The sequence below is a fragment of the Osmia lignaria genome, chromosome 15 (assembly GCF_051020975.1).
Source record: "Osmia lignaria lignaria isolate PbOS001 chromosome 15, iyOsmLign1, whole genome shotgun sequence".
In the NCBI taxonomy this organism is placed as follows: domain Eukaryota; kingdom Metazoa; phylum Arthropoda; class Insecta; order Hymenoptera; family Megachilidae; genus Osmia; species Osmia lignaria.
In genome coordinates this window covers 13,396,201-13,540,379 of record NC_135046.1, presented here as the reverse complement: position 1 = coordinate 13,540,379, position 144,179 = coordinate 13,396,201, and the positions used below count along the sequence as shown (strand labels likewise).

The window sequence follows — 144,179 nt, the reverse complement described above, 5'->3', positions numbered from 1 at the left end:
TTCAATTTGCCAATGAATTGCTATTAACTATCGTATGTTTAACAGTATCTTCGTATCAATTCATTATCATTTTGTATTCTGATGCTAGGCAATCGTGGATTTATTAGTTGGTTTACTTAGGAAATTTTCAGGAGATATGAATGTTTATTAATTAAATCATTTTGTATTGAGAATTTTGATAAAACTACATATTTATCATTTTCATTGAATCTTAAGCTTTAAATTCGATGTACCATAAGTGCCATTTTCCGATACTTTTCTGTCATGAAATCATTTAATTGCTTTCATGTTTCGAAATCAGCTGTTTGTTATGCAATAGTCTTATGTAAATCTTCTTAATTCTACCAAACCTAAATTTAAATGTTCAGATGAATCATTAACCGCTTCATTATGCTAGTAGTCCTTTGCACATAATTTAATTTCGAGATAATCTCACAGTCAGTGAAGTTTACCTTTCCAATTAGGAGAAATTCGTACAGCATATATTCACTGGTGATTATCAGTGATAAAAAGTAGATAAATACCCAGTGAAATTGTGTTAATGACCCAGAGATAAGTTACCCAAATATATGTAATTATAATATCTTATCTAATTGGACCAAATTTGCACCAATTAAAATAAATAAATAAAGAGAAAATTAAAATGAAGATAGATTTTCATATTCTAAGATCAATTTATTGAAAATTTAATATTTTAAATTAAACAAAGGAATTGTAAATAAATAAGTAAGCGAAGAATGAAAAATAATTTGATGGGTCAAATATACATATTTTAAGACTATTTTCCCATAATAAAATTGTATGTTTATTGCAAATATTTGAGGTATACGATTCTAAAATAGTATTTCCCCATCTGTCGAACACTCCGTCAGCGACGATCATGTAATTTTAGTATGATTATGCAACTTGAACAGTGATTCGAAGCCAAGTAAATCTCTTTGAATCTATAGTTCGAATTGACTATGTAGATAGATAATGGAATGACGTTCAAATTTTTGGTTAAAATTGAATTTTAGTAAATCATTGAAGCGTGGAACATTGAGACAATTATAATTTTTATTTTTCATATTGGAAATTTTTTCAATGTTCTTTTTCTGTTTTAAGAACAATGTATTGGAGGTGTTTCTTGTCCTTTAGTGTCTTCTTCACATTTAGTAGGAAAGATTAACGAGGCCAGTGAAACCGACTTTGAAATGAAAAGAAAGAAAAAATAGTCTGCGGGCGGTTGTCCGCCTAATGAATGCAGGTAGCCTTCAGAGGTCGAGACATTGTGTACGAGAAAGCAACGAACTTCATCAAGGATAACTACCTTTGTCTATGCGAACACCATTGGCGTAACTAGTGAAATCTGTTCAATTTTTATTTTGCCTATTAGAAATTTTTTCAATTTTTCCCCACAGATATTATCAATACAGTAGAAAAATTAAAAATTGACAAAGCTGTCAATAGAAAAATTGGAAATTGAAATAATTTTCAATAGGAAAAATCAAAATTAAAATAATTTATATTTGAAAAATGTTCAAATAATATTATAACAAAATATATTTTCCTAAGAATCTAAAGAAAAATTAAAATGAGTATACATATATGTATGTATACTCAATTAGCCAATTGTCCAGTAAATTAAGGATAAGTCTTGGTTAAATTAAAAATTAAAAATTAAAAATTAAAAATTAAAAATTAAAAATTAATATTTCTTCGAATGCCTGGAATTGTTGAATGATTAATTATCTTGAATTAGAGCAATATCTACGATCGTTACTCCTCTAATCCTCTGGCATCATGTCTGGTCTCCAGATGTGACACTTGCTATTGAACGATTACTATAATTATGCAGCAGCTTTTGATATTGGCCCTTGTACGTTTTAATCTCCATCGATCCAACGACACTTTGCATAGAGTGTCTCTGTTAGGTTCTCTCATGTTCCTAATCAATCAATTACCGAGGGACATCAATTTTCTATCTACACGTTGATGTTACCCCCTTTCAGGTTTTCCATTACGTTCTTCACTCAAAGATTAAATTAAACAATTTATTTTCAATTATTTTGTCCTCTGTCAGTCACTAAGAAAACCGATCACGCGATGTCGCGTGCTTAAGTATGGATTATTTAATACACTAACGTGAGTGGCACCCAGTAAGAGGATCGCGAGAGTGTTAGTGACACCTTCATAGCAAATTTGTGGTATAGTTGATTATTCGGACGATGAATTTTGTTGTCCAATCACGTAGCTGTGAAATAATTGAAGGCTGTTCGATTGGGCGCTTCGTAATCGGTTGGCGAACGAAGCCATGCATGCCAGACACATATACACCCGCACGTAATTCAATGAACGTACACGTACTTAAACGTCTCCGAGGATAATCTATTCATCGAGCTGTACCTCAGTAGAGTACTTCGTGTAACTCATGTATGTATGTACAACCCTTGTGCAAAGATGGCAACCTTCGATTAAGGGAAAGATGATCTTTTTTTTAAACGAGAGAAGTCATCCTTGCATACGATTGTACAATAGATGGGAAAAAAAAAAAAATATATGGGCACATCTTAACACTTTTAGCACCGGGTGCCATCATAAGATGTCAAGTTTGACGACCGAGTGACGTCATAAGATGATATGCTCTCAGGATCGTATACTGATCTTCAAATCGATCAATATTGTTATCGCCTCTCTGTCATATCGAGAATGACATCTTATGACGACATCCGTTACAACTTCTACTTCTAGTCGTGGTGGGATATTAAAGGGGCCTACGAACCTCGAATGTGTACATATACATATAAGTAATATAGAGAGCTGGAAAGATAGCATGCGAAAGGAATACGGTGGTGTGTGCCGTGTGCCAAGAACCCCCGTTGTCCCTATGCCATTAGCAAGCAATCATTCCAGCTCCCTATAGTTTATAATTATGTATCTCTGTCGAATCTCTTATTATTTATTCTGATTCTTGATTTTTCTTGATTTTTTATTGTTACGGAAATAGCATATTGTTTATGAAAAGTGGAGATTTATTTATTACTGTTTTGTACAGGGTGATCCATAAATCACTTTATACTATTTAAATATTTAACAGTGTAATAAAGTATTATTTAACTCTGAGAATTAATTAATTGTTCCTTTATATTTTTATACAATAAAGTAGAGAAAACAGAAATTCTTTTTTTTCTTATTTTGTAAGCACAAGATTTTCCTATGACATTTTCCATAACCATAATGTCCCAAGGAAAGAGAAAGAAACGAATACATTAATAAAATTTTAATTTTAGGCGATTTATGGGCCACCCTGTATTACAAATTCCAAATTGCACAAAAATATTTGAATGAATTTACGAAAAAAGGAACTTATCAATTTCACATGACTGTCTTATCTGGGCTGAGCTATGCCTGTTACACCGGGCTTGAATGTGTTAAGAACTCTTGAGAATCTCAGAGGCTCTCTATATCAATATTTATTTATATTGATTGGTGTGTTTAATCATTGTACAAAATAACCTAACTATAATACAAAATGGGGGCATATCCTGGTAAATGTGTCTTAATAGAACTCTCTATCTTAATTATTATTCAAAATATTTGCAGGTATATAAAGCTATATACTGTTGTGATAATTTTATTTATAGCAAGGAAATTTTATTGAAAACAGTAAAAAATAGAAATCACACACAAAATGTGAAAAATATACATATATTTTAGCCGTATGAGGATTGAGGATATCATAGTCGCGTGACCACTTGTTTGAACTCACAATAATTAACGGTTTTTGCTGAAAATTAATTAACTCGTGTCTAAAGCATCATCTGGTTGTGTCGTTGCACGCGTCTCGATCATCCATTTCACACGCACCAGTCATTCCTAACCTCTCCTATCGGCATCGATCCCTAAAGAATTCGAGAAGCTATACATAGAACCAAGAGGATCGTGCCTGTGACACGTATAGATCGCATTATTCTTCTTTCCCATAAAACCTCTTTTTGTTCAAGGAAAGAAAAAGAAAAATAGAAAAATAGAAAAGTATGGATTGGACCCTCAGAATTGACCCTCGCCTAAAAATTCATGGTCCAGATCAATTTTGAAGGTCGTTCTGTTGACGGATATCCATTTGGAATTAATTGTGAAAACCATGACAAATAGGTAATTTTCTTGTACTATTGACAATATGGAGTCAGTTTTCCCAAGGAAAATGGCGACGTAGGAGAGGTTCTATCAGTATCAGTGGCTATGATACTGAGAAGTTACCATGTATGTACTATACTGAGTCTGAACGATTATAATTTCTAATTTCTAATTTCTAATTAGAATAATGATTAATTTATATAATTTTTAATTGTAAAATACGAGTGATGGACCCTCCTTTCCCAATAATATTTTTATTAAGGAAGCCTCCGTGCTCGACACTGTACCATTGAACTGACTAAACCAGAGAGAATCATTATTTGTAATAGCAGGAAAATTTTATAGATTACGATCTGAACATCGAGAATAAGATCTGTCGCACTAATATTGAACCATCCAGTACAGAGGCATATTTTTTTATGAATCGATTGAATCCAATTGACAAGAACCAATATGTTCGAACGACTTACAATCTTATGTGAGTCTTCCTACATTAGCTCTGCATGTGTATTCATGATTGTCACGTGTCGAGCGATTAATAATTGTGAGTTGACGATAAAGAAATGATTTTTTTCTATGTAGTACATGATGGATGGGGGAGGGTCATTTGTAAATGAGGAATTTATTTTCTTCTCGCCTTGTGATCATTGTAGTAAATCTACGATTCCTATCAACATGTATATTGTAGAAAATGATAACAGCTTGTGGTATAGTTTTTGCAGAAATATAGTCTGTCATTTTTTATTTTTTAAATTTAACATTTCATTCTTTCTAGTAGCATAGAAAGGAACGTGGAATATCACTTGATATAATTTTAACAATTTTCGGAACATTATAGCTCCACCAAGGTCAATATTTCTGCTATCACTATACCTCGACAAGTTACCATTCATTTTTCCCTTTTTTGTAAATATTAATTTAAAATAAATCCTATTGTAAAGATTATATAATTTAAAGGTAGTCCTGTTTATTGATTTACTGATGGTTTTCTACACGTAATCCTACGATCCTCTTCCCTGCAAATTTCATGACAGAAAAGTTTCATAAAATGATACGAGATGATAGCATCTCGACTTAAAACTTAAAACTTCCTGAGAATTATCATATACAATGATTCATTAATATTCTTAGCCTGAGATAACTGAAGAAAATAAAAATAGGTACTACTGGAAAATGGCCAATTTTTAGATGGACACATTCTGAGACAAGTTCATGATAGAAGAGTTTCATGAAATGGCACTTATGGTACCCCAATTTAAAGTTTATAGGTATAAAACATCTAGAAACGATCATACAAATAATACAAATAATGAACAATTAATTTCAGTTTGCTTCTTTAAAATAGTCCCTTGTCATATAGGTAAATGGTTCCTTATTTTCTACCCATTTTACTAAATTTTCATTATAATCATTAAATCTTCTATTGAAACGTAACTTGTCTAAGGAATCATCGGATTCTGGCCAGTCTCCATCTTTCTCACACAATGTAACGTCACAGCAAATTGTGTGAGGCAAGAGAGAATCACGTGTACATACATACATACATTGTTTATAGCGTGCCATAGCATCCCAATTGATGGCGACCGAGTCGTATTAGTGGAAGCAACGGGTATATGTATAACGAGGCGAGCGATAAATTTTAGAAAATCCTCGAAATAGAACAGTGGACGATAGAAGGAGGTGCGGTTTCACTTTGTGAAAAAGCCAACCTTGGCTCGTCTATAGATATTTCTTGCTGTGTCTAAATTTGTACTGTAACCGTGTGTGCACGAACAATCATAATATTACCACTACAATACAGATGAAAGCTTCTTTCTTTTTACTCGACGAAATTGTCTCTGAGTTGTCGAACTTGAGAATAGACTGGTATTGAATCTCCATGTTTTCGTCTCTTTATCACTGGACATTCCTAAATAGGGGTTTATTTTAGGAAGATCTAATTTTCCGTTTGAAAATTTCATTTATAAAGTAAGAACAGGTAACGGAAGCTCGAAAATCGTCGAATTTTGAAAGGCATAGTAGCTTCTTATCTACAGATGGTGGATCTTCCATGTTCGCAGATGTCAACGCGTTATCGCGTGAATTTGCATTATCACCATTTTTGCATAATATTTGTACAATGATTCATGCAATGGTATATGGGAACGAGGAAGATCTGAAAAATATTTATTGACTCGCAGCTGTTAAATCATCGATCCTTCTTTGATCATTTATAAAATAAACGTTCCTGAATTATTAATTAAAATAAATCACTCAATTTAGTTTTTTATTACAATCCATTAGTATGCACGCATAAATCGTGAATACTAGTAGTATAATAAATGGTAGTCACTGTTCGCATCTTAGTAAGCACCTTAGGTTATGTGACATTAAAAATTGTGCCATGACCTCGCATCTCATTGTCATGACACAAAATTTCATAATTTCAATCACTAATATCACCGAATAGAATCGTTTTAATTTCTGTGTCATTTACATTATACATATGTATATGAAGATAAATTCAGATGAACTGGTTGTTGTATGACTTTGGTGTAGTCAACCTCCCCCTGCGAAGGGTCCAGGTTTAAATCCTAGAAGGAGTTTTGTATTTTTCACGATTTTTCTACGTCTGAATAATATTTTCCTGTGTCAGCCATTTCTACATAATATGATGAAGTCCGAAAACCAAAATATGGTCCCAGTAAATTTTCCTATTGATCCCAAAGTATGTTTTATGGTTGTAGTTAGGCGATGGTAAGGGTAGGCATGGATAACCAAAGGGCAAGAAAGAAATTTGGAAATTTCAAATTTTCATTTTGTGTAATATTTGTTAAGTGTCCCGGATCAGTTTGCGGGTTAGATTAAAATAACGCCTTCGATATGGAAGGATGTTTCTTCCTACAATCAAGCAAAGAATCCCTCGCCTATATCACGCGTTTATCAGATTTGAAACGGTTCGAACCAAAGCCATATAGGTAATATAATAACATAACATATATTTTTCTGGGGTGTATGGGGGTCATAAAGAATGAAAGGGAAAGGAGAGAGAGAGAGAGAGGGGAGAGAGAGAAAGAATGAGAGAGATCTTTAGATAGTCGTTAGGTAAAATCGCGTCCACCGTGCGCAAGTAGACAAAAGTGTCTTCACACAAAACAAACGACATCTCACACGATCTTTCAGATTATTTAAACGAAAGAATGCTCTGTACCCGTTTTAGTGTACTACTCCCGACCGTTATCGTCCTATAAGTGTCAACGTGTAAAGGTACCTTTTTATGGGCCACGCTGCTGTTGCTGTTGCTGTTGATCCAGATACTATATAGAAACGAAAAGAAACTATGAAATGCTGTTAGTTAAATGGCCGAACCGAATCGCTGGTCCATGGTATCATGGTGTATACATATACATATACATACATAAAATGGCAAAATATCTTGGCCAATAGGACCATTTTTTGGTACCTTAATCTTAAGGGGATACATGAGTATTTCAGATTATCTTTTTCTTTCTTGAATACATATTTCCATTTCTCGAAATTTAACTATACTTTGGAAATTGTATAGTCCAAGCAGAAATATAACGTGTATCTCGTTAACAATGATCGTATATGTATGTACATTCGAATGAAATTAGCAACGATACCGTGAACAAGCTGTTAGTGAATATATTAAATGTTTAAACTATAGTTTCAAAGCAATAATTAAATGGCAAGGAAAGATTAGGACACTCGACATAGCGTTTCGATGTTTCTTTTCGATTCGTAAACATTCTGATTGCCCGTAAGGAAGTACCTAAAGAAATAATTCAAATGAATCTATATATATATATATATATATATGGATATAGATATAAATATAAATGACAAAAGAAAATAAATAAAGAATTTAAAAAATGCGGATTCAAAGTCGCCGAATTAGCCGATATTTGTTCGTTGCCAATTCGGCCTCTTTGACGTCTACGATCCGAGATAATACGGGTCAATTGTATATGTATAAATATTATATAGTAAAATAATTATATTATATTATAAATCGTGAACCGAGACGTGGATAAAGTCTGTCTGTGAATAATAATATCAAGTATGTAAACAAACAGATGTGTTTTAGGCTATTTGTATTTAAACTAATTTCAGCTGATTGTTTACGTATCCCCGGTACTTACGAGTGATTATACGATAAAATACAAATAAATTAATTAAATAGTTATAATAGAGTTTAACAATAGAGTCTGTTCTATGATACCTTCTTTTCTTGTTTTTCAGTTATTTTTAATAGCAGGTAAGTGTATGTGCGTGAATAGAAATGTTAGGTCTCGGACGCCAGACCGTGGGGAGAGGCACAATTTTAATGTAATTTTCTAAATTTTTCACCGTTCCTTCTTTAAATAGAGTTTCGTTGAAAATTAGATCGCAATAAATATTTTCTATAAATAATATTAAAATAATAATATAAATGTTTATTTAGTATAGAGTTCCAATAGGATATGCAACTTCTAATTGTTTGCCAAGTAGAACATAATGCAATTATCACGCCTAGTGCTGTTTCCTGTTAATATGTATATCTATAAGTTTATGCGATAAAACCACGTTGATATGTGTCTGTACACGCACACACACGTCCAAAGCAAACATGTGCATTGGCACCTTTGTGTACGAACTAAATCGAGTTGGTGCTCAATTTCAAGCTAACTTCGATTCATAGCCAGCTAGAAACTCGGTTGGAGCACACGTTTAAACAATAATTTGCACCATTCAAACGCGTCACGTCGTTTAATAGCGTTATTCAACGAGAAACGGTGCACGTATGGATACTTATAACACGTTCGGGTTAGAGCGGAATTAGAAACGAGTTATAAGGATTTTTTTTATTTAAATTATAATTTGATGAATTTTGAGCTTCTCAAATTTCCTACTTAAAACTTTGTAATTTTCGAAATTTTTAAAAATTTTCAATTTTTTAAATAAGCAGTAATACAGAAATATATCTCGTTATTAAAATTTTTGTTAATTTAAAATTCTTATATTGCTAAAAGCGATAGTGTTCTTGAACGGGGAACAATCTAAACTAATTCTTCAATTAAGCCAGTTTAATTCTCCATGAAGATGACGAAGATTATTAATTGCAGCATCGACCGGAGTGTCTCTCGCGTGACTACTAACCCTAGAGAGGATAACATTTCCCGTTTGGTTTCCTCGATTTCCCATGAAATTTCGTATCCCTTGATCGGGCATAAATCGTATTAAACGAAGAAGAAGGCGAATCCGATCGTTTCACCAGGGCGACGATTTACGGTGTCGAACGTCAGGAACTTTTTTTTTTTTTTTTTTTTCTTCTCCCTACCGTGTTACGTGTTCCATTTCGAATTTTATTGACTCCAGAATATTCCTAACGTAAGTTCGAATACTTTTTACGAGCCTTTTCGTGTTTTACGGCATATTTCTTTTGCACGTCTGGTAGAATAGGGGTGATACGGGTAAATCGATGCCCTTGGGCTAGGGATGATCATTAGGGCAGGAGGGTGATAGAATTTAAGAGTACTTAATAAACAGCTTCCCACACGATATCGCATGCTCGGTTGACAATGCTAAATGTCTGCTCACGCGATATCGAGTGTTGCTTCATTAACGTTAAAAATATGATGAAAGAATAGCTTTGATTTTTCAGGTTCATAGCAGTGGTGAGGGCAATGACAATATGCCACTTAAACGGGTATCAACCTTGTCGAAGGTATCCAGTAATGAGCCAATGTCAATTTTCGCATGACTAGATACTACACTCCATTAGAATGCTAAATAAACTGTTCAGGGACGGAGATCATTGACACTGTAAGCGTCAGTGTCATTCTATCAAGTTCAGTAACTGTTCTCCTTTCCGTTTCCCAATTTGAAAATAAATATCAAAGAGAGTTACAAATTGTATAGAAAAAAGACTACTAACTAACACCTTAATTACCACAAGTAGGTATTAATTAGCGAAAGAAAATTCGAAAATAGCGAAAATAATAAAGTTGACCAACTGACTATTAAGTAAGTAGGTATTAATTAATCGTGTCGTCATAAGATACCAACCTTGTTGACCTGATGGTGGCATAAGACGACACGGTCAATGTATTGTATAAAGTCATAGTAAAAGTATTGACCGGTTTGAGGAGTATTATATGTAACATATGTGTATTCCGGAGAGGTGTTAATGTTATAATATTATAATTAAATTGTGCCATATTACCATATTGGTAAATAAAACCTATAAATTTGATGGTAATAGATGTTATTGGCAAAGAATAAATAGAACGTGTGATCGTTTGTGAACCCCATGAACGTTGTTCAACCGGTTCGTCGCGTTCATCCTTGATCCGCATCGTCGTTCTTGCGTCACGTTCAAATCCAATCTAATCTTGAGGTTCATACAGGTGTAAGATGTCGATCGAAGGTCAACGTGGGGTTTCAGAAATTTCATTTGACCCGAGGCTGATCCCTTGCCTTCTTTCATTTTTCTTTACAATTCAGATAAATATCAACCAAATTATTGTTCCTAAGTACATATCCTCAATTGTTTATAGATTCAACCCTTGAACAACGGAGCCTGGGCCAATCGTGACCTAAACTTATAAATAAAATATCTACATACAAGGATATTAATCCGAAGCTTAATTAAAGAAAAGGAGGAGTTAAATTTCATGCAAAATTATCCACGTGATTTTTAATTTACGAAAAAATAAATGCACGAACTCGACGTTGTACAAAGTTTTGTTGAATACCAAGGAAATTTACTCTTTTATTTTTGTTCATTCAACCGGAAACGGGAGTACGATTGCAACACATGAACGCCTCGCTTTCATTCATCGATCCAGCTTTCAAATTTACTGAAATCACGTAACACGAGGTTGGTATTGTTTCGGAGGCGTTATATAACGAGTAACTGTAGAAAAAAAAAAAAACACGATCTGTCGTATTTGTCATTTCACTGCTTCCGATACAAATGAAATTTTCAATGACAGGTGATAGTTATAACAATTTAACAATATTATTTCCTGTACCCTATTAAAAAAACAAAGAAACATATCTTAAAAATGTTGCAAAATAAATGTTAATACATATTAACAACCAAAAATTAAACATCCTTCAGGTTATCTTTCATTAATGCAATTCTAATTATATTAATTATTTCAATAATTCACGAATCTACCTTGATTAATATTTTAATATTTAATTGATCATTAATTTTCTCGCTAATTATGCTCACACAATTTATAAATCCATGGCTTTTCATCGAGCGTACTACCCGCGGATTCAAGCGGTTTCCGCACAGTAATTTAGTTAATGCACCCTTTCGGTTTCCCTTTCAACGTCAATATTTCCAGATAAGTGAAACGACCAGTGATTTTTTTATTGTCGAAATAAAATTCTTACTTACGATTAGTTAAACAGCTGAACATTGTTACTTCTCGATAAATATGTACAAATCAGGAATTACTAATCGATTTTCTTAAAAAAATACATAAAACCATTGACTTATAATATCACCATAGAAAAAATTGTATCAGATCATTCGATACAAAATTTAATAAATAATAAATAAATGAATATCATACTTATTCTTACGTTTGTGATATTATGGGTTTGTCACTCTGTGACAAATATGTCTGTTGTTTTCTGCAGAATTTAGTCGTCACAACTGTTGCGTACAAAGTGGGTCATGTAGTTCTATAAATAGTTTCTTTAGAAATGATTAGTAACAGCGAGAAAATTCCTATTCTTAAGTATTAAAAAAGACAATCATTATTAAAAAATTGCCTGAACCCTCTGTGTGACAAGTTATAGATATAGGTCATTTTTCATGGAAAAAAAGGGAAAAAAAGATTTTGGCTTCTTTCGAAAATTATCTGTCTGACATTTAATCAGGGAAAAAAGGGGAGACCAAAAATGGCATCTATAGATTCTTGATAATTTTCACAAAGCGAATAATGAGGCAGAGATTAAGCGCAAGAATGCTTCGCCTTGCGACAAAAAGGTCCCCTCTTAATAAAATATGTTTATCGCTTCGATGACTTCCGTCTATCGGCTGAGTGGGTCCAATGACGTCATTAACGTGTCACGATCAAACGCAAGGAACGTTAAAATACACTTGTCGAAGAAAATTATAAGACACTCCGTATAGTAGTATTACAACATTTTTTTCTTTTTCTTTTTCTTTTCTTTTTCTTTTTCTTTTTCTTTTTCTTTTCCTTTTTCTTTTTATATCACACTGATTGTGAGTGGATATTTAGAAGGTGAGATGCATCCCTGTTGCTCAGCGAGCAAAAGAAAGCAAGAAAGAGCATCTGGTGCTTTCGATTTTTCCGCGTTGCTGCATCCTTTCATTTCTCCTTTTCTCGTTTTCTTGCAGCCACCAGGGAGTGAGAAAACGCGATATTTCTTCCTTCTGTACACGAGAAGAGGGAGTAAATAAATGAGGAAAGAACGAAAGGTTCTCGTTGAGGGATAAGAAGAAAAGAAAATTAGGTAAACTAAAGGAAAGGTGCAGGGAATTCCTCTATTCTCTATAAAATAGTAATTCTGGACCAATCACTTTTTTACCTAAAAATGGACCCAATAGAACTTTCCATTCGCATGTTCCTCCTAGGTCTATAACATTACTATTGTTATCATTATACTAATCACCATTCCTATTCCAGTTCCATAGAATCTCCCTCTTTTGTCCATCCATTTATAACCTGAAAACCCAGCAGGGTCCCAGACGATTTCTTACGATTCTCTTCCTCAAACAGTTGAAAATCCTACTAGAAAGACTTGTACCTGGATTAAAATCACAATATTACATCTGACCTGGTATTTTAACCCACTTAACCCAGAATCGACACGTTTCAAGCTTGAAATCATATTAGTCTTTAGTTGAGACTGCACCATAAAACGATTCGTTGAATCATCCGGACAAAAGTTTCGTTGCAAACTTTCCTTTCGAACTTTTTCAATGAATTTCCAACGAACTCGTTTGCCACGCAACGCCGAGAGAATGAAATGAAATGAAATGAAATGAAATGAAATGAAACAGTAGAGTGTATACATCGGTTCGTGTCGTATCGTCAATTCGCACGTCCAGTTAAATCCATCAGAATACTTATCGGAACGTGACAGCCAACACGAAACGACGGATATCTGTATACGTTTGCGGTCTACCAGATATTCGTGGCTATCGGTGATACCCGACGACATCCTTGGCCTGATCAAGCGAATAACCACCGTCCTATCTTTCCAATTAAATAAAATAGAAAGAAAAAAAAAAAAAAAAAACAAGATACAAGTTATTAAACCGATGCACAGTAATTAGATTTCAGTTTAATAAAAGCGCGGACCATTAAGACCGCCCCTATATAATGAACGCGTAATTTATCGACGTCTCTGTTAAAAGGTAACTCGGTTATTGATCCATCGTTAAAATATTTATAAAAATCAAGGAAATCCGGCATCGACCTTTGAAAAACAAAATCGTCTCAGCGCGCCAGCCACGCTTGAAATAAATACCCGTGGGCGTGTTAAATACGGTGCACGTAACATGACGTGACACCGTCCAAAGAAAATCCTCACCATGGGATTCGCCAATCCAGAATTAAGTGCATTAACACGATTGTGGTAATAACACCACGTGTAGAACAAAATGGAGGATTACCGAGATCGGGATAGAATTGCAGCCTCGACGGGGACCTTCGAGGAAATCTTCAAATTTTCCATCGTAAAGGAAACGACACAACAAACACGAAGAAACCAGTCCAACAGATAGAGCACACCCACGCAATGGCACGTGTGTTTGCGTGCTACCATTGGTGTCTGGACGACCGACGCGACCCACCGTTTCTATATTTATGTCCGGCAACGATTTCGCTTGTTTCTGCTCGGAATGAGACGTGGACAAGCTTAAGTAGTAGGTCTGGGCTGGTAGGACTAGGGCAAGATGTATTTAAATACATATGTATGACTGCCTGTAGGGCATTTTTCTATGAAATACTAAAACAAAAAAAATAGTACAACATTAAAGGCACCGAATTATTTGTATATCAAATAATTGATTTATTTTTTCATTGCGATAATGTTAAATCACCTGTAGTTTTATGATGAAAAACAACATCATCTCTGTTCGTCGTTTTTAAAAATACACCACGATAACGATCCTGTCTTTTTCCTTGGACTACGACAAATAAACTGGTTATTTATATACGATACCTGCGCTACCCAAGGAACGCACGTTGTATTATTAATAAACACAACTTATAGTTAATAAAAATCGAACCTTCATATTTTTTATTCTGAATCTTCTAAATATTAAAAATTTTAGATCTGAAGTTTCTTATATTTTATACACATTGTAAAATAATTAAAATTCTCCTTGTCATCTTAAGGTATCACTTGTTTTCCCGTTTGCCATCTTATGACGGTATCAGGCTGCAGGATGTTAAATAGAGAAATAGACTGTAAATCTTTGCCAATATATGTAGAATCATTCTTCTCCCATTGAACTTTCATAGAATTCCTTAGGAAATTCGAAAATATACATACGGACAAGCAACCCCTCGAGGCCATTTTCACCCTCCATAGTACAATAAAGACGGTTATTTATAAAACGATTGTGATTCTTGTAGATGTAGCTTCATGTTACGCTTTTGTCGATCTTCTTCTGTCTTTGCATCCATAAAGGAGACGCTCCTGTGAGCGTCGGGACGCTACTTCGGAAATGTACCCACCCGATCGAACGTTTATTGATTATGTACGGAAATAAAGTGAAAAGGTAGGAGGCTCCTTTAACGTGGTCTCTAGCGGTCATTTGGAAAGTTATTCTACACTTTGTAGATATTATAAAATTAATTATAATAATTACACAAAATATAATAAAATTAATTATTAATCATTAAATTATCATTCTGATACTTATAATGATAATCTTGAAAATTGGGATATTCATTTGCAATGTTAAGGTGGTATGTTAGGTTAGGTACTGGTACATATTCTAATGCATATATGTATGTACGTGAGTTTAGGATATTAGAGCCTTTCATATCTAATGGTCAATATTCTGATTGTCAGATGATTTCATGACAGAAAAATATCACAAAATATCAACTATAGAATATCAAATTAAAGCTTCAAGTCTTCTGGAAATAACCATGCAAATGCACCTAACGAGAGGAAAGTAATAAATAATTGTATAATAAGAGAAGGGTATTCAATTCCTGCATATTCTGCAAATTAGTAGTTTTGAAACATTGAAATTCTAATTTAATTTTATCACAGAAAAATATTACGAAATACCACTTGTGACGTATCAAATTAAAGTATAAAGTCTACTGAAAATAACTGTATAAATGCTTCGTGGTAAACAGTGATATTGATAAATATAATGGAAGTTATATTGACTATAACAAGACCATGTTTCCCAGGGACATGTCGTTGGCCTAACTTTCTGAATTGGTGACATGTCACCTCTGACCCACTTACTAATCGTCTATTGTTTTGAGACTGTGAAATGTGTGGGACGATATTTGTCCAAGACTATTTCCATTACGAAGTTATACCACTTTAAAGCTTTTGAAAAATCAAAGCCATCTTTGATCACTTTTTTTTTATAAATCATTAATTAAATAATTTAATTGTTCATTAGAAATGAAAGATATCTATTCACAGCTCTTGATGAATATCAGACATTTCTTTTTTTTTTTCTTCTTTTTTCTAACTTCATAATGATTCAATGACAAGATCAAAGTCCCAACGAAAATGTGTTAGTATAGCCATGGATGAAGATAGTATGATTACGATTTTCTATGGGGTGGGTTAGAGCACGTAAGGGCATCTCAGGCGAGCTGTTTGAGTTGCAGATGGTACGAGGTCCCGGGCTTGGGAAATCAATACCGCCAAAACCTCCCCTGGTCCTGTGTCACTGCTATCCCTATTCCTCGTACCAGCTATAAAGTCACAGCTTCCCTTATTATACAATATCCTTTAGTTCACTCCCGTTATACCACGATTCAAAACAATGGACAACCACCAGCAAAATTTCCATTCCTTAATGTCTTCAAAATATTAATTTTTCGGGCGAAAAATTGCCCAGGGGACTTGACGTCTTGAGACAATATCCGGTGGTATGCGTTTGCCATCTTATGACGCCATACGTCCTGAACGTTTTGAATATAAAATTTCTTTCCTCGTTTTATACGATGGGTTATATTTAACTCGGCAGATCAGTGAACATCAAATTTAATAAATACGTGTATCTGTTACGATGTATGCAAATTAATCTGTATTATGGTACAGCACGGATGATCCAGTATCGTTATTATCGTTGGTCGGCAGAGATAAAGAGCGATTTTACGTCAAGCTGAATATTTCACTCGTTTCGCGAAAGCGACTATGTATGAAATTTTTAATCAAATACTGCACCGATGCTGGCGTTTAATTACATGGATGAATCAAATATAAAAGCCCAGAGGCAATCGTGATTTCGAGAGAATTTTCGTCATTGTCATTTTTAATATCAATATGGGCAAATTATTTGTAAATTATTTGGTAAATAAAAATGCTGCTTTTAACGAGAGTTAGATGGGATTTAAAAAATTTTCAATTTTCCAATTTTCCAATTTTCCAATTTTCCAATTTTCTAAGCTTTCAAATATCTGATATCCCAAATTGCAGAATTTTAATTATACATTTCTAAATTCCATATATCCAAGGGTCAACCCTTCTTTTCAGATTTCTAAATTTATCATAATATGCAGATACATGCAGTTGTTGATTAAAGTATTAGTAATATAAGTGTGTTATCAGCGTTGTTGACAAACGAAAAATTAAGACTCGCGTGTAGGTACCTCTCTTATCACTCTACTTATCACCAAGCGTTTTATATCTTAAGTATTCTATACATATGTATAATACATGTTTTTCCGTGCTTTTTCTTTAGCTTGTACTACAATACATCAAAGTGAATACAGAAAGTGTAAATATTAAACTATCCATAGGTATACAAACATCTACAACACTTACTTAATCATCTTTAATAACTTATAGCTAATTGTATTTAATTAAGTATATTAATTTGTTATTAGTTGATTAATCATATACATACTTGAAACAAGATTATAGTGCCTATCGTGATACCACTAATCTAAATAATAATCGATCGAAATTAAGCGTTAATGATTTAGAGAATTAAATGAGATTGCTTCATTAGCGTTTGCCGGTTGATTAAAACTTTATGATAATTAGAACGAAATAATAATATCTTAAAAATTTCAGGACTTAGGAATTTCGAAATCTCGAATTTTAAGTTTTAAAAATTTTCTGTCAGCTTATTTAATTTCTAAGTTTTCAAACTTCACTGATTTATATTTTATCAAAACGGAATATTTTAATGTTTAAGAATAAAAATATGAAAAGTGTTGGTTTAAAATTGTAATATTTTTTAATTAAATATTTGAATACTATCCCATAAATGAAATTCCCTTATTCGTTAATTTAAATAAAAATATATGTATTCCAAAGGATAATTAATGATCGCAGGAAGTTGTACAAAATATTCCTAGCGGTAATTAAGACGTTGAATTATTCACGACGTTATTAATTAAGTGGTTGTCATAAAGGAATTGCTACTGTTGCCTTGAAATGAATCTATTTACTTGGGCTCATAGAGTTTTCTGTAATTTACATTAGAAAAACGTTCATTTTTTAATTTTTTATTCTAATCGATTAAAAGAATTGTGAAATTAAATTTCAGGGTGAAAAATAAAAGGCTCAATTGGGGTTTTTAATTAATAAGTTTAGAAAATGTCTATATGTAGGTATACTGATATTTGAGAATATTTTAATATTAGAATTTCTAAATTTTCAAATTTCCCAATCGAGACCCAATGGTAGCGATTTACGTCAACTTGTTTTTTTTATTGAAAATATAAGTTGGGATCGCTTGAATATATTTATCTTACCCTCTGTTGCATCCTATCTCACACAAATTATTATTAATATTTACTATTATTATTTAATTATAAGTACAGTTAACATGAGTAATAACCATATCAACGAAATTAGATTAATTTTATCACTTACTTTCAGCACTTACAGACTGATGCACAACAGGCAGAGCCATAGTGTATGTACGTATCCCCCGGTTTAATAACCTATGATACCTCAGCCCTAAAATGAAGTTTGAAATCTATGAAAGAAGCAAGGTAGATTTTCTGGAATCCCTTTGGAAGATTTTATAGCGATTAACCCCTGCCATGTTTCTTTTAACCCTGTTCGCCTATCCATCTTCATCGCGCACCATTTCTTTCTCTATGATACTGTGTATCCCTCTTTCTTCATCATTATCATCATCATCATCATCATCATCATCATCATCATCATCATCTCTCTGTCTGCGCCATTGAAAAAGGCCTGCAACACGTTATGTCTAAACGGCAGTGAATAAAAGCTCGAAGCCAGCGAAGTGAGTATACGCTTCGTCACTTCTAATTTTAGCACAAAGGGTGCGCCATTGCTTGTGTATGTACACGTTCGCTCTCATGGACGGCTACCACAGAGTACACATCCACGTTTCCCTTCGATGACACAGGGGTGGATAGAATATCTATAACTATGGATTTCCACTAGGTGTTCGCCATTTTTTATTAATCGATTTTATTCATTTACCTTGTTCCCGATCGTAGCTTTTATTGAAATACGATTTCCGTCTCGGTGAGTATTGGTGGAATATCAGAGGGTCACTTTAGTCATTTTGTAAAAAAAAGAATCGAGCCAATGATATGGAAATTATAATGAGTATTTATTAATTAGTTTTGTTGATTAGTTTGAGTTTTAATTTGAATACAAATTTTAGCGGGAAACTCCTCCACCAATAAACACTTGGTAGGTGTAGCTATTTAATTGTTCCTACTACAAGGAAGCCGCGCCTCCTGAAAATCTTGTATGTGTTATTTTACTTTTTATTAATAATAATTATATTTAAATACAACCTAAATCAAATTTAATCATCAAACAAAAGTTCTTCTACTTAATTATATTTTTTAAATATTATTTGAATAAAATTCCCATTTCTAATTTGATATATTATGACTTATACATATATGTATAAGTACGTCAATTTGTAACGGATGAGTTAAACGTTAATCATTAGTGGAACGAGAAATTTTCTTCAGGATTAAACTAGTTATAACTGAGTGACATGTAGTTAAACAATTCGCACAGTGCTTGCTCGTGCGCGTTAATTATTCCGCGTTTCTACATTCGCCTTACTAATTAGTAATTAGCCTCACTTCCCAAGGATTTTCGCGTTCATGGAATCTGTCGTATTTATCAGTTGTAGAAGTTATATTTAATACTATCTATTATAATTTACCTACTGAACATCATTAAATCTTTACTGAGATTTTCTTAGAAATATTAATTGCATTTAAATTATGATTTAATTGTCCATTATTGTTTATCTATAATGATCTCCATCTATTATTGGAAATCATTGTTAATATTTAATGTATTTCATTTTAGTTGAAATAATTTTATAAATAAGAGTTCAAAATTTTATATAAAATAAAGTTTGTGTTTTTAGTGCAGATTTTAAGTGGAACATAACAAGGTGACAGGTAAACAGGTCGGGTAAAATTGGGACAACTATTTCTGGGGATTACATACTTACGTGTCCGGTAAACTAGCTAACTAGACTGTTTCTTTTCCGTTATACAATATACATATACATATACATCTAAGACCTTAAAATGAATTGTTAAATAATCACAATGAATTTAAGATATTACTTATCACCAATAAATAAAATGATTTCATTTGTAGAAATTTCAAAGACTTTAAAAGCGTTAATAATATAAATTTAAAAATTAATTAGTTTTATGTTTTAACATTTTTCTATTACATTTTCTTGATGATTAATTATACACGATTCTAAAATTGCTGCACTAATGAACTACATAAAATTCTTCTTTTATTATTTATTCAAATGTAGCTACCTATTTGCTTTTAAAGTTTCAAAATAAAGGATATTTGAAATATATCGCTGGTATAATTGAATTGTTTTAATACAGACTGGAATAGTTTTTAAAAAGTATATGAAACGTTAACTTGCGGAGGTAAGATAGTTACTTTTATGATTCTAGCGCGTTCACAGGAGGCAGCACTGATCAGTGTAGAACTTGAAATAATTGAAAAACTGAAAGGGAGGTAAAATAATTCAATAGTATTGTTCATAATATAATATCTATTCAGTAAATAAATGATTTTTCATTGAATAAATTAATTTTAATTTGATATTGATTGAAAATATAAATAGAAATTTGACATACATGGTTTTAACATTAAAGATCGATTTTAATGAAATTGTTAAATAGGGTAGATAGATCTCTTTTTACTTTATTAGAATTATGATATTCCCTTAGTACATAAAACAGCGTAGAATGTAGAAGAGATTGTAAAAACAAATACGTAAAAATATCAACATAGACGATAATTTTGTTTCACGCGAATTTACGTTAATTAAACTTAGCCAATCTAACAAAGTTTAATTAGTCATGCGTCGGTGAGCACTTTGATATACATAAATTTCCCCATCTGTTAGATCTGACCTCGTTCTACCTGTTAACGGTTAACTTGATTATTAGTTAATTGCAATTTGTTAATACGTAGGACAGATTATGAAATCGCTTTAGATATTAAAAACTTTAACTTCTATTTTATTATTTAAAATTAAATTTATATCAAAATACAATTATTATTTCTTCATACACCACATGAAAATTAAAAAACAGTAAATTTTTATAGCTATAACAATAACTTAATTAATAACTGATTGTAAAATTGAAATTAATTAGCTCTTGATCATCGGAGTCTGGGTTAAGCATTACTCAAGCTTGCAAAACATATACAAAGATGTACCTGAAGTTAAATGTATGATTTTTAAATAAAAGCGTTATATATATTAGAAACATAATTTTAGGGATCCCAGACACCGCAATGTCAGCTTAGGTCACAAGTTTGACTGCCTTTGATTTAAGATAATTAGTAGATTAACACAAGACCGAAAAATGATTAAAATACTTGCTTGACAAACTTGTATATTAAAAAAACCGCCATAAATTACTTTCAAATTCTATTTTAGCGACATCTATACAAAAACGGCTTAATCTACTCAACGACTTACCGATTGATTTTTTGAAACAGAGCAGTGACATTAACACAAGAAGATAAAAATAAAAAAGTGGAACTGAATTTGTAAACTTACGTTTACTCGAATCAGTGGCTGTAAATATATATTTTTGTTAGGGGTGTCTGGGATCCCTTTGCAACGGGATTCTCTGCATACCGGCCTGATATCATATTGGGGTATTAGGGACCCCGAAGCACCACTGGTACCCTGCATACCGGCATTATGGCGGGATCCGGGGTGTCAGGGACCCCGGAGATTAAATGTGCGAGGCCCAGAAGAGAGATAAAATCATAAATTTTATTCCTCTTTGATGAGCTTAAAATGATAGAAGAGTTTAAGTCAATTAAATAAATTAAATAAAGGTCTTTTTAAAAGAGTGCTTGGTAAAACAGGGACGATTATTATACTGGCTGTGCTCTCTGCATGCAGATCTAATGTCATCTGGGGGTGTCTGGAACCCCCTAAATCGTGAATCCTCGAAAACAAAGGCATGTCCAGTCTTCTGCATCTGTAGTCATCGATTGATAAATTGGCAATTTGCCGAGGAGCGGTCGATATGTCGATAAATGTTCACCTGTTTAAGAAAACCAATTGGTAACTCGTTGAGTAGTTTCAGCCATCATTTTATAGATGACGCTGCGGTCGAAAGCGAGAATATACCCTCCTACCAGCGTGACGTCCGAAGACAGACTGAAGCACTGCAGTAGTGTGACGCGATTAATTTATACCAGTAGGGTCAGTGCCTACAGATTCAAAAAGACTGGATATTTTGTGTTACGGACAATGAGATATTCCAACGAGACTATTAATTAACTTTTTATATAAGAACAGAAGAAGCTAAAATTGATTCGAAGAATGTTGATTATCATTAACACATCATTTTACTCTTTTATTTAACACAACTGTGTGTGATGCACATGTCATTTTGGGTTCTGTACAAAAAAATTATTTTGATGTACAAAGATGAAATTAATCGTAGAAAATTGTTACAATTGTTAATTCACGAAAAAATCATTAAAATTAGTTATACAATTATTAGTTGTTCAAGGTAAGAAGAAAGAAATAATAGATTATTTAGCTATATCTTCTAACAGGAAGCGAATGAAACGCATCGTTCGTTCGTTCGTTCGTTCGTTCGTTCGTTCGTTCGTTCGTTCGTTATAAAATTCATTATACAATATTACTATTTCCCTCGTTTGTATTTACAAGAAAAATAATTACACGCATACATCAACAACAATTATTATAGAAGGAAAATGAAACTGTATGACGGTAGTGTAATTATCTTAAATTTCTATGAATTTTTAAATTTTGGTTTTTCTAGGCGATGCAATAGTCAGAGACTATTTTCCGTGGCGGCAGTTCGTTTCTAAAGGCGGATTTCAAGTTACGAGGCTGTACATATTGGCGCAAAGTAATAAATTCATGACAACTATTGGCGATATGTTTGAATATACATAGCGATGTAACGTGAAAAATTAAAGCCATCTTTGAGAATTTTTGATGGAGAATTTATGAAATGAATAAAAATATCTATCAAATACATTAATTAGAGTATTTTTGGATTTTTCATATTCAGCAAAATAGTAGTTATAGACTCCTTCTACCGAAGAGAGCGCCTCAACAGAGCCACCATGAAAAATATTTTCGACTAGCTTAAGGCATAAAGAACAAAATATATGCTTCAGATTTTACCTCATTACCTCATTTACCTGATAGTTTCTTAAAATTAAAATTCGCAAAGATGGCTTTAATTTTTCAGATTCGAAGTGGGGTAAGTTGAACTTGTTTCCAGAATGTGTTAGATTCTATGTGGCATCATTGAAAAAATGAAGGCTGATTTTCATATAATTTTTAAGATATTTATCTATAGGCGTGTTTTTTAATTTAATAAAATGAAATTTAATGGAAAATTCAGTTTTCCCTAAAAGTACCTTTTGAAGCAATCAATGTTCGATCCAAGCACCTTAATACTTTCTAACGTTGAAAAAAGGTATAAAATATTATGTGTTCCTTTTTCTTTCTCTCTTGTGTTGTTCTGGCGGTATAGCTTGGGATGTGCGACACCCTGTATAAGACGACCCAGAAACAAGTTCGTTTTTCCGTCAGTGGCGTCGCGAAATAATATTCAACAAAGCGTGAACGCCTGTCGATATCCTCAGAAATGATATTGACTGCCATCGTCAACAATTGCGTGGGTGGAAATGAGTCTGTCTCAGAAATAGTGTGCAGTCGCCAAATTACAAATTTTTCATTCGAACTTAGAAACAAGATTTATATAAAATTCTGAACAACATTAATTTAGTTGAAATTATCCTAATGGTTCTTAAAGATATTGTTATTATTTATGTTATTTTATTAATTTATTTAATGGCATAGTGGTTGCCAATTGCATATATGGCGTCGATGCAACCACAACAATTATATAAAAAGAAATTTCAAATTATTATTTTATACTATGGCAACAATTTTTAGAAAAGAATAATAATTCTTTCTCTTCAAAACAATTCTACTAAAATTCTGAAATATAATTCTTTTTTCTATTTTTCGTTTTATGGATCATTCTTTATTTAAACCGTATCGGTAATCGTTAACGTTATACCTTAAATTTTTCGTATCATTGTAGGTAAATATTATATGTATTTAGTTCGGAAGATAATACGGATTTTTACGTACATAGTTTAATTTTTTCTTCTCTTTTGTTCTTGTTAAAAAAGCGTTGCGAAGTTTAGAAGTTCACTTCAATTTCAAGATTGATTTTATTCAAGCTTATGATATGAAATAATAATAACGTAGATAATAAAGATATTAAGTTGTTGCATGTTAAATAGTCAATATCGAAACTCTAGCTTGAATTCATGACAGAAAACATACATTCATTTAATACTTTACAGAATAATACTTACTCTACGTCGAATTAAAGCCTGAAGTCTAATAAAAATAGCTATATGTACAAACTCACCTGTGAAGTTCTCAATTAAAAATCGCGGATAGACAATTACAATTAACAATCAACCAGTGCGTTATAAAATTATAATTATTTAAATAAAGTACTCGAAATAAAATATAATAAAGAAATATAACAAAGAAAACTTAATCTTTTCAGAAATACAAAAAATTTTGAATCGTTAAATTCGACCATTTAATTAGCAACGACTTAACACCACACAATCACCTCGTTCATATATCAAACGAAACACATCATTGACCGAGAAACGTAACAGCACAACAGATTTCAGACAGCATAAATTTCATTTTCAATCAATCACGTTCCTTTATTTTACATTGCCATTTAGGATATCATTGTGCTACGCGATTCTCGATCCAAAAGCCTCTTGTTCACCTTACAATCTATAAAAAACATAACGACCTCGCATGAAAACGTTATTTTTTTTTTTTTTATGCGATAATTATTTCTAAAGGAGTCCTCTTAAGCGCATGTGTACAGAGATAAAACTTTCCTCTACAGTTTGAGCATACCGCGCGGCTTTATTTATTTATTTATTTATTTATTTATTTATTTATTTATTTATTTATTTATTTATTTATTCATATGTTATCCCCCTTTTTCTTTTGCTTGAACGAGCAACATTTCATTATAATAATTAATATCTAAAAACCGACCGTTTGGAAACGGTTAGTTTTGCGAGAAACAATCTTTTCAAATAATAAACACAACGTTTAAAAATAATAAAAGTTGTGGAATTTTCTTTTGTTGTTTTATTAATAAAAAATTTCTTTTTCATTATTTGAAGATATTGTTTCTCTGACTCTACATGATTTGTGATATACATATGTACGTGTATGTGTATGTGTTCGTGTAGTTGTACGTAGAGAGATATATAATTATGTACAAATGGTCAATAGATGCACGGGATTTATTATTCATTAGTCGTCATTGTGCGTCATTTCGAGTGACATGCAACGATCGGTGTGTCGACAAATCGCGCGAACTCAGATTCATCGATTATTATTTTTGGTCGATTATTTATTTTATTTATTTTCTTCATCGTTCGTCGTGGTAAGAAAGAGTGAATGAGGGTTCAACGAACGAGTTCTATTTTAGAAGGTACCTATAAATTCCGATGCGAGTTTATGACAGAAAAGTATCAAGAATTACCTATATCACTTATGGTTTCATCTAATTAATGGCTGAGGTTTAGCAAAATTATAAATTAAGAAAGACAATTATTATTTAAATTTGAAACTCGAAAGTTCTGGTAAGAATTGATGACAGAAAAAGTATCTGAACTCTGCTGTAAAAATTTATATAATTGGCTCTTGAATATTCCTATTACAAGTAAAGTAAACCACACAAAGGAAAAAATTTTATAAAAATTATTCTTTATGATATGTGTGTGCGATTTAATGAAATATCCTGTATATTTTGCGATTCTGAGTTCCATCGATTTCTTCGTACTCCGTAACACGTCTCTACTGTTATTATTCATATAAATGTAAACAAACGTTCGCTGGTTTGGTTTATTTTTATCAATAAAGAGAATTCATTCCATTATATTAATATTTTTCTTAATTATACATATATTTATCGCGATTTTTGTTCAGCTGATCGAGAAACGATGAAGAACGATAGAAAATCAAGCATCTTCGTATGCACCTGCATTTAGATTAGGAACAGAGACGAATATCGGGGACAGACTACTCTCGGTTGCCCGTGTAACCTAATTCAATTCCTTTGTATTTAGTTCATTAAACGAATCCCTTAATTAATTATATGTATAATAATTTTATTTTATACTATTCAGTTAACCTTTATCCGATTAATCGATTCAAATATCAACACCATCATTTTATCATTTTATATTTATTAGGTGTAAAAATCAATTTTCAGTAGTTTTAATTAATTTTCGAATAATTGGGGTTGGAAAATTAAATTGCCATATTTGAGAATCATTTTTGCAAAAACCATGAAGTCTATAACAAATCTATTACATATAAGAATGCAATACGAGTATTTTTCTTAAGCTATACAGGATGATTTTTGGATATTCTCTACTGAACAAGATGGCAGAGATACATCTGTCTTAAGAAGACTCTACTTAGGCGCTCTCATCAGAAGTATGTAATCATGTTGAGACCGTTGTACCTTCGTCATTTTGCTGTCAAAATAAAATCCAAAAATATTTTCACATAGCTTAAGATATTTAGAAAAAGAAATGTATATTTCAGATTTTTGAAAAAAAAAAAGAAAAAAAACACAAAAACTGATTTACCCGATAAGGGTTAACGTTAACACCTTCTTAGAGGTGTTTCTTAACACGTTGACTGTATTGAAATTAAAATAGAATGAAAAATAATATTCACTGGTAGCAAATTGAAATTCATTTACATCAGTCAACGTGCTAATTGATTAATTAATTCGCTATTTAAAAGTGATTTTCTCTGACGCTTTCTTATGTATATGTGTTAATAGAATTCCATATTTATATAACGTATTTACCTAAGCACACTCCTATTTATAATTATTATTTATACCTGATTGGAATATACATATCGTTTTGTTTTATACATACGCGTTTCGCGTCCTATTCATTCATTAGCGTGTAATAATTTCTTAACACGCTAATTAGTGTATATTATGCATGTTAATATGATTTCTTTCTTTTTTTTTAATTACAATTTCAGAGATCGCTTTCTTTTATATTATTTAATGTTGTAACAAGTGCTGTATGACCACGCGTTGACGTTTTCTAATTGTCGACAGTGGTGCCATCATAAATCATAATTAATTAACTAATTGCCTTTTTTAATTTTAAATGCAATCAAAGAGAATCCGTATATTAAAATTTAAAAGGTCCAATATTTTTCATTATTACATTATGAATTCTTCTTTCTTTTTTTTTTTTGCTAATCTAGGTAAAGGATATCCGGTAGGAATTTCGTGAGATTGTGTATGAAACGTTCGCGCTCTCAAGTTCGTAATTGGTTGGTAAATTGGCAATTTCCCAGGCTAAGCCTCTGACATTTCCGGTATTCTGGCCGCCTTCGTTCGTCAAGCAGATCTACACGTAATTGACAGCAATTATCCGTGAATGAAGACGCGTTAAATTCTACCACGTGACGTGGCTCGTCGAAATTGAGCTACAGCGAGTTGCACATCTAGGGAATTCCATCGATTAAACGCTTGTCTTCAGAGAATCTCTGTTTTCACACCATGTTTCGTCCATGATACAAAATTTACAATACAATTCAAAGTCATCATTATTTTCATTTAAAAATATGAATATTATCTCTGGCAATGATATCTTAAGATGACACTCGATTAAAATGTTTCACGTCTTATGACAACATCCAGATTGTAAGAAATCCTAAAGCGTCCTAAATAGGAAAAGAAGTCAGCTGTATAATATTTGTTGAATCTAAATGAAATCACACCTGATCGATCGATAGGTTATCGATAAATTGTAATTACTATTGTTTTCATGGCACCAGTGTCGACAGAACACTCGTCTCAAGGGGTTTCGCGTTCGGCAATGATTAATAATCAATTCTTATCACAGAAGTTATTTACACGATGCACGCTCGATCGATCGATCGAACGAACGAGGATTCGTTTGCGTTCCCTTTTCTTTTCTTTTCTTTTCTTTTCTTTTCTTTTCTTTTTTCGAAGCACAGACAAGAAATCTATCCATCCTATCGGAAAGATACTCGAGAAAATTGCGCGTTTTAATGTCCGTCGTCGTTGCAAACGTCTCCTCTGCTTTATTGTGCACAGTTTTCATGACAGAGAGATAACTTTGCTCTTCTTCATGAAAAACCGAAGAGCTTTTCATTGATCTTTAGTGCGTGTTCCTATTACGTTCAAAACGCAATATACAGGGCGTTCAAAAATATATTCAACATTTTCAAAAAAAGAAAAAAAAAGAAATCAACGAGAACGATCATAAATCTCGAAATGAATATTTTCAAAAAATTCAATTTTCTATCAGTGGAAAGATTTGAAAATTTTCACTGCGAGTAACGGATCAAATTTTTTTTAAACACCCTGTATAAAAACGTGTCTCTTTTAACAATTTTGTCAAATCGTGTAACGTATACTATAATTTGAATACGATAACGAATTTCATTAAATTGTTTCATCAATTTACCTCTTATCAATTAATCAATTCTATAATAGATACACATACTTTGTATCAAACGTGTCGAACGGAAGTGAAAAATCTTTCTATTACATATATGTATATATACACATTTCAAATTCGCGTTTAATCGTGTTTATTTGTTTTCTTTTTTTTTGTTTTTTCTTTTTTTTTGTGCAGCAGCAATAATGATAGCAGCGATAGCAATGACGATTTTTTATTTTTCGTATTAACAATAACGATGATGATAAACAGCAATGATGATGAGAATAATAATAACAACAATAATATTAACAATAATAATAACGTTTTCAATAGTACTAGTAGTGGTAGCATTTATAGTTAATAGTTAATAGTTGTAATGGTAGTGTTAACGATGACGTCTTCCCGTGGACAATGATTTTTTTTTTATTCTGAATTCCTTTCTTCTGAACGCTTTCAAAACCCCTTAAACGATAGAAATTTGTCTTAATTGATAATTGATAGGCTCGACATTTGAGAATGAGCATTCGTATCATCTTCGTTATCAAAATTTTGACTACCTTATTATTACAATTAATTATCTCCTAAATTTTCAGGTGTCACGTGTTTTTGCCAATACAATAATATTTAGAAATTTTCCAAAAATTCTTATTCGTTGACTTTTAATTAAAAAAAAGAAATTAAAGATGACGAATTTAATTGAGAAGCGATTCGATTGCTGTGTGCCTCAACATTCAAATGCTGGACATTCAGCAGGCGATATCACGCGAATCTGTTAAATCATCAAAATTGTCGATCTTGTTCGATGAAATAGGTATATTTATTAAGATTTCAATGATTATTTCGTTGTTTTCGAAACTGACCACTCAATCGCCACAACGAAATCATTAAATAATTATCACAATTTCATTCATCGCAATTAATGATTGTCGGTGATTACGAGCAATAAGACGGAAGTAAAGCTTCCCAAGAGAAAATTTGGAAAAATTCTCAAGTTATGGCGATTCACTCCATTCCGTTTTCTTTTTTCCTTTTTTCTTTTCTTTTCTTTTTTTTTTTTTTTTTTTTTTTTTTGATTTCACCTCATTCGAACAAAAATCGACGAATATTTTTGAGAAAATTTCGACGTGACACTTTATTAGAAAGTTCTTTGGTTTATTACCCTCTGAATATTATTACTTTAAAGTTCTAGTGTAAGTTAATTAATCTTAAATTTAATTAATGACACCGTACCTAATTACAATGCTATTGATGTATTGAGTCCCACGCCATGCAAACATGTTTTTTCTATGTACATTTATTTCTATTTGAGTATTTAGTCAGAACACCTCGAAGTTATTCATTATTATTTATTAATTATTATGTTTTGTTTCACGTTATTTAGAACAATCGTATTATCTGGTCGTGTAATATAAAATGATGGATTTTGTGAGAAAAAATAAAAATTATTATTTTTTTTTAAATGATATAAAAGTAATTAAATTTTCATAAAAAATGATTACACAAATTTGACATAAACTTCATCTCCTTGACTGGCTCCAAAAGAAAAATTTTCTTCATTCTTTCGAATTAAAAAAGAATTTCTTTTATTCCCAAATTATCCAACGATTGATATTACACGACTTTAATACTATACCCTCTTTCTCTCTCGCTTTCATTCCGTACAGCCATGCTACTGGAAAAATATATCAAGTCACGATAATTAAATAAACATTCATTGGTATTTTTGTGCGATTCGAAAATCAATGACTGTACTTCTGCCCTCCAGTTATTTGTTATTTTATTTATAACAAAATTTTTGATTAATATTTCTTAATTTTACATTCGTTGTTTACGATGGTGAATTGGAAAAAATTTTAGTTTTTCAGTTCTTGAAATAAACGTGATATTTATTAAAATAAAGGATTTCAGTTTATTCAAAGGCAGGGGAATTCTTGCCGGAGTTAAAGTTTCTTTTATCAAGTAGCTAATTACGTTTGAGGAGTTCTCCACGTTTACCGGAAACTGTGCCATTATCTTTCGTCGATTATAGTCAAAAGCCTCTTCAACGAATGACAGTCTCCAAGATCCTGTCGAGTATCCTCAGCTATTCAATATTTCTTTTTACATTTGTATTTCCACCTTAATCCATCGTAAATAGGACAACAAATGAATTTAATTTTCTATTTATTTTCAAATTTTATTTAGAAAAAACGTTTCAAATTATAATTTACTTGTTTATCAATTTTCTAAAAAGCAATTTCAATTTATTGAAGATTGAAAATTAATTTGTTAAGACCACAATAATTTTTGTAAATTAATTAGAAAATTAAATTTCTTTTGATTTTTTTTCAAAGAGGAAATTCATATCCTTGTACAGTCATTGAAGTACTTTTTTATGGTCGGTAAAATTAAGTGGCAAGCAGGGTATGCTTTAATCGCGCGATCAAACACCTTTATCCCAGTTCAATTGAAAAATCATTCATCAGAATATTCTTCGATAACTCAGATTCGTGTCTGTACGGAAAGCAGGGGTTGTCCAACCTGGCAGTTTTTTGTCTGTTATTTCATTCCGCTCAATTCCTACTGATTTGCAACTGATTTACAATTAGAAGAATTACGTTTTCGTGTAAATTGGTCGGATTAATTTTTAAAGAAATCATTAGTGACAAATGGTTACTAGTTGACAGATATATACGCGATAGTTAAGTTGAAGGAAACTGAAATTTTTTTCAGTGAACTGCAAGGAATTGAAAATAATTGCACCACTTTGAATCTAAAAAAATTATTAAAGCATCTTTGATGATTTTTTTTTAAATAGAAATCGTGGACTCAATGAGAAATCTGATTCAATACATTTTGGTGTACATATCTTACGGTAGGTATACTAAAATATTTTTGGATTTTCTTTTCTCAATAAAATGGCATAGCTACATCTGCCTCACAGTGACTATACTTAGGCGCTCTCTTCAAAAGTAAATACCGTGAAGCACCTGTGGCTCTGCCATTTTATTGAGAAAAGAAAATCCAAAAATATTTTAGAATCAGATTTTACCATCGAGCCCAGGACGATTTTTCAAATTCCACCATGGGTTCTTGAAGTTATAAAATTCTTCTATCTAAGACTGTAGATCTATGGCCTTCGGGTACGCAGGTTTCCTAACATATCAATCTTCCACGATACAAATTCTTGAGAACATTGGACACCCCTGTCTCGAGTATCTTATGGCAGTAATATAAAGACCGTATCAGTTCCACGAGTGATCCATACAGGGCGATTGTAACCCCTTATCAAAGCAATATGTAATCCTTATTATTCTCATTATTAACACAAGTATCGTTAATAGTATCATTCAATAATCCTTAACAGTAATTAATATTACGATTATTATTGTTGTTTCTCTTGTTGTTATTATTATTATTACTATTATTGTTGTTCATTCTCTATGCTTGAAAAAGGCCGCGACAACGTTCTCCCGAAGAAATGTACAGCACCGTTTCTCGAATTCCTGCAGGGAGAGAAAAAAAGAGAGAAAATCATCCGAAATGATTTGAATGACGAACATTGATTTTTATCTATCCGGAGAGAAAGGTGACAGCGGTCTATTAATTAGGTTTAAGTTAGGGTAACCGAAGAAAGTGAACGCACAACGTGGCCGTGTATTGTCAACAGTAATGTCGAGGCGTCTCTGTCCTCCTCCCGTGACATTTCATTCCTACTTGAAGAAATTGATCCTTTTTTTACAGATCGGAACATCCTCTTCTCTTCAGCTTCCTCTTCGCTCAACCGGAAGCTCCGCGTCCAATTTCTCCGTTTTCGTTGGCCGGAGAAGAAAACGGGAGAACAGAGATGGGAGAGCGAGAAGAGGGAGATATAAAGCAAGGAAGATGGTTGTCTTCGTCAGGCTCTCCCGTTGCAGCCTCCTCGAAATCCACGTGTCGTCGTTTCTAGAAAACAGAGAGAGAGAGAGAGAGAGAGAGAGAGAGAGAGAGAGAGAGAGAGAGAGAAAGAGAGAAAGAGAGAAAGAGAAAAAGTATGGGTTAGTTATAGAGATTTGGAAATCCTTTTCCACGTTTGGGAGCAATTTTAGGGTAATGGGGAGTTTTCTTTAGGAGGTGAAAAGGATGGTATTCTGAAAAATGGTCCTTTTATAGACTTGAAAGATCTTAAAAATTGTTAAGAATTTCAATAATTACAAGACTCAAAGTGAATGAAAATTTTTCTAATATAGTATAATATTTATATTTGAAATATTTTTTAGTCCATCGGTATAAGTCTAATAAGAAAGAGGTGAATCAGTAGTTAAACATCGTATTACGGAGGCCGTTTTACAGAGTGTGTTTCTACTGGGTTCTGGCCTCGTTTTCCAGCACTGAATTAACCGACGAGATTGTTGAATACGTGAATTCGCGCACGTAAACAAATGGCTGGCCGGCTATGGCTCGTGAAATGGTGAAATTACGTTGCGGACGTTTCCTTTTTGAAATGACAGCTAGCTGGATGGATAGGGTAGGTATTCGGGAACGTTTAAATGACGCGGCGGATCGCGTGCATGAGTATTAATGACGATGCTTAACCAACCTGTCTTTAATGAATGTCACCATTTTTTCTTTTTACAATTTTATCAGGTCATTTGGAAATTCCAAGATTCTACGATTGCAAAATCCTAAAATTCGAAATCTAAGCTCTAAATAGTTCTAAAATTATAGAATTCTTTAGAAATTTGTAATGACGTTCACACAATTCAACAATTGGTGAGAAATTTTCGAAAATTCAATTTAGTTTACGTCCATTTACATGCAATTTCCATCGGTGTCTGTTATTCCTGGAAATTATCCATGTAGCAAAACGAGGTGAACTCGTTATGTAAAACAAATTAACATTTCCGTACTGTATTAATTTCGTTTCCTGCGTGTCTCTTGTGTCCCGTTTCATAAAAGTTATCAAAGTTACAATGTAAAAAAGGGATATAAAATGTCAGTACATATGTATAAATGGAAAATATTTTAAACGTTTACCTTTGGCAATTTTTGTGCATATTTTCGGTGACTTGACCGGGGCAGTCTATTTATTGGACGATTATGTGTGGCGCACGACACAATATGACTATCGTGGCCAGAACCGTGAACAACGTGAATGTGTACAGACAAAGCCTGCAATACAAAAGAATTCCAAGTGAGTTACTATAATAATTCCTCTCTTTAAGAATTTCAGTAGTATAGGTCAATGATTAACACCTAATAGAACTGAATTACTTACTATTTATCTACATACTAGTGAAAGGAACGAAAAATTGAGAAAAATTGGAAATAGCATCGATTCAAATTGATCAAGCGGGTGTTCAACTTTTTTTTATTGACGTTAACTTTCTTGGCAATTTTAAATCCCATCATAAAAAATGTAGAGAATATTAAAATGCACTCAACCTGTCCACCACCATGGCGGCAAATTTCCAATCGCTAATTACTTCATCACCCTCGTCCGCTTTTTTCATACGATCCGTAATGAACCGTAATTCCTTAAGTATTGTATGCAATTCCTCTTGCATAACGCTAAGAGGTAACGACGCCGACGTATCCTCGACCGTCGCTGGTCTTCCAGTGGACAACGGTGTGCCGTACGTCGACCTATCAATGAATTATTCCAAATTAATTATTATAAATTTCACTGTTAAACGCGAGTAGTTAAGCGTGAGTACATTGTGACGTGAGCGAATTGAATTTTTCTTTCGCAAAAGAAGATTTGTTAGACAGATGAAAATGTTTCATGAAAGTTTCGTTGTTAAGGAAAGAATTAAAGTTTACCTTATATAACCGGAAGGAGGATTTGCTCCGCTGTTTCTGTGACGAAAGTCATCGTCGATGTCTAAAACATTCGCTAGTAAACTCTTGCTACTTCTTTCCTGTAGCTCCATATCCTTCATCCGGCCGCTCATCAGGATATTTTTCTTGGTGATCTTCCCCGGACGACTCATGCGCAGCAAACATGGCAGCCATTGTAAAAACAACGTTTTTATCTGTATAAAATTGATAAACACTCTGTGAATAAGTTTATCCGGAAACGTGTCAGACGTATGCAAAGTATATCGTACAGCTGATGCTTTCGTTTTGAAAAAGAAAAAAGAAGGAAAAAAAAAAAAGAAAAAAAAGAAAAAAGGTCTGCTCTCATCCGCAGTGGCCATTACAGCCATTAAAGACAGTGCTTTAGTTGTTGAAAGTTTAAAGTGCCTTCGAGGCGTTAGCACTTCCTCTTGGCCGTTGGTTACTAGAAGTTTCATAAACCAACGTGAAACGTGCTTCAAGTGGAGACGAGAATCCTACGGCTACGAAAAATTTCCAACCCCTTTGCCGTCACTTCCGGTGAAAGCAAGGAGGAGGTAGAACGGAGGATAATAAGGTACCAATACGAAAATACGAAATTTGATCACATAAAACTGGTCTGAAGTGATACATAAAGCTCGCCTTAAAGCTTACTGAAATTTACGATACAAAATGGCTGGTTGCGACTAACCGCAAACAACGATTGATAAGTGATAAGTTTGAAACATACAAAGTGTCTCGTCTCACCATTTCATGAAATAAAAGTATCGCAAAATGTCACTCGTGACACACCGTTTTAAAGCTTAAAGCTTGTTGAAATGCGCTACATGAACGTCTCAGCATCAATGTTTTGAATGCACAATAAATGGTCAAATTGTAGCTTAAAAAGTTTTCATCAATGTTCTCAATGTTCTCAATATAAAGGAATGTTAATTACGATTCTTACCCATTGTGGCATCACGTATCTGTCCGGTGATCTGTGATGAAAGTTTAGCACCACCACCGTTAATACTACGCTGCTCGCCACCATGAACATGATGCAATTGAAGTATGACCCTGAATTCGGGGTGTTCCAGAAGATACCCCGAAGAATAAAAACACACAGAAAGGAGGCGATTAGTCACGGTAATGGATCATTCTTACACTCAATTAATCATTAAGAATGAAAGATTAGACGAGCCTTCCTTTTCGAATCATTTCTTATTAACTTCTCAACTTTTTATTAACCCTTTGATTAATCTTTCATTCCATTAAATGACTATCTTCTTGCACGCATAGGTACCAAAATAATTGAGAGTTAATAACTTTAATAAAAATAATAAAAAGTATAATTTTAAAATTTTAAAAATTTTACTCTCAATTTAAATGAAACTCTCAATTCTGAAATTTTTATTTTAAATCACACATTGTCTTCTCATTTGTACCATATCGACCCAAGGCCGTAGTTCTCAAGATCCTTCCTCGTTGCTCGAAGGATACACGGTCGAGGAAATGGAAATAGTAAGAAACATTCAAGCGAACGAAGAGCATGCTTGGATAACAAGAGACAGAAGTTTCTACATATATGTATTTCGTTACGAAAGCTCGTACGGTTATAAAACAAATAAGCGGTTTCGTAAAAACCTTTTAATTTAGGCGCTGGGGCACACCGCAAAACGTCGAGAAAGCTTGTTACTGTGTTCCTTTAACGCGTTTCTCTGTTTACTCTTTCGTACGTGTGCTCTGCTGGGTCAATTTTCGGTTGGCAGGTTTTATTGGTGTCGAGAGGGGAACGTATAGAGGAAGGAGGGGTTTATTGAAAAGAGACAGTTAGCTGTCATTAAGGTGCCGAATCATTTAATATACAGAATATTAATAAAAAAAGAAATTAATAAATAGAATATCGATAGAAATATCAATAAACATTCAATAGAAATTTAAAATGACATGGAAATATAAAGCAAAGCGCAAATTACAAACCGTTTGTGGAACACTGTAACAATATTTTCTCTGAAAATGATTAACGACTACGTGTGTCATTGAATTACCGGATATTTAAAGAAGGAAATATCTAACACATAAACATGCAGCTATAGAATGCAATTATAATAATGCACTAATACGCTACATACATTTAAGAGAATACATCACCTGAAATATCAAAGCCATTCTTCAACAATTAGTTATATGAAGAATTAAATAGAAAGTTATAAAAGAAAATTGAATGCTGGTATGCGACAAACTTACTGGGAGATGTAATTGTATCCTTAATTAAAAAGATTATCATATTTACACATTTGTAAGTAATGTTGTATAGAATTGTATATAGTAATTAATAATTTCGCTTCAGAAGATTGTATTATACACATACATTGCATATAATCAGAGGTAAGTACATTGTTTTATAGAAAGGACCATTTGGTGCCATTTTGGTATCATTTCATTTGGTTCGATCAGAAATCTTTGATAATGCAAATCCGTCGTTAATGCTAATCATCGAGTCGCGATTTCCCTGTCATTAAGATAAATGGTTGCCATCGAAAATATTCGAAGAAAAAAAGAAAGGGAGATTAAGGGATGACTCTTAAACCCTGGATTATTCATAAAACATCCATTGGAGCCAATCTAACCGTCACTGGAATGATTAACCGATGCATACCCTGCTTTCTAATCTAAAAATACTGCTATTCCTTTATAGCAACAAAAAGAAATTTATTTTCATTTTATATGAATCGAGAAAGTTAAAAAATTAATAATTTATGAGAGGTTGCAATTTGATTGGGTGTTTCTTCGACAGAATGTAAAATTCAAAATTGTTAGGATCATGAAGAATTATGAAAGCTATTTTTTAGTTTTTTTAAAATATAAGAGTTTTCTATAAACTATTCGATTCTTCAAAAGTTCAAACTGGTGTAATCCTTTAAACTGAGTTTTTTTTTTTTTTAATTTAATTGTAATGGAAAGTTTTTTCGTTAAAAATAGAATATATATTTCACCTGTCAATTTTGTAAAGCTTAACCAAAGTTTGACAATTGTAAGCCCATTGACATTTATCAAATTTAATAGGAAACAACGGGAACATGAGTTTGCGCTTAAACTGTTAACAAAACACCGCAGGCTAAAGAAGAAAAAAAGAAAAAAAAGAAAAAAACGAAATACGTTAAAAGGAAATGGATGATTCCATGACACTAAAAGAACATATAAGAAAATGTTTCACATATTAAAGAAAAAGTGAAAATTAAATAAAATTTTTCGATATACAAAAATGATTGAAGATCAAATTAAATATATAAATTATACAGAAAATATAAAAAGAAATATTAAAAATAAAATTTTTAAATTTGTATAAATTATCAAAAGTAATATGAAATTCCTCAATGGATAATTTATTTCTGACCATTTCTCAACCATTTAATATTATTAACCATCGATGATCGTTCTCAAAAAGGTATATTTTTTCGTCCTTCGTTCCACCAATCCGAATCTGGCTGTTCCATTACACGGTCCAGTTAGCAATTCACGTTTAATTAGCAGTTAACTACCAGTATTTGTGTCGCTTTCACCAAACACGGTATGCTTGGACTGTAGTTCAAACAAGAGCATTGTTTAAAAAAGTTTTCGAACATTTCGCATTAACACGTTGACTACTGATCGGGGTCTTTTTGTTCCAGCAATTGTTGACATTTTTATGGAAAAATAGAATACGTCAAAGCGCAGATAAGGTAGTGCTCTCGACAACACGTAAATTTGAAAGAGAGGTTTCATTGTTTTTTTGTTTCATGAAAAGAGAATATGCAATAAAGCATCGATTGTTTGAACGTCGACTATCCAAACTATCGACTATTTCAACAACAATCGAGGATCGATTGTGCGCGACCAGAAATTTCAATGGGAGATACAGTGGAACAATTTTTCAAATGTTTGGTTAAATTCAATTTGTTTAACTTGCACCGATATGAAACGAATTCAATTACAGCTAGATATTACCGCATTGAAGAAACAAATAAATAAAAAAAAGAGTGAAGTAAACTTGTAGAATTTAATTATGAATTTATTTTGATTCTCATTTTTTAATTTTTATTACAATTTTCGAAATTATAAAATTTTCTCATTTGGAAATTAGGATGATCGAGCCATTATCATTGAAAGATTAATAAAATATTTTGATAGAAAATAATTTTTCATAATAACTAGAACAGTTTATGATCAAACATTAATATTGTCTAATGGAGGAGCCAAATACTTTCCATCATAGATCACAAAATTGCTCTGGTTTTTATAAAAAATACCAAATGCAAAATGGAGAATATGTACCCCTTTAAAATGAAAGGAACGTAGCCTTCTGTGCAGAAGACGAGACAAAACAGCGGAAACTAAAGCATCGTACATTCGGGTTAGGTGGAACTGTTCTCCGAAGCCGATGTTTCGTCAAAGTTGCAAAGATAATTTCGAAGAAGGTCGTTCCCTTCACGGAAACGGAAGTGGGAGTAGAAGAATAGTCTGGAAGAGAACGTGTTCTACTTGACTTTTTATACCTAACCCTCGATTCCTGTGCAGCTCTATCGATAGATATATAAGTTTAAATAAGACATTCCTACAGCTGCTGCTCTATTTTCCATCGGATACCATAAAATGAAGCCATAGACTCAAAGGATATCATACATTGGAGAGACTTTTAACATTTTTCCAAAATAAGACACAGTTAAGTTACTTTCATACCAAAGTAGAGAGGTTTATTAAAAATTACTTGAAGAAAATTATTTGTTATAACTTTTATAGGAAATTTCATGTGGAGATCAATAAAAAAAGGGGGTTATGGAGGAACAGTATCCTTATGGGTTTTTGAAATATTCAGCAGAAATTCATAGATATCCTGTTAAAAAATGGAACTTTCGTTAAAATGATGTTTCTTAAGTTGGTTAAAGGACACTTGGAATCTCAAATGCATCTTCTACCCGCTGATAGTCAACGTGTTAACATTGTTATTCAATGGCAGCCTCTGTGTCATTCCAAACGAGACGTCGCGTCGCGTCGCGTCGCGTCGTTAGAAACTTCGCTTTGCTATTCGAGCGGCGTAACAGCATTTTGCGATTCCGCGACCACGGATTTCACATTATCACCCTCGTAACGTGGTTTCCGCTTCGCGTTACGATCATTTCCGTTACGCATTACGATCCCTGTTTGCTTTCTACAGAATTTATTTTCTTCCCAATCCGGTGGGATCGGTAGAAACCATAGGACCATTTCTATTGACTAGAGAAATACGATAAATATCGAAGAAGAATCAAGCCGGTAAAGAATAATATTTCGTAACGCGTCAGGTACTCGCGACTCGACGAGCACAATGGATCCTCTCTAATTAAACAACTTTTCAGAAGTCGAGGGTACATAAAAACAGTGGTTCGCAATTAGTCTCGTCCAATTGCGTGGTGGCGCGAGAAGCGCGGTTAAACAGAGTTAAATAACGTTTATTATTCCCCTTCACCGTGCAACGTCGTCGTCGGACAGGAAGTGCAGGAGCACGCGGAAATGGTCGGCGTACTTTCGCGGTTTCACATCTTCTTTCGGCCACGCGATATAATAAAGTAACTATAATAACTGCAAGTTCAGCGGTGCCACTTTGTGTACAGAGAAGCCGTGAGTGGAACTAATGAGAAGAAGTGGTTACAGGGAAACGTAGCAGCGACAGAAGAAGAAAAAGAAGAAAAAGAAGAAGAAGAAGAAGAAGAAGAAGAAGAAGAAGAAGAAAAGAAGAGAGGGATGCTGAAGAAATGGCGATAGTGAGAGATGCAGAATTGCTCAGAAAGTTATATTTCATTCAATAGATATTGCTTTTTCACTGTAGATAGTGGAGATGTGTCTTGTACCCCCTTTGAGTGCTGAAGTTAATGATGAATTTTGGAAGTATTCGAGTGATAGTCGAACAGTTTCTACTACTGAGATTTAAAAGCCTATAGAACCATAGGACTATAAGGGAAGGAGGAATGACCCTAAAAGTAGGACTGAGAGAGAGAGAGAGAGTGTTACTTTCCTAGATCTGTAGAAGGATGCCGGTGGAAACTGGTCCATTAGAACTGGTTAGTGGGGCTGATTTGGACGGTCCCTGCCCCAGACGCCTGGGTTCTATATTCACAGATCTTATATTTTATATATAGGTATATATCAACAAGGCCCGTGATGGAGCACTTGCCAGAAAGGATGGAGTTTCATGCGCGACACCATGCTCCGCTCATAACCCCCACAGATCTTAAGGACCATAGGACTATAAAAGGTCCTATAAGGACCATATTATTATAGACCCTCTTTATGGTCCAACTGAGCATCATTCAAATACTTCCACCACTCCATCTAATCCACCTAAAATCTCCACTAATGTGAACGTATATATACGTCCTAGCAATCAAAGGGTTAGATGTTCCATGCACTACATTATAGAATCTCCTAAATAGCAGAGAGCAACCCAATAGAAAGTATAGCTTCAGTCTTCATTTTTAGAGCTTCGTGTCACAACAGTACTTATTTATTGTCAGCCTCAAATAGGAAGTAAGAGAGCATCTGCTTAATAGAGTCAGAACCAGCGACAGTGATAGAGGAATCAGTCGAGAACGACTCGTCTTTATAGACGTCAGAAGGAGAAACTACAAGTATTATAATAGAAGAAACTGTGCGGTCAGCTGAGATAGAGATTAACCCTCGAGTGGTATTAGAGTTGCAATCTCGATTCGCAGACTAACAGATTATCGGAATTACGTATTACCAACTCTACCTTAAGCTTCCTACTTCTGTTCGATAATACCGCAGGTATAAAAGAATGTTTTAAGACTACTTAAACGTCCATGACCTGAAGGATCTACTTAAATTGCTCTAATGGTAAGAATCGGGGATTCGTTTTCCTGTTTCACTTGGCTGAAAGTTTTACTTTAAGCCTTTACTTTTGATTTAAAAATTTCTTTGTAGATAATTGATATAATTCAGTTTCGTGATACATAGGGTGACATCAATGATTTTGACAGCTATTGGCGATCTTGAGAATTTTAAGAATTTTAGAGAATTAAACGGTTTTGTTTACTTTGAATTTCGTGCCAATCTATAAATTTTCCTGTCTTCTAAGCTTCCTAAAAAATTTATGAAGATGGAATTCCCATTTTTTAATTAAATTTGTAATAGATCTACCACTTAAGAGTTAAAGGCAGTTTCAGAAATGAAAGGATAGAGTAAGAGTAAAGGAAAGAGAAAGATAAGAGGGTATCTCCTTGCTTTAGAGCCTTTGATGCAGCAAATCTACATTTTTATTAAATTTATGCAATATTGTATTATTTTTATAATTGTATACAATACTTATTAGCAGAAGCAAAGCTGAAAGCCTAGAATAGACTTTGTCGTGCACGAGCGACGTTTCCAACCGACGATTTCGTACGAATCTGAGTTTATTCAAATAAATGAGACTTTTAACATATTTTTAAAAAGGAAATTAAAAAGCAATAATATACTGTATTTTCTATGTTTAAATAGTAATTACTTCAGTATTGATTCGTTAAACATCAGAAGATACTTAAGACACTTAAGAAAATTTCATTTCAATTCATTTTTTATCGATTTTTTTTATATCTGTGTTCAATTGTATAAAAATATATGTCTTTTAATATTCATTTATTAATTTTAGAAGTGAATCAGACTTTGTAATTAGGCAGCTTTATGGGTTTCATTATATGTCTGACTTTCTGTTGACCTATACTACTGAAATTTTCATTAAAAAGTAAACTGCACTACAATTATTATATTTTTAATTAAATTTTCATATAATTTCATGTTTAATATAAAATTAGTGAACTAGTAGAGTTTATTAATGTCTTTGGTTGCTGATTCCTTTGCATATCAAACTGTCCATTGACCTATTTCACTGAATTTTTGAGTAAAAGCCATACTGCAGTGGAATTGGAACATTTCTTGTTCAAAATTTCATGTAATTTTGCACAAAACATAAAATTAATATAGTATTAGAGATTGCAATTGTTCTATTTTATTATAAGTTTCTTGAAAGGTTTGACTTTCTATTGACCTATTCTAGTGAATTTTTCATCACTAGTGCACTGCAGTAGAATTGTGGGATATCTCGTTGAAAATTCAATGTAACTTCACGTGTAATACAAAACGATTGAAAATTAATGAACCATTAGAGCTTATTAATGTTTTTTTTTTTACCTTTTTAATAACTTTCTTTAAATGCCTGACTTTACATTGATCTATTCTACTTATAAGTGAGTAATATCTCTTAAAACTTATTTCTGCTACAAATTTCCTTCTCAAATACACTTGTTATTAAAAAATATAGTGTTTTTATTAATTAAACATTTTCTAATGTAATTATATTCACAGTTTCATTAAATAGAAAATTCTAATACAATTCACTCAATAATTTTTCTGAATATTTTCAATTTGGATAGACTTAAAAATTTATAAAAAATTTTTGCAATAACTTCTCCAAATTCATTCTTAAATACTGTTCGCCCCAAAAATTCTCAAACATTTTAATAATCGACGTTCACTTTTTGCCCCTCGATTTCATATGCTCGCACGTTAATATGGATGAGATATGCAAAACCGTTCCCGATTGAAGAAGCATACGGCTGTCAAAGTTTCCTTTGAACTTTCGCCGGCAAAAAGCTGTGACGCTTTGTTTCGGTACACGTAAACGATTTTTTAGAGCCTCTGTATTATTCTAGAGCCACTGAAAAATGAAATGATTTTATAAAACTTTATTTTAAATAAAATTTCAAAATGTCTTTAGTTCCACTACATCGTTCAACCAAGTTAATATTTCACGTGTAAACACAGTTCGGTTTCTCGGCAATACCGGAAGTTGTTTGGCTGATTTTCCTTCAAATAGAAACGGTTGAAGCAGTCCCGACATAATTAATAAGCAGAGAAAGGGTATATTTCCATTGGTAAAATATGGGAAACGTTTCGTCCACATGGTTTGAAGCTTGGCAATATTATTTCGTAAAGTTTCCAAGTTTAATATAAACTGACGAACTTGTTCGGCGAATTTTCCGGAAACTCCGTTTATTGTGCTGAGAAACAATACTTGTCATCTTTCGGCTTTGATTAATAACCTCTTACCAAGAATTTTAATAATTCTTAATAAAAACAATCATGAAAGTATGATGCCTTATAAGGCGTAACGTTTATCGCAAAATATTTTTACAATCTTTTATCTTTGAATAACAAGTAAATTGATTCACGTGTGTTTCAATCAAGGAAGCGAACGATTCGCAGATTAGATTTTAATAGAAACGCAACGTTTTTCTACTATTTAACCATCTGCTGTTTTTGTTTTTGTTTTTTTTTTTTTTCTGGTCCACGTTAATCCGTTTCTCATGCTCGAGCAATCATCCGTTCAGGAAACATCGATTCAATTCCAGAGATTACGATGTTAATTGAAGCACGATTGATTACAGTCGGGAAATTGTTGGACGCGTAAAAATAACATCCCGTGGAATTGAAATGGTAGTTTTAAAGGAATTCTTTGCACAGTGACACAATTTACGGTTTTGATCAATGGAAAGTCAATGTTATTATTAAAATTTAAATAAAATAAATAAAATGATTGAAAGTATTCAATGGATTATCATTATTTATAATACAGAGTAGCCTGGAAAGTCAAAGCTATTTTTGATAATTTTTTTCTGCTGAAATCATGAAGTGGACAGAAAATCTGTTATATACATTTTGTTGTACATACTTTAAGCTACAAAAGGTATTGTTTGGATCATTTTTATTCAACAAAATGGCAGAGATAGATAGAGCTGCCTCATGACAGCTATTTCATCGGGGCTACAGCTCCGTCATTTTGTCAAATATATAAAATCCAAAAATATTTTCGTATACCTTAAGGAATAGGCAAAAAAATGTATATAATAGATTTTCTATCGACCTTCTGGTTTTTCCACAAAAAATTGTGTAAAGAAAGGTTTGACCTTTTCAAGTACAAACTGTATTCCTCGCAAGAAAAATCTCTGGTAATTCAATTTATGTAATGAAAAAGGATAGTTTAGAAGCCCTAAAATCCAGGAAAAGTTTCAACGAAACCGTACAGCAGCTAAACGCCACTCGAAAACCTCCGTAGATCCTAGGAAACCCTAGGTCACGATGCAAGTATGATGTGTCTGTGATCAGTGTAGAGCTATAATAAATCTAATCGCAAGATAGGCAACAGCGATAGAGAGAAAGAGAGACAAACAGAGGAGAGCGAAAGAGATAGATAGAAAGATTGATAGAGAATTCGACACGGGAACTGCTCCATTCCTCGTCTAACTATTCGATCCGACTTCAACACGTTCCTAATTATCTCAAATGATAATTCTACACCAGAAAACAGACTGATCTTATGCATAAAATCATTGAAACTAATGATTTCCAGGGACTGATGATCGAAAGGAGGGATCGAAGAAGTTTCGACGAGACAAATCATCGTTGAACGCAGTTACCGTGCTCACAGGGCTCTTCTTCTTACCTTAATCACTGTAATTACCCAAAGCTTTCAAGTATACTACCATTAAAGTGCCTACCATAAGCAGAAACATTATGTCTATTGCAGAAATTTAATAATCGTTAATGATGAACGGTCCCAAACCTTGACCCAAAAATTTCTTCTCTGATTGTACTTGCAGGGATAAAAAATTTTCTGAGTGCCACAATTCCCAAGGCCACTGTTTCGTTAAAAAAACTATATAGATAAATAATTGAAAGCTTTGAATAACTATGGGAAATAGGAAAAAACCATAAGAATTCAACGCGGACAAGCGGTGCCGCTTTAAGGCCGATTGCTATTATGACACTCGCGGTAGAAATATCGACCAGTACATAGTTCTCAGCGTGTCAATTAAAAAAACCAATATAGGACAATTTTATCCCGTTTGTCGAACTAATAAAGATATTATATATTTATTGTTCGGCCTTTATGCAGCGATTACAGCAGACATTGCCTGTAACAGAACCACCTGTCTCGTTCATTCGCAACTCACGCTCACGCAATCCTCCACTTTTTCTTTCATCGAGCAGGTGTACAGATCGACCCTGTCGCAAAGGGTGTTCTGGAAGATGAAATGAAAAAAGGAAGGTTCCTCGTTACCGTGTGTCCTCATCGAACGGGAAGTTAGATAGGATAGAAAGTAGCAAAATGGTGGAAAATGGTACCTATAAGTGGCACCGCCTCGGAGGTTCGTGTCAACACATGGGCCACCAGCAGGGAAAACACCGTCTGTGACAACAGGATGGTTACACCTGGAACAACGTACACACATCCACACACGCGTGCTGATTGATTGCTTCCTGGATCAGCGTAGACGACGTGCACTCGTGCGTGCGTTGAGACTAGGAGGGTTTAGAAAAGATGGCGGACAAACACGTCTACCTTGAGAAGGATCCTTTTGTTCAAGATCCAGGGTGGTTGTTTGTTAGCAACCATAAGGACCAACCAACCCCTTTCTCGACCTTCCTTTCTCCACTTTCAACTTGCTTTCTATCTCCCTTTGTCTCCCTTTCCTCGCTTTCAGCCATCTTCTTTGTGGTCGGCGAGATGGAGAATGGGGATGGGCTGACAATTGGCGAGAGGATTCAAAAGCTCTGAGATGTGTTTTTCGGATTCCAGGGATAAGGGTGATGGGTAGTAACCCCTGGACCATGGGCTGTTAAAATGGATTGGGTTATTTCTGTCCCAGGAAGGGACAGATCCGTATCCTGGCAGGGTTTGTTGTATTTTTAAGCTGCTCTTTTAATTACAACATCGAACGTAGTTAAAAATATAATTAACCTTGGTTACGATATGGAAATCCAATGATTAATCAATTCTCTTTTACAACTTAAATTATTACAAACGGAGCAACGTCGTGCATGTCGCCTACGCAAGAAAGAAAAAAAAAAGAAAGAAGTATCATTCCATCAATTCTAACGCTAAAAAACGTTGTGTAAACCTAGTGTAGAGGATTGGAAATGGTGGATCGTTTTCAGATTAAACTTTATCGGACATAGTCCGTCCGTGTAACTCCGTTGCTCCGTCATGGAATTTCGTCAGGATCAAAGAGGGAGATCGTGTCCCGATTAGATTCGTTATCTCTACTGGCCATTTGAAAAAGAGTCCTGCATCTGAAGGGTTGCTCGTTTTCAAAAGAGCGACAGTCTTCTTCATTTAGGTACTCATGGATCATCGTGGTTGGGACCGTTTTAATTATTCTGTCTTCTGCAGCTCCTTAATTCCATTTTGTGAAAAATTTTCAAAATGGAGCTTCACGAAGAAAAATTAGATCAACCTCAACTATTGACTGCCCATCACTTATTGACTCTGTTCAATTTTCTGTTAATAGAAGATGCTATGAAAGGGTTAATATTGGCATAAAATACGATATTTTGTCTTTCAGTTTGGACAGACACGGATGTCGATAGAAGGCATGAAATTGAACGTCTATTTGCCTAAAATCATCTTACATGGTATTTATTGTATTTTCTGTCATCAGTGCCAATAACTTCAAAGATAGTGACACTATCCAGTTTAAAAAAATAAATAAATAAAATGTATCGATTCTCAGAATTCTCTTAAAGATCTAATTTACCCCTATTTTGAATCATTTGTTTAATTTGTAATTTCTAGGACTTGCATCATCAGTGATTCATAAAAAACTTTTTTTGTACCCAGCTGCAAATACACAGAGCGCATAATTTTGAAAATTAAATTGTCTTTTTATACAAATATCCATGAAGATGATGGAGAGCATCTTGGATGTATCTGACTGAGATAAGGTGAAATAAGCCGTAAACAGGGCGTAGCAGCAACTAATAGAGGTAAGATGACAAGGAGAGACGTGGCTTAGCGAGCAAGAAACTTCAGATAAGGGGACACTTTGAAAGAATTAACGAGAGTGAAGAAGAGAATGACAGGGATAAATAGATTGAGGACCGGAACGAAAGCTTGCAAACTGGGGCTTATGATTAAATGGAAGAAAAAGAAGAGAAAAGTATGTGGATTCTTTCCAGGGAAGTATAACTGAGTGGGTAGTATTTTATTACCGAGCTTCAGTAATTTAACCAGTGGTGAGTAGGATTTCATTTTTATACCGAGAAAATGGAAATAACCAGGACTTTCTGGAGCTTATCTAGGGAAAGGAATTAATTGTGAGGTGGTATTTAATTTTTGTTGGAAAATTTCGAAGAGGAAAATATTAAAAGTATCAGGACCAACTATTCTATATTTTTTCAACTTTTTCATTCTGTAATTGATGAGAGAACGGTTAAAAAGTGGAAAAAATAAGAGGTAGCTAGAAATGATAATGGAATTAAAAGCGAAGGGACGATACGCGCTGTAAATGTCACGTGAAAACGGTGTGAAGAAGGTGCGTTAATGAAATGATAGAATCACGAACAGGAAGTGGATGATTTAAAGCTCCCCAGAGATTCTATAATACAGAGATTGTGTAATACTTCTAAACATTCTCTTTTTTTAATAATATAAAAAAGATTATTTTTTATATCAGCGATTTCTATGATTTTATTTTGCTTTTATTAAAATAAAAATGATGCAACAACGAAAAATATGTACATACATAAGGCTTTATTTTTGAAAATGCCAAAAAATAGTATTTTATAAACAAAACTTGTAAAAAAAAGTAAAAATTTTCAACGGAGTACATATCAGGACATAAAATTTCCTTGTTAAAACACCCTGGAAAAGAAAATGCCTGGAAACTCCGAATAAGCAGAGAAATGAAAAGAGCGATCAAGGTTGAAACAGGAAGATCAAGCTTCGACGTTGGTGAAAGGGAAAATGGAAGAAGAGTGAGAGGGAAGGAGAAAGCTTTAGCCAATTTCATTTACCTGTCTCGGTAATTCTGGCAGGCGTCGGGTCATATTGCACTAAACGTCGCTACCGGCACCGAGAAAGACAGATACGCTCTATAAAGCTTGAATTAATACGCTCCCGTAATTGCGGCTGGGCCTCGTAATTATTATCCTAACGACTGTAGAATCAGAAACCTTTAATTGTTTGCAAATACGTTATTTTGAAACTTTATATTTCCATTCCTTTCATTTCTTTTTTTACAAAATTTACAAAATTTACAAAATTTACAAAATTTACAAGGCACTAAATGGAAATTTATTAAACCTGTGATTTTTTCAAATTTGTGATATTTTTTTTTTTTAATATATACAGTAATTGATTTGTTACGAACATTTCCCAATAAAAATATACAATATATCGCAATACCGTGCACGATGCTGATTTTTTGTAGCACACAATGTGTATATAATTAGCTGCTATAATTAATGAAATATTGATTGGTAATACAAAACATACCAACATCAAATGAACAGACATTACACGTGTTTACGATTGAACGTATAATAGAATGTGGAAAGCGTATATAATAGTAAGTGTTACAGGCAATGTCTGAATATAATAATTACAGGCACTTTCATTAAGAAAACCCAATTAGCCAGCAGCTTGCATAGAATAAATGAACAAATCAGAAATAGAGTAAATAGCGCGGCAGATAGAGATACAAGACAGATTGCATAGATATGGTAGATATACGATACAAAGAGATAGATAGAGATTTGTGTAGAAGAAAGAAAGAGATAGTTATAATAGAAATAGAGGCAGATAGAGATAGATTGATTGTGACAAGAATACAGGGTGTTTCTTATAAAAATTTCCATGATTTTCCATACACATTTGGTGAATAAAAGAACAAAAAATTCAGATTTCTAAAATTTGTCTTTACTATTCTTGTAAAAGAAATTAGGCAATTGGGAAAACTTCTAATAGAAAAATAGGGAAAATTTCCAATAGGATCTTGAATTTTCGATAGAAACATGGAAAAGTAGAAAGATGTACAATAGGAAAATAGAAAAGGTTTTAATAAGAAAATAGGAAAATATTACAATAGATCTTCATTTAATAAAATAATGTTAGAAACAGAATTAGAGATTACTCGAAAGCTATCAAAGAAATGTCTAAAAAATCATAGATATCATTATTTGGTACACCCTGTATATTGAGAAAAATATTCAAATATTATATGTAGAATAATCGATGTTTCGTAACCATTATGCAACAGCAGCAGCAGCAGATCCAGACAAAATAAACAGACGATAAGAAAGTAGAGAAAAAGCTCGCCAGATACACATAATCAATTCGACCATCCGACAGCATCATAGATACAGGAAAATTATTCGTAGATCAACAAATAGGAATATAACGAATCTAGGTGTCTTTTATCTTTTTATTTTAATACTAACAACAGTGTGTAATGATAAATAAATAAATAAATAAATAAATAAATAAATAAATAATGACGTCATGCAAATGAGCAGAGATCGTCAGAACGAGCAGCAATGAAATTATTAAATTAAAATAGAAAATGATATTTTTTTCTACGTCATTCGTTGGTATTTTTAACCCTCCTTCAATCGATATTAGATCTTTTTTGACCCATATTTTTACTGATAAAAGAAATCCATACATGCTATTAATAAAATAGTAATCAAAATGTTTTTGATATACTCCTTTGTGTTAAAAAATTTAATTTGAAGGATGTATAATAAAGATTTAGGCATGGGTCAAATATGACCCGATATCGGTCAGTGACGTCACTGTTTTAGGTCAGTCCTTCAAGGGTCAGAAGTGGTGTAAGAAGAGATATTGTCAGTGGACGACGTTTTAGACAGTGTCATCTTTTACAATTTTCTTCTCTTTAATCACGAAGAAAATTAAAAATCTGTTATATATTTACATTTTATTATACATATCTTGACGTCTAAATTTACGTATTACCAGATCTTTTGTAGTCAAAAAAAGATGGCAAAGTTGCCTCACGATAACTCCTTCGAAAAAGAGAGTTTAAACAGAGTTATGGTGAGGCAGTTGTATATGTGATTAAAAAATATACATCAAAATGTGTATATTAGATTTTTATTCACTTTATGAAATTAAAAAAAAAAAAAAAAAAAAAAAAAAAATCATCACAAATTGCTTTGATTTTATAATGAATCTTCTTTAACACTCAAAGGGTTAAACATATGAAATCAAAAGGTAATAATTTGTTTTTTATATGAATGAAAAATTTGGGAATTTTATTTATTAATTACACCAATCAACATCAAATCATTAAAGAAATTGAAATATATATGTATATGTATATGTTTAATATTTTGTGCTAATACTAATTTTCTGAAGGCCTTTTTAAGAGGACGAATTGTCAAGGAAAAAAATGTAATTGTGATTATAATTAAGGAGGATGAGGCGCGATTCTTGCATCAATTACTTTTTAGCAAACTGTTAGTAATAGATCCGAACAGACAGCTCCTGCCTTTCAAGCGAAACAACGTCGTCTTTCTTTCCTCATTATAATATGTAGAGACTAGAAAATAGGGCAAGTACGACGAGTTGTAGCGAAGAATTCAATCATTTTATTCTTCTTTGCATTTTATTGTCGTCAAAGCTGTTATTGTTAAGTTCATTTTGGTTTACTGTTTGTAATTAAATTCGATCTTAGTTAACGAATGTTTCCAATGTTTTCAGGTGAAAAATTAAAAATTTAATAATCTATCCCTAGAGTAAAAAATATTATTTATTAATTACATAAACTTGTTTCTTCTATCAATTTTAAATCTACTCCCTTTTTTATATCTTTTCTCTCAATGATTAATGAACTTTGCAGACTCATTAATTCGTCGTTTCAATGAAAGCCTTCATTACAAGTAAATTACGCTCGAACAATTTGCGAATCCCTGTTTCCAATTAGATTTAGATTTTAAATGACGAAAAAGGAAAACAAAATTAATTTCCACGTAACCAACTTGAATTTTTCAATTTTACTTTTGAATTACATTTGGCAAAACCGGATGTAGATACTATTTAAGTGCAGAAACCGTGTAATGTGGGAAAAAGAAAACAAGTAATTAAATTTTCATCCAGGTTCGAATAATTAATAGGAAGATTAGTGTCAACGTTAACACCCAGCCAGATGGTAAAATATTCGGTTATAAATTTCTGGTACCGTTTAATCTTCTTTACGAGTTTCTATTATTCTCTTTTTTACGAGTTTCCATCATTGTTCTCTTTTAATTGCTTGGTAATGGTTCACGGTTTTGTTGAAAAAACATCGCTCGATAAAGTAAGAATAATGTAGCGCCCCTGTTTTTTTCCTTTCGAAGCATGAAAAAGGATGTTTCAGTGACGAAACATTTATTCTTCTCAAGGTATCATAAAGAAAAATGATTTTCATCGTAACTTTAAATAACTAATTTCATTACATATGTTAAAAGAAAGTGTTTGACACTTAAAGAATTACATGTAAAAAATCAAAGCCATTTATTTATTCATAATTTTTTTTCCGGAAGCAATCATGAAGCAAATAGAAAATATTTTTGTATAGTGTGAGAGACATTTAGAATGAAATGTATATAATAGATTTTTTATGCACTTCATGGTTTTGTAAGAAAAAATTGTCAAAGATGACTCTGAGTTATCAGTGTCAATGTATGTCTAACGTAAATGGGGGCACAAATTCTCTACAGGGTGATAAAATAAAATTCAATTGATAGTGATGTCTCTCTTAAAATATCAAAAGTAAAGTTTACAGTGTAGTATAATACTTACACGTGCCAAAGCACGTTTCTGTGAGAGATCATAGTTGGATTGAAACGACATCATAAAAACTTGGAAGTTGTCATCCTGGGTCAAACAGGTGGCAGGATGTTTTCCAATATCAAGTGGACTTTCTTTCTTGTACCAGTTGTATAATAAATTATAATATTAGAAATTAATATAATACCAAAATAAATTACGATATTTAATATTGTAATTTATTGTATAATATATTTTATCATTTAATGTTGATTGGTTTTTCTAAATCACTAACATTTTATTTAAAGCTGAATTGTAAATTTCAATATTTTGTAATTAACAGCATCACTTTTTCTATTTGGTCAAATTCACATTTTTCTAAAATGATGTATTGTTAAATAAATTATTCCTTATGTCTATTCTCAATAAACGACAATTGTTAACAAAATTTCTACCCTTTCATTTCACATTCAGAAATCCAAAAAATCGTGTTTTGGTGTAAATAATGCAAGTCTGAATGTATATGTTTGCGACAAATTTTATTATTAAAGTAGATCAACACTTTCAATACGGATGTCGTCATAAGATGCCACGCGCAATTCAAATTTATTTTTTCGACTTTTTTGATTTTCAAAAGTATTTTTAAATTTTCTTCCGAGCTGAATGTGTTAATTGAAGCGAACGAAGTGACTGTGTATTTGTGCAGAGAAAAAGGTGAAGAAAGAAATATAAAAATTATTAAAAAGGGGAAAAAGGGGAAAAAGAAATAGCAAAGTGATAGTTGGTGTTTCTAAAATGCAAAATAGAAAATAAATTAACTATAGTGATTAATAAATCTGTCCATTCGTCCATGTTCAGCCTGGATTCGTTCTCATTTAATATTTTTGTTATGAATATGTTAGTATGTATTTTGAGTAATTAAAATATAATCTAATATTATTTTCTCTAAAGGGAATTTTGCAACTGTGTAACTTGTTGCATGCAAATATTTGATTAGAAAAAAAATAGAAAATTCGTATAAAGATTAATTTTGAAAAATTTTAATTGTTAGATTTTCAATATTTTACAGTATTTTTTAGAGAATTTTTTACTCTTTACCTATAGAATAATTTGAATGAAAACTTTTCAGGATAGAATTTCAACGTTGAGATAGAATTCAACACTTTCGACACTCATTTAAATACCGAATCTTTTATGTATGGTATGAAGAATTTTAAGCTGAGCTGAAATTGATAGATCGTCGACACTTAAACGTCTCCTCTATTCTATTCCAGATAACGTTGGTCTTATTGAAAACCAGATAGCTTCGATAATTTTCAATAATGATGAAGGAATTTCAACTATTAGAAGAATTTACTTTTTTACCATTTATTCTGATCCCCTTCAAGGACTCTTTTATTATTATTTAAAGGATTATACGTCCAAAAAATCAAAGCTTATTTATAAGATACTTTGAATGTAATTTTTTGAACAATACAACTTTCACGTGAAAGCTTCCAAAGCCTCCGTCTTTGGAATTAAATAAAAAAGAGATTAAAGGAAAGTTTGTGTGGAGTTGAGATATTATTGATAACAAAAGCTTTTATCCCAAATTAATATCTTGCACTCAAACAACCGTTGTTGAAAATACAAGTACACTTCACCCGAGTGCGGTACAACTGTAGCCAAAACAACGACTTCAACCACTTCCATTATTAAATTCGTGTATCAAATGAATTTTAGTAAAATTTTAGGGAAAATACATCATGGCTAATTTAAAGATTTAAACTAATCATTATCAATTAACTTTTTATCAAATTTTCAAGTAACTGGTTACTAAGAAATTTGAAATAATAAACTTTTAATATCTCTCGTTAAAATATATTAAGAATTACGCCTAATTGCACCTAACTTATTGAAATACATATAATCTTCATTTGGGATTGTATAGTCCCAAGAAAAACATCAACTTAATAAAAATTTAAATATTTCTGTCTTTTCGAAGAGACACGAAGCCAGGCAGTTCTGTGTTTATCGAAAACAGAAAAGAAAGCATATAAAATGAAGAAGAATTGCTGGCGTATGTAGGTGAGCAGGAAAAGAAGAAGAAATAAATAAAAGAAGTGAAGGAACAGAAATTTTTTCTTGTCTTGAGAACAACGGCCTGTTTTTCTTTTTTTTACTTCCTAAGAAGATTGCTATAGAATTATTTTTAAACATGGATTCATGATACAATAATTGGGAAATTTATTCAGAACGATTTGGATCATTAACACTGAAATAACCAAGCTCTAATTATTTAAAAAAAATATGAATTGTAAAAAACTTTTTAATTACAGTAATTATTCATTTTTACATCTTTTATTTTTTAAATTTGATTTTAATTTTAGTGTTGGTTGTTCTAGCGTTAATTATCAATTAAAGAAAAAACACACTTGTACCCTTTTACACGATTTAGACACACACTGAGATATTAACCCTCGGACGGCGGATCCAGTTTTTGCTATTCAAGGGTTAAATAAAAATTTATACAAATTAAAATTTAAATTAGCATTTTAAAGATGTATATCTATAAGTACATAATGATTCATTTTTTGAATTCAAGTTTCATTTTAATTTCGGTAATTAATTAATTAATTAATTAATTAATAATATAGAACAGTGCACTCATTTGTATGATTAAATTTAAAAACGAATAAAAATGTATAAAAATGTGTCTTGTAATTAAACGTTTGATGGTTTACTGAGGCCCAGTAATTAAGAAATGGTTCGAAAAATGTAAGCCATTTCTAATGAAGATTTACAATGACCCAGTAACAAATTGTAACACGCGTTAGTCATCAGGTTTTGATCATTTAAACAGGATGTAATGTGGGTCGATCTTGGTCGGTAAAGAAACGCTTAAACAGCATTGTCCTCGATTCTCAAATGAAAAGTGTGATGGCGGAAGTTAGATGAAAGCGTAGGAAACGGTCTGCGACAAGTGGCGCCGGTTTCCTGGGCTTTTTTGAATATAATTGAAGCCCTACAGATGCGCTTTTAATATCGCACACGAGGACAAAGGCCAGGATAATTAAAGTACTCGCCGCGGTGGGAGGTAGCCCCGGGCTTGAAAGGAGATCCACCAAGGAATATAGTCGTAGGAAGAGTGTCGTAATGACCGGAGATAGAAAAAAAAAAAAAAAAGTACGAATTGAATGGAAAACCGTGAAAACGACCGTCAACTTCCTTAATGACTCATCTTGAATAGATGAACACGCGTTAAAACACCTATTACGTTTCCGCACATTTTTAATAATTTTTTTCTGAGAAAGCTACGACGTATATTGAAAATCTGTTACAGTCATTTTCTTGTATATTTCTTAAACTATGGGGGAATATTTTTAGATTTTCTATACTATCCAAAATGGCGGAGCTACAGCGGCCTCACTGTGATGCCTTTGAAAGAGAACACCTAAACAGAGTCTTTTAGCAAAGTCGGCACAGTTTTTCTAGAAAAAATTATGAAAAATTGCTCTGAATTTTTCCGATTAAATGAATCTTACGATTAGTGTAAAGCATTTTCTAAGAAATAATAATAGTTTCTTTTTTCAATAAAAATTGTTTCCAATTTTCAAACAGAGCTAGAAATGGAGGTTGAAAGGCGAAAAGATATACACGAAGTGATATTTCACGTGGTGGTAAGACGGGCACAGAGAAAATACTATCTTCTAACACGGACAGAGTGAAATGAGAAAATGTAAAAGCATCTCACGAATGTAACGAGAGAAACGAGTTGTAAGCCTGCTGTGACAACACTGTCTGCGAATTAGTGTGACGCGTTCTTTCTCTCGTCGAGCTTTCTTCGCAACGACAAATTCGAAATTTTTATCATTTCCCATAAAAGTATTCGAAGACACAGAAGGTAAGAGAACAGCAAATACATTTAACGTCACTTTACCCGATACGTTCTCAAGCTAAGTACGATAATTAAGTGAACGTATCCGACAGCATGGCACCTTTCGAACTTCTCTGACAACCCTGTACCATGACATTGTCAATTAACGAGCACTTTACTTGTGGAGAGATGATGATTTCGTATGATATTACGTCGATTTTCGTGGATCAAATTCAAGATGGCGAAGGTCTATAAGCAGTTAAAGAAGTTGGACTACTCTGAGAATCAAACTCATCTTTGATTATTATTTTTCTTCTCTTAAACCACGAAGTCAATCGAAATTCGTTCAATTATAATTTCTGACAAATAACATTTCATCAGAATACCAACTATTGTTTCCAACTATTGTTCAGAAATCATCCTCTTAAGGACCCTTTGGACATTTTCAGGGCAAAAAGGTAAAACGCCATTTGCTGTCGAAAGCTAGAAGGGCAAAAAGATAGGAAAACATGATCGTTCGACAAAGTTTGGACATCGGTGTATCGGTGGAAACTGTCGAGAAGCTTCAGCTTGTTATTGCATTGAAAACTTTGACCGGAAACGCGGTGTTCCGTTGAATTTCAACGTCCTTTGCTGCCTTTACTTTTCTACGTTTTTTTCTCTACCCGTCCATTTAGATTGGCACAGCTTTTATCGGAGGATCGAAGTAAATTAAAATGCCCCAATCGTCGGGTTCGTTCGTTGTCAGACTCCGTCTTTGTTCCGGCGGAGGGTGTTCCGCTTCCGATTCCGTTCTGTCAAAGAAATCGGCGTTTTCTTCGCCGGGGATGACACTCGCGATATTGGATCGTCCAGGGAAATTAATTGAAAGGGAATCGTGTTTGATCACTGATCAAAAAAAAACCGGGCAGGTAAGAAGAATTTATTTATCAATGTTACTTTTCATCAAATTTTTCTTCTTCTAAATCATCAAGTAAATCAAAAAATCTATTACCTACAGTTTATTGTATATTTATAATCGATTTTTTGTACCTACTCGGCAAAATGGTGGGGATAAATTAATTCCTGAAGTGCAGTAGTTAATTATTCACGGTACAGTAATATTTACAGAAAGTTAAAACAAAAAACATAATAAAAGGTGACAACATTCGACCAAGTGTACGAACCCGCCCTAGTTATAGAGGATTTCCGGTATGTACGTACACAGATTGGTATCGAACTATCGCGAGAACTTATTTAATTAAGTCTTGACGAGTTCACATGGAAGTTTTCGAACTATAGACAACGGAAGGTCGTTTTAAATTGAGGAAAGGGAATCCTCGTTGTATTGCAATTCAACTGAATTTCAAATTTCGTTATTAAACATTGAAAAAAGAGATCTGTGTAGTAATTTTTATGTTTAATTTAAAATGTAAATTGTGTGATAAATTAATAGTGTCTTAATGTAAATGTTTGTATAATCTACATAAATATTTATCGTAAAATACAACAAACCTCTAACCATCATAATTCTCATTTCAATGAAAACGAAAGAAACACGGAGTGCACTGTTCCATCTAAAATTACCAAAAAGAAAAGAAAAAGAAATAACAATTATATCAAACACTAACAAAGTATCTCCATCGCTAAACCTTTCAAACTGAAAGATGCAACAAAGCCAAACGTGAAAATCATTGTCTCAAGCAAGAAAGCAACAAAAACGTCATCGAGCATTAGAAGAAAGAAGAGGAAAGAAAATAGAAAAGGGAAACATATTTCATCCACACTGGCACACGTCTATTTGCAGAAAGTCAATGTACCTAAGAGAGGTATAGCGTCGGAGACCTGAGGCAGAGTCTCGGCGACAAGGTTCAGGAACACCGTCAGCGATAACAAGATGGTCACTCCTGAAACAGTCGTAGAGCCCTGCTTTTTCATCATCCATATCATCATCGTTTTACAAACCTAACCAAAATCTCACTCTGTCCCACTCGTCCCGCTTACGGATACCCCTCCTCTGCCTGTAGATGCCTATAGACACATATTTTGCCCTGTGTATTGCGCGCACGTCTGTCCAGTGCTGTAGACGTCCATGGACACCAAAATTTTGTGCTATGGACGCCCATGGACGCCTGCAAAACTAATTCTGCATCTATCATGTACGCTTAAAGACGTAAGCTCTTTGCTATGGACGCCTACAGACGCTAGTCCTGCGCCATGGACAGCAGGATTTTGCAAAATTTCAAGCTGAAATGGAACAGGACAGTAGACTCTCTGTCTGACAGCGGTGAGAAATGACTTTGTCCCTAAGCCCAAATACTTGAAAAACAAAGAAGGGTGGCCCTCGGTGGCCCTCGAATAAGTTTCTCGACCATATATGTACATATGTACCTATGTCCTCCATGAAACAAGCAGATAACTTTCCTGCGAATGGGTAACCATTCTGATATCTTTCCTTGAAGAATGGCGCCTTGTAATACTCTCATCGCGGTTGAAATTTTCACGGTAATGACTGTGAAATTTAATCCTTTCAATTTTATGCTCGAATTCTCGACGATCTTGTAATTACGGTTCAAATGCATCGGGGACGTCTACTGGAATGTAGGTAATTCGCGTTACTTTGTAAAGAGTGCCATTGATCGAATTATTATAACCCTTCGATTTTCATCGTTATCACGCTCTGTGGTTTCAAAGAAATTTGAAATACTGCCGTTTAAGAAATAATGGTATGAATTGTTGAAAGTTATTTTCTTCTCAACTTTTTAAAAATAATTTAACAATTCTGTATCTCTTATAGTAAGAGCATATGTTGGAAGGTTTTATTATAGAAAAAAAGGGAAGAGAATTAATAAAGCTCCAGGCAATGCACAACAAATTCAAAAAGAGAGAAAGAAAAGGGAAAAGGTTTTTTATTCAATTCGATTCGATACTTCGGAGCTGTTAATTGCTCCAGTTTAGCTCTCACAAATTTGCTCGCTGCTCCATTAAACTTTTACACCAGGAACTTGGAGATAAAATAGTAATTACTCATGGAGAATTTGGAACCTTTTACAGTCATGGAGCGGGATCATATAGCGTGAAAAATATGTGACTAAATTTAATATAACAATAGAATAAAGCGGAAAAAAATATTTCAAATATCTCCATTGAAGATTTTTAATTGAAATTGAAGAAAATGAGACCGTCAGGCAGGAATTATTGACCTATACTACTGATCAACCTTTGTAATCTAAATATTCTTAAGAAAATGTTCTTAAGGCTTTTAAGCAATGTATTATTTTTATGATAAATTAAATTATTTTATTGATGCGAAGGTCGCTTTATCTTGATGCAAGCGTTCAACTCAACATTCCTTAACAAACAAAAGAGTGCTCAATATGCTGACAAGCGAGAAAATTAATTAGTTTCTCGACGTGCTCGATGCAATTTCACAAATGAACCTTTGGAAAATTATTCCGGAAATGAATTTTCAATATCACCCTTTCAGTTTTTACTGATTAACGTCTATACACCCCTAGAAACCATAAAATTATTGTCTTTCGCTATCCATGGTCCATTTTTTTGTTCATCCCATCTGACATTTGATTTATTTGATTTATTTGATTTATTTCCATTCGAACGATTCGTGTTGCTGTGAAACTGGCGAAGTAATGGCATTTGATTGTCGAATATAATGGAAATCAAAGAGACCATTGAACATGGGAGGGGATCATATTATGCGTAACACCGTTCCTGTTCTATCGAACTGGGCTATTTTCGACCATAATGGGAACGTGTAACGTAACCAGATTGCAAAAGGACCGGTCGGAGAATTAGCAAATCGCTTGATTTTCACGGCTGAAATTGTATGCTAGCTGGATTTTCTTTTGTAACCGAGTGAAATCGATGGTTTCTAGTGTTGCTGGACCGAAGGTAATGGGCATGGGCAAATGGGTCGATGGAAAATGTTCAATTATTGCGGTGATCGGTGAGCGGTCGAGGTTGGAAGGAAATTGGATAATGTTGAAGCTGATTTAAGATAAGGATAAAGGGACCACTGACAGTATGATGAAATTTATTTCATAAATTGTTTAGTACTATATAAAAATTTAGTATCGGTTCATAGTGTACTTAATACTTTCATTCAAGGAAACAGGAATTGTAAACAATTTCAAGCCTAAATCTATTCTTTGGGGCGTCAATTATTGACCTATACTACTAATATTTACATAAAACTTTGAAAAAACCATGAAAATGTATAAAAATTTACTTCCCTCATTATATAAGTTTATAGTTCATCGTGTTACTATTTAGAATTAATGTAACAAAATGTTTCAGTTCCAACTCACTGTCCTTGGCTGTTAATTATTGACCTACACTACTGATATTTATATAAGAACCAAAAACGACTAAGAAACTTTCTAAAAATGAATTCCTTCAACATCTCAGTTTACAATTTATCATATTACTGTTGAAAATTATTGAGAGCATAGATTTCAAACCCAGCTTACTTCTGTTGGGTATTAATCGTTGACCTATACTACTGAAATTCCCATAAAACGTAAAAACCACTGGAGAAACTTCTAAAACTCAACCTCTACTACATGGCCTTATAACTTATCGTTTTACCCCTGTTTCATTGAAAATCCATGGAAGTTGTCTTCTCTACCAAAGCTAAATTATTGACCTAGACTACTGTAAAGTGCAGGTTAAGTCTTAAAACGATCGAAAACTTTCCAAATTGATTGCTCTTCGTCTCAAACTGAACATTCATCACCTCAAACAATCAGAAACCTAATTACCCATCAAATAAACAATTCCTTTCGAGGCAGCGTCTACTAAAGTTCACTTAAAGATTCCCATTAAATCTCTAAAACTCTCTGCCGTCCATTGGCAAAAGGACACTCGAACAAATTACCGACGGCTTTTAATTGCCCACGGATCCGATGTTCATTAAACAGCTGCCACGATGGATCAGAGTAATGCAACCCTCGATCGAAGTCACGAAAAGCTTCAAGTTTCACCGATCGCTCGTTACCAACTAATTTGCCCCCGGACAGACCACGTGTCCCGCTAATTGCCCGGCAAAGAAAGTTTCTCAGCCACTACAGTTGCTTCGGCTTGATTGAGAACTGTTTTGGGAAGTGTGGCCACATCGTGGTTATTGGTTTCCCTGGAGAATTGATGGGACCGGAAAATAAATAAAGAAGTAAGCGCTGATCGGTTTGAAACTTACGTGAAATTTTTCACCCCAAAACGATTGTCTTTTTCTTTTTTTTCCTTTTTTAATTTTAGATAGAGGTCTATTAATTAGCCTAAGTGACCAAGAGAGTCTAATTCGACCTAGACAGCCTAACTTAAGAGAATCCAACAGGAAGTATATCTATCCTTCTTTCATAAAGCTACTATGATAGGATATTCTTTAGAACTGAAGGATAATTTAATTAGTAGCCAAGGATTTCATTATGAATTGATTTCTTCTTCCATCGCTGTTTTTTCCCCTGTTACTTGTCCTTAGAATCGTCTTTGAGGTGCTATTAGTCGAAGGTACACCATTCTGAACCTGAATAATTAAAGCCATCTTTCATGATTTTTTTTTTTTCTTTCTTATACGGTAAACTAAACTGAAAATCTGTTATATACATTTTTTTGTTCATATCTTAAGTTGAACGATAATATTTTTAGAGTTTCTATACTCTGCGAAATGGTAGAGTTACGGCTGTCTCATCGTAACTCAGTTAAACCGCTTTCGTTAAAACTAGCCATCTTGAAGAAGCTGTATCTTCGTTATCTTGTTAGATAAAAAAAGAGTTCCAAAGTATTTTTATATTCCTTATAAAGATACTTTAAAATGTATATAATAAATTTCTCATTTACCTCATGATTTCTTTAGAAAAAAATAATCACAAATGACTTTGATTTTTCAGGTTCAATACACCCGGAAGATCGTTCAGACAAGTATTATACTGTGTCAGTTAAAACTTAAGAAAATGATGAATTGTTTAATTTAAACAATGTTTGATCGTGTTATAGCATAAGTAACGCGTATTAAAGCATGAAATTGAACTTACTGTTTGCACGAGTTTCCCGATAAACTGATGGACTATCCCTTGCTAAACCCCCAAGGGTAAAACGGTAGACTATGGGGTTAACTATGGGACCTTTCAACAGGCAATTAACACAGCAATATACCTACGAGTTTCGCTGCTACCAGTAATAATTCTCTAAAGTATCACACCGGAATATGGGGATAATTGAGTTAATTAATGTATTTTTTCTAACACATGGGACTGTCACAGGACAGTATTATAAATAATTAATACAATACATAAAAAATGGGATGACAAAGTAACCGTGCACTTTTTTATGGGGGTGAAGAAGATTTACAGCTGCCCAAGAAACTTTCAATACAAAGTGGAAGTATCAGCGATATTTAATCATAACATAGTTGTTCCATGGTAATTTCATAGTAATTCCATTTGTATAGACTCGGTTTCATGGGCAATTAAGAAATTCACTATTTATCTTGAGATAATATTTTTCAACGGGGTAATTATCTAAACATTAATGTCACACAAGGCTGAGGGGTCTAAAAGGGGATGTTCAAAGAAAAATAATCACTTTTGAAATAAATTTAAAAAATAAAAAATAAAAATTAAAAGAAAGTTATACAACCAAGAGTTAATTCAAATTATTAAAATTTTATTTCAATAATTTCCTGCTTATTTTTCATTACTTTTCGTTCTGAATTCATAAAATAAATATTTTTAATAACAGGTTTAAATGTTTGTTTGACTTTATTTTTTAATTTTTTAAGTTTTATTTGAAAGTAATGAAAATTCTTATTGTTTTCCACGAAAATTTCACCGAACGATTCGAGAGCGTTCCTCTCGATCGGTAGTTGCTTATTATGCGGTGCGAACACGATAACTGGGCTTAATTAAAGCGAGAGTATGCGTCGTTAATTAATGCAAGAATTGCTCGCATTACTGCTGCCCGTTCAAGTTGCATTCCAATTGTTTGCTGAAAGATTTTTGGTATTTCAATTGTCTCTTGAAAACGATGGAAAATTAACGATAATAATTCATAATTTCCAGTATAATTCTGAATCAAATTTCTAAAATAGAACATTATTATTATTTTGTAAATCTTGCAATTTTCATACGTGAAAGTGGTTCATAATTCGTTTCCTGATTAAATAGAATTTTTCATTCGATTACAGCCGGAAATCAGGAGGAGGAGTTTGTCGACCCGAAAGTGGCGGACAGCAACTCGACCAAACCACTCGGACGAAAATTAAATTTCTTTTCGCGGTTAGCGTGGAAACCTATTTCCCCTCATGGAAAATATGAAAATTCTTAACCGATAAACCGGATTTAACACCAGCACGGTTAATTTGAAAATTGCTTGTTAAATCAAGCTAAAATATCAGAGCCATTTTTCATTCATCTTGTATTTTCAAAATATAAAAGAATAATTTTCAAAAATTTGAAAATATCAGAACGAAAAGTGATCAGATAAACAGGGTGTGTTAAAATGGTTTTTGGATTCAGAAAAGCCATGAAATTGTTATTTTTTATCATGGCGTCCCATATTCTTGAAACCATAAATTAAAATAGAAAAAATTTGTTGCCAAGTCTGAACGATCTTCAAGATTTTATTAATCCATCTTCGTGTAATTTTCATGAAAGATGGTTATCTCAAGGTGAATGCGTAACGACAGGCACAAAACATCATGGACGTGTATACACATATGTATTTACAGGACACGAAACAAAGAGACTATGACACACATTTTGCCAGGGTTGAAATACGTTAATTATCATGGGGATAATTAATAGGTACCTATTAAGGGAACTGCGTCCGAGGTCGTCGGCATGCTTTCTGCCACGAGGTTCAGGAATACTGTCAGCGACAGCAGAATCGTCACTCCTGTGATATTTTGAGAAGATTTTTTAAAATATCACTCAACAATACTTGTTCATTTTTTACGTACATAGGTATGTATGTGGCAGTCAATGCTAGAAGATATTTAATTAACGATAAGAATAACTATTGGAAGATTTAATATTTTTTTAATTGAAATTGCAAATGTTTTAAATTAATTAAATATTTTAAAATTATTTGAATATTAAACTTTCCAATCAATTCGATATAGGGACCCAGCCTCCTGATTTTATTATCTGAATAGGGTATTGTATTAATTTGTAATTTTTAATACCTTTTTTATTTTGTATAATTGAAAAGGTGGAATGAAAAATGAAATTGAACAAATTTTTTTTTTCAGCAATAATATAAGAGTCATCAAAATGAATTATTTCAGGACGAACATCTTTAAACTAAATTCGTTTCACTAAACCCTTGCTTTTCTCCTGAATTTCGATGAAAATCCCTTTTCTCTGAAATTTCTGGGTAATACTGTCGTTCGGTTGGTTAGATCTTATCCTGTTGAAGGGTCTTCTAAAGTTTCACGATGAAATCCTACCAAGTTTTGGGAAGAATTTAAACTGTCTAGCAGAGTTCGATGAACGATTTCAAAGTTCAATTGTTTTTGAAAACAAGGATTGCAGAATAAATTAGCCTGTGAGAATTGATACGAGGTACTACCACAACCCTTGTGAATTTTGAAGAAGTAGAATGTCGTCAATTAAAAAATTATACCTTCTCAAACAAATTTTGTTGCTGAAATTAATATCTTCGGATGCTTCTAATAAAGTCTTATTAGAATTCTAAAAATTATTAAAACTACATGATTGATTACATAAAATACGAAAAATATAAAGCAGACCTCTAATTAAAATTTGCTTTGTAAATCTTGAAAATGAACTAAAGTGGTTTCAACAAACCGTTATTACTATTAATTTCACGCTGCTTTATGATTTCCCTTTGCGTTATAACGCAGAGTATATCGGTGAACCAAAGATTCCGTAATTTCCGGTTGCAAGCCTACACGATTTCGTGACCATAATCGCACGCGTCAACGAGTATTTCAAGCCGCGTAACTCGTTGCGAAGCCATGCTGCAAACACAGAGTCAGCTCACTCGTTAATAACTTTACGCGATGCGGTTAACGTGTCTGGAATTGCATTATTACATAATAACCGACGTCATTTACGATCCAGCCCTCCATAATTTCTGTTCAGTCAAGCCGAATTTTCCATTAATTTCAATTTCTCTTCCCCCTTACTCCTTACTCAACCTCGAATATTTATACATGTCATTATTCATTAATTATAAAGATTGGCTGATTATATGTATTTCAATCGTTTATAGGAAACCTAATATTAAATTGTTACACGTCACATGGAAAGTGAAAAAAAAAAAAAAATGGCACTTATGGTATATCAATTTGAAGCATACACTCTCAGGAAAGTGACGGTAATAAATATTCTAAATACAGAGTGGCTGGTTCTACGTTGAAACAACGCATTAAATAAACTTTAAGGTTTAAGCTTTAATTTAATCTGCCATAAGTGTTATTTTGTTTGCGAGACTTTTCTGTCATCAAATCGCATCCATTATCAAAGAACTCACGCGACGGAAGATACCAAAGATTAGTTTATCGTTGTCCACGTTCAAACAAATATTGCTGTTATCGTGCAAGTACACGTACACCGTTATACCAAGTTAATTTGCATAATTTCCATAACGTGGAACTTAGAAAGCGGATTAACACGTTTCTGGTTATGGTATTTTGAACGCAAGGATGTTTCGTACTGTTACAGTTACTTAAGTTTTCAGCGTGTTTAATGCAACCATCAAGATTTCACGAATTTTAGCTTGTTTATAGAGCTACCATTGTTAAGAGTTAAACAGAAAAATTTCGATCGTGTTTCTTTGCAAAGAGATTTTAATTCCTTCAGAAGCTGTAACCGACAAGGCTCGGATAAGAGTTCGAGGTGAAATTTCGACGAACCGCGACAAGGTGGATCCGTTGCAGGTGGCAAACCGCCAATAACATCCGGGCTTGTTGGGTCTGTGGATGGAAAATGGGGTCGAGGAAAGCCGGCAATTAGTTCCTTACAATTAGCTTCGAACGCTTGTATTTCGCTTAGTTACATTGCTATTTAATCACGCACGTAACTGACACTGTGTATTCAATTATAATATTACGGAATATTTTATGTCATCATGGATCTCATTACATCAATTTTGGATTTGTTCAGAAGTCATAAGACGAATTAAATTAAATAAAAATTATCGAAATCGGTCACACACAATTCTTTTTGATTTAATTTCCCATCAACCATTTTGTAGGAGAACTCGTCGTCCGTCAGTGGGGCTAACAACAGACCGCAATTCGAAACTTCTATACTCGTATGTACGATATATTCGAACACCGATCGTCGAAACCCTAACAATTTTATATTCAATATATCAATGAATTCGTTAATCAACACTCGAATAAATACCTTTTCACCCTGAATACCCAATTCAAATCCTATTCAAATTCAGCTTAAATCCATCGCTAACTTGAAACTCTCTGAAACTTTCATTCCTATCACAGTACCAAAATCCTCGATTGCATTCTGACAAATCATAGACGAATCTTAGAACACGTTGTAGGTCTAACAAGGAGAATCGGTCTATGAAAATGATGCTCCAGCCTTTATCCAACAGAACGTTCACTTGGCTCATGTGTATTCACAGGCACAGGCACAGGCACAGACACGAGCGAACCTTTTGTCATGGTAATTCTCAATCAAATACACTTTCCGTGAAGAGGGTCGGTGTCGCTTTTGCTAGCCTTAACATGCTAGGTCTGCACACCCTCCGTATTTATCCGGTTAATGAAATTCGCGATGTGCCGAAACCAGCCGGAATTTACAACGGCATAATATTATGGAAATTTCATTCATGGATGTTGCAATAACGCCTCCGCTAAAGAGCTGCACTTTTTGCTCCATAATGATAAACTGTTGGCCATCATGGATAAGATTGGTTAATAAATTGTCGCTCATCGTCATTATGGTATTATTTTTCATTATTTATGTTTGAAATCAGAATGGCGATGGGTCGTGCATCATCCGAAGTCTATTCACACTCGACAAGCATAATAATTACAATTTATCCTGACGAACGGAAGTAAATTCCCGTAGGAAATCTGGATAAGAAAGATCTCTATTGTTGTCACTTTACATTGTATCTGTTCCAAAGGCAAAAGCTGAAGAGAACTCGAGTCACTCCGGGAAACTTTGAGGAAATCTGACAGTTTTGGTAGCTGTTCTACTAGACTGAGAATAAACCGACTTCTGAGCTTCCATCTTGGAGCTTAAAATTGAGGATACGAATGGTGGTAGTAGGTATGCACAAGTCGAAAGGAATTAACATTATTATCCCTCAAATTATAAGAAAATATTCTCGTGCAATCAATTTTCCGCTGACTCTATGATTTCTCCTTAAAAAAATTATGAAAACCAACTGATTGAGAAATAAAGAAGAGCCGTAAGGCTGTAAATCCTTACAAGTCGGCAAATTTCTTCACGTATCACCAAGCAATCGACTTCCGTGTTAGAAAATGGCGGAAAATTCGTTTCTTCCTCGAAGGTATCTCGTGGAGGATTTCCGTGGACTTTGATTGTACGGTAGCGGAAATTGGGACGGTATGCTTCGATATAATCGCGAACAATCAAGGGCATAGCTCAAGGCGTGCTCACCGGAAAAGAAGTGGTTCGAAAGCTCGATGGTTCGTTGCTTGAATTCCTAATAAGCTTCCAGTTTGAATTGAATCTCGAAACACGAAACTTTTCCTCAATTTCTTTACAGGAATTTATAGTTTCTATCTTTTGCCAATCTCGAATTGTTGTAAAAAATGTTCCACTTAGAAAAATAAACAATTTTTCTGAGAAATATTCGGAATTCAAAAATAAACGAAAAAAAAAAAAAAAAAAAAAAAAGTCAAAATCAGGAGTTGTAAATAGGATTCTTTTATCTCCTTGAAATTGCACGTGACGAGGATAATTTTTAAGAAATCCTTCTTGTGATTCGACGACAGCAGTTCTGACATGCATAGCCCGACAAACGAGCCGCAATTATGTTTTAATTGCGCTGTTCCATCCATTTCCCGCTCTTCGTACCTTGTTCTTCGCCAACAAACACATACACACGAATATGCTCATCCTGAAAAGGATTTGATTATGCAACGTTTCTGGATCATTTTCCGCGCACTACAGAGGGTGATTCAAAAAAGTCTATCTCCATACATAAATGAAGAATTGTTACGTATCAATGACTGACTGAAAATAGTTATATAAGAGCACTATCGATATTTTAAATACAAAATGGCTGACAAGTGATTATAGCAAACCATAAGTCAAATTGAAATTTATTTATGGTACAATAACTTAAACTTTATGATTCTTTGTAAGCGGAGGTGTTGAAAAGTAGCAAAAGTTTCATTTGCTTTGCAACTCAACAATCAAAGCATTTCATTTTCAACGATATCGAAGGAAATTTCCCAGGTGCCCGTAATTCGTCGAATTTCCCAAACGTATTCATAATATCAAGTTATTCGGAATATTGTACCGGTGTGCAGCTGTTCTTACTTAATAGCTGAGCCAATGGCCGACACGAAGGAAGAGAGAGTATAATATCATAGAAATTCCATTCCAGCAGAGTTTCATCATCGTCCGTAGCCTCAGGTATATCCAGTTCAGAAATAAGATTCTCTTTAGAAATTCCGATTATTCGCCATACCTTCGGAATCATAGTTATCTCTAATTTCACCTAACTGTATATCAATCAGCCTGATTTTCAAACGTGAAAAGACCGAAAGAAATTCATGACATAAAAATTTGACAAAACGACACTTATGATACATCAAATTAAAGCTTAAACCTTAACGAATCGCGCTATAGAAGCGTTTCATTGATATTCTGGTTTCCATTTGTAGGAAATCAGAGTTTTCTAACATATCAAATTAGTGTACTTACTTAGGATGCCGGCGGAAAAATGATGGCGTTTCGTCTCGGGAACCGTCCACTAGAACTCTGACCTGACGTGGGGCTGACGTGGACGGTCCCTGTCCCAGACGTCTGGGTTCTATATTCTCAGATCTTGTACATATATAATATGTATGTACATAGAAGACAAGGCCCGTGATGGACCATTTGCGAGAAAGGATGGAGTTACACTGTAGTATACTTTAATGACACATTAATCATTTTCTGATGTTTCTCATGAATCTTTAAGCTTTAAATTGATGTATCATACACGATATTTCTAATGTCAACACTGTGATCAATCTGTACCGAGTGAAAATCCCGTTGACCACCGATAGATAGACCGACGTGTCCATCCCCAAAGGAGATCGTTGACCATAGACGGTGTATTTTCACGGTGTTTTCCCGGCTGGACGGTGTTCGGAAAATTATATACCCGTCCCATACTCATGGGACGGCTGGGATGCAGGCCACGTTCCTATTTGTATGTATACAACGGAGCCTGTATGTGCATAGCGGACAATTGTGTCCGCACTGGGAACAAGCTTTCGAATCCCTGCCAGCATCGATTCCGACCCTGTCTGTCATTGCCAATGGAAATTGAATTTCCATTGCGAACTTGTTTCTCAGAAAACTAGGCTCGTCTGTGTTTGCAGCATCGTTTTCATAACTTGCACAAAATCATCGGGTAAGGAAAGATAAATACAAACGCGGTTCAACGATAAACCCGATGGGAAATGGGAAAGTTTCTTCTATGAAGAGGACAGCTTCGTGTAATTACCCTTTAACCTGACCTACGAAGACTAACATGCACCTTGGAGTTTCCGGAACTAGCGGAGGGTTTCACGTTTCAAGGACTCCTTACTTATGGAGCCGAGTTTTGCACGCGATACCATCATGGTTCGAAGAGTTTTCAAGTTCCTGACACGTTTGCCACTCCAACCACCAAAGTTTTAGACCGATAGACTTTCCACAATTTTCAACCAGCAAAAAGTAGGATATTTTTATTACATTCAACTCTGCTTTATATCTTTTGTTATTTAAGGTCTTACACCACATCGTCCTGGCAAATTAGCCTTTTCTTTTATAAACCATAAGATCAATCGAAAACCTGTTATACATATGTATACATTTTTTTATACATATCATAAGCTACATTTAAGTATTTTTGGATTTTTCATAACTATCAAAATGACGGAGTTACAATCACTTTCTGTAGAAGTGGTTCCCTTGAGGCAGCTGTATCTCCGCCATTTTTCCAAGTATAAAGAATCCAAAAGTATCCTTAGATAGCGTAAGAAACGTACAAAAAAATGCATTCTATTTCAAATTTTTTAATCACTTTTTCCCAAAAAATTTCAAAGTGGTACAATCTCATTCTCCTGGAAAAGGGTGACATTTCCTGTTTCACGGTTCTGGCAACGCATCGCGTCGTTCTGAAATAATTAATCGGTTGTCCACGGGCTGACAGCCGCAGAAGCCAGACTACCATCCCGTAAGACGTATACGCGCCGATCGTTCTCGGCCTCATGAAGCATATATCGACCCCGACGAACTTCACCGCCGACCTAATGCATTATGCACATCGTGCACATCGTGCACCGTTGCTCTGTACAGATTTTAGCCGCGTTGTAATCCGTGTGATGCATCCATCCTATCCAAAATTGAAATCATGCGACGCTCGAGGCTTTCCTGGATACATGGTCACCTCGCATCTGACTGTCGGAAAGAGTACCAAATAGACTCGTGAATTCTTTTTATTTTTACGCAAAATTTAGTACGACCTAAAATCTTCCTATCGCTGTTTTTCTTCCGAAAGCTAATTAATTAATTAATTAATTAAGAGAAGGAGAAATCGGAGGGAAGTCAATATCTGCATTAGACTCTTCCGGGAGATTAATGAAACGAAGCAGATGTTGGAAGAACAAAAAGTTCGAAATTAAAAAATCCCAGGGCTAGTTCTACTCTGTCCAACTATTTCACATGATCGATAGAAATCGAAAACGTCGTCCGAGGTATCGTCCTGTCTTTTGTGATCGATTAAGAATCAATCGGTATCATTGACAAAAGTATCATTCATCAGTTTTATACAATTTCAATTTCATGACATAAAAGTACTTACATATGTATTACAAAATATCACTTATGGCACATCAATTTAAAGGTTAAACTTTGTCGAAAATGATTATACGAACACTTTATTAATATCATCATTATTTCGGGAGATATGAACCATTGAAAATTGAGTATTAGTTAGTGAATAATATTAGTTTCACGAAACGTCAGCCATTTTCTGTTAAGGATATTAATAAAGCGTTTAACTGGCACATTTTAGTAGGAATTAAGCTTTAATTTGATGTATCATAAGCGGCATTTCGTTCAACTTTTATGCGATGAAATCATCTCGGAATGTCTACATTTCTAAATCTGTCATTTCTCAATTATCTTCTGTAAACTGTAAACTCTTATCAGTGAGTTCGATCATCTTGTCGTCGAGACATTTGTCAATGACATCGATCGTACTGGAATCTAAACAAAAAACTGGAGTCGATCACGTTCCTATCAATCGTCGTCGAAACGAAATGAAACGCGCGTGACAGTCATATACCTACATATGTAGGTATTATGTGTCATAGAAACGCAATCAGACTGAAATCAATCAAATAGAATTCGCAATACTCTCGGTGTATGTGTATGTACATACATACATACATACATACATACATAATGTAGAAAAAGAGATAGACAGAGAGGAAGAGATAGATAGAGAGATAAATAGATAAGATACATGTCGTGTACACAAGTCGACAGAACTAACGGAAGAAGATAGAAAACGAAAAGAAGAGGTGTGTATGGCTGGTGTGATATGCAGGCAAGGCATGCTATGAGTTACGTTACCTAAGGTGAGCTTCTCCCCGGAGTCTGGTGGCAATGTGAAACCAAGAAGAGCCATGCTTGATATCAGCACACATGGCACGATCAGGTTGAAAAAATAATACAGGGTCCTCCTACGAATTTGTATGGTGAACGTCACGTCCACGTATGGCTCGGGGCAACATTGATAGGTTATTGTATTCTTCTTCCCTGGCATACCTATAACAAAAGAAAACTAAGAATTTATACTCTACGATTTGGTAGAGATTAATGTTACACTTCTTGGAGGCTCGATACAGATCGATTTTTATTCGCTTTTAATCGGTCCCAGCTGGTTTCTTCTAGTAAGTCTTGATATTCTCGTTCCCTTCCCAATATTTATTAAACTACCAGAGATTCCAAAAAATTACAATATCTAACTTTTTAAATAAAGATTCGAAATAACGCGAGCATTGAAAACTCGAGGTATAACCATAAATCTAACAACCACAAAAATACGAGCGCACTCGTGATTTCCTTTTAACAGCCTTCACGAATAGAATACATCCACCGGAAATCTTACGACCTCGTTTACAGTCGCGTAAAAATTTTAACTCTCCTCGTTGCGTTCTTTCAATTGGTGACCAGGCGGAAGAAAGAAACGAACAAAATGTCTACGTAATTTTGCGACGTTTCATAAAGGAGTTAACATCGCGTATCGCGTCGCGTCGATCGATATGACACAGCTGGTTAGAACGTAGAAATTTAATAAAGAAAGTCAAACTGTTACATTGACACTTCCGTTTAGTAACAAAAGTGATTGCTATAGTCGTAGTAACGGTAAGATTTTTTATTATTAATTATGGGACCAGGTTTATCTGGAGAGCAATAATTTCGAGGGGGAAGTAAGGAAAGCACTTGTTGCTACACCTGTGGGACATTTTTACTCGTCTAAAATTGATATTACGTAATATTTCTATTACGTAACATGGTAGAAAAAAAATTTGTAAATTTCAATTAGTAATAGTCCTAACTAATAGTGGGTCCTAATTAAATAAAAAATTATCCACTGAAAATTTCAGTATTTATTAATTAACACGTTATCAACAATACATGTATAATCTCAACACTTTTCTCGATATTTATATAAAAAAATAAATATTTCTTAGCTTTCCTTATTATTAACACCCAAGACGTTTCCCGCTGAAAATTCTTGATAGTCATAAATGAAGAAGGTATTCAGGTTATAGGGTCGTGTCGCGCTACGTTGCCTAGCCGTGTCAAAGAAACCAAAATTTATTAATGCAATTTCACGCCAGCATATTCGCCAAGATTTCCACTCCTCTCTTCATTATTCATCCGTCGCATTTCGAATTCCTTGCCGCGTGCTTTTCCTATGCCAAGTCGCGCGAGAATGCGGGAAAGAGGTATACCACTTGCAACTTTCATAAGCGAGGAAAGGATCATCGACGAAGCTGAAGAGGAGCCGGAAAAATAGCCACGAAGAATCGAAGAAATCGTTCGAAAGACTTAGCTCGTAAAAGGGAAACACGGTGAGACTCTTCAGGGCCCTCTTCTTGGTCGTGGGATAACAGAAATGTTGCTTCCTTAACGATTTCCATCGACGCGACGTGCCTTTACGTTTCGATGCACCGAACAAAATACGGAGAAAAGAATGCCGATAAGGTGAAACGGACATTATTGGAAGAGCAATATTGAATTTTTGAAGGACAGACAGTATTTCGAGTATTTCTGACTTTACAATGAATAACTTTCATTCAAAGGCAATATTTTTGCGGAATTCATATATTTTCCAGAAAAAATTATCAAAAGTTACCGATTTTTCAGGAGTGAAACAATCTTCAATCTCTTCGTCTATGAATAAATTAAACTGCTTGAAATAAACTTACCAATAAGGTACCATTCTCCATTCGTAATGAAATCGGACAGATCACCGCCTGTTTCTGAACTCAGCACCAGATCCACCTGTCAAAGTGAAAATTCAATTACAGCAGATATGTTCTTTTATACTGACAATGAGAACAAATACACGTGCATTTGCAGTGCAATCTACCACTAATTTTGCAGTCACGTTCGTGCAAGGGAAAGGATAAAAGGGAACGATGAAGAGTGAAATCGATGGCGATTGAAAGATCGAGTCTTGGTATCGAGAAAAGTAAAAATCCTGAATTTCCAATGAACTCTCTGACGACATTTCAGACATTTTCTTCCTAAAGGAAATCTCATTTTCGAATTTCTTTTGTCTCTGAGGATAAGAGTGAAACATCTCGAGGGATTTCCAATTGATTTTTTTTTTCTCTTCACGTTCAACTTCCCAGTATATTTCATGTGAAATAAACAGAATTTGTTTATAAAATTTCAGAATTTTATTTAAAATTTTCGCTGATTCTTTTATTGCAATTTAAAGAAATAGCAGAGAACGAGGAAACTTCGGTAAGGGTACTTATTCCCTGCTCGAACGGTTTTTAAATGGTTTCCTTTAAGCCCCCCTCGCCACACCCCTCGTATCTGTTGCTCTTTGATCGAGAGCCAAACGAGATGCGGTCTACCGTTTCAACTTTTACGATCACCATTTCCATCCTCGAAGCTCATCGGAATTACTTGGAGAATCTTGATCGTTTAAATCGAACATCCTGTTTACCGTGGTCAGAAAGTTTGTTTGTTTCATCCCTAAACCGCGATAAAGTTTGACCCATTGAAAGAAAGAACATTGGAAAGGTTCCTCAATTTTTGCTAAGAAAATTGAATAAGTCGTTCGACAGATTGAAAGAAATTCGAAAATTCAAATTATTAATTTGAAGACTCAATTCGGTTCCACAAGAAGAGTGCAAGAATAGAAATGTAGAACCATTTCAAAATAGAAAAATAAGTATTTCAAATAACGAACATTTTGAAAGATAATTGATTTGGAGATTAAAATGGATCATCCTATACGAAAATATGTCCATAGCTCAAATATGCACTCTTCTTTTTAAATTCATCGATTTATATACGGTGAACAAGTTAATTCAAAATCGGTGATGAAGAAAGCAATTTTCAAATATACAATAATTTCTCACTAAAAGTGATGACTGAACACAACCCCCATATAATTGGAATAATTCGTAAGCTATTGATCGACCTTTCAGAATAATTATCAAATCCCTGATGAGATTTGTGCAGTGAATTGAGAACCACCGATGAAGGATTAACGTTCTCAGTGATGGGAAACGCGATTAATATTTTCAGCCGGATATCGTCATAAATGACAAAAGTGAAAAACGTATCCCATCGTCATAAGGTGAATCTATGAATCTGTGCTATCGTAAACTGGCAAGTTTAATGTGGCAAAATTGTGATGAAGCTCCCGATCCCCGATCCCGAATTGAATGAATGACGACGATATCCGTCTATTTACGCATGGAGCTCTAAACATTGAAAATTAAACACAGTGTCTCGAAAAAGATGTACACCATAAACTTTCACAAAAATCACTTACATATTCCTTAAGGAAAATTTATGTAGAAAATTTAGATTTTTGGTTTTCTACTGTAGCCATTTTGTTGAAAAAAAAAAAAAAAATATCAAAAGAGAACTAATTTTTCAGGTTCAAAATGTTTTTCATCTCAAAAACAAAATTCCAAGTTACAAAATGATACAAAAATCATCAATAGTTTTCTATTTCGAAAAAATATTTAAATTTAAACTCTGTACATCTTTTGTGAAACAGTCTGTATATAAATAAAAGTGAGATAAGGATGAACTCGTGCACCTAAAAACGCATATTAGGTAATTTACATATTGATCGGAAAATTTACATAAATTATATAATACATGCAACACGTACACACGCATAAACATGTTGTACATTAAATATACTATATTTAGCCGTTCGAATGTTGATTCATTGTGATGTACAAGTGGTTGGTGTGGATAGGTGGCTAAAGGGTTGGTGAAAAGGGCTTCAAATCAGTATTAAAAGGGTTCGTGTGAAACGGTGTTCGAGAACAACTTCCTTCTTGATTTTCTCTACGCTTTGAATGAGCTTTGGTGTCATGTGGGGACACGTATATTATATGCGACACAGTAATCGATGAAATGCGCTCGGACTACATTTTACACCAACTTGTAATGACAGCTGTTTGAAATCTAGTTATTTATGGTAAGTCATTTAAATTAATTAGGCAAATTCTTTTATAAGTTTTGTGAAACAAACACAAAGGAACATCGAATTTGTTAATAAATAAATAAATTTTAATAATTATTGCAATTTTGAAGAAAATAGTTTTTAGTGTTTCACAATTGAATGTTTTAATGTTTTAACATTTCATCAATTTGATCGACAAGAAAAAAAAAAAAAAAAAAACAGCTGTCATTGTGTCTTACTAGAGGCAGAAAGTATTAATTAATTTTTTTCAATTAAGAATATTTACATTTCTCTTTGGAATTAATAATAATAGAGTCCGACCCGCATATAAAAGAAAATCGTCCATTTTACCACATTCTATTATGTTTTTATTTTAATTGCAGAATAAATATTCTCATTAATTAAAACGTACGTTTGAAATAATTAAGCAAAAGACAACCTTCGAACGAACAGAATTATTTCCAACATACAAATTTAATTAATGCCATTAAAAAATGGATGATTTTCCTTGTTATTTTTTTTACCAACACCTCGCGAAGAAACACTTAAGGACTAAGGATGATAACGATGCTTTAAATGTATCATTATCGAGAGGTGGGTAAATGGTTGAGGTCTTACGCGTGTGCCTTGTGTCATTCCTTTTTTCGCTCACCTAATTTTTATTTTCTATTAGAACGTGTCCTGTTTACTTTGTACCGGTAGGCAAGGCACGCAGGTAAGAGCGCAACCGAACGGAATGAATTTGCTTCGCACACACGAGTAAATCGTTAAGCTGCTAACACGTATGTACATAGACTTGTTTTTCGTGTTATTCGGAATTTCTACAGAAATGGAGACCGTTAAGTGGATCGTCGTGGTATTTATAAAGCTTCACTTCTAATCGTAAGTAAAATTAAATCTTGTCATGAAATGGCAACTGAAGTCACCGATATACGCAGCAAGTGGAAATATAAACAGAACAACTGTACGTCTACAATTATTATAATGGCATTTATATAGGTAGGATTGAAGTGACCCAATGTCGAAAAAGAACCCTAGTATGAAGCTTGTGAAGTGGTTTGTTTTGGAAAGAGAAAAGAATGGGGGTAAAGTATCTGGAGACATCGTTGAAAGGGTTGCACGTGCAACAGGTGAAAGTTAGGTATCGAGTGGTTCGCGTATTCGGTCGTTGAGAGAAGAAAAATTTCATCAGAAAATCAGCAAATGTTTGTTTACCAACTTTTATTATACATATCTATATATCAGATCAAAGAAACGTTCAATAGTACCGACAATATGATCGACACCTGTTCTTATTACCATTCAGTATTTGAACAATAAAAAGCTTATGTTGTTTGCCAATAGTATTTGATAGCTTTGTTAGCAATTCTATGGGAAATTTTACTACTCCATTGTGTGTTGCACCAGTTGAACAACAGTGAATAAAAATGGCGTTAGCCATGAATTTATGGGGCAAACGTATTATTATCGAATATCATATTTGTAATAATAAAGTTATTTTTACAATAATAATTTTATAAACTCTTATATTAAGAGTATTGTGCGTGCGTGTGTGGGAATTATATGCGAATTACATGATGCAGTTTCGTCGTCGTCTCCGTGAGATAATACGTAATAAAACTAACTTAATACGTTCAATACGTTTACCTACATATATGTATGTAGTCATTCAAATCCTACAAATTCAGAATTTGATAATTGCGGAAAACACACAATTACACGTGTCAATAATTCTGACATAACCTTCAATTTGATTAACTAATTCGTGATACGTATAATAATAATAATAATAATAATAATAATAATAATAATTAACGTACCGATTGCTGAAATATAATCACTAAAGGGCATGGTGAATTGTGTGTGTTGGAGCAAACTTGACGCGTTCTCTTCGGAGCAGAGGCTTAGATTCTCGCCTGTCGCGGTGCAACTAAGTACTTACTTCATGACATTAATTATTATATTAATTAATAAGAAATAAATGTTCTTATACCTTTAAAGTATCGATTATATGTATAATTTCACAGGAAATCTTTTGAAACTAAACCGAAAATACCTGAATGTAACAGGGAATAGAGTTTCAAACTCGTGGAGGTGTGCAAATAAAACAACATTTGATCGAGCGTGAAATCAAATTCGGGAAACTGGTTTTACTATAAATAAACCCTGGAAAATTCTGTTGAAACGTTATCCACCTGGATTTCGAAACAGAAGCTTTTGATATCGGTTTCCAAAAGTTTCATTCCTGACAGCAGAATTGAATAAAGTACAGGTAGCTTTTTATTCAAAAATTGTTTAGTAATGTTCACATTCTTTTTTATATTTCCATTTGTATAATAATTAAATCATTAATTTAGTTTATAGACACTGTGAAAATTTAAAATTCTTTTCAACCTTCGACGATCCACTTATTAATATAATTAGTGTTTCGAAAATGAATTTTATAATTGTTAATAACATTCTGTGCAATTGGGATTCTAACAGGTGTGTGCGTAACAAATAGGTACTTAGCCTAAGCGTAGCTAGTGAACATTCGCTCTTCAAACTCTCCATTGAATTATTTTCCAAATTTCAAAGGTGAATTGCAATATTTAATTAATTACATAGAACGGGGGTGTGAGATAAGGTAAACAATCAACGATTCCAAAAATTGTTCTTAAAATAAAATATAAACAATTAAAGGATCGGCTACTTTTTATAAAAATAATTTCTTTCGCTTTGAAAAATAACTTGTTTTCAATATTTTTTTGTTTCTTGAAGTAAAAGTATTACCAGTCTGTGAAGAACATTTAAAGTTTAAAGGTATCTATATCTATATCTATATCTATATCTATATCGATATACAGACACATAGATCTACTATGTATTTTAATTTACATGAATTCGAATGAAGAGCTCATTGATTTTCAAGCTCACTTTGACAGGAGCAAAGTGCTGTAATTCTTGAACGACAGTTTAATTCTCTTTGAACTTTACGTCGAATGGACATTATTATTTTAATACATATAAAACTCTTGAACTTTATAAAATTTAAACAGAGTGTCCAGTTAAAAGGGACACATTGAAATAACCAACGTAACAACATCGTTCTATCGTTGATAGCAGCGAGGCAATTAATGTTTTACGAGAATTCCGTGCTCTTACGCTCGTATCCTGTTTACGATTGTCGCTAGACTGCTGATAGACAGCTCGTAAATCCATGAAATTGCACTGGAGATGGTTCACCGTTTGTTGATCGTCCCCTGTTAATCATAAACCTAATCGCGTTTATCCCTTCCGCGATAACAGACCCAACCGCCAATAGGAACTGACAAACTGTAGGCTTTGATGTTGTTACGGATCATTCAAGGTATCCTCGGGGTCAATCTGTGAGCATCAAATCACATTTCATGAATTAACACCTGTTCAAATCCATAGGAATATGTATTTAATAATAGACACTTCGAGTGGTATGGAATAAGAATTATTAATTAAAGAAATGTGTTATTTTTTTTTTTCCTAATTTAGCATTAATAAACATTAACGAGCTGTTATTCGATGAATGTAATTATTAAATGGTAATTAATTTTCATTACCCAGACACTCATTTAGTACGTACCTTATTGTATACTGGTAATACTTTTCGACATCTTCAAATAATTTCTAATTCATTTATACGGTAGAACATTTAATTTTATTATTTATTTTTCAAAGCAGTAAATGTATATTATTTATTTTGTTGAATATATAAATAAATAAATTGAGATAAAAGTATTGAACGATATAACTCGATGAACGATGTAAAACAGTCTGAATCAGATAAAAAGGAATTATCATAATTTTTAATAATGTACACCTCATCAATTTCAATAATTTTGATATACATTATAATGATAACAATGAACAATAATACAATTAAAAAACACACAAAAAAATAAAAGAAAGAGAGAAACACTAGAGATAGGGTAGAATTGATTTACAGTAGCAGGCTTCATCAATGCCCAGAAGACCGGAGAATTTCAAGAGCAAAAGCTCGCTACTGGCTGGCATGGAAACGTCACTCAACTATCGACTCCACCATGGAAACTTTGCATGGTTTCTGGGCAATGGGTCGACTGATTCTAAATAATTTGATCCCCATATTTGCCCTACTGTCTTTACTATGGGGATCTTGTCACTGAATCAAATTGAAAATCAACAAAAAGGAAAAAAAGAAAAGTTTAATTTAATTGAAAATTTATTATTAATAATACAGATTGAAAACTGAAAAATTTGAAATTTAACCCGTTCCTTTCAATACTTTAGATAAATTTATTTTTAAGGAACGACTTCTTTTAGGAGGAAAGTGATACTTCTGACAGGTTTAGTTAACATTTTTTTGAAATTGATTTTGAAATATAAAAGATGTTACAAAGAAAGATTCTTTTAACAGTTTTTTAATAATAAAATAAATTAAGTGAAATAATTTGCAATTAGGATGAGCTACTATCATACAATTGTACCTTAATTTTTATTTTCATTTTCAGAAATACAAACATGTTTTAGAAATACTATATGTCATATATTCTTGTAAATATTGTTTTTCTTTAAGACTACTTTGACTTTGTTAAATAAATTGTTCAATCAATTGACAATTATTTTTTAAGGTATTGCACATTTTTTATTTATTGTATAACAGCATAAATTAATTGTTAAATATCGTTGTTGCGGCAATAAAATATTTCTCAACAACACAAGTCATTGAACATTGCAAAAAAGACAGCAAAAAAAGACTACTTTTATTTGAAATGCCAAATTCTAATAAAAATAAAGAACAGAGTCAAAATATTCTTAAAAATTCCCAAAACTACAAGAATTGCGATTAACATGCTGCGCTAAATAGAATTAAAAAAAATATATTTTTTCTTAATCTCATAAGCAGAATTAATTATTTTAACTGTAGTAACTCACCCAAAGTGTCATCCAAGAAAATATAACGATACAAAACTCGTTGAATATTAAATTTATATTCTACTTCACAAAATAATAAAAATGAATACACATGCTGCTATTTAATATTTATTTTAAAACTTTAACTTAGCTTTAAATTATAAATAGTTATGTAAGTTCTAAGGGATTACATTACTTTGAGCACGAAAAACCATGGAAGACAATTTGGTAATTATTTTCTCTTAAATCATGATATATACAAACAAATCTGTTACATACATTTTATAGTATATTTTTTGGGGTACACGAGTATATTTTTGGATTTTTTCTACTGAATAAAATGGTGGAGATACAATTGCCTCAAAGTTGACACTCTTTTCAGAAGGTAACCATTGTGAAGCAGCTGTAAGTAGTTTCGTCATTTTTCTGAATAAAGAAAATCCAAAAATATTCTAGTCTAGCTTGAAAAATATACTACAAAAAATATACATAACAGATCTTTGTTTATTTCACGATTTCTCCCCCAAAAATCATCAAATATGCTTTAATGAATTTTCAGCTTCAAAGCGGTGTAATTAAGTTCACTTTCCTCCAACAAATATCTCCAGCAACTGAGATTTTTCATGCAATTTCTAAAACAAAGTCATGCATTTAATCAAAGCTCTGCATTAATTGAAAAAAGTGAAACGAAAGCAACAGGCAGTAGGCAGCAGAAATCTTGGAGAAATTATGGGATTTGAATGAAGGATATCGATCATTGAAAGATGATCGTTGTGGAGTCGATAGTAGAGCCACGTGACAGTTAATTCCATGCAGAAGTCGCAATTTCCAGCTCAGACATAATCACGTGGTCCCTGCTTGACTGGTCGATGTGTCTGTGTGTGATACATGTACAAGTATATTCTGGGTCATTTGTGTCATCCTGTTTTCCTACGTCCGCCTATCACTGTTGGGTTTCTCTATCTCCACCGGAATGGGGTGGTTTTATTCCGTAAACGGAGGGTGAGGAAGGGTGTATGGGTCAGGTATGGGTGATATTTTCCTCCTTTTATTTTTCCCTAATACACACGGTTTAGTACCCGAAAGTATTCAAACATTAATATATTGATAATTAAAATAAATAATAATCAAAAATCATTATTTTGTAATTAAATGGAAGATTGAGGTACATACACTAATCGTAAGTAAGTTGTAAATTGGTTGGTCCATTATTTGATTCAACAAAATTAATGAAACGTTTACGTAGTCATTTTTGGGAAAAATTAATCATCAGTATCTTTATTCGCTAATGAGAAGCGTTCAATCAAGGGAGAGTCAGCTATTTTGTGCAAAGAATATGAATGAAACTTTTATGGAGCATATTTCGGTAACCTTTAAGCTTTAAGCTTTAAGCTTTAAGCTGATGTATCATAAGTGCTATTTTGTGATACTTTTCTGTTATGAAACCACGTTACTGTTCTAATATTATAATTTTGTGGCTAAATTAAATTTTCATTTGCATAGATTACCCATCCAATCGCATCCTTTCTTTCTCTCTCTTTTGTTTTTTTTTAAAATTAAAGTAGGAATTTTACCTATTTAGGAATTTACTGTAAATTTTCAAATACTTTCGTGTACCAGTGTTCGTAGATGGTATAACGGAAAGCTCGGCTGATATGTTCCATAAGAAAGCAAGAAACACCGGCAAGCGACATCAGCGCATCGTAGCACCTGCTTTCTATGTATATTCCAGAGGTGAATATACCAACACCGGTATATATACGTGTATGATGTTCGAACACATTTATAGCCAATTCGTGTGCCGAGATTGCGTTCACGAATTTGTTATGCGTACGCCTTTTGTGTTCTCGTAAACAACCGATTTTCATGGAAACACATTCATTCTGTTATTTTACTGAAACTCTTTTTCACGATTTCTAAATTTCTAAGGAAATTAGAAAAATTAAAGAAATATTTTATGATAATCGTACGCATAAGAAATCGTAGTAAACGTTAAGAAGATGTCGCCAGACATCGCGTTTTAAGCAGAATTCTTCACATTATTGAAATTTTATACTCCAAACAGTCGTGAAACATTCGAAAAGTGGGTGAAATGGTAAAATATAGATCTCAGCATGTTATGACCCTCTTTATCGTTATCGTTATCGTTATCGTTCTCTATGACAGATAATCCTCTCTCGCCAGTAAGGAAGAACGTACTTACAGAAAACACAGAAGAATCTTTCAATGCATCGCAAAGCTTTTAAATTAAATAGGTACAGAATGAATTGTATGAATTTGAAATAAATTATTTTTTTTCTATCTGTTGGATGTTAATAGGTTACATAAATTTTTAATATGACAAGAAATTCACTAAAAGTCCGACAAAATTTGATAACATAAAACTATTGCAAAATTAAAGCTTAAAGATTGAAGAAAATGATTCTATAAACGTTTTATCACAATATTTTTAATACAAAATGGCTGGTTGTGGATTATAACGCATAGTGATCCAATTTTGAAATATGAAAATTCAAATAATATTTCATGATCTCAGGTATCGTAAAATATCACTTGTAATATGCCATTTCAAAGTGTAAAGTTTAGCGAAACAAATTTTGTATCCAATTTTATAGTTACTATAATTATAATACTACAAATTTACATAACCTTCTAACAAAATTTATTCATGACTCAACTTCCCAACTGTATATTATCTATACTTCTTTTGCATATTAATAACAAATTTCTATGTCAAAATTCATTATGCACTACCATGACCTACTTTCCATAAAAAATATAATAAATTATGGAGTATTTAAAATTTGGATGCCATTTCAAAATTCAAGTACTTCTAAAGTAAAATTTAATTTTACAAATTTTCTGTATAAAAATTATATTCTATCTAATTTTAATTATTAAAATACTCCATAAAATTATTTTAAAAATCCCTTTAAAAACTATAGTCAAGGCTCATAATCAGAGATTACGAAATCAGAGAAGCTTGCAGTCAAGATTTTAAACTGTCAATAAATTTGTTAATGTCCCAGTGTTCATTTTAGAGTGCAAAAAAGAAAATGACAACCGATGTCAAGGATAATTAACGTTGGAAAATGGTGGTTGGCAGGTGAAGCTTTTCACGGAAATTCGCCTCGACAGACATTGATATCTCGTTAGACATTTCATTATCGTTAGGCTTGTCTGACGTTTATTCGATTTATTTCGATCGTTGTTAACAGCAGAACCTCCTGAACGATACTCAACGATAAACAAATATTTACTTGAGAACAATACTTTTGAAAACTGGTAAAAACTAAACGTATTTTGCATAAATTTCATAGAGGAGACAAACCTGTAATTTCATATTTTATTTATGGGCCAGTTTGCTGTAGGTTGCATTAAAACACGAAGAGGAAATCAATGGTGTTGATGCTAACGAAGCATCTGGTATTAATGTATAATGTATAAAAAATAATTAGATTAGATACAAGCAAGTTTACTTGTCAATAGTAATTACAACAACTTAAATTTCTTTTTGTAAGTAGTACAAGTCAGCTATTAGTCAAACACAATGTGCTTCAGTTTAAATTTTAATTAAAATAAGAAATATTGTTTACTTGTCTAATTTATGACATCGGTAAAATAAAATTTTGTCCCTCTGTTTCATGATTGTATATTTTAATTAATTTTATTGAATTCTTTTTAGGAAGAAACACAGTACATACACACATATATAATAATTAGTTGCTCATTGAGATGTATCAATCATGTGATAGCCATTTAAATGAATAACTTCAGTTTCACTAGCAGAAAGATTGAAACCTGACGAATGAAATTGGAATGCTGACAGGACTGTTTTCGTTCGCTTGAAATTAATTTCAATTGAAATAGCAGCCAATACGATACTTCAGGGAAATTTCAAAGCTATTCATTTTCTCCTGTTTATTTCCTTGCAATAAATCACTTTTCATTCCTCAAATTAATGTACCTTTTCATTATAAAAATGATCGAAATAATGTAAGTTAAAAGGTTAGCACCATTTTTTTGACTATAAAAATCCAAAAACATACTTTTATAGCTTAAGATATGGTAAATGAAATGTATATGTATAACAGATTTTTCATACACTTCATGATTTCCCCAGTTCGTTTGGTTAATGACGATTACCTGAAGTGGCCGCAATTCGGAAATAATTGAATAGGACCAGTTCTAATCCGTCGATGGTTCACGCTACACATTTCCGGCGGTAATCAGCCTCGGAAGTGGAATACAATTAACGCGTGAATCAGCTACGGATGAGAAATTCACGTGTTCCAAAATACTGCAGTTCCAAAACTCGAATAATAAATAATTAAAAAAAAAAAAAAAAATGATAAAACGAGGAAAAAACATAGCGAGAGAGGTGATTTCATATTCTTATCAATCGGATGTTATCATTCGTCCCACTCCTCGATATTTCATGTATGTTGATAGATGTGCATAATATATAATATACCTATAAATATATACCTATATTATATATAAAAATCCGAGCTGAAGCTACGAAGCGTGAGAACGAACGGCTATCTATGGAGCGTTGCTATTGTGTTGCACTGAGTTCTTGTGTCGGACAAAGAAGCCTGAAGAGGGAGTTTATAGGTAGTGGGATCGTGATGACATTTCTGGCAGGTTGAATATCGTGGTAATATCTTGGCACCGATTCCTACGTCATGGAGAGAATCATTATAAATGAAACGTCATTACTGATATCTACTTTGGCTGTTTCATATCGATTGATCAAGCTAATAATTCGTGACAAAAAAACATCTACATTCATTTTTTCATTGTTAAGAATATCGATGAGCTTTTTATGGAGTACTTTTTGCGATACTCTGAGCTTTAAGATAATTTTATGTCATAAAACAATAGATTGATACAAATTTTGATGAAATTCAATACTGAAAATTTAATAATGTTCGCCATTAATTTACTCTATTAAATACAGTATCGATTTCATCATAGGAATTAATATAAGCAGTTGGCGTAGTAATTCAATAAACTTCAATTAATACTCTAGAAATTGAAAATACGAGAAGAAATATTATATGTACATTAATCGAATTATGTATCATTTATCGGGGGAAAGGAATGAAGCGTTTGTTCTAATTAACATTTTAATGGAGAGTTATTTAAAAAAGTATTAATATCCTTCATAAACATTCAGATAAAAAGTTTTATATGCTATATGTATAATCATACTGCGGATAAAAATTTCAATATGAACTGTAATTAATAATACAAAGAATAATTTGATTAAGAATTTTGTTGAAATTAATTAAATTTCATTATGAATTCTTTTTTAATTATTATATAATATTTATATGTATAAGTAATTGATATCTAACATTAAAATTTATAAAAAATAAATATAAGTATTCCTTTCCATGACGATATTATGGTTTTTGAATGACCCAGGTATGAAAAAGTTTGAAAAGTCAGATTTTTGTTTATCGAAGGAGAGGAACGCGAAATTTGGGATCAGTAAGAGTATATGGTGCTTGGTGTGTGTATTTTGAGCGTGTATAGTGTGTAAGTGGAGACAGTAGTGTACCTGGTTGCCGTCGTAGGTCCAGGATCCGAACTTCATGTCACAGTGTTGGTCGTCAAAGGGGAACCAAGTGATGTCTATCTTGCAAGTGCTCTTGAAGATGCCCGGAGGAACGTACAGGCAACTGCCGTTATGCGTGACCACCACGTTTGTTTGGTACGTCCCGTCGAAACCCTCATCCGCACTAATATGTTTACATTACATCATTAATTCTCGTTATCAACCTCAATCGCGTTTCTTTTTAGCCACGATTAACCCATATACATACATATTAGTTTTTCTTAATCATTGACCGATCATTTTGGTAGATATCAATTTTTAATTAAATTTTTTAAACAATAGTTGTCTTTTTAACGGTTATAATAAATTTCCTGTAAGGTATTGTTTTTTTATTACTTTTGATCTTTAGTGTTGTTTCAACCTTTTTTTATTTTGGGAAAATTAATTTTGGGTATCGGAAAATTCTAAGGGTAGCAACGACCATTTTGTGGTTTATTATTGATTTTTGTTTTTTTTTTTTCTTTTTTTTCTGATAATAATTAATTCTAATGATAAATGTGTCAAGGATTAATGAATTAAAATTTTCATATAATTTTAATATAAAAATTTCATATTAATGACATCTGTGACCATCCTAAAGGTGTTTAAGACAAAGGAAAGTGTTGAAATATTTAGTGTAATCAGAACATTGAATGGTTAACGTTGAATATCTGTGTCGAGTCGTCTGTCGTCGAATACATTTAGCTTTTTCACTTTGTTCGCTCTTTGAAACGATTTTAACCGGCTGCCTTCGGCGCGGCGCGCAGCAAAAGGAAATTAAAGTACTTACGTTCTTGTGCTCGTCCAAGCCTACACTGTAATCTAAAGGTTCGTACATCAGACTTATGCAAACGATGAGCCATCAAAGAGACTCTCGAAATTAATTTAATTATAATCAACCCCCCACCCTTCACCAGTTTAAATGCAAATTGTTCACGAATATAAAGGCATAGATTTTAGAACAATATACAGGGTATTACGTTTAAATCCAAATCGTAGAATACCTCATAAAGGCTTGAAGCTATTAAAACAATGATCCAGTTAAAGGGGGAAGATTATATGATGTAAATAATTTTATATTAATCTTTTGAATTTTCACAAAAAAAGTACGTAATTCAAAGAAAGTATTCTAAATTTGAATATCTCTAAAATACAGAGAGAAAGCTTTAACTTTGTCAATAATTCATGTTTTTCAATCAGGAAACAAAAATCATTCACCTTTCATTTATAAATTATTGAACCATTCAATATGACCAAAAGGAAATTTCAAAGCGCTTTTAAATCCATATAAATATAGAAAATTTCAATTTTTCAATCACAAAGTGTCGAATTAATTCTCCGTTTCATTTGACAAAAGATATTCTGTTGAAAAGCAGCTTAACAGGTATCGTCGCAGTGAAAAAGGATGTGTCATGATATGTATGCTACTCGTGAGAGCTTCAGAACATCAAAATACTGTAGTCTTTTTATTTTGCACCATCTGTGCATCTCGGAAGAGTAACTCCGCCATTATGATGGCTACGATGCTTTTCTCTAGGAAAAGAAAAAGGGAAATGTAAAGGGAGAAAATATTCGAGAGAAGAAACGACGAAGAACAGAAGAGTTTTTATAGAGATAAGGTGATTCTATCGCGAGTATTTATTTCCTGCTGGAAGAAATAAGAAATTCGAGAATTGAAATTAAGATTATGTAAAAATTCTTATATGTTATATATAAAAATCAGTTTGATATTCAAATCTCCAAAAATAAAAACATATAACGAAGCAAAAATGATCGTTGCCACCCAAGATTTTCATTTATTTATATAATCCCATATTATAATGAAAGAGTCTGATTTTTTATCTTTCGAAAATTTACGATTTATGTCTTTATCAAATTATTGGATTTATAATCATTCCAAATTTATATTGCTCTGCGAACAGCTGTTTCTAACATGTACTTATAACAAATATTTAATTTTACAACAAAAAATTTCTTAATAATTTATTAATTTCGAATGATATATATTTTGCCATGAATGCATGAATATAACCCCATCATTATTTATTTACTATAAAATTGAAGAATTATGTCCCATGTAACCGTGTTAATATTTTATTCAAAGAAAGAAAATAAACATTTCATTTTCAATTATTATCATTTTATACAATTTGTCGAGAAATATAGGCCATTGAGTATTAATAATTAATGTTCTCTGCATATTTACCACTAAATTATACTGGATATACAAATGATTATACGTGAAACATTGTATTCTACATTCTGAGGTGAACAAGTTTTGTAAATTATGCATAATTATTGCATAACACTAAAATAATAAAAAATAAATAAATAATTTTTTTTTTTATAAATAATAAACAAGCATTTGCAAATTTTACAACGACCTATTTGCGTTATTTCATATTTCCCGAATAAATTGAATATTGAAATATCATCGTTATAGCATCGTTGGAGCTATTCAATAATTTTTGATTGTGCGACTGGGCAAGAATCCAACAAATGCTCTGAAACGTCGCGTCGCGTCGCGTCGCGTCGCGTCGCCACTATTATATCACTGCCACATAGGAAACTACATATACATTGAAAGAAAAACAAAATGATTATCTCACCATTGGCAGTTGTTATAAATAAATCGATATAAAGTTATTTCAAAATGTACAAAATGACAAAGCGATAAATAAATGTAATAGGAGCAACAAGAGCATCCGCCGAATTTGCCAGAGTTCCGTTTCCCGTTCACGTGGCCATTAACAAAGCATCGCTTGGGTACAGCGTCGTTTACCAATTCTGCAGGTACGCTTTTCGTCGATTGTTCGCCACCGCACAAAGACGATCTTTGCATGGCATTGTCTAGCTTTCGGGATGAAGATCGCTGACCCTTCCGCCCTTTTTTTCCCCCCTTTGTGATACCTACTGCGGTGATATTCAGAAGAGCAGGCGTCGAGCAACAAGTAACTCGCACTCGGGCAAAACGTTTCGCGCTTTTGTTTCACGAATAACCATTATTCCTAGCCGTAAAGGTGCCTCCACACGATCAACATTAATCAGCTGTTCGCAAGAGCCTATTCGTCATTGAAACGATTTACGTTTAATCTCGACGACATTCAACGTCGCGACGCGTTCCAATTCGACCGGATTAAGTTCGTCTTCAGCGAGTTTTAAGTGGGTTGCCTTTCCCTCGGAAATTCGAGCGGTTGAGGTTTCATCGACCATGCCGCGATACCCGCTCCCTTCTTTATTCTACCACCGAAAACTTTCCTTCTCGCGAGTGCAACAACCTGCGCCGAGCCACCCACCCTCTCTCTCTCTCTCTCTCTCTCTCTCTGTGTTCTGCTTCAATTACGAGGATAACTCACGAGAAACTAGAGTTCCTGTGAAAACCAACACCGCTGGTGATTCGATTTAAGAATTTTCATTTCCGCTTCGAAGCGGTTTTACACGTGCAACCGTTGCTTTTAGATGAAATTTATGTTCTCATGGTATTCCCTGACTCAGCAGATACCTTTCTGGATGAAAAAAAGTTGATACTTTCTGGGAAGGAATTCAATGTTGTTACATTTTATTTTATTTTCCGAGAAATATCATATCGAAACGTTGCCAAATGTTGGGTGCTCCCCTCCCGAATGACCCATCACGCAATATCGTGGATTGGATCGATAACGTTTAAGTGTTTCAAGATGTACCTTTACAACCATTTACGGGGCTCGAGCGCTAGCCTATACAAATAAAACGACGTCCATCTCGGTCAAACCCATGAATTCGAGATATGTCAGTCTATACCGATGTGTAATGGGTCATGGATTTCGTGGCTCGATCCAGGAGGTTGATCGCGATGCTGGAGAGGTTCGCGTACACCGGTATTCCAGCCGTTTGACTGGAATGCCGTAACATTGGACTACGTGTTGCGCGTGTTTCAGAGGGAGCGGGCAACGGGCCCGGTGCTGCGGTGGCCCGCAGTAACGGGGTGGCCTGACGTCGCGTCTCTATTAATTATTCACATAATTACACCCGCTGCCACCCGCTAATACCCTTCATCGCCAACGCCATGGGCTTGCGATATTCCGAGATCAGAAAGATCAATTGTTTGAGATAAAATTCAGGTGGAGAAAGACACTGTTGGGGGACTGTGAGACCAAGACGTCACTGTGAGTAATAATTGTAATTTAAAATTATTATGTGTTGTCGATCAGTATTGAGTATACATTATTAGGAAGTTGCACGACATCAATTCACAGCTGGATCCTCCCCTTCCCTAAGGATACTTGCCCCTAGGCTGCTCTAAATAGGTTGGGTCATGTCTCAAGTTTTGAATGGTATCGGAACTTCAATTTGACCATAAGTACAAGTACCTAGGAGTCTCCATGCCATCTGAATGGGATAGTTGGATCCTCCTCTTCCCTGAGGATCCTAGACAGGATCCTATAGACTCAGCTACTCAATGGGGATGGGTTACATAAAGAATTTCAAATAATATAGGAATTCCAGTTTCTATTCTCTTCTGCAAGTCATCATTTCACAAGAGTCCAAATGGGATAGCTGGGCCCTCCTTTGAGAACTCCTGCTTTAAGACTTGCCTTTACAAGGGGTCCTTCCTTTTCTCTAGATTGATCTATGCAAAATTCTACAAAGCCAGATACTTAATTGTTTCAGATCATATCTCAAGTTTTGAATGGCATAGGAGTTTGAAGTAGCTCCTTGAAGAGTGAGTAATGGATGAGCTCGGGCCAAAAACCATCACTAGTTACCCGCTCCGATCAACATCCTATCCTATGGTTTTTAAGCCGATTAAGGCGAGTGAGATCACCACAAGAACAGCATGTAATGCGATTATGTATAGACGAATTCATGGTCGTCTATGGGTGATACAGGGTTATTACCATACTGACAACTGATTTAGCTACACGTCTTCTGGACTTCGGATGGAGGCAAATAAATGGGTCAGGAATGATCAAGATCTTCGAAAGGTGTACTATGATAAAATAGAAGCTACGATGGAGAAATTTTTAAAGAAAAATCTTTATAGGCCTGCAGGAACAGTATGAATTTTAGAAAAAAAAGGAAAAGGCTGTGGGTGTGAATAGGGGATATCGACGTATTCAAACGTGGTACCATCATTGGGTTAATTTTTGACAATTTTAAATTCCATAATATGGTTAATGGTTATGATGTATAAAAGGGGTTAAACTTTTCCAATGGAAACTTTGTATACTCCTAGTAAAAAATGTATCATTTAACGATGATCTGATTGTCCCTAGGGACCTAGGTCAATCTAGGTGGAGTTCGTAAATTTTGATACTCATTATGACGTTCGCGCTAACGATGTTAATTACATGAACGACAAAACACGGTTACGTGTTTTGATTTTGATGGCGCAGCGACAGGAAAACCGAGGAATTTTAAACGCGCGCAGCACGCGACGCGACGGTAGAACAGCTGTTCGAAGACAACGAGATTAAACAAATATTGTCGAAACCAACAGGGTGAAAATGACAAAATTTACCGTCGAATCCCGTTACATTTTCCTGGCGAAACGTTTGGCAGAAATGAAATTTGCCTGGACAAATATGAACAGCGAAATTTGCTCGATCAAACATCAAGGCTTGGGTCAACTTTGCGGTAAACTGAACTGGACACCGTTCCATTTGAGTTTGATTACAACGGCCTAATCGTATTTCTAACTAAAAATAAGACGGTAGCGAGGCGTACGTACCCTGGGGAATAGTTACTATGAGTACTTCTTCCAAAGAGAAAGGTGTTTCCTGCGAAACCGTAAAGCGAATCCCGCTCCAAGGTACTTTTAGGTGGTACTACTGAATTTAAGCTGCTATAACCTGAAGGTTAAAGCTTCGGGAGCTGGCGTACAGCTCGTAAAATCCGTTTCATCCGAACACCTTCACGGATACATGTAACGCTCTGCCTTTACCGCGAATCGACCGAATTTCCTCTGAATAGAAGATTCGCCATTTTACAAGAAACATATTTCACTTGATTCTTGTATTTTTTATCGAATCGTTCGTTTAATCTTAAGTAAACTGTACGTCGAGTCTCTAACGGTGGAACTCTGCTGACCTGACCCATTGGATCACTGGTTGAAACCGAAGTTTCCCCAACGTGTGTTCAATTAATTGAAACGATCTAGCTTTGCGAACACGCCCATTCACGTTCGAAATTCTCTGGGTTCTCGTTAGCTACCGGTTGACCAACTTGGCCAGCCATTGAAAGAGGATTCAGCGTTTCGTCTGCGACTCGGTCGTTTGTCTTTTTTATTTTCCTACCGCGATACGGTTTGGATTAGGTACTCGAATTAAATGTACTGATTCAGAGATAAACTGTCTGGAAGTACCTATCAAGTTAACCGAAAGCGCGGAATGAAGTTCCGAAGATGTCCGTTTGGTCTTAGCTTAAACCACCCGTCGCCCTCGTTAATCCATTATTCATGGTCGCGGATCGGAAATTCCGCAACTATGCAGGCTGCTACGTGACGTGGTCTCACAGTGAGAATGCGTAATAATTCGTCGGAGTGGCGAATGGTGTATTCAACGCGTCGCGTCGATCGATTTCACCGCGGACGATGGTGAATCCGAGGCTGACAGCAGGCGAGCAGCGGGCGTATCAATTTTGCGGGCCAGCAGGACGTCGGGACTAGGCTATTGATTTGAACCAGGTGCCCGTAAGATACCCGAAAGCATGGGGGTCTGATGGAACGTATAGGGCCATCCCCAACGTCGCAGGACTCTTGATGTAAGTAGAAGGAGAAGGCTGTCTTGTATGGTCGCCCCTGTAGCTTTGGGCTTGAAGAGCCTGCACGAGACAGTTCAATGTCAGTTAACTGTTATATAACATATAAGCTTCCTCGCAACCTCCGCCAAAGAGGGAACCATGACAGATTCCTATTTCCCTATAACACCCATTTCCTTCCACCATACGAGGTGTCGGTGGATCATGGAGAGAGACTGCCTACATCTCCCATCAAACTTTCATGCGTCCGAGTGTGTCATGGGTGCCCTGGCACCCGAATATCTCCTAAGTTAGAACCATCTAACTTCCTGCTAGCTCGCCCCACAGTTGCAGGCCTATTAAATATCTAGAACTAATTAATCTAGGAGGCTGTGTGAACAAGTGAGAATAGAAGCAAGCCATGGCGTTGAAAATCCACTTTTCTACTTCCATTGTGATTGAACGTTCGCACCCATCAAAGTCGACCCAGTGTTTAGGCGATAGTTCCTTTGCTGGTACTCGAAGGAGAAATTTTCAAATCGTTTATTTTTTATTGTAACAAACATCACTTCAAATATTGCAAAGGGTTATTGATTCAAATGAAAATTCATATAAATAATTTCTGCAAAGTCGGAGACTAGTTGCCAAATAAATAAATTAATGAAATGATTTGTTTTTTATTTTCTCAATGTGTATTTATTTTGAGTCGCTTTGTACATTTATTTATTTTTTTTTCCTTCACGAGCGAGTACCATCAAATAAAATTCAATTTCCTTAAATGTTTTTTTTTACATTATATTTTTAGAAAAATTGACTGTAACTCCATGGCTCTTCCAGTTTTGGAAAAAAATGAATATGGCTGAAGTGAATGCAATAAATGCCTCCGCGCAATTTATGTATAAAATGTACGATATAGCGAACACGAACCAACTAACTTGAAAATCAACTGATTCGTGTGACAAATTCAAAATTTATTATAAAAATCTAGCAGACTAGGGTTAAAAAATTCTGCAGGGAGGTATATCTATCTACTATGTATAAATATGTACAAAATACTGGTGCATGCAATCCACGGATATTTAATAATAATATAGTATAGGCGTGTTTCAGTGTGTAAAATAAAATATATATTTTAAGATGCGAAGCAACACTGGGATAATTTTCTTTTTTTTTTTTTTTTCTTTACGTACCATCGACGATTTCAATCAATTAGTTTATTGAATTTTCAAACAAAAATGAACGTACGTAAATTTCATTCACGATGATGTATTATTGCTGGTGATTTCTGAAACATTCTTAAAATCCTTAACTCCTCGATCCATCGAGGACAGCTTTTTATTTAAAAAAAAAAGTGTCTAAAATAAAATGGAATTTGATTTAAAGGATTTTTGAACTTTACTTTTGTTTTGTAGCCGGTTTAATTGGGTTTCTCTCGATTTACCGTGCGAAACTGAATTTCCTATGTAAATGGAGCAAGATTCAGTTACCTGTTGTACATGAGTATGTCTGGCTTCCAAAGCTTGTTTGGTGTAATTCGAAGGTCCTTCACGCCTCCGTAGTCGGATTCGTTCCATTGGAGGTTGTAGTCCATCCATTCCTGAAACATTCGAGCGACGTTGTCAGTAAACTAGTAACAAGCTTTTAACATTAAGGAAATAAGATTAATTATTTATTTATTTTGGAAATGGGCCATTGGAGGTGGAAATTAGCAGGTGAATTGAAACAGTAGCTAACACGATAGTCAACCTTCGAATCAAATCGTAAAAGTGTTCACTTTGAAATGTAGAATAGGGGAGAAAAAGAAAGCTATCATACCGCAATTCGAAACTTTTCTATGTACATATATTCGAATTAGCATGCCGGGCGACCGCTTGCGAGAACACTATCACCGATCATCTGGCCGCCACCTAGCGGTCCCTGGTCCGAACTAAAGGCGTCCCGGGGAGACGAAACCCTCCTCTCCCCTCCACTTAAACGCCTACAGAAACGATATAGTACCATCCCAAAAATCTTCAGGACTTTAAAAAAAAAAGAAAAAGGGAAGGATGATAGAAAGCGATCATTTACTGTTCGAAAATACGAAACTCCTTCCGCAAGCTTGAACAGGCATCAAATAGAAAGTACTCTGCGGAGTCCGTTGAGACGAAATTTTATTTGAAAAAGAGCGTTCGTTTGCATGCCTCGTTTCCATGGTTCACAGGAATCGTCGTCGGTACATAGAAAAGGCAAGGGACTTGAGAATCTCGAGGCAGACACACGATGCGTATCTCTGTAGGCCTGGCTAGAAAACGGGAGGCGAACTTTCACCCCTCTGAATTCCTCGTTTGTGCAGTTCAGCCGCGTAATCTAATGAGCAAACGCCGAGACTCACCGTCCAGACCCGGAAATTGAAGTATACATTATAAAACGACGTGCTTTCTATGCAGTTTGCACACGAACGTCATAAAACTAGGTCGCAGTGCATTCCTCGAAAAGAAAAAGAAAAAAAAAATAGTCACTGCTTGCGCTTAAATATACGGACCCTTTCTCTTTTTCACCTGACCTGCTGCCTTTCATTCTAAGTCGAATTTAACCCATCTAAGAAAATTTGTGGTACACAGTTGTCATTGGATAATTTCGAAAGGGACAGTTTTCATTTTTACTACTATCTTCTTACAATCAAAAGCTTCATCATGTTTCTTATTTAATTTAAGTAAGACATTATTTGCATTACTCTCAATTTATTAAAAAATTAAAATTTCAGGAACATAGTAAGGTAAATTTATCATGAATATTAAATGAGAAATCGTTCCGTTATATTTGCTGAAAGCCTTTTAGGTAATAATACCATCATGGCCTTTAAGCTGCAGTATGACGGTCCATCCATTACTTAACGCCACTTATCATGGAGAATCGTTTCTTATTCATCATAATTATTGCAGACAAGATAAAATTGTTTCAGGATTTTAGAAAAATTTTTTAACTTTGATTTTAATTTATAAATTACAATATTATATAAAGTGCTAATCTGTACTGTAAATAGAAGCCATTTTAGTCTTTCAAGTATACGCAGGAATAGTCAAAGAAGAATCTTGAAGAAAGGTCTAACAATATAAAAGATTTCTTCTTGGAACCTTCAAGTTTCTTATTTTACATCTTCACTTATGCATGGATAAGTTTTCAACAGCTTCTCAGTTATAAAAATAAATTCACTTTTCAAGTAAATATAAATAAACAAACTAGAAAATAATATTTTATTACTACACATAAGTAGTAATAAATATGTCAAATTATTAAAAGATAAATAAATTTTACTGCAACGATCGATAGATAACTTGTTGTTTCTCTGGTAAAATTACAGAACTTCCGGTCCCAGGTGTTTCCTTTTTCCATAAGATACTTTATGGAGAAACGATTGCACTTTACTATAGATGTTTATCCGGTGAGATATTATAGAAGTTCGAAAGAATGTCGATTGAATATTAAATAAAGAAAATATAGACCGAATATAAACATCTAAATTATTTTAATTCAAAAGGAAAAGTTCCTTCTATATTCTATGTATATTAATCTTGTATAAAAAATAAACAACTATGGGAAAAGGTCAGATACATCTGAATTGGATTATCCTCCAGCAAATGCCCATCGTTCAAGCTGTTATGGATTGCCACATCCATCTTCGGATGACCACAATAGTGGACGTATGCACTTGACCAGCCCTCTCAGGTGCATTAATGCAACGCGTGCTTTCGGTTAAGGAGCAGGATTGCTGGCGATCTTTCGCAACCACACTGTTACCATGAATCTACTTCGGTTACAACCATATTGATCCATTGAATTCATTGCGATAGTAAGAAATTTTGATTTTTGAATTTGTACCACAAGTTTTATTTAACCCTCTTAACTTGAAAATTATTAAAATAATAATCTGAAACCTTTTCAGATTTTCAGCTTCAGTATAAGATACAAAATATTATTTATTATTTTTGCTTATTAATGATAATATTTACCTTGAATAACTTTGATTGAATAAGTTTGAATAATCAGAAAAATCATTCTATTCAAAAGATGCACTTTGTTATCAATCAGTAATTCAATTAGTTGCCAAGTTACAAGGCTTTGAAAATACCGCCTAGATGAATGACGCTTGAAATTCTCGGAAATGCTGTGACCTACTTTCTCTCCCCGGAAATACTCACGCTAGTAGTAGGTAGTAGTAAAAAAAAAAAAAAAAAAAAAAAAAAACAACAAAAAAAAAACACGCTGACTCAGCGTCCATCACTGACCGACGCAGTAGCAATGGCCAGACACTGTTAGCGTACTGTCCAAAATGATGCTTTTCTTTGAACGATGATATCTCAAAAACCAAATGGCCCATCAACATGCAACTATAACCATTTCAAAGGAGAAGATTGGATCTTTCTTGTGACATGCATACAGAATTCTTATGACACAAATGCGGCATTATATGCTGGGTTAAAGTTGGTGAGACAGCTACATATATTTTCGTCATTTTGTTAAGAACAGGCGATCCAAAAGCATTTTTGTATACCTTAAAATATACACAACAAAATGCCTGTAATAGCTTTTTGGTGTACTTCATGGTTTATGAGAAATAAATTGTCAAAAATGAAATTTGATTTCTCAGTTTCCTAAATGACGTTAAAATTGCATGTGTGTTTTGTGTAGGAATTTTGAGGTACGATTATACATTGCGACAGCGCATTTGCTTCGAGGAGGAGTGAAATTATTGATCATGTTAGGATAATTAGAATTATCGGGTTATGCGGTGGAGGAGATTGCCCTCGCATAGGGTAACTTGTGTGAAGCTTTGGCTTCGGATAGATTAAGGCTTTTCGGGTGTGTCAGAAGCGAGGAACGGCTCGTATGTACCTTGAATTCTTCATTTAAACCCTTCGTGTTTCCTAGTGATACATTTGACTCTTCTATTAAGCCTATCCCAACCTTGAAGTTTATTAAGAAACCACCAATACGTATTTTTCACGTTTACAGTTTTCTTCATTGAAGATTTCCCTTAATTAAAAATTCTTTATATATATTTTAATTTAACAATTCTAAAAACTGAAATTGTGAAAAATTTTGTTGCCAAATTTGAGACGAATTAGTCCATTATGTAATAATAAATAATTAAATGTATTTTCAATTTTTCAGTTAATATGTTTTTGCAAAAGTGAGGCGGTAACAAAATTTTTCATTTTATAAAAAAGGAAAAATGGTTCTTGAAAATCTGATGGGTCTTATTTTAAACGATAGTTGGTATGTTGTGCGTTTCACAGCTGGTTTGCTATGAATGCACATACTGGTGTGCATGCATTTTATTGCATGTAAACGTGAATGCATTGTGTATGTGTAGGTTGAAATTTACGCAAGAATTATTTCACCAGCGACGAGGTTCAAAAGAAAGGATACAAAGCGTGTATTCTGCTTAAATTGTTCGCTTAACTTGATTTATTCGCCTTGTTATTCCTTATTTATTCGAACGCTCAACCAACCATAGGGAATTTTCTAACATTGACTTTTTTATGGAAAATGACATTTTTTCTCCTGTCATGGAAATGTATTTACAAGATAGCAGAATATTTAAAGCTCGGTTCTGAACGAGTCAATTTTATAGTCTTCTTATTACAATATTTAAAAGAGAAAATTGCAGAAAAATTTGAAAAAATTATACAAGAACAACTTGAAAGCTTCGATTGGGATAATTCCGAAACGAGCTGGAAGCTATAGGATTAATTTCTACTGTATTAAATGCTGTTCCTTTTTTGATCCTTTAAAGTTCTAATTTATAATAAATATTTCTTTAATTTCATTTTAAAATAAATTGAACATTCATATAATGATTCCAAACTTACAATACACCAGTATTGTTACAAAAAAGTTATTGTTAGAAACCTGTTGATAGAGTGAAATTGTTCATCTCAAAATACAAAAGAATCATATTTCGATTTTAGTTTTATTCAAGCTACGATTGCCAATTCCAATTTTGAAACATAATTTCAGTCTTTCAATAGGAACGGCTGTCGAATATATATACCTATATATATTTTTTTTTTCAATTTTGCTTGTATGACAATAAATTCTCGTTTATACAAATTTTTAATTGATTTCATAAAATTCGAAAAACTTATTCCTATTAATTTTTAACCTATCTAAAATTTAAAACTAAACAGAGATATTATAACAATAATAATCAGACTGGAATACCATTATATATCATTTTAGAATTATGGAAAGTTCATTTTTCCCTCAATTTTTACGATGCCTGTACTTTTCCAATTGTTCAATGAACATGAACAGTAGTCTCATTGAGAGTGGCTAATTATTGTTTTTTGATTACCTATTGATTGAAATGTGTAGTTTCAATTCGAACAACTGGCAACAATTGCATGTGGAGAAACTTTTACAAAAAGAGAAATTGGTAGAGTGTTGTTTGGACTTGTTAATAAGCTAGTAAATATGTGATGTGCAATTTGACAATAATTTTATGCACACAAACATAATCTTACCAATAACCTTAATTGATTTAAGAGGAAAAAAATCGTCTAGGGTAGCCTTTGATTTTTCGGAAGTGTTAAATTCGTGAAATTTTAAAAAATTTTCTTTTGAGAATTTGTAATCAATACACCATTGTTCATATTTCATAGATCTGGGTCACGATTGGCCCACCGAATGGTTAATTATTAAATGTGGAAACACTGGTACCACCCATAAACGTGAAAACCAAGTATCTGTCCTTTGAAACGATAAAACCGTGAAAAGATTCGATTTACTCGTGAAAGAACACACGGTCTTCTTTATTCCCGAGAATTTACTGCATTCCAGGGACGTCGAACGACCGTTTCCTGTTTCGTCCTGGAAATCGCAACACCTGCTACCAACGTTGAATCGTTTAATACCACGGTGGTATACCTACTTGGATGAATTCTCCGTAGCGATACATACATACTCCGTGAATCCTTGCCGTTAATTGGCCGGGAATCAAAGGCAACCTAGCGTGAATTCTTGAACAGATACACGAACACGCGTTATCGTTTCTCTGAAATCGGATATCCGCCAAAGGACACGCTTCAATTGCTGTTTCCTTGCGAAAACAAACTCTCAATCGGAACATCGTTTTAGTCTTTGACGATTCCATGACTGAAAAGTGTCATCGAATTTAAACCTTACTGTAACGCGCTAACAATGAATCAGTCATTTATATTTTCCCTTGCTTTTTAAAAGGAAAGTTGAATGACGTTTTGATGACAAAGAAAGTTTCACTTTTGAGATTTATTCTTTATCATGAAACTTTCCCCTTGGTAAGGATGCCCTTTGCGAAACGTCCATCTTTTTCCTACGACGATTTATCTCGCCCGCGCTACTCGTCAAATATGCAATTTCTGTATACGCTGTGGGAGTCTCTCGTGAGAGTCTCGACTGGGCAAATATATGCTCGTGATACCTGGCATTCGTTTCCGTCTACATATCTACAAAACGACAACATCGTGACATAGTGAATTTTACAAAACACCAGCCTTTATCCTCTTACATCATCGACGTATACTTTTTTTTCAAAATATCATCGCGTATTTTAAAGAAACATTGAATCGAATTTGAAGAATTTTATCAACACCTTTTAAGCAAGTTTAATTGCTGTTTAGAGCTGATTTAAAGCTAAGCGAGTGATGAATTGCCGGCAATCGGTGCATTTTAATAGAGAATGTTATGTGTATTTAACCTTAGCCCCTTTTACTTACTTGGTGCTGCCTAAATCACTCTCAAAGTGAAGGCCCAGTGTAAACGCACAGAGGCTGCTATTTGGAGAGAAGCTGACTAGAATTTGTGGATTCGGCTGGATAAATTGTGGGTTAACCAACAACCATACCAAGTGCACCGGGTTTAATACGTAAATACATACGTGATAGAGTGGCCTGGGCTTGTTAAAAATTCATACGGTGCTTAATCGACCCAACGGCAACCAATCCTCTTTCATTCTTTTTGTAAAAGGTGATGGGCAACCGTGCAACGTTTTGATAATAAATTTGATAGTATCAAATAGTATAGTATATGAAATCATCAACAGCAACGATCGACTTACGAACCGAGTCAATATAGATTGATGATTTTCAGAAAGAAAGTTTGTAAGAGTTGGTAACAATTCTTCGGAAAGAATTCAGCGTAAGTTTTGCTCGCGGACATTAATCATCCGATATTCAACCAGCTTTAACCATTCTATACTAACTGTATAGTACAGTGGATTGACGTGGCAACGGAAAAACTTTTTTGTCCGTGTACTGATAGCAGAATATTAAAAAGTAACAAATGATACATTGAAGAAAAATGGCCGATATTAATCAACTTCCTGTCACACTAACTGTTTTTGTCATTATAGAGGTATCAAAATTTCGATAATGATTTTCGCGAAAAGTATAGAAGAGAATTGAATGTGGACTTTTGTCTGCAATTTCAAATTTAAAGAGGTGAAAAAGGAAACAAAATGGCGATAAGGGGAGCTGGAATCCTAGATGCAGGCCATATAAATTTTTAATATCTATAGTAAATTCATTATTATACCTAAATAAGTACGTATGGATTGAAAAAAAATATCGGTAAATGTGTAAATAGTGAACTAAGTACCTATATTAAAATTGTACGAGTAAAGGGAAGGATTGTTTTTCTACAAAATTATATGAAAGAAGTGGCAGCTTGTGCTTCGAAGTGAAGAAAATTTGGAAAATTTTCGAGTGAGAGAATTTTAATTAAGAGCAATCAACGCTCGGTCCATGTAGCTGTGAGCTGGATGTTGTAACAGGTTCCATAATACAAAACAGAACAGAACAGCTGTTTAGTAAAGTTTCGTGAGTGTATGTACAGGTTGCAGAAAAACTGTTTTAAAAAAAACAATCGAAAACAATTTTCAGTTTTAATTGATAGCAATTAACAAAATTTTTCATTCGAAATAAAGAAAAAGACATATAAATTGCAACGCAATTTCTTTTTTTCCCTATTTTTATTTTTGAACTTGTTACGTTATAAGAAATGAGATTTCAGTGGAAACAGACTGAGCTAACTTCTCAAGAATGCACTTACTTCTGAAAGGTGTGCTGGTAAATTAAATAATTAACAAGTTAGCAGTTCCTGTTGCTTCTTGGAAGTTTCTAATTTTTCCTCAGAGTTTCTTTCAACCTCAAACTGTATTATTCTTACCATAGCTTATTCATCTTATTGTAAACCAATCCACAGACCTTTCCTTTTATTTTTCATTATTGGCTAAAGATCGTTGACTTGCAATTCAAAAATAATTTTTCAATATTATCAATTATACAAAAAATAACAAATTAAATTTGTGAATTTTCCAATTTCAAAATCGTATTCCAAATTTTTGATCAACTATTTATCGAATCAACTATTGGATGTGTAAGAGTGAGCCATCAAATGATTAATAGATGAAGATTACTATGATGATCCTGGAGCTCAAGAACACATGATACTTAATCTTTATCCTATTCTGTTGTCCAGGACTTATCTGGATCTGGAATAAACAATTAAAGTAGGTATGGAACTTTGGTAATCCAGCACTAACGAGATTTCAGTGGAAGATTATAGGATATTCATGGCCACTCGGTAACACCATTAGCAATAATCTCGATGAGAATTTCAATCGTTTCAAAGACAATAATTGCAATTATTTATCATTTTATTAATCGAATTAATTATTGGAATTCTGATAGAGAAGAGAACATTGCCAGGAATATTAGAAAATCAAATATTTATTATAAAATGATTCATGAAAATTCAGTATTCGTTAGAAAATAAAATGTTGTAATTATTTACTATATTGAACTATATCTACGTATAATTAAGTACTGAAAGAGGTGGATAAATGTATTAGTGCTTGGATTTGCCTTTTGAACAATTGCTAGTTGTTTCAACGTAGTTACGTGTATCTTGAAATCCTTTCAATCCTTCCTTCGCCATTACCAACGACTTTCAGTGCACATAAATCATTGTCAGCCCTATTTCCAAGGAACTTGAAACACCTCCAGAAATCGTTTAATGAAATATCAATCTTTCAGATGGTTGCTACATCGGATTCTTTCTTTAGAAATTTAAAGCTTAGAAAATAGAACTAGTTAAAATTCTAATGAAGCTTCATGACATAAAAGTATCACAGAATTGCATTTATAATATATCAAATTAAACGTTGAAACTTTACGAAAATGGCTATACCAGTACTTACTCTATTGATACTCTTAATACAAAATGGCTGGTAGCGGATCGCAACGAACAATGTTGCATAACGAGTGATAATGTAAGATTTATTTCAACGGAGCAGCAGTCATTATGTATTAAAAATATCAACGGTGTGGTGTGCACTTATAATAGCTATTTTCGTAAAGCTTCAAGCATTAATTTGATGTACCATAAGTGCCATTTCGTGATATTTTTCTCTCATGAAATTGTCTTGTCAGACTTTCAACGTTTCCAAATTTTATACACGCATAAAGCATTAATGCGACAAATCAAATGACGTGCACCATTTTTTATATCAAATATCCCAAAACTTTGTTTCATAATTTTTAACTTATAGCTTTAGAACAATCGTAAATCATCGATTCCAAATTGAACGATCATCCTTTCTCGTGGAAATGAAATGTGCGTGTTTGAGCTGAAATATTTGCATACCAACTGGATTTATCGCACGCTCGATCGAGCTCCGTTACACCATGGAACTTGGGTAAACATTTACGTCTATGCAGATTCTATAAAATTACATTCACGACTAAGGATGGATAAAAAGTCGCGCATTGTTCCTATGGGGTCATTCCAGTCGTATAATTTAATAAATATTAATTTTCAAAGAATGTACGCGGTTGCTGGATAATTAATCTAGAGTATTAATAAATTTAATTATCAGGTTGGAATTTAAGGATCAGACACTAGGGAATATTGATTTGCATCAATTCAATAGTTCAATTACGTCCAGATCATCATACAATAAGGCAGATGCGCAATATAATGTCAATCGCAATTCAGTCAAAGGACTATTGTGATTAGGAACAGGAGTGACGTAGCACTGATTGCGCTCAGATTCAAATATTAATTCAAAGGATATAAACAGAATTTTTCAAATAACCTGATAGCGTTCCATTTAATCCTCGGATAGGTAGATACACGTTTTGTAAATTTAGGTCTCGATTGACCTAGACTCCGCTATTCAAAGGTTAATTCAATTCCTAAGGTTGCACAGAATCGGTTTCTTAACGGATGCACCGACAGAAAGGTAGTATCTTTTAAATCTTGCCTTACAATGGAATTCGTTCCACAGCTTACGATATCCGCACGAGAATTCGAGCAGTTGCGATTGACTGATTTACGAGCTCCTAAGCGAAATGTTGGAAAAAGAAGGATCCACCTGAGGATCCCTTGGGATCCGGATAGAACGGATACCTGCTGCGATTGCGGACAATCCAATTCCCTTGTATCGTGGGTTGTTAGTACCTGTCACTTCTAACGACGCCCTGTAGATTTCAAGTAACACGAAATCGAAAATTGTAAGACACCTTGTATACAATATGTATTTGTGTGTAGTTTAGAAAGGTGCGGCGCAAGTGTGAGATGACTGTATTTGAATTTCGAATATTCTGGCTGAAATTCATATCATTAGGTAAATACTACTTATCACGTACCAACCTAAAGCTTAAAGTTTCCAGAAAATTTCTGTGTAAATGCTTCTCTAATATTCTTCATTGGAACCAATTCAAAGTTTCGCTAACAATCGAATACTTCATCTTAATGATGAATGGAGAACTCAATTTACCAAGTCACCTTTTACAATTCCTAGGTGCAATATCTGGATCGTCTAGACCGGATGTCACGAGAAGTGTCGCGGAAAGAGAATGAATAGTTCCGACGAGAACAAACTCATTTCGTAAACGATTAGCATGGAAGCCCATTTGATTGATTATCGACCTGTTCTCTCGAGGAAAATCATTATTGAAATCATTCTTAGGATGAATCTCATCGAACAATAAAAGAATTAGTTAATTTACTTTAACAGAATCCGATGATTTAAAATTGACACAAATAATAATTTTACTATAAATGACAATAGCGTTAGAGTACTTCATATTGATTTAAAGTTCCATGAAAATAAAATTTTATAAATACTACCAAAGGTTAAAACTAGCGTTGACAAACAATTTCTCATTGTCTTGAATATTACAGAAATGGGGGAAGTTTATCGAACAGCTGTAGCAAAGCAATTTCCCAACAACCATAACAGGAATACTTGATATCATGGAGAACGATACTGTTAACACGACGTTAAAATTTATTGCCGTCTGGGCGGAGATTGATCAAGGGAATCATCCCATGGATTAACGCACACCAACCATGGTACAATAATTCAGAAGCAAACCATGGAAGCCTCAGATTCTACATTGTACATACCGTGTGTCGCCGACTTTCCCGACAGCACCTTGATATGTATTTCAAGCGTCTGGTACCATAATTCTATGGCAACGACTCTAATCTAAAAGCGTGTTAAGAATACTACACTACGAATACGAATACGAATACGAATACGAATACGAATACGAATACAATGTGCACGCATAAGTACCGTGTGTCGCCGACTCTGCGGATAGACTATACGTATGCACTTCCTCGTTGAACAGTGAAGCTGTCTTTATTCCGTGTGAAGTCGTTACTTCCCTCGTCATTAATTTAATAGTTTAGATGAATTTACGATTCAACAGTCCCGGAAATTCCTGTTCCATCTGTCGCCCGTTGCGTCCGCCCTGTTTGCGCGTCGCGTCGCACGTCTACCCGTTACGCTCGGAAAAGGCAGCAACGTTTAACGTGACACATGATCTAATTAATCCATGTCCTTAGACGTACAATTTGGGGAACGTTGCGGTGAAACGCGTGCAATTGAATTATTTGATTATATTAACTGCCCCCCTCACGTGTGAGAAGGTAAAATTTTCGCCCCTTAATTTGAATTGCGGCACATCGTCAATTTTATTAATCGAAGCCAGCCTTTTGACAGAAACTTTTTCAAGTCAGAGGAACACTTTAATGCAACCTAATATTCGAAAGTAGAGAGGGTACACAGCCTGTCACTGTACTTCTTACTTATCGTTAATGTTAAAGTACTTAGATAACTTCTTGCACAAGGAAAGTTTGCTGAAAGTTGTCTTTGCCCTATTACAAATTGTGCAACAACTTCTTGTATACGTTCTAATTAATTATTTATACAAAGTGCTGCTTTACACGAAGACGACATGCTCAAGGTTTCCCATAAAAATATAATATTTGCAGATTTTAATCAAATTCTTACGACATGGTACTAGAGAAAAAATGTTACGACATGGCTCTTCATGGTGTTTAATCAATTATGCAAGTTTATTTTTAAAATATCGCAATAATAATGTGACTCATTTTAAAAATGGAACAAGAATTGAGATTGTAAGATGGCAAAGAATCTGATGTTTTAAAGAAAAACGTATTAAAATGTTTACTCCGACGGGGGCTGTTACCGTGCATACGTAGCGCGGAGTATAAAGTTGAAATTAAGGCGGATAAGGGAGTTTTCCTACGCTGAAATTGCTCGTTTTCAACTTTTATCGACTGGCCAAACGATAATAACAGGCGCGTATTCAAAGCAGCGGCAATGCCCTTCGCGAAATGCAAACTGTATCCGATAATAATCAGAAAGGTGCTCAACTGCTACGAGATAAGACGAAGAATGTATTCTTCTTTGGTTTAAATATGAAAAATTCAAATTAGAATTAAATTACGAGTCGCGAACTTTCAAATAATCAGGAAGTTCACCTGAATTCACCTGAAATTATGAAGTGATTCTTTCAAAGGGTGGCTTTGATTTTTCAAGTCCAAAATGACGTTTATAATTAATTCAAAATGGTGTGAAGAAAAAAAATCTTTTAAATTCAAGCACCGAAATCACTAGTCATTAAAGATCGATGTTGCCCGTTCTCCGAGCAAAGAATAGGAAGGTAGGGGCGCACGTTATTCTACCACTCGTGCTCTCACACGAGCGTTACGACAATCTTTTCCACTTTCTATGTATGTACATACATTGTGCTAACGTACGAGCACCGGTACCGGTACCGGTACATCTACCTGTTCGTCCCATTCGTCAATCTCGTTTGCTCTCGGGCAAAGGCAAAGTGCGCGCAATTATTCTGATACGTTGTTCGCTTTTGGAAACCGTTTGAAGAGCATCGCACAAAATTTACCCTCGTAACATCCGTGGGACACATTCGAAACAAACAATGGCCTTAAAATGTTCTCTTAGGATCATTCAGGTTTATCGAGAGTCTAGACGTGAAAAAAGGGGAAAAATTGCAAAGCGCAGCGCACGATTTTGTCGTCGGAAAAATTTGTCGGAAGAGGCTTGGTATCCGTTTCCAACGTTCGACCGTCGGTTTGTTGTCCTCGTCTGAGTGAGTGTTTTTCTGCCTGATCCTTTGTCCAGGAATGTTTCCATAGGAGGGCATTCAACATTTTGTATACGGGAAAAAACGTAGACTTCGGTCTGAATTATTTTTCGGCCTTTCGCGCGCACAAGTGCTCGTTCGGAACATGCTTTTGACCGTGTACAAAAATAAAAGAAAAAAAGAGAAAAAGAAAAAAAGATAAAAAGATAAAAAGAAAAAAAAAAGAAGGGAGAAACAAGGGAGGCTTTCGAGCAAACCAAGCGCGATTCGTCTGTTTTCAAGGAGTCATTATTCGTCATTGTGAGCGTAGTTTTCGTCAAACAAGTGACTGTTGCTTGAAAAACGTCGAGGAACGTGAGGCAACCATTTTGATATGCCTAAGGGCCTAAGGGTAGCGTTCGGGATCAAAGGGCATATCGAGTCGCTCAGATATCTCGAGTAGCCGGAGTCGTTGGATTATTTTACAACAGGGTACAAATTAGGCCGGTCACGTTGCGTTCGAGGGCTGCTTCGAAATTCCATTTAACTTAATGCATTTGAAAGTTTTGATTGGCCACTTCAAAGCGACCAACGCCACGGGAATTAATACTCTTCCGTGAAATTTCATCATTAGCGACGGATTTCACCGGTGTAATTTTAATGCACAGCCAACCGATGAATAAACGGATATTCGAAAGTTTCTGTAGCCAGTTAAGACCCTGGATAAAGGTCGATGCAGCTGGTATACTGCATCATTTATGGTGGTTTTAGAATTTAACAAAGCCTTCGATCACCTTTGCAATCCATCAATGCAATCACAATTATAATTACACTAGTGGAATTAATTCTGGACAGTTAAATTTTTACTTAAATTTCGCATTTATTCAGATTCTGAAAATTCAAAATGTGAAAATATTAAGTATAAACATTATAGATTTAGCATAGCAGAATATACATTTACTGCACAAATATGAAATAAAGAATATTTTTATGCAGTGTCCAGAATTAATTTCACTAGTGTAGATCAAGGCTCTTGAGGCTCTTTTTTTTTTAACATATCTTTGTATGAAATCCACTATAAAAGTCATAAGAAGTGATTTTCTTACACCCTGTGCAAATGAAAGTTAATTTATGCCTTTCAGTAGCACTTACTACTCTAACTGGATCGTTAAATCACGTGGTGTCGATATCATCCGGCTTTTGGGTTTATAGGTATTTTATTGTCTCCGTGGAATTGATTTCTAACCACGGTAAAGGTTTCCTGCCCTCTTCCCACCTTCAGTCAATTCGTCACACTGTTTCTTATCCCTTTTCACCTCGTCACCCGCTCTTTACCCTCCTCCCTCTGAAAAACCGATCGTGTCCCAGGCTCTTTTCGACTTGCTTTTTGTTTGGACGTTCGTTCCCGGCAATAGTTAAGGAGAGCCTTCGGGAAACGACGAGATCCATCCGAAAGTAATATTGGCTATCGATCGACGAAGGAAAAGAAACGGACCTCCTTCCTTCTCTTTTTTTTTTTTAACAATTAATTAAGTTGCTGATCCTACCATATTGGTTTTCGTAGTTCAAGCGAATCTTTATCTTCCGGTTATGGGATATCGAAAGACTGTTTGACTTTCGAATCCTTTTACAGCGGATGATCAAATTATTATGACTAGTTGAATATGGAAAATGAATATTCTCAGAAACGAGGTAACGTGTAAGAAAATTTTCGTTTCACTTCCCCGTGTCTCCAATGGTTGTACCATCAGCTATATATAACAGATTGCATATTTTATAAAAATACATACATGTGTGCATAGGTGACGCAGTCATAGTGAGTTACGAATAAATTCCACGCAGTTGTCACGTAGTATCAGAAGAAAGCCGAAAAGCCGTGAACGGCACGCGACCATCGCTTTCTCAAGCTTTTCGTTTCAATTCCCTTATTCGTAGCAGCGGAACGTCAGAAAACGTTCCGCGTGTCCTTTTCATCTCGATCCAACAACCTAGGCTGCAGAAAGACGCAAGAGTGCATCATTCTGCTCTCTCGATTTTCCCCAATCCTCTTCACCCTCCCATTCCCTTTTATCTTACTTTCCAGGCTCGTCTTCGTGGCTGACGAATCACCTCGTACCTTCCTTTCGCACCCCAGGGAAACACGAAGCTGCCACGAAAGAGGATGTTAAAAAAAAGAAAAAAAAAAAAAAAAATGAAAAAGGAAAAAATGAATGACTGAGAGAGAAGCGACTATGAGGCATACATCTTCTTGTTTCCCTGAGTACGAACTGATACGTGATAACGAAAAGCATCAGTTTCATTGATTTTATTCGAATGGGGGTCGTAAGTGTATAGGGAAATGGGACAAGGATTGTTTTTAACCGACTTCGAAAAAGGAGGAGGTTAGGTTAGGTTAGGTTAGGTTAGGTTAGGTTAGGTTAGGTTAAAGTATCTGGGTTACTGCGAGGGATTTCAATATTTTTCTGATCGAGTGGAATTTTATGTTAGCGAATAACATGTTTATGTTATGTTATGTTTAAAAATCTAGAAACTTAAAAACATATTTTTATAAATAATTGTTTTCGATTCACTTACCAATTTGAGCCACGCGTTCGTCGTCAATATCTGGTTCTTCTCATCCTGCAAAAACAGAGAAAACAGCAATTAATTCCATCTAAATTCTCCTACAACATTTTTCTTCAATTCTATAATACTTGAATTTATTTTCAGAATTGTTTACAAAAATCAAACATGACCAAGTTTCATACTTTTTGTTTACTTGAAAAATAAACGCGCAGTGTTATCGAAGGACACATGTTTGCAACACGTAGTCCTATGTACTTTTATAAAATCTGGGGAAAAAAGGTGATTGAAGGGGTGGTGGATCCGGAAAATCGTAAAATCCACGTCGAAAACTAAAGAGCCAATAACCGCAAATTGCTGTTACTATCGTTCGTTTTCCAAACGCTTGGTAGGGAACCGCACTCCGCCCCACAGACTCATCAGAACATCAAAGTGATTTATAAAACGTGCACATAGCAAGGATGGTGTCAATGGACAAACCGCTTTGTAAACGTTCACGCTGAACCGATTGGTTACTGTACAGTTCTTGCCACGATATCTTTACTGCGAGAATTTCAATTAAAATTTTGCCTATGAATGATTGCAACACGTGGTTTATTTATCGCGAATTCGTCGCGGAAATCGTCTTGTCCACTGTCGTCAACTGCACGTCGGTTTTTACAACCCCGTGCGACCCCCTACCCTTGCCAGTGGAGTCCAAAATATTTTGGAAACATCGCGTCGGCCGATACATCTCTTTATTTTCTACATATACATATAGGGGAGGTGATAAAAGTGTACTGCAAATAGATATTTGGAATTTTGGGAATTTTAGGAATTTTGGGAATTTTGGGAATTTAGAAATTTAAAATTTGAAACATTGAAGTCAGAGGTATTGAGTTTGAAGTATTAATTATTATCAACATAAACTGATATTTGATATTAGAAGAGAGTAGGGATATTGATGCAGCCAGCTGCTACAACACTTGTGTCTACGCTTCAATGTGAAATCGAATTAACGCTCGATTTCCACTTCAAAGTGGAAATCAGATCCAAGGTCGATTTTCCGTTCGGCTCAAAGCGAAATTAGATCGATCGTCGGTGCGTAAAACTTTCCGGTCAAGAAGCACATGCGACAGGGTAACTACTCTGATCAGATATTTCCTCTATTTCAAACAAATTTTAGTTTCTTAAATTTTCATTAATTCTAGTGACGAATAATAATCATTAAAACAACAAAACTAATTATTATTTTAAGAAATGATTTACCACAATTTTCTTTTATTTTTTCATTTTTTCATTTTTACATTTTTATTTTAATCAGGGAAAATCATTTTTTAAACCGGACATTTAAAGAAAGGGATAATTTGCGTTACACATTAAATTTCAGTCATAGTAGAAGATGGAAATGTATCCGTTTTACGATGAAAATGATTTCCTGCTTGACACTGTTATGATTAATCGTTATTTAATATGTTTCGTAGCGGAAGAGCGAGCCAGATGATTGAAAATCGATAAGCGATGAAATTATCGAATCAATCATTGCGAAACAAACCCCGTTATAGATGTTCAGGCTAACTAAACTGGTTATTAGATTATTCGAATTAGAATTTTTTGCAATGATATCCTGGGATTTTATCGATGTCTTTTGTTATCCTCAAATCGAAACAAGAGTTTCCTTTTTACGTTTAATGATACTTGTAAGATATGATAATCTAAAAGTATTTAAACAAATATTGCTTTAAAATCTCTTATTCCTTTGTTATCAATGGAATGATGAATGGGTGAAGCGTGTAACATTCATCAAACCAAAGTACACTGTCATAGATACCTAGACGTAAATTTAAACTGCTTAACATGTATGAAGTACTTTTAAATATTCAAAGCTACTTTACTTTAAACAAAAATCAATATTCCATTATCAGTAACTATTATCTCGAACCATTATCACGATCCTTTGTTTTCCATCGCTGCTGCACTGATAAGACAATAATTCCTGTAAATCTCGGACAACGGACTATGGAGAGAGCTACAATTGTAATTTAATTTTATATTTCGTATCATCTTCGTTTGTTAAATTTCACGCTGTCCTTTTAAAAATTATTCTTGTAATATATCAAAACCTTTTCATTAAAAAAATCATACATTTAACTTAAGATTAAATAGTTACATATATGGGTGAAAAACATAGAATTGTAAAACATAGAAAACTGATATAATTTGATGACTTGCAAAATTCACATCCTTAAATTCCCAACAGTTGAAATAGAAACAAACCGGAGTTTATCCGTCACTGTCACTAGTCAGTCGCCATTTTAATTGGATATTTCGAGGTAGAACGTAACCCAACTGAATCCGTGACCAAAACAGATAGACGCGCGCCCGTGTAAACTCGTACACAGAATTTCCATTCCCATGCGGATACTTTATACTTGTCTTCGACGGTCAGTCGATCACTTCCGGTCCCATCAGTTCGGGGTTTAAAGTCTGAGAAACGAGTCGGTCATTGTGAGCCGGTGACGTTAAACACGCGATATCGCGTGAAGTTGAAATGGTCATTTGACCTTGAACTTTATTATTATGCGTGTTGGTTATAATGGAAATAGCACAGATGCATTGCTCTTCAAAGGCGGCAGAAAAATGACGGGATGCTTTTTCATCAGCATTGCAATTATAAAATGGTAAAGCAAGGCTCATCATATTAACCGAGCTTTCGTCATTTCGTGTTGGAACGGAATAAAGGGACTGATCAGCGAAATTTAAGTCTCCACTTCACTCCTCTCCTCTCCCTTGAACACGACCTTATTCTTGCCCTGTGACCCCCTTTTTTTTCTATTTCACTTGTTTTTGAAGTTTTCTGATTAAATGCGATTTTAATTCGGAAACTTCGACGTCTGAACGCGGCCGCATTAATGAGGCTGTACTCGGGAAAATTGTAATTTAGCTCGCAATGAAATTTCTTTTGACCCCGTTCGTGGCCGGCCGTGTCGCGTGAAACCGAGCAAATTAAATTTGCCACGCAAATCTTTTTTTCACTTTTCACTTTTCCCTTTTCCCTTTTCCCTTTTGCTTTTGTTCTCCACGGGATGTTTTCGCCCTTTTCTGTAGCAAGAGTCAGCCGGGTTTATCGTCTATCTTCTGTGAGTAATTCTGTATGTATGCATTCTATTAATCTCTTTCACGACAACAGTTGGCACGAAGTAGGGATGAAAGGATTAACTTGAAAATAGTGGGTTGCAGAGTATGTAGGCGTTTAGTGGAAGGGGAAGGCGGTGAGTCTCCGGCGACCGCCAGGTGGCACCGGGATTGAGTCTGTTCTCGCTGGCGGTCCTTCGGCATACGATTTGGATATACACATATAGCACTTCCGAAAAACGCTTTTTTTCTCCTCTCCCTACAAGTGAGAAATCCTAAGAATCAAAGATTCAAGTTTCTAACTTTGAAACAGAGTTACTCTGAAATCTCGAGTTCTCCAAGTCTCAAGGTTCAAAGTTCTAATATTTCACAGTTCCAAATTCTCCAAGTCCCCCTAACAATAAGTTTTAAGTTTCAAATGGAAAGTTCTAAATCCTAAGTTTCAAGTTTCAAGTTTCAAATAGAAAGTTCTAAGATCCAATCCTTAGCTATCGAAATTCCAAAGCTATCCTAGAATTCCATTCCCCCGATTGAGAAACACCTTTACAACCTCCTTCCAATTTAATCAACAATCATTCCTATGTGCATGAAAAGAATTACAAATTATCTCCAGCCTCTGCCATTTTCATTTTCTCCCAGGAAAATTGTATTAAAAGATCTACATTGGAAACATTTTCGTTTCCATTGCCTGCAAACTGTATGTATGTACATACAATAAGACCAGTTTCATGTATACTTACCCACATCATGTGTAAGTATGTATGTACGTATACAGATAAATATCCATCGATGAAAGTATGATATGAAAAATTTCTATCATGACCCTGTGTTTCCTTTCTCCATACACCAACAGTTATCTGCCTGGTATATGAATACTGGCTGTTACCATTCGATCGAATTTCTTTTCTCCCGCATTCATTGCTCGTTTATTCCTGGTTCAACCGTCTGCCTATTGCTTGCCGGGATCGGAACCGAATGAAATAACGTGGACGATGGAAACCCGTAATGATTTCATCGAAATTTTTCCATTCATTCGCGGAGAGCAAAATGAATTTGAAAATAAAGGAACGAAGCAACATTTTCTAAAAATTATCTCCATGGAAAATTACAATTTTCCTTTGCGTGAAAGATAAGAGCCGGCAAGATTAGCTGCGTGAGTTTTTGCACGTGAAAATATCGGTCTTATCTAAATGACAGCACGGTTAAAGAGACTCGGCCAGGGGGTGGAATGAATAGGATGGGCGAAGGAAGGTAAACGGGGCAGATTGCATTACGTTCTCCATCTTGGCTACCCTTGCTTCGACCATTTACTTTATGCACTCTTCCTTTTAACAGCCAGTCGCCATCCTTAGAAATATCCTTGTACTATGTACACCATCCCCCGTTATTATAAGAAACGATACAGGACCTGTCATTAGGTTGTTAATAATTCCCGTAGCAAAAAAAAAGCTGAGAAACAGATCGTGGAAACTGGCAGGGATCGTGGAAAATACAGCGACTGCGTCGCGAGCGGAAGTAATCAACGACGGAAAAAGTCGTTCGACTCGAGGAAGCGAAAACACGAGATGCGTCTGCCAGAGACGGTTGAAATAAAAAGAGAAAAGGAAAAAAAAGAAATGCACGAGTGATGATCGTTGAAAAAGTGTGGGGGCAAAACCTGAAATCCAGCTTGAATAATGTGACTTAAAGGAAACGCGAGTTTCCACACCAGCCAACGCAGGAACATCTTGTTTTTGCGCCTCCTGGAGATGTCAGATCGTAGCAACGGGGATAAAGGATAACAGGATGTGTCAAATAATGAGCAAGTTTGGTATTTTGTACTTTCGAATAAAAACAACGTAAACAGGAGACGGTATTGATTAAACTTCGTCAGCTTTCGATGTTGAATTATTTTTCTGGCGATGATAAATGGTGATGAAGTCAAGAGGGATCTTTGAAGATATTGCTGTTATTGGTTCTTTTCTTTTTTTGTTGGCTAATAGCAGTTGCTGAAAGTTGAAACTCCGAAAGTTGAAGTTTTTATCTTTGACACTCTAGAATTTGAAGCTCTGAACTTTAAAACTTTGAAACTTTGGGAATTTTTTAACGCGGAACTTGGGACTTACGATTAATATTTGAGAACTTAGTCGAAAGCCAAAATAATTTTAGTTTCGCTAAAGTGCTTACGATATACATACATACCTATAACGATTATCCGAAAGGCTTTTAAAATTCTTGAAAGGAAAATTCTTCCATTTGGCATTGTTACAGAAACTTACCACGTCTATGATTTGCTGCAACGTGATGCCAAATCGCACTTCGAGAGGCTCGCTTTCGTTGGCAACAGGCCGCTCCAGGGTGTTATATGTCGACAGCAGCGTATTCAATAAACGTTTCTCGTGTTGTCCGCACAGACTCTCTATAACAAAGAATAAATCATGATAATCACCAAGGGAAAGTAATTTCCAAGGGGTGAATCTCTTACAATAAATAGCCATCTAAAATTAGAATCAGTAGATGGGCTGATATATTTTTGAAATAAATAACCTCGGTGTAGCATAAACTTTAAGCAAAAATTCCCTTTATTTCGGTACACTATATACTGGTGCGGATTCAATATATTACAGAGTAACGATAGCTAGTAAGCCGGTGTAATCCCTTGGCAAACCTCCTAAGCCTTGTACATGTGTTCTGGTCCAGGGTCAAATTGAAACTACACCAATTTTTAATCTGAACTGCTGTTGGGTCCTGGAGGAACCCCGTAACAATGAGAACTTGACGTACGATCGCGTGCCTACACTTTATTCTGGCAGAGGCTCCCTGAACAACTTCAGAATCCCGCCACGGGTTTGGGGTCAAATGCGGAATGCAACAGGATTGTGTCTGCGAGGAGAATAATGGCGGTAGCCAGCAGCGAATTCGATGCACGTGTGGGATCAGGCGAAATATATTTGTTGAAGAACCAACCCCTTCAGGATTCGCTATTTTTTTATTTCCTGCAAAAATTTTTTCGAACATTCAGAATTCATCTCACTATTTTTATTGAAACGCTATTTTATAGAAAAACATGCTCGTGAAATGTGAGAAAAGTTCTGCAAATTTGAACGGAAGCTACCGAGCTCTTTTTCTTCCGCGTCTACCATTCGCGCCAATATATTGATCTCTCTTGATTTCCTTCGCCCGAGCACATTGGCATTCTACGGTTCCCGGTACCGAACTTTCCTGGAAAATTCAGCTGCCAGCAACTCCTCCTCCTCTTCCGCCCCCTCCCCCTATCAATCGTGCTGCGAATTTCTTCGTTATGATATTCTCCGGCAACCCTTCTTCGCGTGCCGTGAATTCGTGGCGTATCCGGACTGCATTAACAGCATTTTGATGCAACAAAATTTCGGTGACTCGGAGATTGATTAAATGGAATTCCATTAGAGGCATACCATCGGCGACAATTTAATGATACACCATGTTCCCTACGATCCACGACGGCGCGGTCTTATTATCCATCAAGGTAAAAGTGTGCCTATAAATAAAAGGGATGGGATCGATGAATTCTAGGCCGTTCCAACCTTTGGATGGACCAACGCGTGGTAAGAAGCTTGGCAGCCATGATTACGCTACCGATTCAACAGGAAGTTTTTACAAATCGATGGATAACCAATAAAAAGACACAGGAGTTAAAGGAAATAATTTTTCATAGCTTTTAACCGGAATTCCATGCGAGGACTTTTTTAAAAATGACCTTGACCCAACGATTCAAGGCTAAGCTTTTTCCTCTTAATATTTTATAGCACTCGTTGAGAGGATAGCACAATTTGCCAAACGAACCGTTCCCCGAAAAACTCTCCTGCCCTCCTCCAAAATAACTTCTTTTTACACTCTATGCGTGTAATAATAATCGGTGACTGATCAGTTTCTGACAATTTCGTCACGGCCAGATTTACAAATCACGATTCCTCAGGCTTGACTAACCAGACACCGGATGAGCCTTTTAACAGTTAGCCACAAAGGCAGGCTGAAAGAGGATCGCGATGGTTTCATTCGGATGAACGTTGTCAGCGTCGATTTAGATTAATGAGAATGACTGTGCAAGGGGTTGAAAGACCCCTCAGCTGCATCGAGGGAAGAAGAGTAAGAGTAAGAGGGATGAAAGAATAGAAAAGGGAAAGAAATGTCGCTAACAGTGTGTGTGTGTGTGTGTCGGGCGTGAATGGGGGACGGTTTGGTGTCTTTTTCGCAGCTTCCATGTCAACGTTCTTCGCGCCATTGGCGAGGCAACCTGCCTGCGGGAATCGTCCGCATGAATGGTACTTTCATGCCGGAAACTTGCAAATATGAGAGAGTGTGATTATAACCCTAGCCGAATACTCGCGCCCGCTACGATATCGATATACGTAAATTAAAAATGAAGAAAATTTTTGACACCGCGCTTCCCGTTACACACTTATCACCATCCTGTAGCTACACGAGAATGTAACTGATAACAAAGCGTCAGCGAACGCGAATGGGAAAACTTTCTGGCGAAGACAGTTTCACGTTCGAAGCAAAGTTCTCGAGGATACCGAATTAGCACTCGCGACAGTTAATTAACTGGAGGTGGTAATTTACGCCGGCTGATAAGCAGGATAACAGGAATAGTATATTCGAGGTTAAGCTACCGAAACTGCATGACTCGCGGATCACCAGCTTATGAATGCAATTCCACGGAGCTACGGTGTCAATCTACATACATGCGTATCACTGTTCTATTTAGCAAGATCATCAATCGTAATGAAGACCCTACGTCATTTGTGTCAGTCCATTTGATTGCGTCTGCCCAGATTTCCAATTAGGCTGTTAAATAAATTGATGAGCATACAGTGATGAGCATCCGTAGGAAAAATTTTCTAGAAAAGCCTATCCATGCTTGGTACTGTATTCGTATCAGAATTCTTCCTATTCCAGGCTTCCTATTCCCGACCCATAGTTTGCATTTCATTCGAGGAACCAAAATTATAATTGTCCCTTGCCAACTTCTATCGGGGAACGCGAACCATGCTGGTATCACAGTATCCAAGGGATTAGAACTAAACGCTGAGAATGTTTCGAGGTTATAAACCGTGTCTAGTAACAAAGACGAACCCCATGTACGAAACTTGCATAAACTGGTACATTCGTATGGAAGGGTATGCACGACCCTTGAATTTCCAGTTCCTAGTTGACAGTGGTTCTCAAGCGGTGAGATCATTTTTTATTAAATAAACTTTGAAGCGTCATTGTACAGAATTTGTATGTACATCATTAAGGCCGATTACTCGCATTATTGTCAACGCTCTTCAACTAGTTTCCCAGAAGGAAAAGCTTGTTGAGTGTAGCTTGTTCAATTTACGTTTGTTAACGACGCGCATAAGTTGTCGCACACGTACATACATACATACAAACAACGACGATGTAGAGTATCGATGAGAAAATGTAATTTGTTCGTCGGAGAAGAGAGAAAAGCTTCATTGATCCAACGAACCTCACTCCACTCTATGTCGTAACTTTGATCATGCTGTAAACAGAATATCCTATCGACTGGTGTGCTCTTCGAACTTCCATTTGTATCTGTATCTGTGACAGTTCTAACTTAACGCTACGTTATGTTTACTTCGTGTACAGTACTTGAAGTGCACCTTTAACTTCCACGGTTTCTTGCAAATATTGACTCTTTTAGAATTCTATTTGCGGGGAACTTGTGACGAATACAGGGCTGCAGTTGCAAGGATATCAGACTACTACTGACGTTGTCATGGGTCATTTACAACCCGACGAATTTCATTTGGTTAAATAATGCTTTATCTGGGTTCTCTTCAAAGCAATCTTTGACAATTTTTTGGAAGAGAACCATGAGGTACCTATATGGAAAATCTGTTATAGCCATTTCGTTGGCCATGCTTCAACGTAGACGGAAATATTTTTCGATTTATATCATTTGACAGTAATTACTTTTTAATGGGGTGTCTGAACAGAGCTGCAATGAGGTAATTGTATCTCTGCCATTTTGTTGACTATAGAAAATCCAAAAATAATCCCATAGAGCCTGAGATACGTACAACAAAACGTATACATATAATGGATCTTTTAATGACTATTTTTCAAAAGAAAAAAAAAAAAAAGAAATTGTCAAAACACCGTGAATTTTCAGGTTTAATGTAACATCGAAACTTTTTTATTATAACTCTCTGTCAGGCGGACAGTATTATTTAAAACATTCGATTCGTAAAATATAAATGTATGAAAACTCATTCGGCAAGTTTTCGTTGCACTGTAAACAAGGCGGCAGAAAAGTTGGCAGCTGAGAACCGAAAGCAGAGGAGCAGGCCACGTTTCTGCGTGTACCAAGTGACCACGTACAGTAGTTGTGCGGTCATGAAAACGCGATGCTACGTCACCAGGAAGGTATCCAACGAACGGTAATTCGGCTTCCCAACCGGACTAATCAAAAGCCTTAATTGGGTTTCTGCCAGCAGAGATCCGAAGCGACGCGACGCGACGCGACGCGACGTGTAGGCCCGATTTGTCCGGGTGCGGGCGTATGGATTTTCCCGCGATTTCATCGGAAATTCGATTATTCTGACTCGATAGAGGTGACGCCATTATTATTCCTATAGTGACATCAAACCTTTTATTTTATGCATCTAATTTCCATGGAATGCATTGCAGGTGAAAATTGTCATCTTATTCGACACGTTAACGACTTATCGATATTTTCCTTGAAAATAGAACTTGATGCAATTTCACATTCACGTGGAGGATATTAATTCTTTCTTTTTTTCCGGGGGATACTACGTTTGTATGCAGAGGGAATATCCGGGCAAAGGCACAGATGGAACTTCTCATTTCCATGAGAAACTTTGAAATCGAAGTTCGCCGCGTGCGATATGAATTCCGACATTAGCCTGAGAATATAGATACGTTAAATGATTTCTCGATCTGGAATTTGATATTCGAAAATGGCGATAATTTTTCAAGATGGTCAATTTTCAAAACTGAACTGAAAAGATGAATATCGTGTATCCGTAAAGTCCGTGTTCCTCGAAGCTTGCGATATATGGAAATCAGGAAGGTGTCCTTCGGGAATCATTCGAGCGGTAATGTTAGAATTGATCTCCGATGCGTGGGATATGGAAGTGGTTCGCAGACGTGCCAGTATATCGGAATACAAGGGTTTATGATCGTCGCGTGTTGGCACGTTGCCCGTAAATCGGTGCGACCTGGTCGCTACCCCGACGCTATCCCTATCCCAGACACCTGAAGGAGCTTCCGCACGAGTGATTGCGAAACTTTCATCCTTGGACTCTATGCACTCGTCTTTTCAAGTGACCTAACTGATATTGTACTCGCGGACATAAGTGCCAGGGCAGGAAAGAAAAGCGTAGCTCACGTCAGAATGCTCATTCCCCTGTAATACCCCCAGGCAGTGACGAAATTTACTGAGCCTCGCTACATACTTGCTTAATGTAGGTAAATACGATTTTCGGTTGAATTCACACCAGGCAAGTAGCCGGGTTTAACAGCCTGTACAGGAGCTGAGTCTGCCCGGATATAGTAGTCCTTCCCTTCCTCTCCCCTCACTCCTACGTACTAAGACCTACCAGAATGTAAATTCGGCTTTACACGAGTCTAATTAGCAGACACAATCGTTTTGACCGATAATATATTACGGTTGAATATATTGCGTCTAAGATTAGGCCATGAACGATTAGACGACCCTCGTTCCTTCCAGCGAATAATCTGTTGCTTCGCAAGTTCTGATAGAGTATTTATCGTTGCCAATAAAAAAAGAACAAAGATTGCGGTATAGAGAAAAAAAAGAAAAATGCTTTGTGCAAGGTAGAAGCTTCATTCTAGCATCGCCTTCAGCCAATCACTGGCGGCAGAAATGTCCCTCTCTGAAACATCGTATCAAGGGTGGTGTACACGTCCTATTTATAACGTATCGTTCTCCACGGTACTAGCCTAGTCCATATTCCAACCTCGTCTCTTTAACGGCTTAATCCTTATGGGAGAAGAGAAATACGCTGGTCGGACGAAAGTTTTCGCATTCTGTTGGCAGACAGCTGCAGAGGACGAACGTTAATCCACCTACGCTCTACTTGTGCCGCGGCTTCGTTAATGGTATGGTCGGCTAATTAATTTTTTTCTTCCACCCTAGTCGTCCACGCATCCACGAAGGAAAGTGTGTCACGTGGTTGTATAAAAGAAAGTTTTTCTAACCAGTCAAGATTTTCTTGCGTTGAAACTTCTTGATGAGTTACATACCTGTTTCTATTTCTTCTGCAAAAATCCTGAAGCGAATGAAAAATTTGTTATAACCATTAATAGTTTTTGATATTTTTTATTCGGCAAAATGGCTGAGTTATAGCTGCCTCATCGTGACGACTTTTGAAAAATATTTAGTTTTAATTTTTCAGGCGGAAATTCATGTAAATTCCTTAACGTGTTTAACGACGAAGACTTTAATTATTAATAGGAAAGAGATAAAATGCATTTGTCGGTCGCAATTCATTGAAAATTTTCGTGAAACTTGAATATCCAATGGTGCGGCATGCTCGGCTTAACGCGGGCACACTGTTTAGACGATATAAATTGCAGAAGACTGTCGCTGCGATATAGCCGCATTAATATTTATGAGATGCCACGAGGAAATAAGCTTAAAGTGGATGATACGAGTCGTTTGTAATTCGTCCTTGACGTTGCCTTTAATCCTTTAAGATGTAGAAAATTATTCGCGCGGAATGAAGGAACGCTGAAAACCGTCTTGGTTCGTTCCATAATGAAACTACCAGCTGCCGCCGTGGCGCGGCGTACCGTTTCATGAATTTCGTCGCTTAATTCAGACTTTTTGCGGAATCAAGTGTTACTTCATCAAGTCAGTAGTCGTGTTCGTTTCACTTGACGCCTAGTGTGCCCAGGCTCATCGCCCACTGATCAGCGTAAAAAAACCGTGCAAAATGGTTATTGCAAAATTGAAAGAGAAGTTTCAAGTTACTCTGGAAGACAGGGACGAAAGTAAGTCGAGGAACAATCCAACGTGCTTTGATTTCTTTTGGAAACCGATGAATATTCAATTTCATCGTGATATCCAGCTTTCCTTTCTTTCACTTCCTGAAGAAAATCTAATTTAAGTTGTTCGCGCCACTTTCGATTTTCCGCTCGTCACAGAAGTTGAACAATGGCGTCGGCCGTCTCTAAACTTTTCCGGAGCATAACAAATTCTCTCTACTTTTTTTTTCTCGCCGAATACCATCCATGAACGAGAATTAAATTTCTCGCGCAAATAATTCATATGTCGCGTCGCGTCGTTTTGATTCCCGTCTCGCTTGAAAATTGTGCATCGCGTGTTTTGTTTCAATGAAGCGAAATAGTTTCGCGATCACGTACCGTATAAATGCCTCTTTTTTCGTCAATTTTAATGTTTTTTTAATGGTGAGCCATGGCCAGAAGCGAGAGATATTATATGATGTTATTGAAATATCGATAGCATCGAGTCTCTGTGAATAAATCAAAGATTAAATTTCGTCTGTTCAAATTAGAAAGAAAAAGAAATTGGCCTCGTTATGGAAATTTCTCAATTCTTTTATTTAATCGTAAAGTTAACATCTTTCTCTTCTTTTCATACACCAAAATTTCACCGCAATCTCACGGACACCAGTTTCCCGTACCTTTAGCCCTCTTTTCGCAAGGTTTACACAGCGACCAAGTATAAGCTGCGCAGCCGAATAAAAAAGTTAATTAGTCTGCCGTACGTTAATGAACTTATGAAACGAGCAGTGAATAGAGAAGTGGGCTAGCAGCGTCTTAAGTTTCGCTTTGTTTCAGAAATTTGTTTGATCATTTTTTTTTCTCTTTAAAACGTGATGTACATTTTTCGGAATATTCCAGATTTTCGAATCGTTTCATGATTTCTCGAGAAAGAAAAAAATCGTTAGCTTCGATATCTGACAAATTAATAATCAAATAATTACACGTCTGCCTATAGATTTTCATAAGACCGCCTACTTTTTTCCACGAACGATTTCAGAAATTCGAAATTAGGTCAATCCGAAGTGGAGAAAAAGAACGTTTAATTGAAAATCAGGCTCGATCCACGCAGCTTCTGAATTCGATCGAATCGTTCAATTTACATTAAAAAAATAAAATGCAGTCTTTCGTTCATTTTAATTAACCTTGCATACACATCCAGCCAGCTACACCTATGCTGTTTAACCTGAAAAGCAATTTCAAAATCCATCATACATATTCGGAGTTGGGGATCGGAAAACCGTACAATCTCCAAGAGAAAATGAATTTCAAACAGAAGTAGTGGAAAAATCGAAGCTGAAATAATATGTTATATTTAATCCTCTGGAATAAGTGAAATAATCATTATCATCGATTCGAAACTTGTTCGGTGATGAAGTTTCACGATCGTAAAGTTCACTTGTCTGACGCAGCCTCCCATTGTCCCGAGTCGCGGAAATATGTATATCAAGTAGTTAGGGTTTGTTTACGAAGATGAAGAAGACAACAGGGTGGGTGATCGATGCGCGACCACCGTCATGGTGTTTCACTGGATCCGTTAGCGTCAGGTCAATTAAAGCATAGACAATGCATCGCCCAGAAACAACGGTGTATACACATACACATATATTATACACTCGTCCCACCGAAACTTGCCGACAAAGCAGCGCAAGTGTAACCTTCTTCGTCAACAACAAACGGCTAATGTGGTGATCCTTTGTTGTTGGCTAATATGGAAGTAGAAGGAACAGGTTCAAAGACTTTGGATCTTTGATAAGGGAAAATCATATTTTCGACCTCATAATAGAAAGCAAGATAAAGGCAATTGGGTCGCTGCCATCTTGGGAATACTGATTTGATTGAAAATTTTCATTGTTATTAGCAAGAGTAGCGGTATAGTCTGGTAACTCCTATAGTCTTCGAGCAGAAATATAGTGATCTTTGCTTTGTCCTGCTTTGAAAGGTGAAGAGTGGCTCGAGAGAGTAACACTTGGTCTTTTTATTTTTTACTTGAGGGAATAGAGGAAGGCAAAGTTGTTTTGCTTCAAAGAAGGCTTTGAAAAAAGTATAGTTTTCCTGGTATTGGCAGTTTAATCTGAAACGTGATGTATTATGGCGCTTGGGAAATTATTGATTCCTGTATCCGAGGATATTGAATACGCACACGGGTAAAATTTGAAGATGAAGAAAATGAGAATGGCTTATACGATCATCTTCATGAAACTACACATATAACCTTCAAAATGATCTATTTGACATTAATTTTCTGCCATGAAATTCTATCTAAATTTTCCTATTTTTAATTTTCGCGTCTGTTGGTAAAATCGCGATAAAATAAAGACAATGTAGACAAGACAGTAAGTTGCATTGCAGCACATCTTACAGTTAAAGTCACTGACAACAGCAATAAGCAGCCACAGACTCCGTGTACACCGAATATGAGTTTCCTGGTTACAAGCACCGAGCGCTTCCATATTCCAGTCCCAACGTAATATCACTGGAGAGTGACAGAAGTAATAGAAGTAGCGGTACAGACGGTGTGTAACACACAAAATGGAAGATATAGCTCGTATAAACTTTAATAAAAAGTAATTGTTCGATTTGTTTTGTTTTTTTTTTTTTTTTTTCTTTTCTGAATTCGAAACTGAATTAAATTTAATTTAATTTTCTACGGTAAAATGATTTCACAACTAAAATTACCAAATACTTAATTTGTTTGAAAGAAAAATGTTTGCAGTTGACGGTTGAGGCCAGCGATATTTTCTACCGCTAATTAGCGATGAAATTTTGTGAATGCGTAATTATTATCAGATTGAACGGTTTCACAATGGAATTCCGTGCTTTGTCGGTCAACGAGAGATATGCATGTGGCATCAAGCAGAAGGAGGAAGGAATAATGAGCACCTGTACTCGAAGAGCTGCCACGGTATTACTGGATCGGTCACCACTGGAATTCCATGTGATTGGATTGGATTGGTTTCAACCGTTGTCGGGGAATTTAGGACACGCACGATGATACGCGTGAAATTACCTCCCTCTGCGACCGTGACCCGTAATTACGCTCGAGTTATCATTATTTTCCGTCGAACGGTTCCGTCACTCGCTGTTTCGTGATTTCGTGGTTGCTCCAATATCTATACCTACCATTTCAATATACCAGAGGTCGACGAAAAATTGCAATTCCATGATAAATTTAATCGGTAAAAATTAACGATGCAATTTATTTTATGTATATTAAAAATATTAATAAAACGATTATGTAGCGCGTATTAATATGCTTCGATCTTTAAATTGATGTAGGTACCATAAGTGTCATTTTATTTAAAATTTTTAATATTTTGATAAACAACAGCGTAATTGTTGTCTATTAAATGACTTTAAATATTCTTTTATCAAAATGTCAAAGTTATTTCTTCATTAAGAAAATTCTCGACAGCGATTCGATTGGATAATATCGACAACCGATTCGATAATGAGGACAGACTTAACGCTCTATTCCGGAAGACCCTGTTCCGTTTCCGGAGATGTCGAGTGTTTCTATGCGAGTTGACGTTATCGACTTTGCTCTCTTAATCCTGATTTCAACGTTTCTTCAGCTGAATTTTCAGCGGCTGGAGATACATAAGCGTAATAAATCGAGGCTGTGATACCCCAAGTTATGTCCTGCATTTATGCAACAAATTGCTACGTGTACACCTAGGACTCCTAACTTTATACCGTCACTGTAAAATGTGTTCTTACCTTTTATTCTCGAATTTAGAATAATATTGTATTTAGAAAAGTTGAAATTTACTCGCAAGCTCCTCCAATCCATCGCTACTCGAGGTTACAAAGGGAAAATGCGTCTATAGGTTATACAGATATTCCATCTGCCATAGATTCCCTCGAACGCGTCGTTCTATCCAGACCCAGGCACATGTGTACACACGTGTGTAACCCTTTAAGTGCAACCAGTCACGAACCTAACTCAAATACCACCACCAGCTTCAGGCGGTTATATTTGACTTAAGCGATTGTACCCGAAACACTTGAGCCGTGTTCAATTTGACAATTGCCACTGGGTCGTATTTGTTTTTTAATTCCAAGCAAATTTCCAACGGAGGGTTAATATTAATTTCAAGCATTGTTAGCGCCCAACAACGCGAACAGACATATTTTTCTGAAAGAAGAAAATCAGAGAAAATTCTTGTTTATCCTTCGTGGAAGGTTCGAGTTTTAGGTCACTGACTCTGCGAACTGCAAGTGTTATGCAACTGTGTACCGTGGTTTTACAACCGTGGAGTTGGTTATACAAAGGAAATTGCGAAACCAATAAAGGGTTGTACTGACGCAATCACGAATTCAGTATATATAAAATTTTTATGGATCATTTATTAAAACCATCGTATGAAAATCTCTGAACAGTAAAAAAAAAAGGTAGACAAAGACTTCATTAACGTATGTATATGTATAACAGATTTTTCGTTTACCCGATTATCTTCTCCCAAAGAAAATTGTGAAAAATTACAAGCTGTTAAAACGATTCCCTACGTTTCCAGAAAATAGCGTTCGTTCTTTACCGGAATTGTACGTCTCCTCGCGTTATTCCCGCTTCCGCCTACGTAATTGTGGATGGGTGGCGGAGATAGCCGTTCCCGTAAAGTCAGGCGCCAAGTCAGGAGCCAAAGGGGTGGAAAATGCGAGGAGAATCATCGACCTCGTTTCGTGGTAACTGCGACGGTGATTGAAAGTGCAACACGGCGATGCATCCACTAGCTGTTACCTACATATAACGAGACATATTTGCCGGAAGCGTTAACATCGATCCGTTCGATTTCCAACACGCTCGTGACCAAAAGAAATTTCAAAAACCATTAACCCAGCCAGCGGTGAAATGTTTACTTTACTTTATTACCGGGAACCCAGTCAATATCTAATCAATAATAACTAATATTTTTGGTAGTTCATTCATGAAGTCCAGGTGCTTCGAAGAAACAATTTTCGCAACAGTGTTCCAGTACTGCCTGCTATTAAATCTATATGGTTTTTTTTTTTTTATTTTTTTAATGATCATCAGAACGATGGATTACCGATCTCCAATTGATCGGTACATCATCTACGAGGGCAAGCAGATGAAACGGACTCGGTCGAATGGTAGGCAGCGGTTCTTTCAAAGTGAAAACGACACGTAAGAGCGGGTGAATGGGACTCGAGAATAATCGATAGTATGCACAACAGAATGAATTCTATCCGTGGCAGACTCTTCCGCCGGCAAATGGACGGACTCTCGAATCCGCTTACAACAAAAGCCGGTTGCTCCGGAATAAATTGAAGAGATACGCCTCTTCGTCGATCGCCAACGATCAACGTCCAAATTCCAAATACTTACTCCGCTGGATTAACTTTCTTCATATTTCGCAGCGAACGTGGAACGGTGAAAATGTAGAAATCTTTTAGTCGGATTAAATTGAATATGCAGAGGATGATGGAAAGAGACGTATCAGGGCCTGGTTTACACGAGAATTACCTACCCGAGTACGAGAAAAGTAATCTAGTCTACCTGAACCCGGCCTAACTTTGTAAATACAAACTGTAGATACTTATTTCTGCAGAAACGAAAGATAAATAACGGGTTGGACAATGAAGAATCGTAGAAAGATAGCTGTTCGTTGAAACTAAATTACCCTTAGAGGGAGACTTATTGCTACTGTCTGACCTGGCTAAGTGTTAGAAATCGACATCTCATTAGGTTGAAAAACGATTCGTGGTAGAAGGTCTCCACTGGTTCTCCACTCGTAGAATTCCTGACTTTTTAACTTATTCCCAGCCTGCAGGCATTTTTTTCCAAGCCACTTGGAGGTTTAATATCAACAGAGAATATTCGACAGCCTTGACTGACCCAGGCTTCTGCGTACACCTCGTGTTTATAACCTCGGCCTAGGGAAATCCACGGAATGATTACCCACGAGGTTTAAATTGCAAATAGACGCGCGGTACCGTACGGAACACGGTTTCGCATCGGTGAAAATCGCTTATGACGTCTCGTGTAAATCACGTTCCCTGGATTAATAACTTTCCCGTTCAGTTAGCTGATTTCGTTTCGCGATAATCGCGTTACATGTTCCTTTTGAAGATGATCGTTTCAACGGTTTTAATATGCGAGAAAGGAAAAAGGGGCGGTTTCGGACGGGCCCGCCAGCGAGAATAGACACAATCCAGCTGCCACCTGGCGGTCGCCGACTCACGAGTTTGCAATATTATTGTAGTAGACCGTGTAGATAGTAAAGAATAGGTGTGGGTTGGGAGTTTAATGTAGATAGAAGTTTGATAAAGTAAATTCTCTGACACTTAATATACACGTTCGTGACGTGCCATGTAGGCTACGAGGCAGCAAATACCCTCGAGATTGCAGGAAAGTTCTCGCATGAAATTTCTTGCCTCCTGACAAGCTGCGAAAAGACGCGTGTAATAAATAAGGATACAAGTATTCTGTCAGGCCACGTTTTCCGTCGTTAAAGATCCTCCTCGTTAAACAGAAAGGAATTATTTTGAATTACCCTTGATGAGATCAAAAGATTAGACGTTTTATGATGACACCCGATTCGGTTAGCTGTGTCGTCTTACGATGTCATGCGTGTCGATCCCATAGAATCGAGTACCAATCGTTCAGCTATAATTCACAGCAGGTCTCGCGCGTACAATGATTTGGTATCTCGTCGTGGTTTGTTTCGTAAAGGGGTCACGGGTCGGCAAATATTTTATTATCATCTCGTTAGTGCATCGTCGTTAGGGAGAGAAACGCACCGTGAAATATTCAGCAGAACAGAGACCGTAGCCTGCGGATAACGCGCTGACAACGTCAGGCATAAACGATACATGGTGTCCCTTGACCCCTCGCTGTCTGCTTCTGTAACGGTGGATGATCAAAACGATCCATTGCAAATTTTCAAACGATTCATAAATATTCGATCCAGCTTCGAATATTATCGGACATCTTAAAAGGTAGCTCACAGTGATTTCTTAAGAAACCAAGGTCCTGTAGCTTCTAATTGTGATGATACTCATGAAAATTTGTATTCTTCCAAAGATATAATGGTACAAGATATAATGGAAGAAAAAGTGTGATCTTGAAATTATGGGTCAAGGTCAGATTTGATGGATGGTTTATTTATCTAACAAATCTCCACGTGGAATCACTTCTGAAAGGCACGTCAAACCATTTTGTACTATTTAACAATTACTTCCAGTGGCTTCGCTTCGCTTCGAGTATACCGAGGTCTGGATGAAGGGTGCTCGAAACAGAGTTATTCATAATACTGAAAGGTCAGTAGGTAGTTCCTTTTAAAATTGCCGGCTCGTTGTGGCACGGATCGAAGCAACGAGCAACACTTTCATTGGTTTTCTGCCAGCCAGCAGCAGTGACTTGTTGATACTTGAAGCCTCTCGATGGGATGAGGAGGAGAACAGGGTTGACAGAGGCCGACCAGGTTTTCCACGAGCTTCAGCCAGCCTCGTGATCGAATATCGACGTTTCAATAGATCACCCTAAGTCGACTACCGACGCGCATTGAATATTTATGACTTCTGTTATTGATAGTCGGTCTGCTCCCTCTTATGCGTGTGCTTGAATCGTGATGAGAGTTGAACGAAACATTGCAGGTAATTTCACTCGCCACGATTTCGTGCAACTTTTTCTCTCTCTACCATATTTCATGAAATTTTTTCTCATTTTCAAACTTCGATACAGGCAAGTGGTTCAGATTTAATTTTAATTGAAATTTTTCTTCAAACTCTCCTTGTATTATACAATAATGGAAATCTGAAATCTCGAAATTCAGCTTAAAAAGAAAATGGTTTTTACTGTCATAATATTTGCCTCTCCAAAGAGTGTACCAACTTCCCTCTACTAAGCTTTCTCGCATGCATCTGAGAAATACAAATATTTGCATATTTCCACTTAACTATTCCATCCCGCAGAAGCAAAATTTATGTATCAGCAGTTGTACTATATTTTGCAATTTCATATCTTTATATAAAATTGTTTTTTCAACAATCGTCCCAGGAAAATTGCTCGTCCTTCGTGTCTCATCTGATGATCGCCATGACAGTTTCCATCTTACCAAATTAACCTAACCTTATTTGTTTTCTGTTAGACATGGAATTTTGATGAAAAACTTGTTAAACAATTTTTGATTTCATACTATCAAACTACCTAAGAAGGTAGAATCTTGCGTTACACGCGAGCAAATATTAATGTAATAAAGTGAAGACGAAATTTCATTTCGGCTAACCTAACCTAACCTAACCTAACCTAACTCAGGTTAGATGACGGCGAGACTCGAGTTTAAGAGGATACGCACACCGAGTCGTAATATTTGCAGGGAGTATCGGTGTATCCCAATTTCCGGAAGCCTCGCGAAGTAATTATGCTTTCATCAAGCTCCCCTAGCAATCGGTGACAATTAAACTCGGTACACAGCCCTCCATTATTCTCGTACGGGGCACGAACTAAGGACGGTTTCGTGGTGAAGTTTGACAGTACGACGAGTTTAAACTACGTTTAACTCGCCTCATGAGTTACCTACGCGTTCGATTCGTTGTTCGCGGTAACGGGGACGCGATAAAACTTTGGCTGTAACTAAACCTGATCACCATCAGGTGAAGCTGCGTCGTTTGATAGAGAAAAATTGACCTTGACCTGGAAAACTGAAGGTTGAATTTTTTCCTCGTTGCAAGATGGTGGATAGAGCAACATATGGACTATCTTCAACGAATACTACAAGATACAACTGAAGAAAAGGCCTGACCCTGAATTTCATGGTGAAGGTTACTTTAAAATGTTATTTTCTCATAAATCCCCACATGTAATCACCGTGTAAATTCCATAACAATTAATTTTCCAACTTCCTATACGTAAGTAATAAACCAAGTTGAAAATGTGAGCTGCTGAAGCGAACTTCTAACAAGTCGCTGACCTACTATCCAGCATGAATGCTTAAACAGTATACCATCTGCAAGGATTAATCTAAAAGATGAAAGGACAGGTTCAAAGCGTTCTATAGAAGAACAACAGGATGCAATAAAGGGACGATTGGAATGTTCGATTAGCATTTAGGCAACGACTTCATTTTACTACCTAATCGCGAGTAAATAACATCGAGGAACGTAGGAAAACGTACGTTGAAATGGTAACCGTATTGTAAACGGTCGTGGAATTTCAGAATTGTGGCGATATCGATTGCGTTCGAACTTAATCCGGCCAGGCAGGAAGTTCGTTGGTGCGGACAACCAATTCGGATACAAAACGGTTGGACGTTTCTATCGATCGAATGCCGGGCTTCACAGCTTTCTACAGACGTAAAACTTCGTCACTCTGTCAATAACGGTGACTTTTGATTGCTGGAACGTTGAACGTTCGATAGGGGATGAATTCGATGCAGTCTATTGTCCTCTTCCCTCGATACACGTCCTGTTTTTGTCCCGCCAATGCGATTCATTCCGAATGAAAATTTTCCAAAGGAAGAAATGGCCCAGAATTGTTTCTTGCCGAGCCCTAATCCATGCTTTTAAAAGGCAGCCTCGATGGCCAGGGCAAATGGGAATGTAAAACGCGAAAAGAATGCTTGGAAACGTGCCATAATTCGAGGGCCGACGTGTAGCCTGGTTAAATCGAGAAGGGGCAAAAAAAGACAAAAATTGTGGCAAACCGATGCCAAGAGGCGCGAGAAGAAATGGCGGGAAATCAACTATGATTTCTAGTAGAGTAGATTTTTCTACACACGTGGATAACCATATCGTGGAAGCATGGCTGGATGCCTCCATCCTGGTCGTTTAAACCCCGGATGGTTGTCATAGCAACAGGCGTACCCCAAAATTCTCTGTCCCTCTTAACACCATCTTTCTCTCTACCTATAGCTTCGCCCCTCTTCAGCGTCGCCGCTTGCTGTCTCTATTGGGTTAGGGTATATTCTTACGTGACATTCAAAGTCACAACTTTTAGCTGTCGCGAGATTTTTCTTAGCAGATTTATCTCAATCTTGTTCTTCGATCATTACCCTTCGATGAAGGACTGTTCACAGCTGTATGTACACCTCGAGGATCTTAATGAATCATGGAACTACCTTGAATGAAATATAAATATCCTTGCTGCAAGTTGTTAATAACAATTTAGTATGATCTCTGGTAATTGTTATATAGCAGGTGGAGTTGTAGTTTATTTATGAGCGAGGAACAATAAACGGTCCGAAATTTCTCGTTAAATAAGCAATCGAGACTCGTTCGGGTGGATCCTTATGAAAGTTTCAAGGGACGATTAAAACCGGACACGTCCGAAATTACTTTCCCTTCCCATAATTACACACCGCGGCTAAGTATTGATTACCGATACCGCAACCGAACACTTTCACGAGTCTCGAAAAACTCGGCCGCGAGATTTCGTTCCCCTTCCAAGTAAACCATCGCTATTAAAATAACCTCCGGTGTAAATAACATTTTTCAGCCCTTTGAAAATTTCAAAATTATATTATATGGTACAACGTTATATTTTTTTTCATTATCTAATGTTTTAAAGTGATATTACGATATTTATTATTAGCGTTTTTATTAGAATTTTTATTATGGTAATAATAACAAATTTATCAAATTTTCTAAACTTTCAAAATTACACCATAGAAATCATTATTTACACTTAAGAAAGCAAATAAAATATCTTGAAACAGTAATAGTCATTGATAGCGTTTCAATTTTGGCGCTAGTGACTGAAACGCGTCTGCGCATGCACGAGCGTCATGCTGTAGAGGCAGGGTAATGGCGTCCTCAAATCCTTTGTTCATTTTCACACCTCAGACATTTCGAATTGAAAAGAAAAATATGAAGTAGGTTAATTGCCTTTCTGACTTTATTTTATGTAAATATTTGCATGATAAATCACACTGTAATAATCATATCTGACTTTTGATTGAATATTATTGTTGCAAACAGCAGTGGTAATGTGGGATTAAGTTCCACCCATCGTTTCCTCGCAACAATGGCGAAATAATCGGATATTCGAAGTTTATTCGCAGCATCCCAGTTAATATGAAATTATTGTCGAACAACGTTGGACCTACTTCAAGGAATATTAAGAACGACCTAATTACAGTTAAGAGCAGAAGCATTATGTCAACGTCGCTTCTCAATAGGACTTAAGTTCGACGTGGACGTCTCTTTTCTGGCTGAGGAGACTTTTAATTTTTTCAACAAGCTGGCAAACGTGTATTGACAAATTCCATGATAGATGGAGGTCAAAGTTGATGGTGCGAGTAATTTCGTGGTAGGACGATCAGCCAAGTGCTACTTCCGTTTCCGCTAGAATAACTTCGTTACCCTGCGAGCGTCAAAGTAGCCTGGAAAATTGAGTTTCTAGAAATGCAGCAACAAGAAAAAGGAGAAAAACGTATCGCGCTGGACGGGGCGACGTCTTTTCTATCCGCGCTACCATACCGTGTCCCTCATTGTTGCTATGACGACGATATCGAGGGAGGATGAAGAACTAACGTTTCCCTTGAGCACGAGCAGAAAGATTCTCGAAAATATTTCGTATCAGCAAAAGCGAACCGTTTTCCTTTCATCGATCGTGCTTCTCGTAAGCTTCACTATACATTTCTCTGAAAGCCACTTTTAATCATTTTTCTGGAGAAACTATGAGGTAAATAGGAAATCTGATATGGAAATAGTTTTGAATTTTCTATTTTCTATATGTTTAAAGGCTTCCTTTAGAAGGAACCGCTGCGAGACAGCTATGTAACCCTTTCCATTTCCAAAATTTTCAATTAATTTCCATAAATATCTGTTATTAAAGGTACACTCACAACTACAAAGACTCGAAGGTAGATTAAAGGTGCTTTGGTACAATGGCTGCAATAATCAAAGGCAATTGATGAAAGCAAACAAGAGCTCTTAATCGTATACTTTGGAAAGGGCTTTAATAAAGCTGAAAGTAGTGCTTCAAAGCAGTTCAATCATTTAAAAACTGAGTAAACGACTGAAAACAATTATTAATTCTAAAATGATGGGCGTGTGATTCCTACAAAATCTACAGAATTACCTTTGACCCATCCTATATAATTATACCAAGTTTAAAAGTGTTGCCTTTAAACAATAAAAGATTGTACGAGTTGCCTTTGAATGAAAAATAGGAAAAATATTTTTCAAACGCTTCGGTATCGTCGAAGGTGTGCTCGTCACTTGTATCATGGATGCACGACATTATTCGCTCGACAGGGTAGATGGGTTACGCCATCGTGTATTCGATCCAAGCATATTTTTCCTGTACTCATGCTAGCAGAGTTGCGTACACGATTACAGGGACCTGTTTTCAATCCGTACTCTTGATATATGTCATTTACTGCCATTTTACGATGCTATTCGTTTAAAAGATTCACTTCACTTTAGAGGCTACAAAGAACTGCCATTGGGGTAACTAAGCATAGGCCAGAATGAGATTATAGAAGGCTTGAATAATTAAGGGTTGCAAGAGTCTGGTTTCAACTGTGTAATATTAAAATAAAATCATTAATTATTATTTCGAATAAAAAAGTATGAAATTCATGATCGTTTTAAGAATCACTTTTATGACTTTTGAATCATTCTGTCTAAGAAATAAAATATGAAAAAAGATTTGAAACTTATATTTCGAATCCTATCATTCATTCGTAATCGCGTGCAACAGTTTACAAGAAAACTTTACAAGCAAACTATTTGACAAGCAACAGACACGAAAGAATACTCGGCGCAAGACTGTTTTATTCTTTGAAACGTTTCCTACGAACGTTACTTTGCTCTTTAAAGTGCTCCTCCCTCTTCAAACAAGACGCGAAACGAGATTTCTTCTTGTACGGAATTTTGATGAGTCTTTTTTCGCAAATATGCAAGGTTGCGAACCTTTTCTTCCATCTTTCGCGTTAATTCTTCACTCTCGAAAATAAAATACTTTTTGTCACTACAGATTTTCATGCGATACGCTTTACAAAGGTTTTACAAAATTCTCATTCGATCATTTAGTTTCGTCTTTCAATAAAAGTTATTATTGCTAAAGTATGCATTTTGAAATAATTTAAATGTTACATGTAATTTTCAAAAATTTAAAATAATCCACGACTAGGGTTCGAAATCTTCCAAAATGAACAGCTATTTACTTGCAAGAATCTTCTGCGATGCATAACATTAAACATTTAATAACGTACGTTAATGAAACGCTATTTTTATCATAATCAATATCAAGCATGAATATAAAATCAATCTTCAATATCTCCCTTTGATATCACCTATAAATATTCAGTTCCGATCGGCTGAATGTTCTACGGTGTTAACAAGCATGCAACCACGTTTATGTACACTATTTAAACGAAATACTGATGGTTAAGGATAAAAAATATTTTCAGGAAAACATTTGCATTCAAATAATCGAGGAAACGTTTGCTTGTAATAAATGAATTTGTAAGCTTCTGCTCTTTCTATTAACACTTTGGCTGCCAATATTCAATTGGAAATTAATTTCCATTTCTTTTCTATTATTATAAAATAATATAACTTTTGCATGTCATTTATGTTATTCTGCTTCGACCAATGGTATTTGTGTAGAATTTAGTAAAATGTTGTCAATAATGGGAAGAAATTTTTCAACTTTAACACCGGGAGAAGCAACGATTGCCGAGCAAATGATGCTTTAGCGAACGTATCGAAAGGGGTAAAGGGGAACGAGGCAAGTAGGTGGCGGCGGAGTGGAGGAAAAAGGAAAACAAAAAAAGAAAAGAAAGAAAAAAAAATATTTCACTGGCTGCGACGGGAAAGTAATCGAGGCAATTTCGTTCTCCTCGCAACTGCAGCTGCTCCGTGTATTTCCCCTTTTCGCACGCCTCTAAAGAAAACGCTTTACCCGCCTCTGGAGGGTAATTGCTATCTACGGACGGTGAACCTTGTCGCATAATTACTCGCCGCTTAATCCCGCGTCGCTCTTTTTTTTTTTCTTCTACCATCACTGCTGATATACTTCTCGCTTTGGCGTCTGGTTGCGCGTACACGCGTCAAACCTTTCCCTGTTGTGTAACAATCGATCGATATGCACGGTTTGTTTAACACTTATTTTGACGGTGATCAAAGAAGATCATTATTACAGGACGGATACCATGATGTGCCTATATTACGGGACCGTTCTCATCGTTTAGCGATCAATAGAGTGTTGAAAGATTGATACGCAGGCAAGAATCGATGAAAATATCAATTACGAATGATAAAATAGTAAAGAAAAAAAAAAGAAAAATAAGAGGATTTGTCTTTTCCTCGTCTTCTCTTATTGACCCTCCTGAACAGAAACTAGTATCGTCGCTTAAACGTAGAAATACGATAAATCGTTCCTGTGAATCTAATAAAATTTCAAGGAAAAAGTCTCCAGCTCGTCCCGTTTCGTTTCAATTTAAACGAGAGTTAGTCAGCCGGGTATAAATCAGCCTCCCTATTGCGATTCACCGATCAGAAACGGCGTTGTTGCTGGAGAATAGTTCACGGTCGATCGGTCCAAGAACTTTCATTTATAATCATCCATTTAGAAGCCGTGTTTCCATGGTGTTCGGGGATTTCACGATTGAACGATGACAATTCCTTAGTGTGGGAAGGAAGGAAAAAATGTGGCAGCGCGAAACGTACATTGCCAAACCATTGGGCAAGTGATATGCTACTTGCTGAAAATCGATGGTAGCTTAGAATACTCGTACATAATCTCTCTAAAAATATCTTTTCGCTAAAACAGTTGTTACAAAATTAATTACTCAAACCTGAATCCGAACTCATACGTTATTCGAAAGGATTAAATCGTACGCGAGAATGGAATGTAGATTCACCGAAGTAAGAAGAACTCGGTCAATAATTAAAACGTTATTTACTTTTCCTGACTCGAAAACTCATTCCCTGCTGGAAATTGTGGAGGGTGCGGACGAAGCGAAATTATTTCAACTTTTTCTCCCCTCCTCGTTGGAAAAAGAACTAACCTGCATCGTTTCACATTCTCGTTTCTGTGATGCGAAGACGAATTTCCACCGATGAGAATAGATTTTTCTTCTACTTTCAACTAATGTTAAATTAATTGCAAAAAATTGCCTTTCGACAACAGAGAAATTAACAGAGAAATGTTAATTCAATTAATTTTTACAAAACAGGAGGGTGCTCGGAGACGAGACAAGTGGCTGGCGTTAGGGTCGGCTGCTGGGGTAGCAAAAGGTAGAGAAACAAGGGTAGATCCATGGTTGGCGGGGGGAGAAGTCTTTATGAAAGGGGGTGGAAAGTACAGAGGGACTAAGCGACAGAAGGGTGTCGTTCTGACACACTGCTCCACATTCCAGCAACAAGCCTACCACCCCTTTTCACCCTTCCTCATCCCTCCAATGCTTTCCCTTGTAGGGCAGCTCGATTCAAGCGACGATTATCGATGTGTGAATAGAGCAAGTGATAAAATAACGCTGGCATTTAGGGTAACTACGTGTAAGAAGAACAATTTAATTAAGGGAAAGGAATGGTTAGAGAAAAAATGTTTATCAAAGTTCTGCTAGTTGACAAGTATTAAGCGAGGCGTGGGTCGAGTGCTTTTACCGTTCGTTGCAGCCTCTCGCAGGATTTCGATCTAGCCTGGTCCTAAAGTAGACTAAACCTAGGGAAAATGCTAGGAGTAACGATGCTATCCTTATTGGGTCAACCGGTATATGCGCATCAAGGTTTAAGAGGGCGTGGATATCGGAGGCAGCCTTGGCTACTCAAATCACAGAGGCTTACAGTCTCTTAGGTAAACACTTTGGCCACCGCTTTTCAATGTAACCCTCTCCATCGATCGGCCACCATTTTGATCGTTATCAGCCAACGGCACAGGCTGAAGACAATAGATAAGGGTATATTGACGACGACCTTGCGCGGCACTTGCGTTGTAAATAATTTTCTTTTGACGACCTTAGTCTGGCATTTCTACCCTTCAAGCCCCAGCGATTTTACGATTTTCCTTCGTAACCCATTGCTCCCATGGTCAAACTACCACTATCGTTCTGAACATGTCAAATCGTTGAGTTTAATCATCCAGTCTCCTTCATTATTAATTTTCACTTTTTACCTTAATTCTACAAGAAATTATTGGAAGGCAAGGGAAGCATAATTAGCAATCTACTCGTGTCTGTCGCGCATATAGGGGATTGCAAAGTCGTGGCGAACATGAAGGAAGTTTGCAGGTAACAGGCAACAGATGTTGCTATCCATAATGCTGTTATTATAGAAGAGGCAATTTACCGTGAATACATGTCGTCTACTTGAAACCCGTGTCACATGGAACGAGATTGAACGTGATTTTGAAGAAGAACACGGAAGCTTAATCATCATAAAAGCACCCTGAGTTGAATTTCCACAAAATTTAAAAAACAGACTCTCTAGTACTAGCACCTTTAGGTTGTAGGTTATCTCAAGATTTTTCGCCTTCGCCCTCCCTTGTTCGACGCGACCTGAGCAAAATTCTTTAAGTCTAGCATCATTTAATGGCACAAAACAACACTTATAGCGTGTCAACTTAAAATTGAACACTTTGAGAGCGGATATCTGAAAAATCATTGATCTAATACTTATAAACGATAACGATCATGCGAAGATGGTTTAATGTGGACTTGAAAGGATGATGTTAGATATTGCTACGAATTCGTCGGTCTAACTGAATAAGCTTTGTAACAAGGAAGGCGACCGTCTAGAGGCGGCACTTACTCATTCGCTGACGGATTGTTGGACAGATAATTAGAGGAGCAACGCGTCGCCCGTGGGCCTAATTATAAAAGGTATCTTCCCTCTTCGTCAGCCTATTTCTGTCGCTCCCCTTTGCAACTTGAGGAGAACAAGGGGTGGAGAAAAAAAGGGTGTCCCATGGGGGGCAACCTGAGCGTCCAGATGCATGGCGCTCCTGACCGATTATGATGCATCGGTGTGGGTCAATACTGACCCAGTAGTCTGTGTTACCATAAATCACCATTAAACGTGCTTTCTGACGTTATAAATGGCGGCAATTTAAATAAAAGGAGCAACCTTGAGCTGTGAAGCATTGAGGGTAGAACGAAGATGCCCTCAAACAGAGTGCTAGTGGAATTTCCAGCACCACGACAGATTATTAATCATTTCTAGGCTGGGCCAACACCCAAGGGAAACCATATGGAAAGCCATATCCAAAAAGCTTTCCAATTAATTCGACGGTGAAACAATTACTTAAATTGAAAATGAAAATTGCGAAACATTTCTACTTTTCCAGAGAGGAGAATTTTACCAGAGGTCTTGCATCGATTGCTGGGTTGATTTAATGGTGCAAGTCGTTTTCTGAATCAAATGGAACAGCCAGCCTCGCACGTACACGTGGCAAATAGAAAATAAACCTTCCACTGGTACCTACATATCGTTCACTCTGTCAAACACGATGCGAAATCGTATAAATCCATGCAGCGCAAAACGCGCAGGGTGATACAGTGAATTTTGTACCAAAGTTAAGTCAGTTTTTGTTCTTTTTCCTGTTTTTTTTTTTTTTTTTTTTTTTTTCTTCTCTAACGAGAACAAGCAATTCGGTTGATCGAACCGTTGAATCGAGATTCATACACGTGTATATAATATTTCGTTTGTCGGCTGACTGCTCTAGCCATCGAGTTGTTTCATTTCTCTGCTGGGTATTGCTGTATTCCAAATCAGAACACGCTCAGACAGATAAACACGTGATCGATTCAATATATTCTGTTCGTTGAACGGAATTTTTCCAAACTCCGTAGATGATTTTCTAGGACCATTATTTGGTTTAAACTAAACCCATCCGGGCACAAGATTCGCTATCTTCCTATAACATCCGGACTAAAAGTGTTAATATATTTAAGACTCTTACAAGGAACAAATCAATATTCATTTGAATGATTTTCATCGAGATACTAAAATTTAATTGATCATTACGAACATTGTACGATATTGACCCAAGTTCCTTATCAAAGTTATTGAAGCTTGATTACTTGAGATTTCGGGCCGAGTAGTTAACGACTGAAAGCTAATCTACTGAAACTTGAGTGCTTCGGAGAATGTTAACTGACTAATCGTGTACCCACTTCAACGTGCTCTTCATGGATACACAACGATGCTTCGTCCCCTTTATAGCTTCCGTTCACTGAGTTTCCTAACAGAACGGAAGTTATAACAAACTGTATACACCTTATTCATAAATTCCTCTTCTCAGTATAAGTTTGACAGAGTATAAATTTTTTATGTCATCTTAGATTAATTAAATCATCATCTTACACGTTTTCTTGCATCGCATTATGTATTAAAAGATTCGGAAGAGGTTGATGCCAACTTGAATAATGGTTCCTACCTATCTGACAGTAGTAAACGTGCCTCATTAGGCAGGAATATTTCTAAAGAAATGTGTACCATCTTATCGGAAACGATCGGATAGGAAACGATTTTTGGAATACCTAGTGTAAGAGTGACGGGTGTCTTTTTGCATTGCATTAGCAAGAGAGTCGAAACAGGTTCATAACTGGGCCGATATTGATTCGCAGAAAACGCACGCCCCATCGTATCGCTGTAAAACGTATATACGCGTGTGTACGGGCATTAACTGAAAGGAGTAGCGCTCGAGAGGCTTACGAGCGAGAGATTTCACCAAGAGGAAAAATGTTTTTCCGTTCTGCGTCGGTAAGTCTTGTCGGCTTAACCCTGTCGCCTCTCTCATTCTCTCTTCGCGTTAGCTCTCGCACTCCTATATTCCCACACAATGTACATTCCGGCAGCTGTTTTAGTTCTTCGACAGATTGGCGAAACGTAGAATTTCTGTCAAGGCTATAGTCCAACTGCCCCGCTGAGAAATATCGGTATCTCTTCCAGGTCCGCGTTCTAACCAGGATAAATAATTGAGAAACAGCTATCGGTCGCGGTAATACCTTTAAAATGAAAAAATACGCGCTTGTCTCGGCCAGTTTTGCCGGGAAGCTTTCCACGCTATGCCAGGAGTATAACTCACGATCGCGAACAGTAGGGGTGTAGACACCACCCCTCCCCCTAGAAAATCTGGTCCCTTCGAGGGGATATTTCAACGGAAGCATGGCGATAAATCGGATGACTTATTATCGGCTGTAATCTCCCAACTGGAGAGAAGATATGTGCGAGCTTCGACCTTCGAAAGCACATTCTTCAACGACTAAAATGGTATTGCCGTGTAATAACGTTTCTTTTGTGTATTTTTATTTTCGATGAAGGATTTATCGATGGAAGAATGTATACGAGTGCATTAGGAAGCGAATAAAGTATCTTGAGGATACCTTAATATTCAAACGAAATTATTCAAAAACGAATTTCAGACATTTCTCTTAAGAGTGTGGAGATTTTTCCATGAACAAAATTAAAAGATTTAACTTAATAAAAGGAATATTTTTAAAAAAGCAGAATCGTCGACAATTTTATTGATTCCAAGTAGTAATACATTATGGAACCTATTTACATGAAACAATGATAAAGAATACTACTGGGTGTTCGCCTGCACCAAACATTTTTCCACTCCATTAAACATGCTCCTTATACTCGTAGCTCGATATTCGGTATGCCATTAAATCTGTCCTCAGTTTCCGTCGCGAATTTCCTAGGATCACGTTTTATCGACAATCATTCATCCTGCGGGTGCCATGATGAGTTCAATTTCGCGAGAACTGCACCAGAATCACTGGAAGACTGTCGACCATTGCTCGTCGAGGGAAAGATAGACCATTGAAATTTTATGAACACGCGATATCGCGTTATCGAACTTTCAGCGGCTGATAACATCAAAATATATAGAATCACTGAAGTCTATTGCTTTTTGGACCGATCGAAGACGGTAGTTTCAGGACAAATTTACGTTCGATCGAATGAATGCGTATACACGAAAGAAGAAGATGGAGTTGGGAATAGCTTTGAAAGCGAGTGCCGATAAGCTTCGCGCACCTCTAATTAAGGTTCACTTTGGATTTCCACTTGACAAGGTGGTAACCGCTATTCGGAAACTGTGAACGAGGTCGCAAGATTTCTATCCTTTTCAAAAACTTTTCTAATAATTTTGAAGAAGAAATTTAAACGTAATCTAACCCGAGCCCCAAAGGGAGGGTATCACACCTAGCCAGGTTCAATTGAAGGAGAAGCCTTGAGAACTTACCTTGAGGTAGGACGGTGAGCAAAAGGACTATTTGGAGACCAGCGCTGACCATACAAAGCTTTATTCGCATCTGTGTCAGAGCTCTCGTCTGATTCGCCATCGCGAATGAATTCTGCAGACTTGCCATCTCCTATTGGCAAAAGGCTTTCGGTATTCTGTTCACTTCACTGTTTACGTGTCACCGTCACGAACGGTTACCCGCCAATTCGCTTCTATCACTGACTCGAAACATCATAATCACTCGTACGTACACATACAACCATCATCACTATGCACGATAAGAGGTGTGGAACTTTCTTCCAGTCCAATGACAGACGGCTAGAGTTCTAGGTCCTCTCGGTCGTTCAGCATTCTAGGAAACTCCTGCAAATAATTATTATACCGTGTCAAACTGCTCCAGACGCTATTGTACTACTTGCTAAGGTTTCCTAGACTTTGGCTTTCATAGAAATTCGAGGGAGGGATTTTTTCAAACGAAAGGGTCAAAGTTCGTGACCAGCAATGGGTTCAACTGGATATTAGAATAGAACGACTTAAAATTACTTAAATTGTAAATAGTCTCCCTTAAAAATTGGACGAAATGATTTGAGATTCATTTTGAAAAATTTATTCAGATTTATCGCCAGTGGCCAATGACTCCTAAGAAATTATCATCAACACGTGCTTCCATCATCGTTGTTTGGAATCATCGTAGCAGTTTGAAGAGTCAGAAAATTTAAGGAAATTTCTTCGTGAAAAGCTAACAATTCCTCCTAACGTACCTACAATTGTTTCCGGCATCAGCCGCCTGCCACCATTTATCAATAGCACGCCAACCCCCTATCCTGGCGTTGTTTAGAAAAGGCTCGTTGTTATCCAGCTCGGCGTATACAAAGGGAGAAAAAGTTTCACGAGTTTCTTTTTTACTAGACACTCGATTCACAGGTGTTACGTATTCCTTTCACTGTCAGAGACACAAGCACATCTTCGAGGTTTGGCGAGGAAGCGAGGCAAATTATTAGAGAGCAGCCGGCCAGCCACAGTGTTGCTTCGACGAGCAACGCTTCTCGTGAGATTATCATACACGCGATTGTATCCGAAGAAGGCTGCTACTATGCTATCGCGATTGTTGGACGCAGCACGAGCCTGCGTTGGTAGCCTGTTCGGCCTCGTGCATCGTCTTCTTCGTCCCACTACCGTCCACCGCACCCTCCATCCTTTCGTGTATTAGCACCACCTCTCCTTTCGCTTCCTCCTACTTCACCGGAGCGCAACACGGTGCTCGCCCGTATCCAGGCAACTTGGCCAAGCGTGCTGCTCCCTATCTACGTGAAATCCACTTCGTTTAACCTTTCTCGTACGCGACAAGGTACTAGCATCGTTCTCGGTGGACAGCATCCCTATTCGATGTCCATGGTGGTCTTGGACAGAGGGAGTTCAACGACGTTCCGGCAACGTTGTTCGCGTTTTCCCGCACAAGACACGAGTAGCCGACATATCGCACCCACCGGCCGCTACGACGTGGCAGAGTCAGGCCGGTGTCCGACCGAATGATCCTTCGATGACGATGATGCACTGTGACACGCGCGGGTCTGCAAGCAGACGTAGGCGACTCGCGGTAGACTGAGACAGCGGTCGAGAAAAAGGCGAAGCGGACAGAAGCGAGGCGTGTGCGCGGATAGAGCCAAAGGGGCAACAGCTAGGTAGACAGAGCGAGGGGGAACTCCAAGGAGAAGGACGGAGATTCCGTGATTGTAGGAGAAAGAGAGAGAGTGTGTGTGTGTGTGTGTGTGATAGAGAGAGAACGTTAGTGGGCGAATGAAAAAGCGAGAAAGAGAGAGAGAGAGAGAGAGTGAGAAGGGGGATGGGAGGGAGAAAACCGCCTCGTTCTGTGATCGGGTATCCAAACGGAACTGAAAGTACCCTGAAATAGGAGGCGGTCGGGGGTCGTGTAAGAGCTGCCGGTCGAGCTCTCTCGCGACTCGCAGCTACCGGCCGCGATATAGACGCGAGTAAGGCTTTCCACGATGGGTACAACCTTCCCTCTACCATTCTTCATCCCCTCCCGTACAACACCCCTACCGTTCGCAGTTCGGTCCCACCATGATTTCGCGGGAAGCTGCGGACTGGACCACCACGCAACTAGCGTCCCCCCCACCACCGCCGAG

General features: G+C 35.4%; 1 protein-coding gene across 5 annotated transcripts; it reads right to left on the bottom strand.

Annotated features, from left to right (window-relative positions):
• Positions 1-31,386: 31,386 nt before the first annotated feature.
• nAChRalpha6 (nicotinic acetylcholine receptor alpha6) lies at positions 31,387-143,939 on the bottom strand. Of its 5 annotated transcripts, none has more exons than XM_034332848.2 (15): positions 142,794-143,939; positions 142,033-142,395; positions 115,109-115,248; positions 109,749-109,793; positions 94,239-94,348; positions 85,999-86,179; positions 73,285-73,360; positions 71,420-71,614; positions 63,426-63,512; positions 57,422-57,508; positions 35,114-35,223; positions 34,153-34,364; positions 33,775-33,975; positions 33,367-33,501; positions 31,387-32,295 (listed from the first exon to the last, which is right to left on the bottom strand). In XM_034332848.2, exons 2-14 carry the CDS (start codon positions 142,157-142,159, stop codon positions 33,417-33,419), a joined length of 1,656 nt encoding a protein of 551 aa, XP_034188739.1. In that variant the 5' UTR covers positions 142,160-142,395; positions 142,794-143,939; the 3' UTR covers positions 31,387-32,295; positions 33,367-33,416. The 5 variants fall into 5 exon arrangements, with proteins under 5 accessions (XP_034188739.1, XP_076548542.1, XP_034188742.1 ...); XM_076692427.1 differs by lacking the exon at positions 57,422-57,508 and having other exon boundaries at positions 31,387-31,856; positions 31,997-32,295; XM_034332851.2 differs by lacking the exon at positions 57,422-57,508.
• Positions 143,940-144,179: the final 240 nt, after the last annotated feature.

What these genes read in the sequence shown, in the direction of transcription:
- nAChRalpha6 (XM_034332848.2), bottom strand. Translation starts at nt 142,159, where the DNA reads ATGGCAAGTCTGCAGAATTCATTCGCGATGGCGAATCAGACGAGAGCT. An exon ending in GCTCACCGTCCTACCTCAAG is followed by an intron (nt 115,249 to 142,032) that starts GTAAGTTCTCAA and finishes TCTTTGTTATAG; the next exon opens with AGAGTCTGTGCGGACAACAC. An exon ending in TGGAGAATGGTACCTTATTG is followed by an intron (nt 71,615 to 73,284) that starts GTAAGTTTATTT and finishes CTTTTGTTATAG; the next exon opens with GTATGCCAGGGAAGAAGAAT.